Here is a 144,179-nt window from a genome sequence, read left to right on the forward strand (position 1 = left end):
GATAGGCAATTCAGCGGGTCGGACACAAGGCGTAAGTGGCAGGGGCTCTAACAATCTCGGATGACAAATAAAAAGCCAGCCACATCGCATTCACCAACGCCACCCTGCCGGAGAAGCGTAACACCTTTTTTTGATCATGATTCGAAGATAATGACTCTGAGCTGCCGAGGAGAGCCCCCAGTGACAACGTGGGCTACACACGGTCTCCACTGAGGACATATGTAAGTAATTCAAACATGTTAACCCTCGCAAGGCTGCTGGCCAAGATTGTATCCATAGCCATGCCCTCAGAGCATTTGCAGACCAGCTAGCTGTTGTGTTCTCAAACATTTTCAATCTCTCCCAAACTTGGGCCGCTAATACCCACCCGCTTCAAGATGTCCACTATCATCCCTGTTCCCAAAAAGGGAAAGTAACTGAACTGAATGACTACCGACCTGACTTCCGACATCATGAAGTGCTTTGGGAGGCTAGTCAAAGATCATGTCACCACCTCCCTCCCCGACACACTTGACCCTCTCCAATTTGCCTACCGCCCTGATAGATCCTCAGAAAGGAATGCATATGTAAGGATGCAGTTCATCGACTACAGCTCGGCTTTCAGTACTATAGTGCCCTATAAGCTCATTACAAAGCTCACGGCCCTGGGTCTGAACTCCTCCCTATGCAACTGGGTCCTGGACATCCTGACCCCCCCCCCCCCCCCCCCCCCCACCCCCCAAGTTGGGAAACCTCGACAGTGGTTCTAAACACGGGGGCCCCACAAGGGTGCGTCCTCAGTCCCTTCCTGTATTCTCTGTATACGCACGACTGTGTGGCCTCCCACAGTTCCAACTCCAAGTTCGCTGATGACACAACAGTAGTAGGCCTGATTACCAACAATGATGAGACAGCCTACAGGGAGGATGTAGGCGGAATGGTGCCAGGTAAACATCCTGTCCCTTAATATTAGTTAAACAAAGGAGCTGATTGTGGACTTCAGGAGAAACCAGGCTGGACACGCCCCCATCCTCATCAACAGGGCCGCCGTGGAGACTGTCAATAACTTCAAATTCCTCAGCTTTCAACCACACAGACACCGTGGTGAAGGAATGACAGTGACTCTTCAACCTCAGGAAAGTGAAGAAATTCAGCCTGTCCCTGAGGGCCCTCAGTGTTCAGGAGCACCATCGAGAGCATACTGTCAAGCTGCATCACAGCCTGGTACGGCAACTCTGCCGCGGACCGGAATGCGCTTCAGAGGGTGACATGTGCAGCCGAACGCACCACTGGGTGTGCACTGCCTTCCCTACATGGCACCTACAACACCAGGTGTCGCAGGAAGGTAAAGAAGGGACCCCATCAGGGACCCCAGCCACCCAAACCATGCCCTGTTTTCCCTGATTCAATCACTCAGACACGGGCAGTACAGGAGCATCATGGCAAAAACTGGGAGACTGGCCAATTGTTTCTACCCTCGGAACGCTAAATAGTCACCACTAGTCAGCTACCTGCTGCTCCCCCGAGGGACATTTCCCCCACCACCCCCTCAACAAGCTTTTACTCAGCCCAATATTCTCAACATACCAGTGTCAACATTGTATTTTTTTCATTATTGGTCTTAAATGTTTTTAACCCTTTGTGTACGATCACATATTTGTGATCCTTGTTGAGTGGTCAGTGCAGCAAACCATTGCAAATATGTGTTTGGAAGAGTTGTCTGAAAAGCATCTAAACAATGTTTTGTACTGATGGGAAATAAAGGTCTTCACAACTTAAATTCCTCAATTTCCCCTTTTTATTGTAAAAGATAAATGCGAATTTCACCATCCAAGCATCACATGGAACACATCCACAGCCAAATTCATTCCATTAACCAGTCTAAATAACAGGTTGCACTGACAACAAACAAAACATAAGTTAGCGACCTAACATCTCTGGTGCAGATGGGAGAAATGTAATATTGTTTAGAAAGAGATGCGTGTCAGCTAAGCTAACAGCAGCTAAATTCTTTGATGGCAGCCATGGTTGTTTATTTTTGACAAGCAAAAACTCAATCCCAGAATGCTATTCACTATAAGACGCAAATAAACAAAGTTACGGTCAAAGATGGCTGCGCTCGTTGCCTGAAAAATGAGCTTTGGTCACTTTTCAGCATATTGCAAATCTTCTATGTACTTGTTACTGTATATACAACAACCGGAGGACATGACTTGACAAGTCGTTTACAGTTTTAGACAAATCGCAATGCAAATAAAATGTTATCACCTCACAGATCATCCCCCCCAAATTCTAGCCTAACAGTAGAACAAAAACTTAACAGGGATGAAACCGTTTGTGGGGGTGGGTTCATTTAATTTGTGGGGGTTTTCAAGTCCATGGGAGGGAAGGTGTCGTGGGGGGCGATTTACTATGGGCGATTTATCAATAAAAGGGGGGCAAACACAGAAGTTTATGCTAAATAAACCCACTGGAAAGGGGGATCTGCGCTGGCAACCCTGAGGTACAATCTGATGCCGCGTTCAAGACAACTGGGAAATCTCCAATTTCTGACTCCAGCGTGTTCAAGACAACTGGGAACTCGTACAAAAACGAGCATCGACTGGGAAAAATCGTTTAACGGTCATCCAACTCGTAATTCCATCTGGGGACATCAGGCTTCTTGTTAGAGCTCTGACTTTCCGATCTGAAGATCACTGACATCATGATTTGACCTCGTATTTTCAGAGTTTCCAGTTGTCGTGAAAGCACAAGTCAGTCGAGTGAATTATCACTTCATCTCGTTTCGTTATAACATCTTTGGTCTGACAGACGCTTACGTGACAAACATGGCGCCACACATAGCTTAGCATTAGTTTATCATAATCAGTACAACCTTCAAAAACGTATTCTAAACACGTGTCTATTACAATCTATGCAAGATTCGGAATGCATGATTTTTCACCAGTACTTGAAAATGTGAATAAAACAGTAAATACGTTACGCTCCATACATGCATATGGTATGCTACAGTAGAAACGACAAAACAATATACAGAAAATAAGGCACTTACTTTGATAGGAACGCACAGATGTGCATTCGCAGTGTTTGTTTTCCTTAAAAAATTAATAAAAGGCAATGCGGGTGCCAGACAGAAAATGTGCCAGGGGCAGTGGTGAAAGAAGTACCCAATTTTGATACTTGAGTAAAAGTAAAGATACCTTTTTAATAGAAAATGACACAAGTGAAAGTCACCCAGTTAAATTCTACTTGAGCAAAACTCAAATTATTTGGTTTTAAATATAGTTAACTATCAAAGTATACATTTCAATTTCCTTATTTAAAGCAAACCAGAAGGCTTATTTTATTATTATTATTTTTTTAACTTCATTTACAAATGAAGCATTTGTGTTTTAAGTCCGCCAGCTCAGAGGCAGTAGAGCAGGTTTGAGGGCAGCGCAAGTTAACTGTCCTGTTAGGGCTGGGGGCTATGACGATATATATCGTGTGATGATAGAAAAATGTCTATTGTTTCATATTATGCTCTGTCGTTTATTTCGTTGTCGCAAATCACTCTTTATGGCAACATTTTTCATCAATTGGACGATGCTTTGCGTGCCTTGTGGAAGGAAAGGAAGGAAATTTGCAACACAAACAAACATGGACAAGAGTGAATGTGACACATAGCAGACACGGCACTTGTCCCTATGAGGGGCTACTTCGTTTGCATGGACATGGTTTGGGTATGAAAAGTCTGACACGGACCAGAAAACTGTCCTCTGCAAAATATGCTGCATGTCGGTCCCGACAACGGGCTCAAACACCACTAACCTCTTTTACCACCTATGCAATAATCATGTGAAACAGTACAGAGAGAGTCTACAGATGAGACCCAAAAAAGTACAGTCGAGTACTCAAAACAAACCCCCGACTCAGACGTTGCAAGAGGCTTTTGCCCCCGGCACACTATATGGCAAAGAATCATGAAGACGGAAGGAGATAACAGCTGCCGTTACAACTTACATCTGCAAAGACATGGCCCCAATTTACACGGGCGAGAAACGGGGGTTTCGTGAGTTGGTGCTAACACTCGACCCAAGTTAAAAAAAAAAAAATGTATTTAACCTTTTATTTAACCTGGCAAGTCCGTTAAGAACACATTCTTATTAACAATGACGGCCTAGGAACGTTGGATTACCTGCCTTGTTCAGGGGCAGAATGTGCGATCTTTACCTTGTCAGCTCTGGGATACAATACAGCAACCTTTCGGTTACTGGCCCAACACTCTAACCACTAGGCTACCTGCCACCCCAGGTACCACATACAAATTGACATGTGACACGTATTAATGCCAAAAATAAATAAATAGATATTTATTTTGTTTGCAACTATAGTTGAAGTGTTTTCTATTTACCTTTTTTTTAATTCTTTTTTTTAGATTTTATACATTAATATTTTATATTTTGTTACACCCTTAATTGAAAATTTGCACAAAGGTTCTAAATAAAAGGAGAAATAATAACATATGAGTAAGTACCTTTTTTATTTGTTGCGTATAATTCAAAATGTAATAAGAAATGGGCCTTTACATGTGGTCATTTTATATAAACTATTTATTCATTGAATTTACAGAAAATGGGCTATATCGTGAAATGTATCGTTATCAGGATATGAAATTACCTATATCGGGATATGAGATTGTGGCTGTACCGCCCAGCCCTATGTCCTGTTGGGTAACAATCACATTTTGGAACAGTGACATCATTCTGACATCATGCGCATAAAAAAAACTCACGCTGCGGCGACCGTTAGACATTTGGATCTCACACTTGAGAAGGTTAAAACATATATTTTCTATTTGTTTTCAGAAATTACTTCTTGCATTTTCTTGTATGCACAATTTTAAGTGGCCATTGATTTTAAAATTCAATATCATTTGAATGACTTATCCACATCGCAATGTTTTCAAAAGCAGGCTTTTATTTTGATGGTTTCCTCATTCACGTAGGAAAGTGATGTCGTCGTTTGTGCTACTGGCAGCATACTAGTGCTAGATGCTATAGTAAGATGTGCTAACTATTTCATTTGCTAAACATTCTGATAGGCTACCGATTTGTAACTACTTTGTGGTGATGAATGCCCTGGGGAGAACAGAATAATGCTTACGCCATGCCCCTACGCAGCTAAGCATTAACATTATGTAATGTCAAATGTTACGAGTGGGTTTATGCCTATAGCCAGCGTGTCACAGGTCCAGTCTTCAAGGGCCGACATGTCTGCTGGTTCTCGTCCTATCCTGTTAATCTGAGACTGAGTCCTGGGAAATGGAAGCCATTACCCTTTCACATTATTATGCAGACCCAAACCATTTTGTGCCGGCTCAGTTATTTTTATTTCACATTGTTATTTTCAGAATGGTTCCAGTAACCATGCGAGCTCAGTACGCCTTGATTTGGGCTTGGATCGGCTCAGTTGTCAAAAGCCTTCATGTGTGTACATTCTTTGGGAAATCAGTGACTTTAAATCGATCAATTCAGTGCTAGTACAAGGTGCGAGATAAAGCAGCAGGACTGCAGCCCCTGAAGACAAGAACTGTGCCCCATGGCCTTTGCATGCATACATACAGTATAGTCACCTCACATCCTGGGTGTTTCACACTTGGTTTATCAAAGCAAACTGTAACATCTTATATTGAAATTTATATAGGCCTAATGTCCATTTTATTTTTATATATATATTTTTTTACTTTACCACCAACATTAACATCATATTTTTCACTTTAAAATGTATTCCAAACAAAAAACATTGATCTCAAAGTAAAAAAACGAAAGCAATACTCTATGCACAAGGACTACTTTGAGCGGTTTTACAAAGTTTCACAAAACACATTTACAGGAACAACTGTGCAGATGCAAACTTTGGTAACAGAATGACGATAAAATCTCCCTTCGTTTTTTTTTAATGCGACCACATTTTCCAAAACCTGTTATCTGTTCCGAATTAAGATTCAAAGATGTCTGCAGAAAGAATAGGGTGTCAGCTATGACATGACACTTTGAGTAAAAAAATATAATAATTTGGTTATTTTACTACAGTAGGTGAAGTGGATCAACATCTGGTAACTGAATTACATCATAGGTCCCTGATCTGTACTATACAGAATTATGGCTACAAAAAGGTATATGCAATATATATGCAATATCCTTCTATTGCATATTTGGGTATTTTTCTACACACTGGCAATTATTGTAATGAGCTCAGCCCCCAAACAAGACCACTTTTTGTTGAGCCGGACCAGACAAAATCTGAAATAGATGTCTACATTTTTTGTTAAACATAGACGACACAGTAGAGTTCAATACATTACAGTATAGTAAAAATATGTTCAGTAGAGTACATTGTACTGTACTTTTCTTTACTGTACTGTTCTCAACTGTGTTATACTGTACTGTGATGTCCAAACTTATGAAACATGGATGTCTATGATTGCCTCAGATTTGGTCATGCAAGGGCGGACTGAATACAGAGCGTTGCGTTGGATTTGCCCCAAACATAACACATCACTCAGTAACACTTCATATTTTCAAGCATGGTGGTGGCTGCATCATGTTATGGGTATGCTTGTTATCGGCAAGGACTATGTTTTTTTGGGATAAAAATATATGGAATAGCGCTAAGAACAGGCATAATCATAGAGGAAAACCTGGTTGTCTGCTTTCCAACAGACACTGGGAGACAAATTAACCTTTCAACAGGACAATAACCTAAAACACAAGACCAATTATACACTGGAGTTGCTTACCAAGATGCCATTGAATGTTCCTGAGTGGCCTAGTTACAATTTTGACTTAAATCTATGGCTAGACTTAAATGGTGTGCAACGCTCTTGGACTTACCCAGAAAGACTCAGCTATAATCGCTTCCAAAGGGGATTCTAGCATGAAATTACTCAGGGGTGTGAATAGTATACTTACAGTTGAAGTCGGAAGTTTACATACCTTAGCCAAATACATTTAAACTCAGTTTTTCACAATTACTGACATTTAATCCTAGTAAAAATTCCCTGTCTTAGGTCAGTTAGGATCACCACTTTATTTTAAGAATGTGAAATGTCAGAATAATAGTCGAGATTTATTTCAGCTTTTATTTCTTTCATCACATTCCCAGTGGGTCAGAAGTTTACATACACTCAATTAGTATTTGGTAGCATTGCTTTTAAATTATTTCTTTGGTCAAACGTTTTGGGTAGCCTTCCACAAGCTTCCCACAATAAGTTGGGTTAATTTTGGCCCATTCCTCCTGACAGAGCTGGTGTAACAGAGTCTGGTTTGTAGGCCTCCTTGCTCGCACACGCCTTTTCAGTTTTTCACACACTTTTTCTCAAATTTTCTATGGGATTGAGGTCAGGGCTTTGTGATGGCCACTCCAAGACCTTGTCTTTGTTGTCCTTAAGCCATTTTGCCACAACTTTGGAAGTATGCTTGGGGTCATTGTCAATTTGGAAGACCCATTTGCAACCAAGCTTTAACTTCCTGACTGATGTCTTGAGATGTTGCTTCAATATATCCACATAATTTTCCTACCTCATGATGCCATCTATTTTGTGAAGTGCACCAGTTCCTCCTGCAGCAAAGCACCCCCACAACATGATGGGGTGGTCTTTGGCTTGCAGGCCTACCCCTTTTTCCTCCAAACAAAACGATGGTCATTATGGCCAAACAGTTCTATTTTTGTTTCATCAGACCAGAGGACATTTCTCCAAAACGTACAATCTTTGTCCCCATGTGAGCTGCAAACCGTTGTCTGGCTTTTTTTATGGCGGTTTTTGAGCAGTGGCTTCCTCCTTGCTGAGCGGCCTTTCAGGTTATGTCGATTAAGGACTTGTTTTACTGTGGATATAGATACTTTTGTACCTGCTTCCTCCAGCATCTTCACAAGGTCCTTTGCTGTTTTCTGGGATTGATTTGGACTTTTCGCACCAAAGTACGTTCATCTCTAGGAGACAGAAGGCGTCTCCTTCCTGAGCGGTATGACGGCTGCACGGTCCCATGGTGTTTATGCTTGCGTACTATTGTTTGTACAGATGAATGTGGTAACTTCAGGCGTTTGGAAATTGCTCCCAAGGATGAACCAGACTTGCAGAGTTCCACAAAAGAGGCACTGAGTTTGAAGGAAGGCTTTGAAATACATCCACAGGTACACCTCCAATTGACTCAAATGATGTCAATTAGCCTGTCAGAAACTTCTGATGCCATGACATTTTCTGGAATTTTCCAAGCTCTTTAAAGGCAGTCAACTTAGAGTATGTAAACTTCTGACACACTGGAATTGTGATACAGTGAATTATAAGTGAAATAATCTGTCTGTAAACAATTGTTGGAAAAATTACTTCTGTCATGCACAAAGTAGATGTCCCAACCGACTTGCCAAAACTATAGTTTGTTAACAAGAAATTTGTGGAGTTGTTGAATACCAAGTTTTAATGACTCCAACCTAAGTGTATGTAGACTTCCAACTTCAACTGTGTTCATTGTCACAAAACTGCACATTTTAATTGTATTGTTCCCAGCACAAGGTGCACCTGTGTAATGACCATGCTGATTAAACAGCATGGTCATTTTCTTGAAATGCCACACCTGTCAGGTGGAAGGATTATCATGGCAAAGAAGAAATGCTCTCTAACAGGGATGTAAACAAATGTGACACATTTGAGAAATTATCTGTTTGTGCATATGGAAAGTTTCTTGGATCTTTTATTTCAGCTCATGAAACATGGGACCAACCCTTTACATGTTGCATTTTCATTTTTGTTCAGTATAGATGGAACTGCCCATATTCACAAACTTCCAAGTCCTGCCAAGCCTCACTTGGTTGGACGGATGCAGTCACCAACAGGGTCGAGATGATCATTTACATCTGAACTCAGTTCAGGAAACAAATTAAACTCAAAATGAAATGGTTCAAAAACATAACGACGTTTGGGTGATGCCATTCTAAGGTCACGGTTCAGAGATGAGAAGCTGATCCTAGGTCTGTGCCTATCGGCAACCCAGAGTGCTAACGTTTGCATGTTGTCCCTGGTTGTCTCAGGCTGTCTTTGTCGCCATCTGTTTTGCGGGGAAAGTAAGTCATACAGTGTAGGTGTAGTTGGACAAAGTGATGTACAGTAAGTAGGGAGAGTAAGAACAGTGACTGTAAACCTGTGCTAGCTGTGCCACCAGAGACTAGGAACTCACCTAGTGAAGGCCAAAGGACTGAAAATAGAGACATGGTCGTTGATATGTTTTTAACTTATTTACTCAAAGGCAAGGCACACTGGGAAATTATATTGGAGGTGTGGCTTAGTGGGGGAGTTAGTCAACATTTTCAAGCTGATACAACTCACATCTGGACCTCCTACAGGGTCACAGTGACTGTATCAGTTTGAGTAATGACTACAAAATCACTTATTAAACTGCTCAGATGTTAAGTGTAACTGGTTTCCTCAAAAGTTGAGTAATGACAGCACATTGGGGTTGGCTGTACAGTTTGTATGCTTGTTTCATGTGTTTTTTTGACTGTGTGTGTGTACATCTAGAGTAAAGGTAACATTTAAGGTACAGATTCCTGTGCAGTTTGCATATGTTAGCAGCCTTCACTTCCATTGTGTTTTATAAATATATCTGTGTTCTAAAGTGATCCTTCATGAATACAGAAAGTGAGCGTGAATGGAGCGTCTTCAGTGGTGCTCGCTCACACTGCAGGTCATTGTGGGATACGTACATTTAAGTCATTTAGCAGACACTCTTATCCAGAGCGACTTACAGTCGTGAGTGCATACATTTGTCATACTTTTTTTTGCTGGGATACCTCCCAGCATGTGACTCATTCCAGGAACATATTCTCACTGGGAAGCAGCCAGCAAAGTAGCCCTGACAGTAACTCCATGGCATATTGCTGGGAATACTCAGGAACAGTCTGTTCCTGCTCTCATTTGTCAGTAAGAACTGCATTCAGTATTATGAGGTCTCTGTGCATTGACAAAATGTACACGTTTAGATTAACTGCGTTACCCATGGTGCACGGGTCCATGAATGATTAGCCTACATCTACAGTAACATTAGCATAGTTCATTTACAACATATCATACTTATAGCTGTGTTTGTGTGGACTATGAGCACATTTTGCACGTGGTTTTGTGTGTGATTCTCGGGGTGCCATACGTGTATGCGTCATATGCCTGTGTGTGTGCTGGCTGTATGTCTGAGTCCTTACTGAAAGTGTTTTGAGGCACATTTAGATCCTGGTGACACTCTTCGTGCCAGCTTCCCAAGGTGCCTGTTCTGTCAAGCAGGAAAGTGCTGCAGTCACCTCCACAGGAGCACTGAGGGGTCCCAATGCTGACATCAACACACATACAGTAAAGGAATCCCTCTGCTGACATCACTGGAGGTGCATATTGTACTCAAGCCCAGACATTGATTTATGCACATACATACACTCTTTTCCATTACAGTATTTGATAACCAATACAGGTCTGTGCTGTCAGTTCAGAAAACAATACTGTGCACACACTTGCTAACATACTACTGTCAGTGTGTACACAACACCCATGCGCATGACATAATGGGAGTGCAAGTTTGTGTGTGTGTGTGCCGCAAAGGAGTGCTGTATACAGCACCTTGCGTTGTGAAGATTCAGCACTTCTCCTTGGCAAGAGGTGTGTGTGCACTCTTCCATACTGTCATCTATCCTCCCTGCGTGTTTCAGTCTTTGAGAGGCCCAGATCTCCTCTGGACAGACTGATGTCAACAGGAAGCCTGGAAGATAGGCCGCTGTCAATCAATATTCACAGGGCCAACCACCCTCCAGCAGGGACACAGACGTATGAGGAGAGAGGGAGTGATACCTTTCCCACTAAGTGTGCAGTGGTGTTGGTAGAATGCGGGTCAATTGCCAAGAAATGCAATATCCTTATTCCAGGCATCCTATTTTTTTAAAAAGTTTGTTTATTTCAAATCAAATTTTATTAGTCACATGCGACGAATACAACAGTTCACCAACTTCCCGTTTTGAATGAATACTGTAGTTGTGAACTTAACCAACGTTTGTTGCGAGCACTTTTGCTTTTGGAGTAAGGCAGCCATGGCTCCATCCCTGCTCAGGGAGGTCCTCACCCCCATTCTCACCTACATTGGTGTTAGAAGTGGGATGGTACACTGTGTGGCCATTGGAAGTGGGTCTGAGGTGTGCGGGATTTGTAATAGTGAAGCGCAGTGATGTTACAAACTCCCCAAGGGTAATATCTTTACTCACCCCTGTCGTTCGATACAAAATGTTGCAAGTACAATCTCCCTTTCGCCTTCCTTTCTTATTTCCTTGAAATAATGATTGATTTAGCATGACTGGACAGGAGAAAGCAAACCTGGTCAACACCATATCTTTCACCGAAATAGTCAGATCAGTGACGTTCCTTCAAAGAAGGGATGGAGGTTCAAAATCTAGTTTGCAATTTCAAATTGATATCAACAAAAATTGGAACCATGCCATTGGATTTAGGTTCAAATTTGGTTGAGGAAAAAGTCACACATTTTCAAAATTCCTTTTATGTTGACTGCTTTCAAATCCAGTCAGTTTTCCACGTTGATTCAACGCTATCAGAAGGACAAATATATTTTTTAGTTGAAATTACCAGTATTTGTGCCAAGCAAAATAGCTCTCTGGTATTCTTGCCCAACAAAAGGATTCTATGGCTTTACCATAAGCTTGGTGTCCAATGAGCTCAAAAATAAACTTGTATTTATTTATAGGCCTAATAATACACGTTCATGCAGTTAGAACCAGAATTTCAAGGCACTAGATGGCATCTGGGTCCCACTACATAATAGCATCCTTATTTCACCAACCTTTCAAACCTGCAATTGTTGTCCTAAACAGAAATGGCTACCATGGCCTTGTTTTTCTCCTTTGAAAATGAATCCTTGCTTCCTCCTTTTCTTCTCAGATGTCAATAAATCACAGATCTCACATGACGTGATGGATGAAAGCAGTGTAGTGGAAGCTTTCATCCAGTCATGTTAGATCAGTAATTATTTCAAGGAAGGGAAGAAGGATTTTCAGGTCAAGGCCCTGTGTGTAGAGGCAGTGAACAGACTCCTTATCCCGTTAGCTCAGGGACAAAGACAACCCAGACTTCTCCCACTCAGATCAGTGAAAACAATGGAACACAGACATGGAAAGAATTTGAGCACTGTTTTATTTTTTTATTTCACTAGGCAAGTCAGTTCTTATTTACAGTGACGGACTACCCCAATTATGCGCTGCCCTATGGGACTCCCATTCATGGCCGGATGTGATGCAGCCTGGATTCGAACCAGGGACTGCAGTGACGCCTCTTGCACTGAGAGTCAGTGCCTTACACAGCTGCGCCACTGACCTCAACAACGGTTACATAACTACTATGCAAGTGTACAGACTTTTGTCTCTCGACTGTAAAGCCTCTGATTGTTTACTCAAATTGCTCCTCTTCCCACGTAGCTGTGCCCATATCTATTTGTGCGTGTGTGCCCCAGTTATATAGTCTGGTTGATTCCGGGACATCCATGCAGGCATCCCTTTCTTCAGTTTCAGCATCAGTCTGGAAGCACAGGCAATCATCACACACACGCACACACAGTACGTGTCTGTTATAGGAATGTCCAGGTGAACAAAAGGAGAGCAATCAAAAATCACTCTGTGTATTACAAGTTGCAACAGGGAGACACCACCCAGCACAGAAGCAGATAAAGTCTACCTGGCCTTCTCTAAACAAGCCCTTATACCCCAATCAGACAGGAAACTGTTTTGTCAGCATTAGCCCTAGGGGCTTGTAGAAAACCCAGTGTAGCAGTGACCTTTGTCTCCTGCTACAGAGTTATAAACATCAGCTACTACAGAAAACCGTAATCGGAGCGATCACAGTAGTCAGACGATCATCAGTAATCAATTACATCAAAGGGCAGTCATAAAGTAATCAGAACATCAGTGTCCACATAATGTCATCAATACAACAGTGAATAATCAGTGTGTCCTTGGACCTTCAGTAACTTGCTCTGGTGTCAAGCACTACTTACAGATATGAGAACAATCTATAACATTAGGGCATCAAGTCTAGTGACCATCAACCCACACCCTAAGTGTCACAAATAGAACACTGGCAATCATGTGTATTACGGAAACATCACTCTAAACTACACTGACGTTTAAAAGTTCGGGGTCACTTAGAAATGTCCTTGTTTTTGAAAGAAAAGCAACATTTTTGTCCATTTTAAAATAACATCAAATTGATCAGAAATACAGTGTAGACATTTCATGTTGTAAATGACTATTGTAGCTGGAAATCGCATTTAAAAAAAAAAATGGAATATCTACATAGGCATACAGAGGCCCATTTATCAGCAACCATCACTCCTGTGTTCCAATAGCACGTTGTTATCTAATGCAAGTTTATAATTTTAAGAGGCTAATTGATCATTAGAAAACCCTTTTGCAATTATGTTAGCGCAGCTGAACTGTTCTGATTTAAAGAAGCAATAAAACTGGCCTTTTAGACTAGTTGAGTTTCCGGAGCATCATCATTTGTGGGTTCGATTACAGGCTCAATATGGCCAGAAACAAAGCCCTTTCTTCTGAAACTCGTCAGTCTATTCTTTGTTTCTGAGAAATGAAGGCTATTCCATGCGAGAAATTGCCAAGCACCTGAAGATCTGGTACTACTCCCTTCACAGAACAGCACAAACTGTCTCTAACCAGAATAGAAAGCTTGGGAGGCCCCGGTGCACAACTGAGCAAGAGGACAAGTACATTCATGTCTAGTTTGAGAAACAGATGCCTCAAGTCCTCAACTGACAGCTTCATGAAATAGTACACGCAAAACACCAGTCTCAACGTCAACAGTGAAGAGGCGACCCCGGGATGCTGACTTTCTAGGCAGAATTGCAAAGAAAAAGCCATATCTCAGACTGGCCAATTAAAGATTAAGATGGGGGAAAAGAACAGACACTGGACAGAGGAACTCTGCCTAGAAGGCCAGCATCCCAGAGTCGCCTCTTCATCGCTGACTCTGAAGGCTGTAGACCTGGCTCCTAACATTACGTGTTTTCTTTCAGATAGTTTAGGTGCTTGATTTAGCTCGCACCCCTTAAGCTTGTCAAAAATCGCCTCAATTTACAGAAGAGCTACACTACGATGCAATGGTCTCCAAGCAGCCAGAACAGCATAGTCGGCTAAAATAGTGCTGACCAGCCGACGAGACGAGCCCAGCATAGATCAGCCCAAATCAAAAATGACTTGCGCTAGCATTAGCTCAAATTATACCCAAGCTTCAAAAAGCCTTGGTTGTTGCTCAGCACATCTAAAATAAGCTCCTGTTGGATCATTAAGTCGCATGTCCCCCTTTTCCTACTAAACGGCTGTGGTTCAGAATCCGACAGCCAATCACAGTCCTCCCCACCTTATTTCCCCCAGCGGCCTTTGCTGAATTAGGAGCTTCCAGAGAAGCAGTTACAGCTGCCTTTCTCCACTTGCCTTTTCTGAGGCAGTCAATCTGAGACACACACGCACACCCACACAGATTTCCTGATTTCATTTGGAAGGTTGATTTAAGAAGTAGAGAATGACACGGTGTGTAAATTGGAATGGCTACGTCTAGTACTGCATTGGTGACTGGGTGCTTGACGACTCCCACTGAATTCTTCTGCTGCTCTTATCGTTCGCTACACACTTCAGTCGGAGACTGCCGTCATTGAAGTCATGTGGTGGTGTCAAAATGAGGGGTACTGTACAAAACAAAGTCATCAGTGACTGTATTATCTCTAACCAATCAGAGTATCAAAGCCAATGACGAATTTTCAAAACACTGCTTTACCCACGTGTGGAACCAATCAGACGGTCCTGAATAGATTTCCATTCTAGATATTGTTGAGGAGCTACTCGAATCCAGACTCATTGCGTAGAAGAAAGTAATGCCCATGGGCGTTGCGTAGCGTTTGGGTAGCCAGGCAAGGTGACTGGATCTTTGACAGCAGTGTCCACTACGTTTGCTGTGTGTGTAGGGCATCTGTTAGGAATACTGACGTGCTTGTTTCTGTGTCTTTGTCTGTCTGCCTCTGTCCCTCATTTTCCCCTCCATCTTGCCTTGTTCTCTTCTTTCCTAGCCTCGGTCTCTGTCTTGATCTTTGCTTGTTGGACAGTGTCAATTTGGAGAAGCGGAGTGGACAATGCTGGCTGTGTCTTCAACCTGTCTTTGCTCCTGGATGGCATACTGCACTCAAGACATGCTTCTGTTTTTAAATTGGCCAGAGAGAGAATGGCCAGAACTTTAGGTACAACACACCACAGAGCTTCTATGGAAGGATAAGGTCTGCAGCCTCTACATCAACCACTACTGACACCACCATCGGAAAGCTAAAGCTGTAGCAAGCTACTATAGTTAAGTGGCTGAGGTAGACCATATCTTTGATGCCTAACCCAACCACTAAGACCAAGGGTTTCCGGTTATCTGTGCCCCACCAACACCTTGCCATCTTCCGTCACCCTGCCAAACGTTAAAGTTCCTGCTTTGGTCCCTCTGCAGCCACCATGCGTCCCTCACTCGCGGTCCTTCCCAGGACCCGTAACCATCCCCACACAGCCCACCCCCAAAATGCACACGGATTGTCTGCACACGTGGGGCGGGAGCACCTGTCGGCACCACGGAGGCGCAGCCCACACCTGCGACACACGCTCAGCCCAGAGAACCTGCGGAGCCTGGCGGAGCGAGGCGGTGCCGCCAGGGACACGGCTTCTGTGGTGAGCAGCCCCATGGGTCTCCCGAGGGCCAACAGCGACACAGACCTGGTGACATCGCAGAGCCGCTCGTCGCTGACTGCGTCCACACTGGAGTTCACGCTGGGGAGGGGCCAGAACCTGGTCATCTCCTGGGACATCAAGGAGGAGGTGGACGCCACCGACTGGATCGGCCTGTATCACATCGGTGAGACATTCAGTATATTCATTTCCCAATGGTGTAGTTCATAACGATGAAAGTTTAAAGTAGAACACCTGTACTGGTTGCCCCAGCACGAACATAGTCCAGCACGAACACAACCTGATTCAACCAATAATATAGCCATTGATTTGTAGAATCAGGAGTGTTAGTATCTGCCTAAACAAAAATTAACTGGAGTTGAGAAACATGTCCATTTACTGGTGGAGCATGGAGTCAAAGGTTGAAAGAAATGTTCCACATTCATTGATTATATAACAGTAGTGTTTCTTTGATTAACTAGTAGGACTGGCTGATTCTAGCTAGTTTTGTAGAGTTGAGAATAGCAAGTCTGGTGCAGGAGACTCCAGAGTCCAATATTGAAACTGGAGCTGTTGAAATTCCACAGAAGGGAAGCCTGAGTCAACATAAATACTTCTGACTTGGTGTACTATAAAGGCGCCTGCTTACTAGGTTCTGTTTGCTCCTAGCAGAACTCAGCTAGGTGACTTAAATGTCTGTGCTCATGCTCTGTGCCCATGCTCTCTTAAAAGACCTACGCTTGAAAAACTATAAAAAAGCGGCAATATTACTGTTTGTCCCTCTTGAAAGGCCATAGCAACAACACAGCCAGTATACACTTCCTCAAATAGTCAGAATTAGTCTAAGATTTCTTGATTTAAAATTTGTAAAAAATTGCAGAGGAGTTCTTAGTTGCAAATTTGACATCTAACTACTTTCTCAAGTAAGAAAACGTTCATGAACATTAGTCGTCTCTCGTTGAAGGACAACAAACACTTCATTGAACAATCCCGTCCATAGTTCCCACTCCTACTAGCAGTAGTCCTGTTGACCAATCAACGATGAAGGGGCATAGACTACGGCTACCAAACTTCGACTTGACTCAAGAAAATATGTTATGCAGCCGATAAACAGCCGAACACCAAAATGAACCAAAAACGTCGCACGTATTGTCATAATATATACGCAAACTGTTTTGACTGGGAAACATGCGATAGGCTTTACACGCATGCCATCACCTATACCATATACACCAACATGATAGCCCTGCTTAAGCGGCACACTGCATAAGGCTACTAAGCCTAAATGTTCCCCTGTTGCAGTAAAAGCCAACTTATCTAGCATATTCATATTTGTTCATATTATGAACCACACAAACTACAGTATGACCAATTCGGTTCTATGCAAGTATGCATACCCACTAGAGACATTCAGCCAACAAACTCTATAGTATTTATTTAACAGAAAGCAAGAGCAACCACATTATGGTTGACTCTAATACTCATTTACCGGTTTACCAATTGACTTTTGGACGAGTCAGTTGACTTCTAGAAGCTCCGTGAATCCTCTATCCACCCGCCCTTTGACCTCTCTGGACTTCCCTCCTTTAAGGAAGAAGGATCCCAATGGTTCACTGTAAGGTTAAACTATGAGAGACAGGAGAAAGCAGAGAAAGCATGCAGGGAGGGTGCCAGGCCACGTGGCTATCGATCACGAGGCCATCATGCACTTCATTACTAGCGTCCGGGTCTTAATCCCCCCGGGTGGCCCGTGCTCTCCCACTTTCCACTACTAAGCAGACATTCAATGATATTACCTTACCTCCTCGTCCTCTCTCCCCCCCTCATTGTGCTGCTTCGTGCTCGTTCAGTTCAGCCTGAAATGGTGGTTCATTATTAGGGGGGGCGAAAGTGCTACGTACAGCGGAATTCCCTCCGTTTTAACACCGTGGTAGGTTACAATTTCTTGTCCTTTGTGTTAGAGGTTGTAGAGAATGTATTTTAGGCACTACATTTATGGATTAAAGAAGAATTGTCTGAAGTTAAGTATCTGTCATGGTTATATGACATGAGGCAAACAGACGTGGAACAACAGCTGTGATAAGGCTGCAATGTGGAGCGTAGACAAGTGCTGTTCAATAAACATTTGACCATAACATAATGATATTTGGGGTCAACCATTTTCAAGGTTAGACAATAATCCAGAAGTTTGTCTGTCACTGTCATGTCTTCATAGAACACAACACGCACGCACTCACATTTTAGAGCCATATACTCATTTAGAACCCCACACACATACTGACTGGACTGACAGAGCTTTCTTTCTGTTCGCCGGCCCAGATGAAATCAGCCCATCCAATGTGTGGGACTGTAAGAACCGTGGGGTGAATGGGACCCAGAGAGGACAGATCGTCTGGAGGCTGGAGCCTGGACCTTACTTCATGGACGGTGAGAGGAGAGGAGAGAAAGCATCAGTGGGATTTATACAGTGAGAAATATGATCAAGTATAATGTAGAAACTACGTTTCAAAAGGTCTTTGTAATGAGTGTGGTCCAATGGGACAGGATTAAGAGAGGGGGAGATGCAATACTTAATAATTGACATTGGTTTCATTCCAAATGGCACCCTATTCCCTATGTAGTGCGCAATTTTATTTTTGTACCTTTCGTGATATCCAATTGGTAGTTAGTCGCATTGCTGCAACTCCCATACGGACTCGGGAGAGGCGAAGGTCGAGAGCCTTGCGTCCTCCGAAACACGACCTCGCTTACCCAAACTGCTTCTTGACACTGCTCGCTTAACCCGGAAGCCAGCCACACCAATGTGTCGGAGGAAACGCCGTACAGCTGGCGACCGAAGTCGGCGTGCATCCGCCCGGCCGCCACAAGGAGGCACTAGAGCTTGATGGGACAACGACATCCCAGCCGGCCAAACGCTCCGTAACCTGGACGGCGCTGGGCCAATTGTCACTACAGGTCGAACCCGGATCTGTAGCGATTCCTCTAGCACTGGGATGCAGTGCCTTCGACCGCTGCGCCCCTCGGGAGGCCCCATAGTGCACTACTTTTGCGCAGGGCCTATAGGGAACAACCATAGTGGCATTATTCCATGGGTAACTAATGGGAAGGGAATTACACTGCAATTACACAGTATACTACTTTTAATTGAATTGTTAATTCTATAATGCATGCAAACACAAGTAACTGTGAGCAAGATTTGTACGTTTTTGCATTACTCCACGTACATACTTCCCTGTTACATAAGAATATTACAAGTCCCGTCTCATAATTGAGGCGCAGCCAGTCAAAGAGTGGGTGAAGAGAGAAACGAGGGATGGTGTTCATGTCATGCATCTCTCTGTTTTCCCTCTAGCTGAGACCAAGATCTGCTTCAAGTACTACCACGGCGTCAGTGGAGCCCTGAGAGCAACCACCCCCTGCATCACTGTGAAGAACCCCGGAGTCCTGGTGTGTCTGTCTGTGTGTTTTTATGGTTTGTTGTGTGTGTGTGTGTCTGTGTGTGTGTTTTTTACATTCAACTTCTCTGTGTCTCTCAGGGAGAAGGTCAAAGTGAGGGGCAGTCATCCACAGATCATCCTCGCAAACTAGTCAGCTTTACTTTGACAGGTGAGGTGTGGTTTGGTTAAAACCAGGAAGATGTCCTCATTGACTCTGACTTGGAAAAGGTGCCCTCTGTAGTTCTGATTCAAATGATTTAAATAGAAGAGCGTCAGTTTTCCGTTATTGATTAACTCATTATTATAATCTACTACTTCTTTATTTGACCTTTTATTCCTCCTTACATGTATTATTGCCACTTGAAAATAAGTTTGCATTGCTCCTAACATCCGACATGCAAGCAGTTATACAGTCAGCCTCAATCATTGACTAAAGTTTCTTCCAATTGGCCTCAAAGCACTGATTTCTATCACAAAAGTAGAACCGAATGAATGTGTATGTCTGTCATCCTTCCCTTGCAATGAACCTCTGGCAACTAGTGAAAAGGCAAAACGTTTCTGCAACTCTTCGTTTGCAATGTTAGTTCAAATGGTAAGCTGCGCTTTGGTTTCCCTGGCTTGTGACATGAACAATTGGACTTGGCAAAACTGTAGTTGCAGATAAAAGCCTTTATTGATACGGCTTGACGTGTCCATTTTGGAAGGTTAAATAACGAGGTAAATAAGTCGGCTGTTGCCAATGCGTTGCAGTTTCAACATACGTTCATGGTCTCCATGTGTTTGATACTATTCCATTCCAGACATTGCAATGAGCCCGTCCACCTATATCTCCACCCAATAGCCTCCAATTTTAGTTTTGTCAAAGCCTCAGATGACGATGGTCAGTGAAGCAGGACCCGGGGCTGTACTGTATGTAGTGGTTCTCAGAGTAGGACTTCCATGTAGTCTTATTCATTGTGAGCGAAAAAGCTCAACTGATCCTGGGTCAGCGCTCCTACTCGGAGACTCTTGACATGTACAGCCCCTGATTTTAATGACGGTTTTCCTCTGTGTAGATATGCATGCGGTGGGGCTGAAGAAGGGTATGTTCTTCAACCCGGATCCCTACCTGAAGATGTCCATCCACCCTGGGAAGAGGAGCGGCTTCCCCACCTTCAGCCACCACGGACAGGAGAGACGCTCCGCCATCATCGCCAACACCACCAACCCTAAGTGGCGAGGAGAGGTGATCTATATACATGCATGTGCGCACGCACGCACACACACACACACACCCACACGTGCACAGACATACACACAAACGTGCACACTCACTCCACTCATAGATCACTGGTTCACTCACTATATGTGTTCCCTATTATTTACAATATTGTAACGATTAAACGTTTGAAATCAATATGGCTGATGAGTCTAGCTAAATATAGTTCATGGGGAGCCGAGCGAGCCTTTCCCGCTAGGCTTCTCCTTGCTCAGATTGTCGTGGTGTTGCACTTCAGGTTTCCAATTAAGTTGCTGTCCAAATTAAATTGTTGCTCATCCTCTGATCACCGCAAATCACTTTCACATAGAAAGGTCAGATGGTGCTTAGCGAACCAGTCTGTGTCTCCCTCTCTCTGTAGAAATACACTTTTGTAGCACTGATGACAGACATTCTGAACATCGAGGTGAAGGATAAGTTTTCTAAAAGCCGACCAATCATCAAGCGCTTCCTGGGTCAGCTGACCATCCCAGTGCAGAGGCTGATTGAGAAAATACCTGGGTAGGTGACCTGGAAAATGGACACACACACACACACACACACACACACACACACACACACAATGTGCTTTAAAACAAACAAACAATTTATACACACTCAAAGACATACGTGTTCTTAATGATGCTCATTTAGACCCATGCTCATAATTATTGATTGTTCGCTATGCTTTATCATTGCGTGTTAACTATAGTTGAGTAATTGCATTTGGTTGTTTGTTTGTCTGTCCGTCTATCCTCAGTCTCCAGCCTCTGAGCTTCTCTCTGTGTCGACGGTTGCCCACTGAGCATGTGAGTGGCCAGATGCAGTTCAGGGTGGAGCTCACATCCACTGGACCTGACGGTGAGGGCCATTGCCTGTAATTTATTGTGTTTGTAAACAACAATACCTAATTAAAGTACACACTGCTGAATTGTAATGGAATAAAAATCAAGGTGTTACAAAATTATGAATCTTGATCTCGTTCATGCTCAGGGGCCTCTCCAGACTCTATCATCGGTGTGCCCAATAACGGGGCCCCTGGGACTCCGTCAGATGACGAGGATCTTCCCCACCTACTCCCGGGGGTGGTCACTGGAGGCCCCTCCCCTACTGGATCCCTGGGCTCACAGAGGTCCTGGGAAGGCGGGGCCACAGCCTATCCAGTCCCAGACTACAGGGACTTTAGCGGTACAGAGGGCAGAACCACAGAGGGTGAATCCTACTCTGGCCCTCTACGGTTGCAGAGGTCCCTGAGCGAAGGCCTGGACGCCATCGAGGCCCCCAAGGGCCCCGGAGAGAGGCCCTTGGGCGCCGCCTCACCGAAGCTGCGCTCTAGCTTTCCCACTCACACACGTCTCAGTGCCATGCTGCACATTGACTCAGACGAAGATGAGGAGCGCTCGGGGCCCACTGAAATTTACCCGGTACCCGGGTCCCCCCTGCTGCTCAACGGGGGTCCCGAGGGGCCTGAAGAAGAAGACGTTGTCCCAGAGCTACAGCAGGATCCTGACCCTGAGCAGCTGGAACCCAGGGTGGCGGGAGATGAACAGCTGGTGGTAACGGGGGAAGATTGTGCCCCTGGTGGTGAATCCAATGTGGCCCCTGAGTTAGACCTGGGCCTCGACTTCGAGGACTCCTCAGAGCCTGATGTTTTCTCGGAGGTGGAGGAAGTTCCTTTCTTCTCAGAGGCGCTGTCCCAGAGTCTTTTGGCTGTGGGCCTGGAGGGGCCAGAGGAGGGCCAGGGGCCCGCTGACAACGCCTCGTCGCCGATTGACACCTGCTCCATGGCAATTGCCCCACTGACAGTCTTCTCTTCCTCAGAGAGTTGCCCAATCACAATGTCCACGGCTGAGGTGAGTGACTGGTGGTAAAGTGAGTAGATCTTACCTGTGGTTAAAAGTTCTCTATGCAGTACATAAAATAGCCTGTAATATATCTGTAGTAGTAAGTCAAGGAACAATCACGGAAACCCAGAACTAAAATCTTGCGTGATTGTGTCAGATGCTCGATTAAATTCGACACGTTAGAAAATATGCTAGAATGAGGAGTGGAAGAAGGGCGGTAGCTCTCTTTGCAAGTTACAGGCAATTCTATGGGCCAAATGTCCCCCTCCCCATCTGATATTCGAAAGATTGATGAAAAATATTCTCACCGGAACAAAGTTCCTCGTTAGACTGTCTGTTGACTGATGCTAGGATACCAGTTATGTGTGTCTGTCCATGAGACATTTAGTAAAGGAATAATTCAGGATTTAAAGCTATAAAGTTGCTTGCTCACTGAGCGGTCTTCCTGTTTCAGGATTGGTTCTCATTCTGAGGTTGAAAACAGAGTTAATATAACACGACATCAAACAATGTTTCTAGCCAGAACCTTACCTTGTTTCAGCAAACAAAATCCTCACAAAGTAAGGTGTCAAAAATAAAAAGCTGCCGTTTTAAAAGAATGAACCACAACCCGCCAGTGGGTCCTAACCAGAGATCTGGTAGTGGTTAAAAAAAGGTGGGTGAACAAGAACGCCTTTCGAGATGATGCTGGCAGGTAGCGCAAATACTAACAATGTCATTTTAGTGTTATAGGCGCACAAACGTTATTCACCAAAGCAAATAAGGTGTGTTAACATCATTTATTAATGCTCCACTACATCCCTAGTCCTGACCATCATTTGGGAAACACCGTCTTTGCAGGAGGCAGAGGAGAGGGCAGTAGCTGCCATTGACCCAGGGGGAGACTCCTTCACTGACACTCCACCCACCCACCAGCATGTAGACGACGAGGGGGGCGGGCATACATCAGCCAATGAGGTTGAAGGAGACACTCCGTCTGCCAATGAGCTGGAGCCAGGGGAGGAGATTAGTGAGCGGATGTGGAGCTTTCAAGTATCTGGGGATGTTCCCCAGGATGAGGAGGGGGAGGAGCCAAGACCCGCAGGGGCGGCGGTATCTGTTGATTCAGATGCAGTTGCCATGGAGACAGATGGAGAGGACGGTGTGTAACTACCATTTTTAAAATAATTTCTTTATGCTTTATTTTACAGTCCAATATTTACCTTGTAGTATCTTAGAAATTACCTGATGAAATTATAACTACATTATATTACTATTTTGCTTCCGTGGGATTCATCAAAGCATCCACGTACACCCCTACTTGAAATGATCATTAAATATGATTAATTCATTAATCCAGTCATGTAGAAACTAATAGTGAATTACTATAAAAAGGCTCATGTGCTCTAACTTTTCCTGAATGTATCGTCAGGTGCTCAAGTGAATGGTCACCCCGTGCACTGCCTCCCCTCAGTGCGTCATGACATTCACCGATACCAACGAGTGGACGAACCGTTACCTCCTAGTAAGTGTCTGTCTGTACATACTATATCTGTATGTATTTGAGGCGAAGGAAGATGACAAAAAGGAGAGAAAGAAGGCTGCTTGATACAATGTGTATATTTGGCTCCATAGAGGCTGATAGAGGGGACTTCTTTGTATATGTGCCTTAATGGCTTCTTTGACTATTACTTCTATAAGTATGTAGACAAACTGAAAGGGTGCATACCGCCACCTGGAGTGTATTGTCTGAACATGTATAAAACCAAGGTTGGAAATTTACTGCCACATGCAGTTATGGAATGTTTGCTGAGGAGTATAATTCGTTGGCTGATCCTTTCCTTATGACCTGCATATCTACTTCAAAATGGTGACAGTTCTCAATGGCACTGCCCATGCTAAAACACACTTTGTGTCATTAGAGCTGTCTATCTAAATCTATGACTTGTCCTACATTTCTAACGGTTATATACACAATGGTATACTATTTGATATACTGTATGTTTATGCTATTCGAGGTGTCATGGTTCTGTCAGAATGCATCTGCATGTCAACCATGTGTGAATTTAGTTTGACTGTGGCTGTCTCCCAAATGGCACCCTATTCCCTACGGGCTTTGGTCAAAAGTAGTGCACTATACAGGAACTAGGGTGCCATTTGGGATATAGCCTCTGTCTCATGTTAAGTGTGTGTTTGCGAATGTAAAGCCATGCGTTTGTTCTCCTCAGACTGGGAGGCGAGGATCGATAGTCACGGTCGTATTTTCTTTGTCGATCACGTGAACCGGACCACCACGTGGCAGCGCCCCACCGGACCCCCCGCTCCCCAGGGCCTGACCCGCTCCAGCTCCATCCAACAGATGGAGCAGCTCAACCGCAGGTCTGTATCGTGTAGAGGCGCACACACCCACACGTACATACACACCATGCGCTCATATACACGCACACTCGCACACATATATGTACGTATACACTCACACCTTCTCTCTCCCTCACACGCTCATGTGCACACACACTTTTGTAACTTCCATCCTCTACATTTCCTCTCTCTCCTTAACCCTTCACACCCCTTCCTCTCTTTCTCACACTGTCCTTCTTTCCCTCTTACTATTTCTGTCTGTCAGATATCAGAGCATCAGGAGGACGATGACCAGTGAGAGGTCTGAGGAGAACACAGTTGACCTCCCGCCAGAGCCCACAGAGAGTGACTTTCTTCCCCAGACTATCCCTGGTGTGCTTGTGCACTAACATACATACACACACGCACTGATAACACTCACGAGGTATGCACACATACGTGCGCGCATACAAGCGCACGCACAGACACACACACACACACACACACACACACACACACACACACACATCCTTCCCAACATATATTTATCTCTAACAGTTTTTGTTTTGTCTCTTGTAGAGTACAGGAGAGAGAGCGCAGTGGGTCACACCAGCTCTCGGTCGCGTCTCTCTCTGCTACTCCAGTCTCCAAGTGCAAAGTTCCTGTGCAGCCCAGACTTCTTCACCGTGCTGCATTCTAACCCTGTGAGTCTGGCTGCATAGGCGCTCAACTCTCACATTTCACCTTATGGATCACCTTTGGTCCCTCAAGGTCCCCCTTACCATGTCATATCTCTCAGTAGTTGATAATAATCTGCAAAGGTGTGTATGGTAAGGAAAGAGCTTCTTGGAATGAAATGCTCTTTTCTAGTTTACTTCAAATGTTGCCTTCATCAGGTTAATTGATATATAAATACGAGCTATGCTACCTGGGTTTTCATTCATCAATCTCCCTTAATGTGTTTGCTCAAGGTAATAACCCCATTTACAGAAGAGCCCAGCATTTAATGTCCCTCTGATGTCCTCATCAGTCTCTTCCCTCCCTCCCCAGAGTGCCTACAGCATGTTTACGAGCAACACCTGCCTGAAGCACATGATCAGTAAGGTGCGTCGGGATGCCCACCACTATGAGCGTTACCAGCACAACCGGGACCTGGTGGCCTTCCTCAACATGTTCACCAACAACCAGCTGGAGCTACCCAGGGGTTGGGAGATGAAGCATGACCAGACCGGCAAGGTCTGGATCAGTGTGTGGTGGGGGGTGGGGGGTGTATGTGTGAAGTGGTATGTGTGAAGTGGGGTTGGGTGTAAGAGCAGGGGTGTGTGTGGATATACAGTACCAGTCAAAAGTTTGGACACCTACTCATTCCAGGGTTTTTATTTATTTGTATTATTTTCTATATTGTAGAATAGTAGTGAGGACATCGAAACTATGAAATAGCACATATGGAATCATGTAGCAACCCAAATCAATATATTTTAGATTCTTCAAAGTAGACACCTTTTTTCCTTGATGATAGTTTTGCGCACACTTGGCATTCTCTCAACCAGCATGTGTGCCTTGTTAAAAGTTAATTTGGGGAATTTCTTCAGTGCAGTGCAGTGATGCCTAACAAATTACACAACATATACCCAATGCACACAAATCTAAGTAGGAATGAATTAAGGCTATATAATATGGATGAGCAATGTCAGAGCGGAACGGACTAAGATTCAGTAGAATAGTATAGAATACTATATATACATATGAGATGAGTAATTCCAGATATGTAAACATTATTAAAGTGACTAGTGTTCTATTCCTTAAAATGGCCAGTGATTTCTAGTCTATGCCTATAGGCAACAGCCTCTAATGTGCTAGTGATGGCTGTTTAACAGTCTGATGGCCTTGAAATGGAAGCTGTTTTTCAGTCTCACGGTCCCAGCTTTTATGCACCTGTACTGACCTCGCCTTCTGGATGATAGCGGGGTGAACAGGCAGTGGCTCGGGTGTCCTTGATGATCTTTTTGGCCTTCCTGTGACATTGGGTCCTGGAGGGTGGGTATTTTGCCCCCGGTAATGCATTGGGCAGACCATACCACCCTCTGGAGAGCTTTGCGGTTGTGGGTGGTGCAGTTGCCGTACCAGGCGGTGATACAGCCCGACAGGATGCTTTCAATTGTGCATCTGTAAAAGTTTTAGGTGACAAGCCAAATTTATTTAGCTTCCTGAGGTTTAAGAGGCTGTTGCGCCTTCTTCACCACACTGACTGTGTGGGTGGACCATTTCAGTTTGTCAGTGATGTTTACGCCAAGGAACTTGAAGCTTTCCACCTTCTCCATTGCAGTCCCGTCGATGTAGGAAAGGGGGTGCTCCCTCTGCTGCTTCCTGAAGTCCACAATCATCTTGCTTTGTTGACGTTGAGTGAGAGGCTGTTTTCCAGGCACACACTCCCGAGCCCTCACCTCCTCCCTGTAGGCTGTCTCGTCATCATTGTTAATCAAGCCTACTACTGTTGTCGTGTGCAAACTTTATGATTGAGTTGGAGGCGTGCTTGGCCACGCAGTCATGGGTGAACAGGGAGTACAGGAGGGGGCTGAGCATGCACCCTTGTGGGGCCCCTGTGTTGAGGATCAGCGGAGTGGAGGTGATGTTTCCTAACTTCTCCACCGGGGGCGGCCCGTTAGGAAGTCCAGGACCCAGTTGCACAGGGTGGGGTTCAGACCCAGGGTCTCGAGCTTAATGATGAGCTTGGAGGGTGCTATGGTGTTGAACGCTGAGCTATAGTCAATAAACAGCATTCTTACATAGGTATTCCTGTTGTCCAGATGGGATAGGGCAGTGTGCAGAGTGATGGCGATTGCATCGTCTGTGGATCTATTGGGGCGGTAAGCAAATTGAAGTGGGTGTAGGGTGGCAGGTAATGTAGAGGTGATATAATCCTTGACTAGTCTCTCAAAGCACTTCATGATGACAGCGGTGAGTGCTATGGGGCGATAGTCATTAAGTTACCTTTGCCTTCTTGGGTACAGGAACAATGGTGGCCATCTTGAAGCATGTGAGGACAGCAGACTGGGATGGGGAGAGATTGAATATGTCCGTAAACACTCCAGCCAGCTGGTCTGCGCATGCTTTGAGGACGCAGCTAAATGTTTTACTCACATCTGCCACAGAGAAGAAGAGCCCACAGCCCTTTGTAGCGGGCCACGTCGGTGGCACTGTTATCCTCAAAGCATGCGAAGAACATGTTTAGCCTATCCAGAAGCAAGACGTCGGTTTCGGCGACGTGGGTGGTTTTCCTTTTGTAGTCCCTGATTGTCTGTAGTCCCTGCTACATACGTCTCGGGTCTGAGCCGTTAAATTGCGACTCCACTTTATCTCTATACTGACGTTTAGCTTGTTTGGTTGCCTTGCGGAGTGAATAACTACACTGTTTATATTCTGCCATATTACCTGTCGCCTTGCCATGGTTAAATGCGGTGGTTCACGCTTTCAGTTTTGCATGAATGCTACCATCTATCCACGGTTTCTGGTTAGGGTAGGTTTTAATAGTCATAGTGGGTACTACATCTCCTATACACTTCCTTATAAACTCAGTCACCGTATCTGTGTATGCGTCTAGATTATTTTCTCTCAAGCTACCCGGAACATATCCCAGTCCACGTGATCAAAACAATCCTGAAGCATAGATTCCGATTGGTCAGACCAGCGTTGAATAGTACGAAGCATGGGCACTTCCTGTTTGAGTTTCTGTCTATTGGACTGGAGGAGCAAGATAGCTGTGGACAGATTTGCCGAAAAGAGGGCGGGGAAGGGCCTTTTAAGCATTCAGGAAGTTTGAATAGCAATGGTTGAGAGTCTTAGTAGCTCAGGTAGGACAGTCAGCATGTTGATAGAACCTTGGCAGCCTAGTCCTCAGATTTGCTTTGTTAAAATCCGCAGCTACAATAAATGCAGCCTCGGGGTATGTGGTTTCCAGTTTGCATGAAGTTCTTTGAGGGCCGTCGAGGTTTTGGTTTGAGGTGGGATGTAAACGGCCATGGCGGAGGAGAATTCTCTTGGGAGATAATATGGTCAACATTTAATTGTGAGGTATTCTAGGTTGGGTGAACAAAGGGACTTGAGTTCCTGTATGTTCCTAGAATTACACCATGAGTCATTAATCATGAAACACACCCCTCTGCCCTTCTGCTTCCCAAAGATATGTATCCCTGTCTGTGCGATGTACTGAGAATCCTGCAGGCTTTACGGACTCCGACAGTGTCCCGAGAGAGCCATGTTTCCGTGAAACAAAGTATGTTACAGGCCCCAATGTCTCTCTGGAAAGAAATCCTTGCTCTAAGCTCAACTTTTTTTATCCAAAGACTGAACATTAGCGAGTAAAATACTCAGAAGTGGTGGGTGGTGTGCACGCCTCCTAGGTCGAACCAGCAGGCCGCCTCGAGTGCCTCTCCTCCGCCGGCAATGTTTTGGGTCGGCCTCTGGAATAAGTTAAATTGCTCTGGGGAGAGTGAACAAAGGATCTGCTCCAGGGAAGTCGTAATACTGGTAGTTCTGGTGAGTTATCGGTGCTCTAATATCCAATAGTTCTTCCCGGCTGTATGTAATGACAAAACATTTCCTGAGCTAATAATATAAAAATAATACATAACACAAAATAATGCAGTTTCCTAAGAGCTAATCGTGATGCTGCCATCTCCATCAGCGCCATCTTCGTCGAGCAGTCCATCATTACTTTGAGACATGAAGGTCAGTCAATCCGGAAAATTTCAAGACCTTTGACATTTTCTTCAAGTGCAGTCGCAAAAACCATCAAGCTCTATGATGAAACTGGCTCTCATTAGGACCGCCAAAGGAAAGGAAGACCCAGAGTTACCTCTGCTGCAGAGGATAACTTCATTAGAGTTACCAGCCTCAGAATTTGCAGCCCAAATGAACTCTGAAGAATTTATCTCAACATCAACTGTTCAGAGGAGACTGCGTGAATTGGGCCTTCATGGTTGAATTGCTGCAAAGAAACCACTACTAAAGGATACCAGTAAGACCAGACTTGCTTGGTTCAAAAAACACGAGCAATGGACATTACACCCGTGGAAATCTGTCCTTTTGGTCTGAGTCCAGATTTGAAATATTTGGTTCCCACCGCCGTGTCTTTGTGAGATGCCGAGTAGGTGAACGGATGATCTCCACATGTTTGGTTCCCACCGCGAAGCATGGAGGTGTGGGGGTGCTTTGCTGGTGACACTGATTTATTTCAAATTCAAGGCACCCTTAACGAGCATGGCTACCACAGCATTCTGCAGCGATACGCCATCCCATCTGGTTTAGGCTTAGTGGGACTGTCATTTGTTTTTCTACAGGACAATGACCCAACACACCTCCAGGCTGTGTAAGGGCTATTTGACCAAGGAGACTGAAGGAGTGCTGCATCAGATGACCTGGCCTCCACAATCATCTGACCTCAACCCAATTGAGATAGTTTGGGATCAGTTGGATCGCAGAATGAAGGAAGAGCAGCCAACAAGTGCCCTACATATGTGGTAACTCCTTCAAGACTGTTGGAAAAGCATTCCAGGGGAATCTGGTTGAGAGAATCCCAAGAGTGTGCAAAGCTGTCATCAAGGCAAACGGTAAAAATAAATAAAATCCCTTGAATGAGTAGGTGTGTCCAAACTTTTGACTGGAATTGTATGTACAGTACACCTTTATAAACTGTAGTTTGTTTATCTATCTTAATGTAAGTGGCTGGCTGTGTGTCTCCACAGCCCTTCTTTGTGGATCACAACTGTCGCTCCACAACCTTCATCGACCCGCGGCTCCCCCTCCAGAGTGCACACTCAACTAGCCTGCTGGCCCACCGACAGCACCTTAGCCGCCAACGCAGCCACAGCGCAGGCGAGGTGAGACTACTGCTAAGTTCCCTTAGGCGACTCAAAAAAATGGTCAGACCAGACAGCATGCAAACTAGTGGACTACCCTACAGTACACGTGGCTTGGCAGCTTGCCTGGCTAGCTGGTTTGAAAAACATGCTAGCTTACACATCCGAAATAGAAAATACTGCCAAAGTGAATGGTATTTTCAGTCGGCCTCAACGGAATTTGCCACCACAGCTCTAAATGCAGTCTATTATACCCACTGCACTACTGACACACTGGAATACAGGCCAGAGATCAGCACTGACTTTACACGAGCTGCTTTAACAAGACCAATGTCAATCATAATGCTTATTGTAAAACTAATGATGCAGGTTAATGGAATTGACTAAAATGAATGTCCCCTTGTGTTGCAGGTGGTCGATGACACGCGACACTCCAGCCCACCTGTCATGCCCTGCCCCTCCAGCACCTTCAGTGGGTCCACTCGCAATCAGGACCTGGTGCCTGTGGGTGAGTACACTGGCTTATATACACACACACACACACACGCCGGCGCACGCACACACACACCCACCCAGTTACAGACCCAGGAATGTTGATATTGACGCCGGTCTCTCCCCAGCCTACAACGATAAGATTGTGGCGTTTCTACGGCAACCCAACATCATTGAGATCCTGCAGGAGAGGCAGCCAGAGCTCGTCCGTAACCACTCACTCAAGTAGGTCACCCCAGTCACCATGGGAACCTTTTAACCAGATATTTAACCTTTAATCCTAACCTTCTAAGTGTATTATGTTTGTGCCATACAGCAGTATCACGAATGTTAACCTGTGTGTCTGCAGGGAAAGGTTACAGTTCATTCGCAGCGAGGGTGTTTCCGGGCTTGCTCGTCTCTCTAGCGATGCTGATCTAGTCATATTGCTCAGGTGTGTCTTCAGGGGTTAATGTCTGTCTGTGATTAGTGTGCGTTTGTGTGTGCGAGATGGTATTGCATGTGTGTGTGTGTGACTGTATGTTTGCGAGTATTGCGTTTGTTAGTGTGCTTGTGATAAGTGTGTGTATTATTAAGCCACCCCTCTCTCCCTCAGCCTGTTTGAAGAGGAGGTTATGTCCTATGTGCCACCTCATGCCTTACTGCACCCCAGCTACTGCTCCTCCCCTCAGAGCTCCCCCGGTGAGAACACACATGCAAAGCCGCGTGCGCACACACTTTCTCCTCATGCCTTTTCTTCCCATAGCTTTGCTTCTAATCCAAACTATCCATCCTAAGCAGGGCAAGACAGTGAGATAAAGCCTTGAGCCGTAAAAGTTGCTTAGCGCTCTCAATCAGTAAAGTGAAGTGTTTCATATGAACTAATTATATTCTAATGAAAGTTGACAATAATGAGATACACGATTTTCTGATGAATTTATGTCTTTTTTTTGGTCTATTTTTCATCGTCCTCTTCCTCCTCTCTGCTCTTCCTTTTCTGCCCCCCTCTCAGGTACTCAGCGAGCTAATGCACGCGCCCCTGCCCCTTACAAACGTGACTTTGAGGCCAAACTGAGAAACTTCTATCGCAAGCTGGAGACGAAAGGCTATGGCCAGGGACCTGGGAAAGTCAAGTGAGTACTGTTGCTGTGTGACGACGTATTTCAACAGGTTGAGAGAACAGCTAAATATCAGCCCGTATCCTGTATTGCTTAATCTTAACCTGTGTGTATGTGTGGTGTGCACGTTCGTGACTGTCTGTGTGTTTCTCCTTCCAGATTGATCATTCGTAGAGATCACCTATTGGAGGATGCCTTCAATCAGATAATGTGCTACTCCCGCAAAGACCTGCAGAGGAGTAAGCTCTACGTCAGCTTTGTGGGCGAGGAAGGGTGAGTGTTTAGGTTTAGGTATTTCATATATGCTACACATTTCCTTAAGTTTGCTCGTATGCATCGGTTGTTATGTCAAGGTCGGATAGGTGGGTGCTTATATTTGTCCTGTGTTTTACAAGTGTGTTGGTGTCAAATGGAAATGTGTTTTTTGCATTTTCCAACTCCCCCTGAGACACCTTCGGTGAGTGGGGTCACAGCCAGGGATCAGACATGATTGACGGTGACCCTGGAGCAAATAGGGTTAAGTGCCTTGCTCAAGGGCAGATTGACAGATCGCCTTGTCGGCTCTGGGATTCGAACCAGCAACCTTTCCGTTACTGGCCCAACACTCTAAATGCTAGCCCACCGCTGTGTACGTTGTGTATATTTTCCATAATCTTAATATATGGTTTACAAAAGTGTGTTGTGTGTCTAATAGGCTGGACTACAGCGGCCCCTCGAGGGAGTTCTTCTTCCTGGTGTCGAGGGAGCTGTTTAACCCTTACTACGGCCTGTTTGAGTACTCCGCCAACGACACCTACACTGTGCAGATCAGCCCCATGTCTGCCTTCGTGGACAACCATCACGAGTGGTGAGTGACAAGTTTACATTACAATGATATTGATGGTGAGTGGGTGGATGGATATAGGAAGACAGACAGACATGCTGGACAGACCTACTGTAGATAAAATAAAGAACAAAGACACAAAAACCCATAACATCTGACTTGTCATCATAAATATACTGTACACCTAGCAGTGATGTTGCTCTGTGTTCCAGGTTTCGTTTCAGTGGGCGTATCCTGGGCCTGGCTCTGATCCACCAGTATCTGCTGGATGCCTTCTTTACCCGCCCCTTCTACAAGGGCCTGCTGCGCATGTGAGTGTCTCAATCAGGCCCTCAGCCAGCAGCTGGCTAGGGCTCCTATTGTCATGAACACGCATTGTTAATAGGTTTTGGAAACACAACCACCATGTCAAATAGCCAGTTATGCTTTAACGTAAAATATTTTATACAAAACTACTGACCTGGTGGAAGCTGAACAGACAGAAGTTGATTAAATGGATTTGGCATTAATTATTCAGTTACCCTGCTTTTATTAAGTGGTTGATATACACTCTGGATAAGCACATTCTAACTGACTGAAATGTACATGAGACTTATTCGTTGTAGAGTTAGGAGTTAAATCTTTGACCTCTATTTACCCGTGTTCTCCTCTTGTTGACCTTTGACCCCTGCAGCCCGTGTGACCTGAGTGACCTGGAGTTCCTGGATGAGGAGTTTCACCAGAGTTTACAGTGGATGAAGGACAATGACATCGAGGACATGCTGGACCTCACCTTTACCGTCAACGAGGAGGTCTTTGGACAGGTGTGTGAGTGCATGATTTGTTTTAATGAATATATTGTATGCATCTTCAATGGTTTTTAGACTAAATACACTGCCCTGCATTTGATATTTGACTGTTTGTTGCAATGTGCTGTACTTGTGGCTGAATCCTAACTTCTACTTAAGTCACATTGATGTCAATGGGAAGGTAGGATTCACCTAACTTGGGTATCAGTCATTTTAGCTAACATTCCACTCCTTGCCACTGCTGCCATTTGCCAAAGAGACTGGCCTGTCAGCAATCTCAACGTGCAGCTTGATTTCCACCAGAGTTGCTCGCTCGTTGGTTGTTGGAAATAACACTTTCCATGACAATATGTGGAGCCTCGAAATTAGAATTATACATATGTCGGATCTTAATGTCACCCCTTTCGTCGCAGGAGGAAAATAATCCTTCAGCAGCAGGATTTGAATGAATTTTGAATATTTAGAATCGCTTCTGGGGGCAGCTGGAAGCAGTGTTTGTCGGCTACAGTGGGTCTCGTGGGAATTCTTATATTTGTAAGGGGTAGATGTATTTTTCATTAGGGGTAAAACAGTTATTGTTTAATTATATGAATTGTTTATGAATTGCTTTGTTTTATGTTCAAGGAAAGCAATAGGTCGAATAAATTATTGGTTGTCTGTGTGGTCTAGCGGTTATAGCCGCTGACCCCGGCACACATATGCCAGAGTTGGCATGGTTAAGAATCCGGCCCATTGCCCTTTGGATTTTTGGAGGAACTAGTACTTTTCTAGTTACTCTCTGTGGGCTGTACTTGTACTCAAGTAATTTCTGAAGGAAGTAGCCTACTTTTTACTCATTTACATTTTACCAAATCACTTCAGTTACATAGATTTTAGTGGTGCAACTTTAGTGGTGCAACGGATCACACAACTCTGGGATCGGATCGCGGGTTTTGAGTTACGGATCGGATCATTTTTCGGATCGGCAAAAAAAAAAAGGGAGAAAAATAGAACTTTGCTTTCCATTTATTACTTAAAGAACACTTAAAGAGGGGCCTCCCGGGTGGCGCAGTGGTCTAGGGCACTGCATCGCAGTGCTAACTGCGCCACCAGAGTCTCTGGGTTCGCGCCCAGGCTCTGTCGCAGCCGGCCGCGACCGGGAGGTCCGTGGGGCGACGCACAATTGGGCTAGCGTCGTCCGGGTTAGGGTGGGTTTGGCCGGTAGGGATATCCTTGTCTCATCGCGCTCCAGCGACTCCTGTGGCGGGCCGGGCGCAGTGCGCGCTAACCAAGGGGGCCAGGTGCACGGTGTTTCCTCCGACACATTGGTGCGGCTGGCTTCCGGGTTGGAGGCGCGCTGTGTTAAAGAAGCAGTGCGGCTTGGTTGGGTTGTGCTTCGGAGGACGCATGGCTTTCGACCTTCGTCTCTCCCGAGCCCGTACGGGAGTTGTAGCGATGAGACAAGATAGTAATTACTAGCGATTGGATACCACGAAAAATTGGGGAGAAAAGGGGATAAAATTTATTTAAAAAAAAAAAAAAAAAAAAAAGAACACTTAAAGCAAGGAGCTTTTCAATGTTTTAAATATAATTTTAAAATAAAATATTATATTCTCAATTGTTAAATTAAAGTGCAATATGAGGCATCATACCTTCTTCCTTTGAACAATAGTGAATGGAAAAAATAGCCTGTGTCAACATCATCAAAAAAAAGTAAAGAGATAAAGCAAAGCAGACCTGAGCTTATAACTTCAAATTATTTTTCAAAAAGAGGAGGATGTCTACATTGTCTGGGGAGAGGGTAGACCTCTTTGCAGTCACTATTTCCCCTGTCGTGGAGAAACCCTCTCGCTAGGGACTGAAGTGTCAGGCACAGCCAGGTAGCATCTTTCCATCATGGCAATGTGAGTGTATTTACACTCATTGCTTTTCCACCATCCACTGGAATGCCACTTGCTGCCTTGTAGGATGCCACCTCCTCTTTGATGGTGTTGGCAAACGTCTTGCCCGTGTTCTTGCTCGCAAAGGTCTCCCCGAAAAGCTCCTTCATGGCCGAATTATTTTGTGGAGGAGATGCCTCTGAGTCTGCTCCTATCGTTTCTGTGACTTGCAGAAAAAATGACTTGATCTTTTAAACAAATTATTTATTTTCATATTTCATAGAACTATAATTGCGGCAATAACATTTAAAAGCCATTATTATTCAAAATCAAAAGTGGATGATTCTAATAGCAATAGCATAGACTAAGATTAGACTGCAGTATATTTATTATTTTAGTAATTCACACTTTATTATTTTACTTCTTCAGTGGCCACAATCTCAGTGGTGAGATCACTGTATGCCCTCTGGCGTAGGGCAGGGTCTAGGTAAGACAGGGACTTGAACCTTGGATCCAGTGCAGTAGATCTATGAAGGTAGTCCTGTACATTAGGGGGGTATCTGGGGTTCCGGTCCTCTCTAATGGCTGCCTTGACATCTCTTGTGATGTCTTCCTCACTTGTGACCATGGATTGTACAGTGGTTCCTCCTTTTAAAAGTTGCGAGCTTGCACCGCAGGACTTAAAGGTACCCAGTGTCACGGCTTCATTGCTCCAGACCACCACAAGGGGGAGTTAGAGCACTCATTATGCATTTGGGTCCCAAGGTTTTTATATGACCAATCATAACGAGTGGCTCGAATAACGAATTTTGACGCGAGCCACCCTTGCCTTGTGGCGTTCTTCAACAAAGATGGCTGACAAAACATTATGGTGGAACCAGATGTAAGTTGTTATAACGTCATAACGAGTCAGGCAAAAACATTACAATTGTCTCTACATTAACATATTCCTCTCAAAGGTTTGTACTTATTTTTTTGTCATAAAGTTAATTAATGAAAATCGCTATTAAGCGAGTTATCTGACTAGCTAACATTAACCAGCTAGCTAGTGTTAGGATAATTAATTTGTGTTGTTTAATGTTTGAGGGACTCCTGAGAAAACCAGCAAACCAGGCTGTCGTCTTGTGGAACAGTAGATGTGCAGAATCTAGCTAGCTAAAGCATTTACTGGAAATTGAATGTGCAATTGTGTAAGTGTAACAGTTTAAACCGTCCCCTCGCCCCGACCCGGGCGCGAACCAGGGACCCTCTGCACACATCAACAACAGTCACCCACGAAGCGTCGTTACCCATCGCTCCACAAAAGCCACGGCCCTTGCAGAGCAAGGGGAAACACTACTTCTAGGTTTCAGAGCAAGTGACGTAACTGATTGAAACGCTATTAGCGCGTACCCGCTAACTAGCTAACCATTTCACATCCGTTACACTCACCCCCCTTTCGACCTCCTCCTTTTTCCTGCAGCAACCAGTAATCCGGGTCAACAGCATCAATGTAACAGTTTAACTTTAAACCGTCCCCTCACCCCGGGCGCGAACCAGGGACCCTCTGCTCACATCAACAACAGTCACTCACGAAGCATCGTTACCCATCGCTCCACAAAAGCCGCGGCCCTTGCAGAGCAAGGGGAAACACTACTTTTAGGTTTCAGAGCAAGTGACGTAACTGATTGAAACGCTATTAGCGCGTACCCGCTAACTAGCTAGCCATTTCACATCCGTTACATAAGCTTGCCTTGCAATGCAGCTGAAGTAACATAGCTAGCTAACTATTTACTTGCTTATTGTGTAGTGGAGGATAAAAGTAATTGTATGCCTATGGATGTGTAGTTAGCTACAGTATGTAGCCGATCTGTGTACGTTAGGTTCTGAACTAATATTCATAGTTAGAGCACTCATTATGCATTTGGGTCCCAAGGTTTTGATATGACCAATCATATCGAGTGGTTCCAATGACACATTTCACACGGGCCACCCATCCCTGGTGACTTCAGCAAAGATGGCTAACAAAACATTACGGGGAAGCTAATTTAAGTAATTATAACGTCATAACGAGTCAAGCAAAACATTTACAATTGAGAGGGATATGTTAGTTAATGTAGAGACAAACGATTGTGCATATTTTTTTGTCAAAAAGTTAATTTACGAAAATCGCTATTTAGCGAGTTTTTTTCCCCAGCCATATCCAATACCAGGTGTATCAAACTCATTCATTATAGCGAGCAGGTTTCGAACCCTCAACATTCTAGCCCGAAGTCCAGCACGCTATCGTCTGTGCCCAAATGTATTAATTGGGGTTGGGGACGATTGTGGCTAAAAACACTATCAATTGGAATCTTTAACATGGAAAGGGGAAAAAGTATTATGATTTGTTTTTCACAAACATAGCAGGATGGGCTATTAGCTGAACAATAGACTATTCAACCTTGACTAAAGAATTGTCTAATAGGTGTGAACCCCCCCTCCTCCTTAACATGCAACAAATCATTTTCAGGACTATCTAGAAAAAGCAGAGGAGATTCGCAATAGGTTTCTAAGAAGAGGATATTCTCCACAATGTGTGGATGAAGCTCTTAATTTGGCATTGGGGGAAACCACGACAATGAACTGCTACAAAAAAGACCCGCTAAAGAACACTGTAATGTTCACAACCACATATACTTTGAACTCGCGAAAAGTGGGAGATGTGGTCAAGAAACATTGGCATGTTTTATTTACGTGATAATTTGGTCCATGCCAACTGCAAGCCTCAAAAGAAAATCAGCCAGAATGTTTTCGGATTTTCGCCCTCCAGACATTATTTCCTAAAGGTCTTAATGATAATGATGAAATGCCTATGTATGTTATGTTGTAAATTTGAACATGACTTATGCCCCCGTTTCAGATTACTCTGATTTTCTTACACTGTACCCACTGATTTATGAAGTAGGACGATGTCATCGTGGTTTTACAGACGTCTTTAATACTTTATTTAAATGAATATTTATGAAATGCATATTGTTATATTTGGTAGCACTTATTTGTTTTTCCTTCGCCTCCAACCCCTTTCGATGGGTGGAACGGATGTGGGTGTGGCTAGGTGACACTAGGGTGCTAATTAAAAAAATTCACAAAAGCTCTGACGAAGGCCACGAGGCCGAGACGTAAAGCTTATTAAAGATGAGTGACACGTTCAAGAGCAGTCTTCTTTTTCCTCATCTTATCCGGCTGTTGCCATGCACCTGCAAAAAAGATGGGTCAGATGTGCGAGTGAATTTTGAATGTGACTTCACAAACAACAAGAGGGCTTAATTGGAGTCTATTTCTTCGGAGCTATCTAAAATAACTTAACTGGCTGAGGTAGGCTATGAGGCTTAACAGCCTAATAGAAGTAGGATTTTTTTATTAGGCCTACTTACAAATTGCAATCCTACATAGAACAATAATTTAAAGAAAAAAAGTCTGCACGTTCGAACTAAAAAGAAAGCGCACATTTGTAATTCCCAAACTCTAAAAGTAATTGGAAAGGTAGATACAAATGACGTGACATTGTGGTTATGGTAAAGAATGTAGCCCATCATACAAATGATTCCTATTAGCAGGACAATACACATTTTTATAGCCCAGCTACTGTTGTGAAAATCCCTCAACTTGCAATGCATTCGATGCTTAAGTGCTCTAAAGTGTTACCAACAGGTCCCAGATGTGCTCAATGGGATTGAGGTACGGGTTCTTCGCTGGGCATGGCAGAACTGACATTCCTGTCTTGCAGGAAATCACGCATAGAACGAGCAGTATGGCTGGTGGCATTGTCATGCTGGAGGGTCATGTCAGGATGAGCCTACAGGAAGGGTACCACATGAGGGAGGAGGATGTCTTCCCTGTAACGCACAGCGTTGAGATTGCCTGCAAAGATAACAAGCTCAGTCCGATGATGCTGTGACGCACCGCCCCAAACCATGACGGACCCTCCACCCCCAAATCGATCCCGCTCCAGAGTACAGGCCTCGGTGTAACGGTCATTCCTTCGACGATAAACGCGAATCTGACCATCACCCCTGGTGAGACAAAACTGCGACTCATCAGTGAAGAGCACTTTTTGCCAGTCCTGTCTGGTCCAGCGACGGTGGGTTTGTGCCCATAGGCGACGTTGTTGCCGGTGATGTCTGGTGAAGACCTGCCTTACAACAGGCCTACAAGCCCTCAGTCCAGCCTCTCTCAGCCTATTGCGGACAGTCTGAGCACTGATGGAGGGATTGTGTGTTCCTGGTGTAACTCGGGCAGTTGTTGTTGTTGCCATCCTGTACCTGTCCCGCAGGTGTGATGTTCGGATGTACCGATCCTGTGCAGGTGTTACAAGTGGTCTGCCACTGCGAGGACGATCAGCTGTCTGTCCTGTCTCCCTGTAGCGCTGTCTTAGGCATCTCACAGTACGGACATTGCAATTTATTGCCCTGGCCACATCTGCAGTCCTCATGCCTCCTTGCAGCATGCCTAAGGCACGTTCACGCAGATGAGCAGGGACCCTGGGCATCTTTCTTTTGGTGTTTTTCAGTCAGTAGAAAGGCCTCTTTATTGTCCTAAGTTTTCATAACTGTGACCTTAATTGCCTACCTTCTGTAAGCTGTTAGTGCCTTAACAACCGTTCCACAGGTGCATGTTCATTAATTGTTTATGGTTCATTGAACAAGCATGGGAAACAGTGCTTAAACCCTTCAAAGATCTGTGAAGTTATTTGGATTTTTACGAATTATCTTTGAAAGACAGGGTCCTGAAAAGGGGACTTTTTTTTTTGCTGAGTTTTATATACACATTTCTTACCTAGCCGCGATGCCCGCAGATTACAGATTGCCTTTGGCGATCGCTCATCTTCATTCATCAGTGAGTCAATGGCTTGAATAGTCATTGACTCACTCACGTGTTGAAAAGGAACGAGATGGAGTCACAATCCATGCCAGGTACACCTGTGAGCTCTGGAACTCCACCTCTGTGGCGGGTTCGTCAGGTGTTCGGTTCACCCTAGAATTTCCATTCCTCTTCTGACAACAGAACTTGACCAACTGCTCACCAGGCACAGCAAGGGCCGCCCGGACCGTTATGCTGTTCTGCTATTCCAAGGATGTGTAACCGAAGAGATACCACGAGTGGGCACAGAATACATAGCCTTCCCGCTGTGGCTGTCTGTTTCAGCACCGTTTCGCACTGCTCTGAGACAAGCATGGAAAAACAAATGTTCAAATATTCCATGATATTCTTAAGATATGTGTTGACTGAATATAAGCAAGTGATGTCTGCTAAATAATCAAGTTAGGGTTCTCCAGAAATAAATAATTCAAAATAACTGACTTTATTTACAAATTAAGAATGTCTCACCCCATGTTCAAGAATTGCCTTTTTCTCGCTCACTCTAGGTTAAATGAAAACAAAATCTCAAATAGTGTTACTTTTTAAACAAAGCTATTATTAAAACTTTAGAATTATATAAAAGTCCCTTAGGATCTGTGAGAATATCTAACAGAAAATGCCCCTTAGATATTAATATAGAGTCCTCCAATCCTCTAAATGTAATTATTGGCAGAGTCACATCATTGAAAAAAATATTTTTAAATATACTGTTAAATGGTGTAAGTCTTATTTATTTAAAGAGCCCATCATGCAAATGTTTCCTATGAGCAGGACAATATACTTTTTATAACGGCTACTGTTGTGAAAATCCCTCAACTTCCAATGTATTTAATGCTTAATAAGTACTCTAAAGTGTTACATTTCTAACTCGAAACAGCAGCACAGTATTTCTTCATCAATCAATATCTTTATGCTTTTGTTAATACAATTTTAAAAAAGGACATTCAAATGCAGATGTTTATATTTCCCTTAATCGCCATTTGGGTATTGGTTAGACAAGAATTCGAAAATTAGGGTGCAGAAATGTTATTCTCGTAGTGTAACCTTTATTTAACTAGGCAAGTCAGTTATGGACTAAAGGACAGCGTACTCCTTCCTCATAAATAGCCCAGTACTGTACTGCTGACCGTCATTTTTCGTTCCAGCAAGTACCAGTCAAAAGTTTGGACACACCTACTCATTCCAGGATTTTTCTATATTTAAAAAAAACTATTTTCTACATTGTAGAATAATAGTGAAGACATCACAACTATGAAATAACACATATGGAATCAGTTAAGAACAAATTCCTATTTACAAGGACAGCCTACTCCTTCCACCCCGTCACCCGGTCTCCCGTCCACAGGACACAGGGATTCTTTAGCTAAATAGCCCAGTAGTGTACTGCCTATCGTCACGTTGTACAGCGCCATATTTTCTGTTCCATTCTATCAGAAACCCAGAGGGTTTTTCTTTTTCATGGAATAGAAACACCATAATATTAATCAAATTAATTAAGCAAGTACCAGTCAAAAGTTTGGACACACCTACTCATTCCAGGATTTTTCTTTATTTTTACTATTTTCTACATTATTTTAGTTGTCAGTTTGTTGAGGTAATCTGAAGATATTTCACCCCATGTATCCTGAAGCACCTCCCACAAGTTGGATTGGCTTGATTGGCACTTTTTACGTACCATACGGTCAAGCTGTTCCCACAACAGCTCAATAGATCCGGTGATTGTGCTGGCCACTCCATTATAGACAGAATACCAGCTGACTGCTTCTTCCCAAAATAGTTCATACATAGTTTGGAGCTGTGCTTTGTGTCATTGTCCTGTTGTAGGAGGAAATTGGCTCCAATTAACCTTTAACGAGTCACCAACCCGGATCCGGGATCACCCCCCACTCCCCCCCCACTGAGTAGCATAGCTAGCATAGCGTCACAAGTAAATTGTAGCATCTAAATATCATTAAATCACAAGTCCAAGACACCAGATGAAAGATACAGATCTTGTGAATAAAGCCACCATTTCAGATTTTTAAAATGTTTTACAGGGAAGACACAATATGTAAATCTATTAGCTAACCACGTTAGCATAAGACACAATTTTTTTACTCCAACAGTTTTTTCCTGCGTCAGTAGCTATCACTAATTCGACTAAATAAAAATATATATAGCCACTAACCAAGAAACAACTTCATAAGATGACAGTCTGATAACATATTTATGGTATAGCATAGTTTTTTTTTGAAAAATGTGCATTTTTCAGGTATAAATCACAGTTCTACATTGCAGCTGCAATCTGAAATAGTGCTGACGCAGCCAGAACAATTACAGAGACCAACGTCATATAACTAATTACTTATCTTAAAACATTTCAGAAAAATACACAGCGTACAGATATTGAAAGCCCAACATCTGGTGAATCCAAACAATATTTCAGATTTATTAAATGTTTTATAGCGAAAACAAAATGTAGCGCTAAATTAGCATAGCCACGCCAGCCAGAACCAGCTGGGCGCCCCCGACCAGTTCACATGCACGACAGATATATGAAATAACATCGTAAATTGGGTCTTACTATTGCTGATCTTTCATCAGAATGTTGATCAATGTGTCCTTAGTCCTGATGAGTCGTTCAATCCATTCATAATGGCAACTTTCCCTCTTCATTTAGCATATGTACTGGTCGACTGGCCAAAGTAAAAAAAGTCACAGAACGGAACACGGCAAAACTCCCGAAAAAATTCAAATAATCTGATTAAACTATATTGAAAAAACATACATTAAGATGATATGGTCACATGTATCAAACAAACTTCGAGACGGAGATAGTTTTCATCCGTAACGGCAGCAAAACAGTAGACAATCGCACCTCCAAATAGCGCGAATCAGAGAACCGGAAGTTGTCGGTCACGCCAAAGAAATAGGTCTTATTTCACGTCAGTACAAGGTAAACAAAAAATTTCTCCTCTGACGTCCTCTTGACACCCAGAGGAAGACGAATGAAGTGTGTTTCGGGTCATAGGTGGCGTGACCATATATAGGCAGAGCGTTGAAGCGAGCATACACATCTTGCATTCTTCTTCTTGGTCAGGGAAAGTGCTGTCAAATGACTTCTGTTTAACTCAGAGACAAAATTGAAACGGTTTTAGAAACTATAGATTGTTTTCTATCCAATGGTATTAATTATATGCATATAGTAAGAGCAATAATTGAATAAGAGGCAGTTTAATCTGTAGAGGAAATTATGCTAATGCGAAAACAGCACCCCCTATAGTGGCAAGAAGTTTTAAGTGCCGTCCACCGGGTATGGCATGGCGTTGCAAAATGGAGTGATAGCCTTCCTTCAAGATCCCTTTTTACCCTGTACAAATCTCCCACTTTACCACCACCAAAGCAACCCCAGACCATAACATTGCCTCCACCATGCTTGACAGATGGCGTCAAGCACTCCTCCAGCATCTTTTCATTTTTTCTGCGTCTCACGAATGTTCTTTGTGATCCGAACACCTCAAACACTTTTTTCCAATCTTCCCCTGTCCAGTGTCTGTTCTTTTGCCCATCTTAATCTTTTATTTTTATTGGCCAGTCTGAGATATGGCTTTTTCTTTGCAACTTTGCCTAGAAGGCCAGCATCCCGGAGTTGCCTTTTCACTGTTGACTTTGAGACTGGTGTTTTGCGGGTACTATTTAATGAAGCTGCCAGTTGAGGACTTGTGAGGTTTCTGTTTCTCAAACTAGACATTTATGTACTTGTCTTCTTGCTCAGTTATGCACCTCCCACTCTTTCTATTCTGGCAAGAGCCAGTTTGCGCAGTTCTGTGAAGGGAGTAGTACACCGGGTTGTGCGAGATCTTCAGTTTTTTGGCAATTTCTCGCATGGAATAGCCTTCATTTCTCAGAACAAGAATAGACTGGGCTATGTTTCTGGCAATTTTGAGCCTGTAATCGAACCCACAAATGCTGATGCTCCGGATACTCAACTAGTCTAAAGAAGGCCAGTTTGATTGCTTCTTTAATCAGCACAACAGTTTTCAGCTGTGCTAACAATTGCAAAAGGGTTTTCTAATGATCAATTAGCTAAGTTTATCATTTTAAGAAGGCTAACACAACGTGCCATTGGAATGCAGGAGTTATGGTTGCTGATAATGGGCCTCTGTATGCCTATGTAGATATTCCATAAAAAATCTGCTGTTTCCAGCTACAATAGTCATTTACAACATTAACAATGTCTACACTGTATTTCTGATCAATTTGATATTATTTTAATGGACAAAAATGTGCTTTTAACTATTTCTAAGTGACCTCAAACTTTTGAACGGTAGTGTATATTTGAGATTCTTCAAAGTTGCCACCCTTTCTCTCAACCAGCTTCATGAGGTAGTCACCTGCAATGTATTTCAGTTAACAGGTGTGCCTTGTTAAAAGTTAATTTGTGGAATTTGTTTCCTTAATGTGTGTGAGCCAATCAGTTGTGTTGTGACAAGGTAGAGGTGGTATACAGAAGATAGCCCTATTTGGTAAAAGATCAAGTCCATATTAGGGCAAGCACAGCTCAAATAAGCAAAGAGAAACGACAGTGCATCATTACCTTGAGACACAAAGGTCAGTCAATCCGTAACATTTCAAGAACAAGAAAGTTTCTTCAAGTGCAGTCACAAAAACCAAGCGCTATGATGAAACTGGCTCTCATGAGGACCGCCACAGGAATGGAAGACCCAGAGTTACCTCTGCTGCAGAGGATACGTTCAGTAGAGTTACCAGACTCAAATTGCAGCCCAAATAACTGCCTCACCAAGTTTAAGTAACAGACACATCTCAACATCAACTGTTCAGAGGAGACTGTGTGAATCAGGCCTTCATGGTTGAATTGCTGCAAAGAGATGGTTTGGAATGAGTTGGACCACAGAGTGACCGAAAAGCAGCCAACAAGTGCTCAGCATATTTTGTTTTATTTTTAATATTTACCTTTTATTTAACAAGGCAAGTCAGTTAAGTAATAATTCTTATTTTCAATGACGGCCTAGGAACAGTGGGTTAACCTCCTTGTTCAGGGGCAGAATGACATTTTTAGCTTGTCAGCTCAGGGATTCGATCTTGCAACCTTTCGGTTAGAAGACCAACACTCTAACCACTAGGCTACCTGCTTCAAGTGGGAACTGCTTCAAGACTGTTGGAAAAGCATTACAGGTGAAGATGGTTGAGAGCATGCTAAGTGTGAAAAGCTATCATCAAGGCGAAGGATGGCTACTTTGAAGAATCTAAAATATATTTTGATTTGTTTAACCCTTTTTTGGTTCCTACATGATTCCATATGTTATTTCATTTTTTTGATCACTTTACTATAATGTAGAAAATAGTACAAATAAAGACAACCCCTTGAATCAGTGTGTGTGTGTACAGTGCCTTCGGAAGAATTCAGACCCCTTGACCTTTAACACATTTTGTTACGAGATGTTTTTACAACTTGATTAGAGCCCACCTGTGGTAAATTGATTGGACATGATTTTGAAAGGCACACACCTGTCTATTCAATGTCCCACAGTTGTCAGAGCAAAAACCAAGCCATGAGGTTAAAGGAATTGTCCGTAGAGCTCCGAGACGGAATGGGATAGGCTTTGACTAGAATAAATGAATTGGGTAAAACAGTATGTAAACATTATTTAAAGTGACCAGTGTTCCATTAAAGTGACCAGTTCCATGACTGTCTACTAAACAATAATATAAACGCAACATGTAAAATGTTGGTCCCATGTTTCATGAGCTGAAATAAAAGATTCCAGGAATGTTCCATACCCACAGAAAGCTTATTTCACTAAAATGTTGTGTACACATTTGTTTACTTCCCTGTCAGTGGGCATTTCTCAGTTTGCCAAGGTAATCCATCCACCTGACAGGTGTGGCATACCAAGAAAATCTGATTTAAACAGCATGATCATTACACAGGTGCACCTTGTGCTGGGGACAATAAAAGGCTTCCCTACAATGTGCAGTTTTATCACACAACACAATGCCACATATGTCAAGTTTTGAGGGAGTGTGCAATTGGCATGCTGACTGAAGGAATGTCCACCAGAGCTGTTGCTAGATAATTTTATGTTACTTTCTCTACCATAAGCCGCCTCATGTCATTTTAGAGAATGTGGCAGTGCGTCCAACTAGCCTCACAACCGCAGACCACGGACCTCCACATCCGGCTTCTTCACCTGTGGTATCGTCTGAGACCCTGGACAACTGATGAAACTGAAGAGTATTCCTGTTTGTAATAAAGCTCTTTTGTGGAGAAAAACAAACACTGATTGGCTGGGCCTGGCTTCCAAGTGGGTGGGCCTATGCCCTCCCAGGCCCACCCATGGCTGCGCTCCTGCCCAGTCATGTGAAATCCATCGATTAGGTTTTAATTAATTTCAATTTAAGGATTTCCTTATATGAACTGTAAATCAGTAGAATTGTTGAAATTCTCACCTGCAGCATTTATATTTCTGTTCAGTAAACATAGGACAGCAGCATGGTAGAGTAACCGGGTGGTAGCCAACTAGTGACTACAGTTCAGGGCAGGGTACTAGGCGGGGGCCCTCTGGAGAGCCCTGCGGTTGCGGCTGGTGCAGTTGCCATACAAGGCAGTGATAGAGCCCGACAGATGCTCTCAATGGTGCATCAATAAAAGTTTGTGAGGGTCTTATGGGCCAAGCCAAATTTCTTCTGCCTCCTGAGTTTGAAGAGGCACTGTTGCGACTTCTGTGTAGGTGGACCATTTCAGATTGTCAGTGATGTGTACGCCGAGGTACTTGAAGCTTTTCACCTTCTCCTCTGCGGCCCCATCGATGTGGATGGGGGCGTGCTCACTGCTGTCTCCTGAAGTCCACGATCAGCTACTTCGCTTGGTTGATGTTGAGGGAGAGGTTATTTACCTGGCACAACAGTGGCCTAGTGGCTGCAAATTTGGTGATTGAGTTGGGGACCTGCGTGGCCATGCAGTCATGGGTGAACAGGGAGTACAGGAAGGGGCTGAGTACTCACCCTTGTGGGGCCCCAGTGTTGAGGATCAGCGTAGTGGAGGTGTTGTTGGCTACCATCACCACCTGGGATAGGCTCGTCAGGAAGTCCAGGACCCAATTGCACAGGGCGGGGTTCAGACCCAGGGCCCCAAGCTTAATGATGAGCTTGGAGGGTACTATGGTGTTGAAGGCTGAACTGTAGTCAATTAACATAATTCTTATGTAGGTCTTCCTCTTGTCCAGATGGGATAGGGCAGTGTGCAGTACAATGGCGATTGCATCATCCGTGGAGCTATTGGGGCAGTATGTAAATTGCATTGGGTCTAGGGTGTCAGGTAAGGTGGAGGTGATATGATCCTTAACTAGCCTCTCAAAGCACTTCATGATGACAGAAGTGAGTGCTATTTTTGTACATTAATCAATATTATTTTATTTAAATCTGTATGAACAGAATTAATTCTGTTCATTTAATTCTGTATGAACGTTTCACGACCCCTTGACCAACAATGAAATGTTTTCAAAATAGCTTGTCATCAAAACTCTTAAGTCCATTGGCTCTCATAGTTGTCCTTCAAACCCTGTACCTCCACCACGGCTCTTAAAGTGAAGCGCACGTCTTCACTCCTGGAGGACATTTTTTGTTTCGTAGGGTCGTAGTCAGATGTGCTCAGAGGCAAGTTGCACTTTAATTACCTTCTGCGTTTTTTATATTAAATATTTCTGGAGTACGATAATTATTTCGCAGATATAATTCGACTGTTGAAATTGTGTGTTGAAGGCGAATGCAAATCAAATGTCAAATCTGTTAATTATAGATAGAATTCAAGCTATATGAAATCAAATCCAGACATTAACTATTATTTTAGCAGGCAACACTAAATCACGCATTCAATAAGTTTGACAGATGTCGCAATAAAGAAGTTTTCAATGTGCCTCCAATGATGCGTAAAAATGTCATCTCTACAAATAATTTACAGGACACCTGGAGATTATTATTCCCAACTACAAAACAATATTTATTGAAAGGCTATTATAGAAAGACTATTCAAGAATTGACTACATTTTGCTTCTTGCAAAAATGCACACAATTTACTGGTTATAAAATCCATGACATATCAAATCATTCACCTGTATCTCATGCTTAATTACAGAAAATACAATTAGCGACAGAATATGGAGAATGAACAGAGTACATCTTCAAGACCCAAAATGTATTAAATATTTAAATGAAAAAATAAAAACCATTACAAATGTAGACATGTGGAAGGCGTAGGAAGTGCAAACAGATCCATATCTTACTGGGATTTCAATAAGCGATGAGTTGAAAATCCATCAGCCTCAGAATTCTCACTTCCAGTTTGGATTTTTTCTCAGGTTTTTGCCTGCTATATGTGTAACGATCGTCTTCGGGTGAAAGAGAGGAGGACCAAAATGCAGCGTGACGATAATCCATATTTTAATAGGCTACTTAAACAACGAACAAAAACAACAAACTGACAGAAAGAACCAAAGACGCTACAGTCCCGAACTAGTGAACACAGAACAGATGAACACACGAACAGGAACAATCACCCACAAAACACACTACAAAAACAGGCCACCTAAATATGGTTCCCAATCAGAGACAATGACTAACACCTGCCTCTGATTGAGAACCATATCAGGCCAAACAAGAAACCCCACATAGAAACAGACAACATAGATAATACCCACCCAGCTCACGTCCTGACCAACTAAATAAAGACTAAACAAAGGAAATAAGGTCAGAAACGTGACAATATGAGTTCTGTTATACTCACAGACATCATTCAAACAGTTTTAGAAACTTCAGAGTGTTTTCTATTCAATAGTGGTAATAATATGCATATATTAGCATCTGGGACAGAGTAGGAGGCAGTTCACTCTGGGCATGCTATTCATCCAAAAGTGAAAATGCTGCCCCCTATCCCAAAAAGGTTAATGATAGAATGTTCATATTGGAAGATTGAAGAAAGGCCAGTCTCTTTGGCAAATTATAGAAGCGTCAAGAAGTGGAATGCTAGCTAAAAACACTGGCACCCAGACTAGGTTTCACCCCATATTGTGTATCAATCTCTACGGCCTTTTAGATCACAGAGAGAGAGCTGAAGCCAGGCGGGGCAGGTATTCCAGTGTCAGAGAAGAATAAGAAGGAGTACATCGAGCGCATGGTTAAGTGGCGCATCGAAAGGGGTGTGGCTCAGCAGACGGAGAGCCTGGTGCGAGGCTTCTATGAGGTAGGGCCCTGTGTTTTGTGCAATCTTGTGACATAAAGTGAGCTCCAAAAAGTATTGGGACAGTGACACATTTTTTGTTTTAGGGGGGGTATGATATTCATGCATCTAACTTTCTCACTCATTATTACTCAGAATTAATTCAGGGTTATCCGTAATCATGGTAGCATCCACATTAATGTAGAAGTGTTTAGAAACATATCCTATTCTTATTTACAATAAAAGTGACTCTAAAATGACATAATACATTATTTACCGTTGGGCACAAGATAATCTGAAACACAACCAAAAGAAACAGCAAATCCAACAAATTTGTAAGGTCACAAGCTTGATTGCGGGCTATGAATATGGGACCAAATACATAACTTTTGACTACTTTAATACATATATAAGTGAATTTGTCACAATGCCTTTGGTCCCCTAAAATGGGGGGGGACTATGTACAAAAAGTGCTGTAATTTTTAAATGGTTCACGCAAAATGGATGAGAATACAGTCAAATTGAAGCTGACAGTCTGCACTTCATAGTCATTGTATCATTTCAAATCCAAAGTGCTGGAGTACTGACCCAAAACAACAACAAAATTGTTACTGTCCCAATACTTTTGGAGCTCACTGTAGCATGATTTCTATCCTGTATTTTAAGCCTTATCCTGGAATTTGTTGCACCAAAAATGAAAGCAATTGTCTGAGGATGGTGCTGGACCATTTGAAATAAAAAGAGAAGGGGACAGTTTGATGAAAAAGCTTTAAATAAAGGTTCAAATCTAGGTCATGTGACATGATTGTACAAAACACAGGGCCCTATGACATCACACACACCAATAATGGTCCATCATTCTGATATGTATTGGTCAAGTGATATTGTATCTGCAATAGATAATGATAATGATACAGTATGTATTGGTCAGGTGGTAATGTACAGTATGTGTATTGTGTAATAGATAATGATGCAGCAGGTGGTAATGTATCTTAACTAGATATAATGAAATGGATAATCATGCAGGCCATTAACATTCAATGTGGTTACTCTAAATGTATTAGGGGTGTATCAGTGTTGCAATATGTATTGGCCAGGTGGGAATGTCTCTGTAATAGATAATACGTTAGTATTGTGGCATGTATTGGTTAGGTGGTGGACGTGCGGCTGGTTTCTGTGTTTGATGCCCGGGAGCTGGAGCTGGTGATCGCTGGCACTGCAGAGATCGACCTGGCAGACTGGAGGAACAACACAGAGTACAGAGGAGGTAGAGACGGGAGCAGTGGTGGGCAGTCAGACGGTGTGGGGGCATGCTTTTGCTCCAGCCAAGTAGTAACACCCATAATTCTACTAATCATCTAATCTTAGTCTTCAAAGGTTAGATCATAACTTTGATTAGTGGAATCAGGCGTTACTGCCTGGCCCCGCACAACCCACCCAGTTTACAAACAAGTGCAGGGGCAACACTTTTGACTGGACATGAAAGCTACAGATACTTTTAAGAACAGGAGGCTTATTTTGATCTACGGTTGACTGAGATGCTTTCCATCTGTCTCCCCAGGGTACCATGACAACCACATAGTAATCCGCTGGTTCTGGGCGGCAGTGGAGAGGTTCAACAATGAGCAGAAATTGAGACTGCTGCAGGTACTACTTTTCAGGGGAAACTCCAACAGAGTTTTAGGAAAGGCTGAGCTCCCCAGTCTTACAATAGCTCTTTATTTTACAGCTCTGTTACCACTGGTATTTATCTGGTATTGAATGTGAAATTACTTGCTTAAAATTGGTGCTTCCTGGTACAATTAATATCCTTGTGATGAGAAGTAATTTCTGTGCAAAATGTATATAATTGCCTTTTTTACAAGTATTTTGTATGTAAATACCTGCTTATTATTTATTCTTTATTTAATTAGGCAAGTCAGTTAAGAGCAATTTCTTATTTACAATCACCGCCTACCCCGGCCAAACCCTAACCCGGACGACTCTGGGCCAAGTGTGTACCGGCCCTATGGGACTCACAATCACGGTCGGTTGTGATACAGCCTGGAATCGAACCAGGGTCGGTAGTGACACCTCTAGCACTGAGATGCAGTGCCTTAGACCCCTGCGCCACTCGGGAGCCCATATTCGGTGCTGTAAAAAATAAAGTGTTACCTAAATTGGATAGTTGACATTGTGTATTTCTCCCTAGTTTGTGACAGGCACCTCCAGTATTCCCTATGAGGGCTTTGCCTCCCTCAGAGGTAGCAATGGACCACGCAGGTTCTGTGTGGAGAAGTGGGGCAAAATCACCTCCTTGCCCAGGTACAGTACACCTGTCTGTCTGTCTGTCTGTATATTTGCCTACCTGTTTGTGTGAGCTAATCTAAATGTTCTGCTTCTGTCACTATCTTGTGTGTACTATAGGTTTGTGTGTATGTGATGTGTGTGTGCACATCAGTGGAAGCTCCTTAGAGGAGGAAAAGGAGGACCATCCTTCTCAGTGAATTTAATACAAATTAAAACAGTGAAACATTTTTAAAAAACTATAATTTTTAGATAATACTATACTAAATATATTCACATGTCACCAAATAATTGATTAAAACACACTGTTTTGCAATTAAGGTCTACAGTAGCCTCAACAGCACTTTGTAGGGAAGCACCATGGTGTATCCGGAGGACAGCTAATGCAAAACCTTGGAGGTTCATGGTACTCACCCCTTTCCATAGACTTGCACAGTAATTATGACAACTTCCGGAGGACATCTTCCAACCTGTCAGAGCTCTTGCAGCATGAACTGACATTTTGTCCGCACAATCAAAGGATCAGAGAATGAATCTAATACTGAAAGCATAAGCTACAGCTAGCTAGCACTAGAGTGCATAAAATGTGGTGAGTAGTTGACTCAAAGAGAGAGAAAGACAAGAGTTTAACAGTTTTTAACAAATTAAAGCAAGAGGGAGAGCTAGCTATGTTTCCTATTTTTTTCACTTACTTAGCTAGCTAGCCAGTTTAGCTTGCACAAACAGAGGAATGCTACAGTATGTTAGCTAGCTGGATATTGCTATCAAACACTGGAACGCTTCCAAGTCAAGGTAAGCTTTTGGTTTTATTAATTTATTGCCACCGGGCGCACAGGTGTAACTGCTAAAGTGCTTGCTGACTGTACACTGTACTGCATGATTGTAGCGGGTTTACTAATGCGTTTAGTTCTACTAGCAATGTTGACAATGATGTAGGTTGTGTGTAGCGGTTATGATATGAATGTTGGGCTTGGAAAGTTTTTATTTGCCCGGTCACTGACAGCTAATGTGTTGTGCACTGAAGTCCACAAGTGAAGGGAAAAGGTGAGAGAGGAGAGCGCATAGATCCAAGAACAAATTACAACAAGCAAAGAGATCATACTGTTTATGTGGCTGCTATGAAAGTGCACTGTGTTTGCGTGGGATTAGGGGTACAACAAGATAATGGAGCAGGAGAGGATGGTTGATGTTTTACAGGCTCCTAACCAACTGTGCTATGTATTTACTTATTTATTTAGCATTTTTTGTAACTAATTTTGTACATAATGTTGCTGCTACCATTGTTGCTACCGTCTCTCACGACCAAAAAGAGCTGCTAGACATCAGAACAGAGATTACTCACCTCAAACTGGATGAAGATGTACAGTTGATGTCGGAAGTTTACATACACTTAGGTTGGAGTCATTAAACCTTGTTTTTCAACCACTCCACAAACTTCTTCTTAACAAACTATAGTTTTGGCAAGTCGGTTAGGACATCTACTTTGTGTATGACACAAATAATATTTCCAACAATTGTTTACAGACAGATTATTTCACTTATAATTCACTGTATCACAATTCCAGTGGGCCAGTAGTTTACATACACTAAGTTGACTGTGCCTTTAAACAGCTTGGGAAATTCCATAAAATTATGTCATGGCGTTAGAAGCTTCTGATAGGCTAATTGACATCATTTGAGTCAATTGGAGGTGTACCTGTGGATGTATTTCAAGGCCTACCTTCAAAGTCAGTGCCTCTGCTTGACATCATGAAAAATCTAAAGAAATCAGCCTAGACAGAAAGAAAATTGTAGACTCCACAAGTCTGTTTCATCGTTGGGAGCAATTTCTAAATGCATGAAGGTACAACGTTCATCTGTACAAACAATAGCATGCAAGTATAAACACCATGGGACCATGGTCATACCGCTCAGGAAGGAGACGCGTTCTGTCTCCTAGAGATGAACGTACTTTGGTGCAAATCAATCCCAGAACAACAGCAAAGGACCTTGTGAAGATGCTGGAGGAAACAGGTACTTAAGTACCTATATCCACAGTAAAACGAGTCCTATATCGACATAACCTGAAAGGCCGCTCAGCAAGGAAGAAGCCACTGCTCCACAACCACTATAAAAAAACAGACTACGGTTTGCAACTGCACATGAGGACAAAGATCATACTTTTTGGAGAAATGTCCTCTGGTCTGATGAAACAGAAACAGAACAGTTTGGCCATTTTGACCATCGTTATGTTTGGATGAATAAAGCCGAAGAACACCATCCCAACCGTGTAGCACGGGGGTGGCAGCATCATGTTGTGGGGGTGCTTTGCTGCAGGAGGGACTCGTGCACTTCGCAAAATAGATGGCATCATGAGGAGGAAAATGATGTAGATGTATTGAAGCAACATCTCAAGATATCAGTCAGGAAGTTGAAGCTTGATCGCAAATGGGTCTTCCAAATGGACAATGACACCAAGCATACTTACAAAGTTGTGGCAAAATGGCTTAAGGACAACAAAGTCAAGGTATTGGAGTGACCATCACAAAGCCCTGACCTCAATCCTACAGAGAATTTGTGGGCAGAACTGAAAAAGCGTGTGCGAGAAAGGAGGCATATAAACCTGACTCAGTTACACTAGCTCTGTCAGGAGGAATGGGCCAAAATTCACCCAAATTATTGTGGAAAGCGTGTGGTCGACTATCCAAAACATTTGACCCAAGTTAAACAATTTAAAGACCATGCTACCAAATACTAATTCAGTGCATGGTAACTTCTGACCCACTTGGAATGTGATGAAAGAAATAAAAGCTGAAATAAATCATTCTCTCTACTATTATTCTAACATTTCACATTCTTAACATAAAGTGGTGATCCTAACTGACCTAAGAAAGGGATTTTTTTACTAGGAATTGTGAAAAACTGAGTTTATGTCACGTTCCTGACCTGTTTTCTGTTGTTTGGTATGTGTTTATTGGTCAGGGCGTGAGTTTTGGGTGGGCAGTCTATGTTTTCTGTTTCTATGTTGGTTTTGGGTTGCCTGGTATGGCTCTCAATTAGAGGCAGGTGTTTGACGTTTCCTCTGATTGAGAGTCATATTAAGGTAGGTTGTTCTCACTGTTTGTTTGTGGGTGATTTTCTTCCGTGTCTGTGTCTGCGCACCACACGGGACTGTGGCGTTTGTTCGTTCGTTTGTTATAGTCTGTACCTGTTCCTACGTGCTTCGTGTTATATGTAAGTTCGTAAGTTTAGGTCTGTTTAGTTCGTTTTGTTATTTTGTATTTCTAAAGTGTTGTTTCGTCGTTTTGTCTATTAAATCATTATGTATTCACAACCCGCTGCACTTTGGTCGAATCACTACTCCTCCTCTTCGTATGAAGAGGAGGAGGAATGCCGTTACAGTTTAAATGTATTTGGCTAAGGTGTATGTAAACTTCCGACTTCATCTGTATTTCTTTAATGAGTCCGACGCAAAGGATATACTGCTTTGTCAAGAGGGTGTGTGTCTATTTGTCAAAAACTGCTGGTGCACAATGCCTAATATTGAAGAAGTCTCAAGGTATTGCTCGCCTGAGGTAAAATACCTCATGATAAGCTGTCTACCAAGAGAGTTCACATCTATATTATTCGTAGCCTTCTATTTACCACCAGAAACCGATGCTGGCACTAAGACCGCACTCAACGAGCTGTATAAAGCCATAAGCAAACAAGAAAAATGCTCATCCAGAAGCAGAGCTCCTAGTGGACGGGGACTTTAATGCAGGCAAACTTAAATCCATTTGACCTAATTTCTACCAGCATGTCACGTGTAACCAGAGGAAAAAACACTCTAGACCACCTTTCCATCACACACAGAGATGCATACATAGCTCTCCCTCGCCCTCCATTTGACAAATAATAATAATTATATCCTCCTGATTCCTGCTTACAAGGAAAAACTAAAGCAGGAAGTACAAGTGACTTGCTCAATACAGAAGTGGTCAGATGACCCGGATGCTACGCTACATGACTGTTTTGTTAGCACAGACTGGAATATGTTCTGGGATGCAGTGCATGGACTTGTCGTACCCACAGTGATGGTACGTACATTTCCCAACCAACCAGAAGCCATGGATTACAGGCAACATCCGCACCGAGGTAAAGGCTAGAGTTTCCGCTTTCAAGGAGCGGGACACTAATCCGGGCGCTTATTGGAAATCTTGCTATGCCCTCAGACGAACCATCAAACAGGCAAAGCGTCAATTCAGGACTAAGATTGAATCCAACTACACCGGCTCTGACGCTCATCGGATGTGGCAGGGTTTGCAAACTGTTAAGGGCTACAAAGGGAAACCCAGCCGCGAGCTGCCCAGTGAGCCTACCAGATGAGGTAAATGCCTTTTATGCTCGCTTTGAGACAAACAACACTGAAACATGCACGAGAGCACCAGCTGTTCCGGACGACTGTGTGAACACTCTCCGTAGCCGATGTGAGCAAGACCTTTAAACAGGTCAACATTCACAAAGCCGCTGGGCCAGACGGATTACCAGGATGTGTACTCAAAGCATGCACGGACCAACTGGCAAGTGTCTTCACTGACATTTTCAACCTCTTCAACCTGTCTCTGTTTCAAACAGACCACCATAGTCCCTGTGCCCAAGATAGCGAAAGTAACCTGTGCCCAAGATAGCGAAAGTAAATGATTATCGCCCCATAGTACTCACGTCGGTTGACATGAAGTGCTTTGAAAAGCTGGTCATGGCTCACATCAACACCATCATGCCAGAAACCCTAGACCCACTCCAATTCGCATACTGCCCCAACAGATCCACAGATGATGCAATCTCAATCGCACTCCACACTGCCCTTTCCTACCTGGACAAAAGGAACACCTGCGTGAGAATGCTGTAAATTGACTACAGCTCAGCGTTCAACTCCACAGTGCCCACACAAAGCTCATCACTAAGCTAAGAACCCTGGGACTAAACACCTCCCTCTGCAACTGGATCCTGGACTTCCTGACATGCCGCCCCCAGATGGTAAGGGCAGGCAACAACACATCTGCCACACTGATCCTCAATACTGGGGCCCCTCAGAGGTGCGTGCCTAGTCCCCTCCTGTACTCCCTGTTCACCTATGACTGTGTGGCCAAGCACGACTCCAACACAATCATTACGTTTGCTGACGACACAACAGTGGTTGGCCTGATCACCGACATTGATGAGACAGACTATAGGGTGGTCAGAAACCTGGCAGTGAGGTGCCAGGACAACAACCTCAATGTGAGCAAGACAAAGGAGCTGATAGTGGACTATAGGAAAAGGAGGACCGTACAGGCCCCCATTAACATCGACGGGACTGAAGTGGAGCGGGATGAGAGTTTCAAGTTCCTTGGGGTCCGCATCACCAACAAACTATCACGGTCCAAACACACCGAGACAGTTGTGAACAGGGCACGACAACACCGTTCCCCATCAGGAGACTGAAAAGATTTGGTGTGCGTCCCCAGATCCTCAAAGTTCTACAACTGCACCATCGAGAGCATCCTGACTGGTTGCATTACCCCCTTTGTTTTTACACTGCTGTTACTCACTGTTTATTATCTATGCATAGTCTCTTTACAAATTACCTCTATTAACCTGTACCCTCGTACATTGACTCGGTACCGGTACCCCCTGTATACAGCCTCGTTATTGTTATGTACATTTCTTGTGTTACCTATTGATTGATTACATTTTTTTTTAACTATATTTAGTAAATGTTTTATTAACTCTTTCTTGAACTGCATTGTTGGTTAAGGTTTGTATTCGGCACGTGACAAATAAAATGTTCATTTGATTTGTATTCATTCCGCCGATTCTGTTGAACAATGATTCTTAAATGGAAGGAACAGGAATAAACATACCTAAATTTGTCCAATAGAAACTTTCATTTGCAACCTTTGGACTAATGATTACACCCTAGATCAGCTAGATGCAGGCAAGAGTGTGCATGACGGTATTGAATGTGTTACTGTCTGTCACCTTGATTACTAAAAATTCTCTCAACTGTGCACCTAAGTTGTAAACTTTCATTTATAATCTAGGTTGTAGCAACCTCATGATGGGTATTGGGAAATTCGAGTATCATGTAGTAGCCTAAATCTAGAGATGTTACATTGAGCTGGGTGAATGGAATATAAATGACAGTCATCCAATATGCTTTAATAGAAATAAGGCCATGCTCATAAAACAATTAAATAGTGTCCTCATCTTAAATGGCACCGACCGCCACTGTTGCACATATGAAGTAGAATGTATACTATCCACATTGTACATGCGTGGGTGCGTGCATATTCTGTCAGTTTACTCCTCACTATCGATCTGTCTCTCTACAGGGCCCACACATGCTTTAACCGTCTGGACCTCCCGCCGTACCCGTCGTTCTCCATGCTCTACGAGAAAATGCTGACGGCCGTGGAGGAAACCAGCACCTTTGGCCTGGAGTAACCTCTCCAAAATGTCCGCCACAGCCAGGGGTTGAATTGGGAAAGAACAAATGGTGGAGAGGAAATCCCACCACCTTAGCTTGAAGCGAGACAGGACTCGCAGTACACAATGGAAACTGAATAGACATCTACAAGAAATTATCATTGTGGAGAAAAAACGAACTTTTGGGACAATTCCACCAATAAGACAACCCCAATTTGACCCCCTGGCTTTGCTATACCTCCCTGCTCCATGATCCCATACTTCCTGGAATAACGTTACTGTTGTTTTACCTACACTGATGCCCTCCATTCGATTCCTGCGTACAACAACCACACTTGTGCTTTATCTCTTATCAGTTTAATGGCCTTGGTTACTGTATCTCCAGTCCTCCTTCTTCCTCCAGGGGTTCAGCCTGCACTTCAAGCCCAGAGCAACCTTATCCTAATCCCCTATGCTTCCTCCTGGAGTGACCTCGTGTTCTGGACCTCAGAACTGTTTCATTTTCTACTCTGGGGCTGCAGACTATGCACACTATATGGCGCACACACTTTCAAGATGACCCTCATGAGTAAGACCGTTACAATTTAATCCCTTCAGAAATGATATGTCAGAGCTCCTAAGGGGCACCAAAGGCATTGTCACACTCCAAAACACACTGCACTTACCTTATGTTAGACTACATGAGCAAGGCTTTAAAACTGACACACACTTACTTACGGATACAAATTAAATTGTAGGGTCACTCTTTTTCCAAATAGATGAGATGCACTTTCTCATAGATGCATGTAGCTCCACATGCATGTACACACACACACAGAAATACATACACACTGAGACATTGCCAAACAAAAGGCTGTATTTCTCACTGATGTAATTTTCTCCCATTCAGTGTACTTACTGATGAATGTATCACAAAAGAGTGAACCTGTGTATGAACCTGTATGAACCTCCAGCTTGCCGTAGTAGGAAGACTGAGGAGCCTTCAAAGAAGAAGAAACACCCGAGCCGCACGAAGTGTAGCTCATTCAATTGCTGACTGTGGTTGATTGAGGAATATGGAAGCCGAGACTGTGGCATCGGACACGTGCCTTGTTATGAGAGATACGAGAGACACTTTTACTCATTGTTTCACGAAGGGTTGCGTCCATTTCCTATTGGGTCACGACTGAAAACTCAGTTGTAACGAGAGACTTTGTATTGTTGATTTGGTTGTTCAAAATGACATTCAAAAGGTTTATCTGTGTCACACACAAAACAAACAGAGCCACAACTTTTAAAGCTAGAATCCTTAGTTGCTTCCTACATTCATTTTTGGATGTAGAAATGAATGATATATACCCATTGATTCAAGAAGAATATAACTTATAAATGCATCATGAACTTAGTTCAACAGTTGTACCCCATCAGAACCCAAAATATAAACTTGGTTTACTCCAATGATTGTAAACCATGTAAATGTAAACATACTGTATAGCCTCAAAACATAGTTAAAACTGTAATTTTTATTTCATGGATGGTCAGTCCTTGCATCCATAGTTCTGTCTATGAATTTGAGAGGGGTTACATTTCTCCAGGCCCACCCCTCAGCTTTCTACCAAAACAGAGGCGGGGTGCTGCTTTGTTATTCTTTCAATTAAGGATTCTAGCTTTAAGTGTATTCCAAAACAGTTCCAGGATGCAAACACAAGAGGGCAGCACATTATATCTGGATACTTCAGTACTGTCGACACAGCTATAGAAGCATCTTTAAGCACGGGGCATACACTACACACCAACACAGATGCTTACGATTTCTTGAGCATGTTTTCATCCTGGGTTTGGACTTCTCAGTGCATAACCCCTACCCAAAGGATTTATTTACACACACACACACACATTTTCTATGGGGTGCACACACTACTGTACAGAGGTCTATGTGAGCTAAACAGACAACTCTGGCTGGAGTAGATAGTAATAGAAGCTCCACTGTGATGCACTGTGGAGGCAGCCTTCATATCTCAGCCTGGCTCGATACTGCATGCAGGGTCCATCTCAGCAACTCTGTGAGCTGCACTGAGTCTGGAAACCCCTAGATGGCGTTGTGTTATAGCTCGATATTTGCATGCCGAAATAGTGCAACACCAGTTTGTTCTTATTAGATTTTGCATGAGGATATCGCTATCGATGTGGAGAAAAGGGCGGGAGGAGCCACATAGTACTTTAGGGTATGTTGCTATAATGTGTTCGTAGCACTGTTATAAATGCGTCCAAAGACATGACAAGGGATACATCAAATATATCTCTATGTTTTGTGTCCCCATTGTGTATGGGTTCACGAACTATGAAATGTTATAACAAGCATTGTTGTTTATATGACAGGTTATGACGAGTGTTACTGAAGAACTGTGCCAGCACGCTTGAAGGGAATTTGTTTTGTTACATTCAAGTGTTCACTTGTCGTGATGATATATCAGAGGATGGAGGTTAAGGGTCATGGTTCATGGCTACACGGAGAACCAATAGGGCTGTAATGACTGACGAAGAGGAAGTGAGAGCACCTGTCTGTGTACCATGCGTGCTCTTTTCTTTGTGTATACTTGTACATGTACTGTATGTCTGTCCCTGTTGTGTATACATGTACAGTACCGTTCAAAAGATTGGACACACCTAGTCATTCCAGGGTTTTTCTTTATTTTTACTATTTTCTACATTGTAGAATAATAGTGAAGACATCAAAACTATGAAATAACACATATGGAATCATGTAGTAAAGTGTTCAACAAATCAAAATATATTTTACATTTGAGGTTCTTCAAAGTAGCCACCCTTTGCCTTGATGACAGTTTTGCACACTCTTGGCATTCTCTTTGTTTAACACTTTTTTGGTTACTACATGATTCCATATGTGTTATTTAAATGTGGATGTTTTCACTATTATTCTACAATGTAGAAAATAGTAATAATAAAGAAAAACCCTTTAATGAGTAGGTGTGTCCATACTTTTGACTGGTACTGTTTATTTTGCACCGAATGTACTAATGGTTTGGGGCTTGCATAGTCAACCATGTCTCCCTATTTCTGTTTAACGGAATGACCCCAGTCTCGAACGTCCACACATCCCCCACATCACCTCGAGCTTGGAGGGGCGGCTTTGTGGCATGGGCAGTAACCTTTCACAACGGGGTTCAAATAATTTCTGCCAATCAAGACATTTTCCATGCCAAGGCTTTTTCTTCTGCGAATGTCCAATAAGAATAAAGTCAGTCTGCTTCTCGCCCAATAAGGACAAAACTCACCGCCACCACCACTATCCCTTGCCTGATCAATTACCAATAGGATTGGACATCCCACTGTCAGAACTCCACTCTATGCAAAAGCTCCTGTATTTTTCCTTTTCAGCCCAATGATTGTATTAAAAGACAATGGCACAGGGCAAGTTTTAATTAGCGATACATGGATGTGTGTTTTCTTTGTGTATTGTTTTTTAGGTGAAGCAGGGGCTCAGCCAGTAGGGCACAACCATTAGAGAGCAGCATATAGAGATCTACAGCATACAATGGAAATGGTTTTCTATTCTATGAGATGAAGAATATCTCTCCTTCTATCCTATATATTTATTTTTGCAGAAAGAAAGAAACACACATTTTATTTTAACTCTGCATTCCATAACAAAGTATTTTGGAAAATATCAAAATACCGAGGCCCAGCTAAACAATTGAATTGCCCCATTTATTTTTCATTTTTTTCCTGATCTATGATTGTATTTATAGTTTACAGCTTTTTGTACAATACATGTGTGAATGACCCTGTCGTTGTGAGATACTAGGTTCACATCGATGATGCCGTCCATTTGAAGAAGCCCCTCATCGTAAGTATGGTGTTTGAGAAGCCACTCGCTGCAAGTATGGCTAACCGCATGCAGTATGTGGAGTGTGTCTGAAAGTGGGCATGTCAACAGAAGTGGGAGGAACGACAGCGATAGGCGTTACACCAGTGCTCTGTAATTGGTTAGACGGTTTTGATTGAGTGTGTTGTTTTTTGTTTCTTAACACATTTTTATTGGTCGGTTCCCGACCGTGTCAAACAAGACTGGGAGAGCTACAAGGCACTATTCTTGATAGAGAATCATACTGTGCCATTTGAATGTTAACAAAACACACAACAAACACCTCACGTATAGCGAAAATATGAAAATAAAAGTAATTTTGATGTCAGTTATTAGTCTACCAGTTTTTATTTATTACCAATAAAAATAACTACTCTTGAATAATTGGGTGGCAAACAACCTACTGGTTTTTACCAATAAATATAGGCTTGACTATTATAACTCATGGCATCTATTTGACTATCATCAGATGATGACAAATGTGTGTTTGGTTCAAAATAATTACTCTTGTAGAATTGGGCAGCTTAAAATGAAGAGTATTCAAGGACACTTGCCCTTTACCCTGAACACAGACATGAGAAATGTGGGAATGGGTGGGGTGCTGGCCCAGCTGGGGCCAGAGAGAGAGAGAGTGGTGGCGTACTTTAGCAAAACATTCAACAAACATGAACACCCCTACTGTGTCACCCGGCGGGAGCTCCTGGCTGTTGTGGCTTCCATCAAACACTTCAAGTACTACCTGGGTGGCCTGCCCTTTACTGTAAGGACTGACCACTCTGCTCTCCACTGGCGCTTTTTGTCATTGCAGGCAATCTCAACGCTTACAGGGAAGACATCCTCCTACCTCATGTGGTACCCTTCCTGCAGGCTCATCCTGACATGACCCTCCAGCATGACAATGCCACCACGCACAGAAGAGCAGTATGGCTGATTTCCTGCAAGACAGGAATGTCAGAGTTCTGCCATGGCCAGCAAAGAACCCGGATCTCAATCCCATGGAGCATGTCTGGGCCCTGTTGGATCGGAGGGTGAGGGCTAGGGCCATTCCTCCCAGAAATGTCCGGGAACTTGCAGGTGCCTTGGTGGAAGAGTGGGGTAACATCTCACAGCAAGAACGGGCAAATCTGGTGCGGCCCATGAGGAGGAGATGCACTGCAGTACTTAATGCAGCTGGTGGCCACACCAGATACTGACTGTTGCTTTTGATTTTGACCCCCCCCTTTGTTCAGGGACACATTATTCAATTTCTGTTAGTCACAAGTCTGTGGAACTTGTTCAGTTAGTCTGTTGTTGAATCTTATATTCATACAACATGTTAAGTTTACTGGAAATAAACGCAGTTGACAGTGAGAGGACGTTTCTTTTTTTGCTGAGTTTAGAAATCCTTTGACTTCACTGCCTCTTGAATGGTAAGGTCCCTTGCAGCATATAGGCACTCGACCTCCGTCACTGCTGTGGTACCCACGAGACCATCCGGTGAGGCACCCAGGATCCCAGATCCCGTGACGCAAAGCCTTGACTCCTACACATCCATCACTGTAGCCATTTTGAATAACTTGATGCCCTCTTCATTATCTGTGCCCCACTTTATAGACAATACCCCATCCATTGACTGATCTGAGGACCCTTTTATTAGCAGCGTGCTTGGCCCTAACCACGGCTCCGTAATTGCTGGACGTCAACCTCCCTCTCCTCATGGTGTGCCAGTTGGAGTTGGTGCGCTGTCCACTGTTGCCTGTCGTATAGCCTCCACCTGCTCCACCAACAGCGCCATGCTAGCCAGGATGCCTGCATGCCCAAGGTGTCCTTGTTTTTTAACAATGTCAAGTACAGACAGGAGACATGCCATTCCACTGAAACCTGCCCAGGAGACGGTTCCTTAGCCAAAATAGGCTGCATGGCTACACTGATGAGCTCCATGGAGGCATTCGCATGTGGTAGAGAATCCCCTGGTCACCTATTGAGACCTGCCAAGTAGAAGGATGTTAAGTGCCACATGCCTTTCAATGCATGACTTTGAACTTGAAATGAATTTGTTGTAAGAAATGTGCTATATAAATAGTTAGACTTTTAATTGATAACTTGGGTTTTGATTCATTCTCATCAATGACAACATTCTAGAACTGAGTTATCACTCAACTAAGTCTCGTTTTAATTTTTATTTTGAGAGTAAATATACGGTGGTGGAAAAAGTTAAATTGTCATACTTGAGTAAAAGAAAATGACTCAAGTAAAAGTGAAAGTTACCCAGTAAAATACTACTTGAGTAAAAGTCTGAAAGTATCTGGTTTTAAATGTACTTAAGTACAGTGGTAGAAAAAGTACTAAATTGTCATACTTGAGTAAAAGTACAAAGTAAAAGTAAATGCTATACATCAATGTTCTTATATTAAGCAAACTAGAAGGCACTATTTTCATATTTTTAATTACGGACAGAAAGGGGCACATTCCAACACTCAGACATAATTTACAAACAAAGTAGTTGTGTTTTGTGAGTCCGCCAGATCAGAGACAGTAGGGATGACAAAGTGTTATAGTGATAGGTGCCATAATTCTGTCCTGCTTGAGCATTCTAAGTGCTTTTGTGTGTCAGGGAAAATGTAAGGAGTAAAAAGTACATTATATTCTTTAGGAATGTTGTGGAGTAAAAGTTGTCAAATATAAATAGTAAAGTACAGATACCCCAAAAAAACTATTTACAAGTATTTTTTACTTAAGTACTTTACACCACTGCAAATATATTGATAAAACTCACCTTGTCCGAGAGAGAATTACATGGTTATCAAAACATCACGCCAAGGTAAGCCTACACTAAACACATGCTTCATTTGAAGTGTTTGTAAAATCATTGATGTAAAAAATGAATTGTGAAAAAAAAAAATTGGAACCATTTCCATGTTTGACCTCTAGGTTTTATGGGTATTATGACGTATCCACTGTGGCGGACTATAAGTGAGACGGTTTTCATTGAGCTGTGTTTTTTTCTCCCCTTTCTTAACATGCAACTATCATACATTGAGCTACCTTACCGCGGGAGTTTGGACTTCTGTTTATAGAGCAAAGGATGAGTCAGTTGTATTTCACTGTTAGTTTTACACAAATAATTGTACATTTTCAGTTGAAAAATTGTTTTAAAAGTATTGATGTGCATACTGTTGCTTCATGCGTTGTATGCGTGTGCTTACTGTGACTGTCACCCTGATGTTGGCTACTAGGGAGCTTCCCACACCATTGCTGGACAGTAGTGCAGGTCTGGAAGGCCAAGAGTTTCAAACCCTCTCACCCGGAACACGTCTTAACACTTGCCTTTTTTCAAGTGTCTAATGTCATTTTTGTATACGTGATTTTTTTTCAGCTGTCCAGTGTGTGTTTACAGGTGATTTGAACACTTTCCCCCCCCAACTTTTTCCCCCTGTGTGATGTTTATTTTTTATTTTTTTAAATGTATTTTTATTTACAGTAACATGCAAAACATAAACATAACAGCCAGAGGGATTCCACAAAGAAATTAGAAAAAAATTAACTAATCCACATATCAATTCAAATACAGACATATAGCGAATAAAAAAAATTGACATTTTGTTTTGTATACATTTTAAAGACTCCAAATCAGATAAAAAAATTAAGAAAATGGGCTTTTTCTTCAAATTTTGATTTGTGTATGAATTTTTTTCCTAATAAAATAAAGAGATTTATGACATAGTCACATTCAATTGTGGAATCAGTGTAGTAAAATAATATGTAAAACTTAGAAATTTCAATGGTTGTATGCAATTTGAGGCCAATATATAGTTTTACATCAGTCCAGAACACTTCACTATATAAACAATGACAGAATAAGTGTTCAATAGATTCAGTTTCTAGTTCACAAAAACTGCATTCACTGGTAACATCAGGTATATATTTAGAAATCAAGCTATTACACGGATAGAATCTATGGATAATCTTAAAGGAGATCTCCTTTACTTTATTGGTCACCATACATTTGTGTGGAGTTAGCCAAGCACGGCGCCAGTTTACATCAAAAGATGAAGCCCAACAAAATATCGCAGAGGGAATAGACTTCCTTTAGAAAATATCCCTTAATAAACGATTGTTGAATTTCATATCTAGTAGACCAATGCCATTCACCTGGATATCGCTTACAATCGGAGATATTCCAAAATATGCATTATTCTGAAGTAAAGATTTTATCCCACTAGATATAGCGTTAAAAACAGTGTCACATTCCTTGCTTGAAACTTCAAAGATGTATCTTTCCATAAATTCGCTCTGTGTAAATAGATTCCCACTAATATTAACTAATTGGCTGACAAGGACAATGTTTTTCGAGAACCATTTATGGTTAAATAACATCTTGTTTCTATGTAATATCGACCCATTGTTCCATATAAAACATTTATGAGGTTAAAAGTTGTGTTTATACAACAAAGCCCAGCACATTAAAGCCTGCTTGTGAAAAGCCGCCAGTTTCACAGGAAGTTTACTCACAATATATGGACATTGTAGTAAAAAAATTAAGCCCTCCGAATTTCTGAAAAACAAAATGAGGTATAATATTCCAGAAACTGAGGATTTTTGATGTACCTTTCAATCCAGTTGACCTTTGATATCTGATTGAAGAGAGTGAAGTCTAAGACATTTAGTCCGCCATCACAAACCTTGTTTGTGATAACATCTTTTTATCTTATGTGGCTTGTTTTTCCATATGAAGTTGTACAAAAGTCCAATTTAAGGTACAGCAAGTGGATTTGGGAATGTCAATAGATGAAAAAGATAGCCCCTCAGAGCTTTGGATAAAAGCACCCATCCTTGAATACTTAAATCCCTCCCTAACCATGAGGATAATTTTTTGTTGACAGGTTCAGTTACAGGGTTCAAATTAAGATCATTCACAACCTTAAGATTTTTGGTGATCTTTACACCGAGGTAGGTTACAGTATCTTTTTCAGAGATGTTACAATCTGCTGGATTGACAGCTCCTTTCAAAACAAACATCTCACATTTGGAGAGATTTAATGCCAAACCTGAGATTTTGGAGAACTGCTTCATGATATCCAAAGCTAATCTAGCTTGTTACACATAAAAAAAAAAAAAAAAGTGAGGTGTCATTCGCCAGTTGGGATATCTTGATCTCTGGCCTGGAATGTAATGCCTTCAAATTGACTTTCATGAACTAATGAGCATAACATTTGACATGCAAACAAAAATAAAAAAAGGTGAAATTGGACAACCTTGTCATATTCCTTTGTAAATGTTAAACCTTGAGAATGTTCCATGACAGATTTTGATACAGCTATTGCCACCATTATACAGAGTTCTAATAGCATCAACAAAAACGACCAAATTTCAAATGCTTAAGACAATCAAAGATAGAATTGTGACTTACTGTATCAAATGCTTTCTGAAAATCCAAAAATAGGATAACAGGGAAGTCATCCAATAGATCACAGTAGTCAACCAAGTCTAACACAAGCCTCAGATTATTAGATATATGGGGCCCTTTCATAAACCCTTTTGACATTCATTAATCAGATCATTCAAGCAAGACTTCAACCTTTTTGAAAAGATTAAGGCTATAATTTTGTAGTCGTTATTTAGGAGTGTGATTGGACGCCAATTATCAATATTTAAAGAGATCCTTGTGTGGTTTAGGTATAAGAGTAATAACCACTTGCTTCAGAGGGGCAGGTAGTTCTCCCTTCTTTATAGCCTCCGTAAAGGTTTCAAGTAAAAATGGTGCTATTTCTTCAGAGAAGGTTTTGTCAAATTCAGAGGTTAATCCATCACAACCTGGAGATGTATTATTTTTTAACTGAGCAACCAAGTACTGGATGTCTATAATGGATAAATCTTGACAACAAGACCGATTGAATTTTTCACTAACCGAATTAACATTCTCTGCTGCTATTGGACCAGGTCTCTCTTGGAAAAGAGATATTATCTCAACGAGAAAAAACATGTATAAATAAAGGTAAAATATATATATATATTTTTACATTCTCTATAGAATCGAGCATATCCTTAGTCACTCAAATTGTTATCTAAGGAGTAAAGATTCTCATAAAACTTGGTGGTAAAGTCTGATAACTCCTTTCTATCCTCAGTGGTAACCCCATTAATCTTACATTTCTGAAGTGTGTCGAGTTACCCTCTTTTCCAAATAAAAAATCTGTTCTTTTCGCCTTTTCAGGATTTTAAATTTCTGCAGTTCCCAATATTTCCCATATTCTGCATTAGATGTAGCTAAACTCCAGTAAACAGAAATTAGATTCTTAATCACATTTTTTAAATCATGCAATAACAATGAGTTATTTAATTTCCAATAACCACCAGAGTATTTCTTACCATCATTACTGCACATTATTGTCGCTCGTCGTATTGGGAAGAAACAAGATGCCATCGTCAGCCGCTCGATCATCATCCAGTTTGCTTTTCGCACAGCGAGAGATGCAGTTTGGAAGAAAGCAAAAGAAAGCGCCTTTCTGAAAGAGAGAAAATGTAGATTCGGTGAGGACTTAAAACTAAACAAAGGCAAAATTGTGGTCTCTTGTACAACAGGCCCGAAATCAAGGAAAGGGTGGATACTACAGGGGAATCAGAGCCTTTTTCGCTAACGGAAAATAAATACGACCGGGGTGATTTGTTCTGTCGGTATCGCTCTGCTTCCGATAAGCGCTCTTGCATGTCTGCGATGGTCTTCTCCCGTGCAGTGCATTTCTCAGAAGTTGCAGTGTTTGCAAGTTTAAGCTCTTCGATACTCTTGTATGCATGATTCAGAGGGGTCTCGAGGTCAACAATTGTTTGTGTTTTCGCGTATCATTTTCTCCAGACCATCGGCTCTTTCGTTTATCTTTGCAGAAACAGCATCGATTATGTTGACCTGTAGTTCGCGAAGACAATTATTTCTGTGTCTTTTTGGGTGCAGGACTATTGACTGGATTTTCAGAATCAACCATTTCTTCTCAGCTAGCAACTGCCTTCTCCTCCCTTTGCTCTTTCGCACATTTTTTTCTTCCATTTCTCAAAGTTTCAGGTCAACTAAGCGTTGTTCTCTATTGTGTTTACTATAAGCCAAGTTCCGTTACATTTAAGTAAGTTTGAGAGGGCTAAAAGTCAAGGTTACTCGGAGCAAGCTGAAATCTCGTCTGCACTCGCCTCCATCTTCAGCACCTCCGATTTGAACGCTTGTTGGGCGCATTTTTACACGCGTTCATTACACCTGTTCAGTGTGCAAATACAGGTGATTAGAACGCTTGTTATGGGTATTTTACATGCGTTCATTACACCTGTTCAGCCTATTGGCTAAGGAATGGCGTTTTTCTAGTTGTTTTTGGATAATTGCAGAAAACTTATTTAGTAGCTAACGTCACATGTGTGTTTAAAAAAAAAAAGCATTTATGTATTGAAAAAAAGCACAAAGGCTTCATAATTCAGAAAGGTCTTTTTTCATTTTAATTAGCTATACATCATTTTTCCTTGTCTGAAGTATCAACTGTGTGTGTGTATATGTATATATAAATTATGACTCTTTCCATCCACCAGATGGGATTGTTTTGCGAAAAGTACCTACATTTCCAAAACCCCATCTGTTTGATGAATAAATTAAAGCAATAATAGTCACTATACTTTCCAAACCACGAAGGCTGAATTAACATGTTTTCTAAAAAGAAATTCATAAACTGTTATGGAGGCAGCAGAGGAAGGACCAGGGTACACAACATTTGAGATAAATAAACATCTTGTGCATGTGGAAAATGTCTGGAATATTTTATTTCAGCTCATGAAACATGAGACCAACACTTTACATGTTGCATTTATATTTTTGTTCAGTGTATACTACGTCCATGTGAAAATGTGGTGCAAACTGAGACATCACCGCTCAAGTTGGTAATCCAATGTTTTGAAAATAGCTGGTTAGCCATCTGTCCAGTACATATCTAATGTTATCTTAAGGCTACCTCTGCAGTTTATTTTGTCATTGATGGGATGTACATTTATCCTACTTATTTCCTGACATTGTCCAATCCTGATTCTCATTAATTATCCCTTCCTCCTCCAATGAATTCCATGTTACCCACTTCCTCACCAGACAGTAGCAACAAACTATTAGAAACGGTGCTAATTTCATTCAACATTTTAAAAAGGGTAGTATACATTTACAGTAGACATTTCCCTGATCATAGTCTAGCTCAAAACTAATGACTGTTTCAGCATGTAAAAAGTAACAGTACAAAACATACATTTTAGCAAACATAAAAGTGAGTTGACTGAATAGATATTTAATAAACGTTTCGAACCAATACATACTATAGACCTGCTAAATTACTCACATCCAGCATAAAAAACATTAGAAACAGAATAAACTAAAATAATTCTGTATTTATTTAAGATGTAACAATTGTTCATGAAGCAAACATTGTATGACTTGGTGAAGGTGTGGGAGAAAGAAGCAGTCTGTTTTCCTCCCCATCCATCTGTGGTGCTTGTTCAATATAGCATGTGGAGATTCCTGTGAACATCAAGAGTCATAAACATGTAATTCTGAACAGCAACATCTTCCAAACAAGAATTTAGACCAGTTGACAATTCAACAGAATTCAGTCTTGTTCATGATCGGTACAACATGAGACAAATAGCAAGCCATGGTATATCAGACTGTATACCACAGGTATGAGTCAATCTTACTTGTTTACTGTTAAATTATGTTGGTAACCAGTTTTTAATAGCAATAAGGCACCTTGGGGGTTTGTGGTATATGGCCAATATACCACGGCTAAGGGCTGTATCCAGGCACTCCGCATTGCATCATAAGTAAGAACAGCCCTAAGCCGTGGTATTTTGTCCATATACCACAAACCTCTGAGGCGCCTAATTGCTTAAATATAACAGATACTTGCACATGTGATGTTTCAAATAATAATGTTACTACTACTAGCTTGCTCTCTCCCTGCTTTTTCTGAACATGTTTATCTTATATAGCTAGTTGTTATTGTTCTTCCTTGCTCATCCAAAGCAGGCTTTTTTCCTCCTCGTTAGTCTTCAGATGCTTGACTACATGATCATCATGTTGTGGCTGTAATATGGACATTGCATTAGAACTAGATACACTCTTAGAAAAAAGGGTTCTTCAGCTGTCCCCATAGTATAACCCTTTTTAGTTCCAGGTAGAACCCTCTGTGAAAATGGTTCTACATGGAACCAACAAGGGTTCTTCAAAAGGTTATCCTATAGGGACAGCTGAATAACTTTTAAAGTTCTAGATAGCACCTTTTTCTAAGAGTGTAGCTTATCAGATAGACATTTTCAGGAAAAGCAGCTCATTTAGCAAGCCAATAAAATGTCTCTGATATAACTAGCTAGTAATTATTGTTCTATAGACGTTCCTCCTCCTCGCTGGTCTGCAGATGCTTGCGTACTTGACATTTCCTAGAACTAACAACTTTATCAGAAATAAATTTTCAGGAAAATCAGCTCATTTAGCAAGCCAATAAAATACCTATTGCATTGGTTCAACCTTGAAATATGGCTGCTCAAGATAGAGATCTTACCATTTTATCTCTGTAGCAGTTTTGTCTCACCTCTTCTGGGCACTGCAACAGGCAGATCTTATTCCCCATTCTCTATTGTCTAGATTCTGCAAGGAGCTAGCCTGTTATCCTAAACCATTAGCTAATAGCTAAGTTAGCCAACTTGATCAAATACATCTCACCTTGCTAACTAGCAAAGCCAACCAATTACACAACACATATATACAAAGTAAACAATTATTTTCTAAAATAAAGTTAGTCACAACCAATTGACAAACAAATAACTATTGCTCTGTTCCACACGTCACAACCAGTAGGCTAGACAGAATACTGTAATGAAACAGCAGGGAGCAGGTCTCGAACCCTCGACCTCCTAGCCCGAGGTCCGGCGCGCTATCGACTGTGCCGCAAAAGCATGCTCGTGCGGCAGAATCGATTTCCGCGCTTATAAACCCAGTGTCGTTACAATACTATTGCGAGCTATCTAACTAACCTTGCTATTTCAATTCAAATAGGTGAGCTACCCAGCGTCAGCTTTGTAGTTTTAATGCTATGTGGAAAAAGTGGTTTTAATTTCTTCCTCCATTTTTCTCACCAACGCCTTGACTAATTTTAACAATTTGATCCATATCTAGAAACATATTCTCCCTCTCTGAGTAAGCGATTAATCGCAAAAGGCCGGAAGTCAAACAAATTCAAACTCACAAAAATTGTGGTGTGAGGCCTACAATGTGGTACTTTCAGACACATGGAACGTACCCGTTACTACACAGGCGTTCAGAACGTGTGCAGTGGCACAATTTCATGCGTCTGAAAGCACAATATTCAAAAGTTCTAATCACCTTGTAAATGCAGGTGTAATGAACGCGTGTAAAAATGCCTGGCACAATTTCATGCGTCTGAAAGTGCAATATTCAAAAATTCGAATCACCTGTAAATGCAAGTGTAATGAACGCCTGTAAAAATGCCCACAACAAGCGTTCAAATCAAGACGATTTGAAACTCTTGGCCTTCCATTTAAAATTCCCATAACAAGCGTTCAAATCACCTGTAAACAAACTGGACAGGTGAACAAAAATCGCGTGTATAAAAAAAAAGACATTTCACACTTGAAAAAAGCAAGTGAAAAATGAATAAGTGTTAAGACGTGTTCCGGGTAAGACGACTTGAAACTCTTGGCCTTCCATACCTCACAGCAGGTGGCGGCATGCACAAAGAAATTGTGCGAACGCCACGATAGCGAAGAAGAAGCTGTAGACACCTCGCGCGTGCGCATAACGAGGCGGCAAATATCAAACCTGTGGACAGGTGATTGGTAGTAAAATTAGAAGACGTTTTGCGCACATCGACGAGTGGAAGGATTTTAGCCAGTTGTTAGGAAACTAGGCACTAAAGTCGCTAATAACTCAACAATGTCCCAAGGGACAGTTTCGGCACGTTTGTCAATCAACCCCACAAGTGCCAATTCGTGAGTGACGTAATTCGCTGTCTAGCTTACGTATTAGTGTTGTTTGTTTAGTTAGCTGCAGTACAGTAGATGAGCTGACGTTAACCGTTGTTCTTGTTGACCTGTCTGTCAAACAAGTAACTAACGTTAGCTAGCTTTTCTCCAACTAGTTAACAAGTTCTCTACAGCTAAAACATTTCAAACTAGCGAACTTAGTTATTTAGCTATGTAACGTTATCCAGCTAATATAATGATGTTAGTAAACGCTAGTTAGCTATAAAACTGCCAACTAACCTTAACTGGTTTAGCACTAAACACATTTCGCTAGCTAGTCTACGGCCTTAACAGGCGCTAATTTATTCCCACAGTCAGGCTAACAACAACGATGTCTCGGAGGCGGCTTGACAACCGCAATGGACCTAATGGGTTACTTGGAGAAATTCAAACCCTTATCAATACGGAACCGATGGACAGTATGTACGAAATCACCGGCGAGTTGGGCAGGTGAGCCAATGCTAACGTTACGATGTCCCCCTTTCAAACTTTCTAATTCCTTCATTCTCTTCTCACATCTTGACCTTCTGACTCCATCTTGACCGTCTGATGCATCACTGGCCTCTTGGATTATAGAGCGATACATCACAATATACTGCTGACTAACTAACGCGTCAAATATGATTAGAACTAACGTTATCCTTAAAATTAGCTATAACATGGCACCTCTGATAACCTCAGTGTAACGTTAGTTAGCTATAGGAGTCGACTAACAGTTAAGACTTTTTAACTACATTGATGCTTGAACTTTGTTTACCAACTGTAAATGCCTACCTACAATAAAGCTAGCAAGGCTACATCTAAGATTGTGTATCAGATAGATTTGGTGTACCGTGAGTTTTTATGGTTGGATAGGCTAAATGTTAGAAATTGCACCAAATAGGCAAGTCTACAAATAGATTTGTGGAAAGGCATTTCTCACAAGATCATTTCGTTTTATGAAATTTCATGAAAATGCGACCTTGGTGGACATTTTTTGTTCCGTTTTCACACGATTACCTCATTGTCCTTTTTGTAAGCGATGTGGCTATAAGTGCTCTACATGAGCCAAACCTAACCTTTGTTGCCTATTATAAAGGACCCATTAGGGTATGTCGCATCGCTGGTGTTCCCAACCTTGCTAGTGCAATTCAGGAGGAAGGAAGCAAGGGCATGTGAAAACCAGACTTGAACTGTTTTCTTGGTGTTGTTGGCAAAGTTTTTAGGGGAAACATTGGCTACATTAAGAATTTGTGCCCAAACAAAGATCTGTTATCATGGTTTTATTACCGTCCGCAGGACCCCCCTTGACTTTGTTAGTCAGCCTCGCTCAGATATATTAAAAACGGCAAACGTTTCTCTCTACCCTATGGCAAAAGGTGTAGAATTGCAGGAAATTCGTTATAAAATTGTTAAATGTTCTCTCCGCCCAATGGAAAATGTGTAAAATACAGAAAACTTGCTTTAAAACTGTAACATTTCCTCTCCGCTGTCAACAGGAGGGCCACTAAAACTTTGGTCAAGAGCGTCTGCTAAATGACCTAAATGTACATTTTACATTTACATACAGTACCAGTCAAAAGTTTGGACACACTTACTCATTACAGGGTTTTTGTTTATTTTTTACTTTTTGTACATTTTAGAATAATAGTGAATACATCAAAACTATGAAATAACACATATGTAATAACCAAAAAAGTGTTAAACAAATCAAAATATATTATATATGAAATTCTTCAAAGTAGCCACCCTTTTCCTTGATGATAGCTTTGCACACTCTTGGCATTCTCTCAACCAGCTTTGTGCGTTAGTCACCTGGAGTGCGTTTCAATTAACAGGTGTGCCTTGGTAAAAGTTAATTTGTGGAAATTCTTTCCTTAATGCATTTTAGCCAATCAGTTATGTTGTGACAAGGTAGGGGTGGTACACAGCGGATAGCCCTATTTGGTAAAAGACCAAGTCCATATTATGGCAAGAATACCTCAAATAAGCAAAGAGAAACGACAGTCCATCATTACTTTAAGACATGAAGGTCAGTCAATCCATAATATTTCAATAACTTTTAAAGCTCAGTATATGTGGGAAGTCCTTCAAAACTGTTGGATTAGCATTCCAGGGGAAGCTGGCTGGGAGAATGCCACGTGTGCAAAGCTGTCATCAAGGCAAAGGGTGGCTATTTTGAAGAATCTAAAATATATTTTGATTTGTTTAACACTTTTTGGTTACTACATGATTCCACTTGTTATTTCATAGTTTTGATGTATTCTTTTATTCAACAATGTAGAAAATAGTAAAAATAAAGAACCCAAATGAGTAGGTGTGTTCAAACTTTTGACTGGTACTGTATGAACTGATGTACAAATGGTAACAATGTTGTCTCCTTCAGAGAAGACTAAAATGACCCAGATAGTGTGTGATTAAAAAATAACTCAGCCCTCCCTCGCTCTGTCCTTGGTGCCAGGGGGAAATTTGCAGTGGTGAAGCGGTGCACGGAGAAGGCCACGGGAAAGGTGTTCGCCGCCAAGTTCCTGCGGAAGCGGCGGCAGGGGCGAGACTGCCGGGCCGAGGTGGTGCACGAGATGGCCGTGCTGGAGGCGGCCCGCAACAACCCTCGTGTGGTCAACCTGCAAGCTGCCTACGAGACAGACCACGACATCATCCTGCTGCTGGAATAGTGAGTTGTTATTGGCAACTTTTTTATTTTTTATTGCACTCAGTTCAATCAGTAACATTTGAAATGTTTATTGTTCCCACAACATCCACTTCACACCGCCATCAGCTTCCTCCACTACATCTGTCAACTCCTTAAAAACCTTTTCTCAATAGGGGGGGCGCTATTTCCACTTTGTAAAAAATCGTTCCCAAATTAAACTGCCTCGTACTCAATTCTTGCTCGTACAATAAGCATATTATTATTACTATTGGATAGAAAACACTAGTTTCTAAAACCGTTTGAATTATATCTGTGAGTAAAACAGAACTCATTTTGCAGCAAACTTCCTGTCAGGAAGTGAGAAATCTGAAATCGAGGGCTCTGTTCCAGGGTCAGTTTATTAATTTGCATGGAATCTATGGGTCTACATGCACTGCATACGCCTTCCACTAGATGTCAGTAGGCAGTGAGAGTTTGAATGGGGTGTCTAGCTAGATCTGAGGCCGAACAAGACCTCTTGGAACCGTGGGTCTGGTCTTTTCACCGTTTGGCTTGACGCAAGAGGGACCTCTGCATTGCGTTCAGAAAAGCTTTCGTTTTAGAAGTTAGATATATCCGGCTCTGATTTTATTTGATATGTGTTAAAAACATCATAAACTAGTTATATTAAACCGACTTATATCAGTTTATATCAGTTGATTGCGATTTTCGGTATTTTGTTTGTTATGCGTTCTGGTGAGTTGGGCACTTCCGTGCTGCATGGCCATCTTTGTTAGCTAAATCGATAGATGAAGACGACATTCTACAACCGAACAACGATTATTCTGAAAAAAGGACACCTTGTACAAGATTCTGATGGAAGCTCATCAAATAGTAGGAACCATTTATGATATTATTTCGTATTTCTGTCAAATGTTTAGACTATATTCCGCCCAGATTTCGGGCGCTGTCTCGCTATAACGTAAGCTGTATGTCGTACTAAGGTTATTTTTAAAAATCTAACACAGCGGTTGCATTAAGAACTAGTGTATCTTTCATTTGCTGTCCAACCTGTATTTTTTAGTAAAGTATATGATTAGTTATTTGATTAGATGATGTGAGTGTCAGAAATATATCTGGATTATTTTGTGCAGTTTGGCTAGTATTCACATTGTTCAACCACGAATTGTACCGCTAAATATGCACATTTTCAAACAAACCATATGTGTATTGTGTAATATGATGTTATAGGACTGTCATCTGATGAAGTTTGAGAAGGTTAGTGAAAAAATTAATATCTTTTGCTGGTTTATTCGCTATCGCTAACGTGCCTTGAATGAATGCGGTTGTGTGGTAGGCTATTGTAGTAAGCTAATATAATGCTATATTGTGTTTTCGCTGTAAAACACTTAAAAAATCAGAAATATTGGCTGGATTCACAAGATGTTTTTTTATTTTTTATTTTTATTTTTTCTTTCATTTGCTGTACACCGTGTATTTTTCATAAATGTTTTATGATGAGTATTTAGGTATTTCACGTTGGTTTCTGTAGTTATTCTAGCTGCTTTGGTGAGACTTGTGATGGTGGCTGCAATGTAAAACTATGAATTATACCTGAAATATGCACATTTTTCGAACAAAACATATGCTATACAATAAATATGTTATCAGACTGTCATCTGATGAAGTTGTTTCTTGGTTAGTGACTATTTATATCTTTATTTGGTCGAATTTGTGATAGCTACCTATGCAGTAAAAAAATTGTGAAAATATGTGGTTGGGTCTTTTGCTATCGTGATTAGCTAATAGAAATACATATTGTGTTTTCTCTGTAAAACATTTTAAAAATCGGAAATGATGGCTGGATTCACAAGATGTGTATCTTTCATCTGGTGTCTTGGACTTGTGATTTCATGATATTTAGATGCTAGTATTTACTTGTGGCGCTATGCTAGGCTATGCTAGTCAGCTTTTTTACTGATGAGGGTGCTCCCGGATCCGGGATGAGTACCAAGTAGAAGTTTTAACTCATGTATGTTTATTTATTTTTTAAATATATAAACCTATCCATTGTACAGGACAGATGATAAACTGTTAAGATTTTTAAATAGCCTATCATATAACTGAGACCGTATAATGTGTGATTGCTATGGATGCAAATTTAGGCAAATTTTGCTTCTGACTAACCCCCATTCATTAACCGGGTCAGCAAACGGTTATATTTTTTTACAAGACTAAAGTGACGTGACCAACAGAAAATGCTATGCATGCATACCAGGAACGGACATTTTTCATTAAGAGCTTAATGGAAACATTCAACAATAGCAAGCCTATCGTTTTACAGTCAAAAGGCTATATCCTATGATTGAGCATGCAATCCCTGTAATGAAGCAGTTAATAAAACACAATTTTCAAATATTTGCCAAAATGCAATTCGTGGAAAAACACAGTTCTTAACAGCGCACCTAATGCGAGCAGTTCCATATATGACAGCTAAAAACCTCTGTTAGAACCTAAAAGATGGGGAATCTAATACCAACAACTAGGATGGGTTGCTATGACTAGGATTGTGCCTTAGGCTTCTGGACAGCAAAAGAAAGTTCATATAAAACAGTAGAGAAATTATGGTCAATACATTATTATTTTTTCAGCCTTTATTTAACTAGGCAAGTCGGTTAAGAACAAATTCTTATTTATGACGGCCTACCAGAGAACAGTGGGTTAACTGCCTTGTTCAGGGGAAGAACGACAGATTTTTACCTTGTCAGCTCGGCGATTCAAACCAGCAACCTTTCGGTTACTGCTCTAACCACTAGGCTACCTGCCACTAATGGCATGAGGAAGTCTTTATAAAATTTCCTCCAGGTTTCTATGGTAGGATTTTGGCTAGGCTACTTTGAAGCAATGTATGACATTGCTCCTTATTTGAAGTCAAGTAAAATGTTCAGGTTTCAAACAATTATACTGCCTCAAGCTCACGTTGCAAAGTGGTGGGTGACGCACTGATAGCCTGCCTACCGTTGACTATAGCCTATGCACTCGAATGGGAATGTGAGGTGCTCTTGAATTACGAGTTGAGATTGAGATAAAAGTAGTATCTCCTTTTAATCGTGGTCAACAAGAGTTTAATAGCGATTGCATTTAGAATAGTTATTTATTGCGCAATGACTGGGTTTATAAAAGCACGTTTCACTCCAGTACTAGCTTTTTCAGGAGGTGCCCTCGCGCAGTCTGAGAGGTGATAGGCTATTCCGCTCCTCTAACTAGGCTCTGTACGCTGTGCGAGTGTAATAAATAAGATGCATGACTGGGGCTGTGGCGGTCATGACATTTTGTCAGCCTGTTATTGTCATGCAAAAGAATGCCTGCCTCGCAGTAATTGACCGTTTATTAACGTAAACATGTTCAGCATCTCCAGGCCTCTGCACATACAAGCTGCTGATGCACTACTTTTGAACATCTACATAAAAAAAACAATTATAATAAATCAATTTAATGTACACCATCACAATCAACCCATTATTTATTTTAGTCAGTTCTAAAGAAACATGATAGGAAGCTCACGTATTTCAGAAGAACAGAATATGAGTTGGCCTACTGTAGTCTTATGTTATCTTGCTATGCTCCATTCCATAGGCTGTAGGCTTGTTCATTTAGCGGACAAGATATGCTTAAGTCCCGTGCCATTACTTTATCTGATTTTATAGAAAGAGGAATATAACTGAACTTAGCTGAAGAAAATATAAATATATTTTTTCCCATTAGAGTGAGTGCGCATATGAAGTCGCTGTGTTGAGCGTAAAAGTTATCATTTGAAACAGGTCCTATATGCTAGACTGAGAGTTATTTGTAACTTTAGGTGTGAATTATATAAACCTTAGAATGTCTTCTAAATCAAAACAGCATGGTACAACTATAGGCTGTTGATGATTTGAGACAGTAGCAACAAAAAAGCTTGCACTCTGTTCCTTGCCTCAGGCTGCACAGCTGTTCTCTCATGAAGTTATCATATTTTCACTGATCAGACTATTCTCAATTTAATCTTGTCTTTACTAATATGTAAACATAGTTTCGATTTAGAATAGCCCGTTATCAAATGGGCAGGTGAAAAAATACATGTCAGGGAGTGAAAGTAATTCCTGTCCCATCTTGTCATGTTAATTATTTTCCTGTACTGTCCTGATCCTGCAACAGTTCTATAACCTCAGAACTTTCCTGTCCCTTCCCGATAAAAAATCACCCCCGACCCGTGGTCATTTTTGCGCCAGAAATATGTAGTTTATTATTTGTTTTCGAAGTATTGAAAATAATTTCAGTAATTCCATATGCGACAGTGATATGTAGTTGTCTTACCTGCACTGACTGTAGGCCTAAGTCGATCTGGTTAAGACCGTATTCTAAATGTAGATGATTAAGCTTGGAGGATGAGGACAGACCCCAGCAAGATGGTCTGCTCAGCACCTTCATAAAACTGTAGCCTACAGCTGAGCACTGTACACCATATGAACATTTACAACACATTAACATTTACAACTTGAACATAAAACATCAAATTAACCTGAGCGTCAGTACTGCATAAGTCAATCTATTTATATATCACTCTTCACCTCAGATGGCACGGGTTTAGTTAAATACGCAAACAATTGGGTTTGAAGGTAAACTTGTTAGGAGTAGAGCTCCAGGCCGCTTGTCCAGCTCTCCGATTGGTAGCCTATTTGATTAAACCACAGCATTATTTATGTTTTTACATGCCATGTACACTACATACAAAATATTTGGACACCCCTTCAAATTAGTGGATTCAGCTATTTCAGCCACATCTGTTGCAGACAGGTGTATAAAATTGAGCACACAGCCATGCAATCTCCATAGAAAACATTGGCAGTAGAATGGCCTTACTGAAGAGCTCAGTGACTTTCAACGTGGCACCGTTATAGGACGCCACCTTTCCAACAAGTCAGTCCGTCAAATTTCTGCCCTACTTAAGCTGCCCCGGTCAACTGTAAGTGCTGTCAAGTGGAAACGTCTAGGAGCAACAACGGCTCAGCCGCGAAGAGGTAGGCCACACAAGCTCACAGAAAGGGACCGCTCAGTGCTGAAGTGCGCAGCGCATACAAATCGCCTGTTCTTGGTTGCAACACTCATTACCAAGTTCCAAACTGCCTCTGGAAGCAACGTCGGCACAATAAGTGTTCATAGGGAGCTTCATGAAATGGGTTTCCATGGCCGAGCAGCCACACACAAGCCTAAGATCACCATGCCAAGTGTCTGCTGGAGTGGTGTAAAGCTTGCCGCCATTGGACTCTGGGGGGGTGGAGGAGGAGTGCAAGGTCTCTAACATCCACCAGCTCCGTGATGTCGTCATGGAGGAGTGGAAGAGGACTCCAGTGGCAACCTGTGAAGCTCTGGTGAACTCCATGCCCAAGAGGGTTAAGGCAGTGCTGGAAAATGATGGTGGACACACAAAATATTGACACTTTGGGCCCAATTTGGACATTTTCACTTAGGGGTGTACTCACTTTTGTTGCCAGCGGTTTAAACATTAATGGCTGTGTGTTGAGTTATTTTGAGGGGACAGCAAATTTACACTGTTATACAAGCTGTACACTCACTACTTTACATTGTAGCAAAGTGTCATTTCTTCAGTGTTGTCACATGAAAAGATATACTCAAATATTTACAAAAATGTGAGGGGTGTACTCACTTTTGTGATATACTGTATATATATGGTTAGGTACACACACACACACACATATATATAAATAACTTAACTATTCCTGTACTGCCGGTTCCTGTAGACTGTTGATCCTGTCCTGAATTTGACTCTAGAACTAAACTCCCATTCCTACCAGAATCCCGGGGGACCCGTGTCAATACAGATAGCCCGGTTAGCCAATGTTGGACGGTTTGGTTGGGCCAATTGAGGTAGTATGTACATGAATGTATAGTTAAAGTGACTATGCATATATGATAAACAGAGAGTAGCAGCAGCGTAAAAGAGGGGTTGGGGGGGCACACAATGCAAATAGTCCGGGTAGCCATTTCATTACCTGTTCAGGAGTCTTGATGTGATTTTTGATTGCATTTGCATTGATGACAGTGGTTAGATGGACAATAGACCCCATTAGGACCTGATGGCCAGTTGGGTACTACCAAAGCATGTCCAGAGTAGAGGTCGGCCGATTAATTAGGGCCAATTTCAAGTTTTCATAATAATCGGTAATCGGCATTTTTTTGGACACCGATTATGGCCGATTACATTGCACTCCACGAGGAGACTGCGTGGCAGGCTGACTGCCTTGTAAACGAGTGCAGCAAGAGCCAAGGTAAGTTGCTAGCTAGCATTAAACTTATCTTATAAAAAACAATCAATCTTAACATAATCACTAGTTAACTACACATGGTTGATGATATTACTAGTTTATCTAGCTTGTCCTGCTTGCATATAATCGATGTGGTAGCTGTTAATTTATCATCGAATCACAGCCTACTTCGCCAAACGGGTGATGATTTAACAAGCACATTCGCGAAATGTTTATGGTTAGGCACCAATGTGTACCTAACCATAAACATCAATGCCTTTCTTAAAATCAATACAAATGTATATATTTTTAAACCTGCATATTTAGTTAATATTGCCTGCTAACATGTATTTATTTTAACTAGGGAAATTGTGTCACTTCTCTTGCGTTCTGTGCAAGCAGAGTCAGGGTATATGCAGCAGTTTGGGCTGCCTAGCTCGTAGCGAACTGTGTGAAGACCATTTCTTCCTAACAAAGACCGTAATTAATTTGCTAGAATTGTACATAATTATGACATAATGTTGAAGGTTGTGCAATGTAACAGCAATATTTAGTCTCTGGGATGCCACCCGTTAGATAAAATACGAAACGGTTCCATATTTCACTGAAACAATAAACTATTTTTTTTCTTCGAAATGATAGTTTCTGCATTTTACCATATTAATGACCTAAGGCTCGTATTTCTGTGTTATAATTAAGTCTATGATTTGATATTTGACAGAGCAGTCTGACTGAGCGGTGGTAGGCAGCAGCATGCTCGTAAGCATTCATTCAAACAGCACTTTCCTGCATTTGCCAGCAGCTCTTTGCTGTGCTTCAAGCATTGCGCTGTTTATGACTTCAAGCCTATCAACGCACGATATTAGGCTGGCAATACTATAGTGCCTATAAGAACATCCAATAGTCAAAGGTATATGAAATACAAAAATGGTATAGAGAGAAATAGTCCTATAATTCCTATTAAAAACTACAACATAAAACTTCTTGCCTTGGAATACTGAAGACTCATGTTAAAAGGAACCACCAGCTTTCATATGTTCTGAGCAAGGAACTTAAACGTTAGCTTTTTTACATGGCAAATATTGCACTTTTACTTTCTTCTCCAACGCTTTGTTTTTGCATTATTTCAGACTAAATAGATTTTATTCATGTATTAAGTTAAAATAAGTGTTCATTCAGTATTGTTGTAATTGTCATCATTACATACAGTATATATAAAAATTGGCCGATTTTTAATCGCTATCGGCTTTTTTTGGTCCTCCAATAATCGGTATCAGCGTTGAATAATGATAATCGGTCGACCTCTAGTCCAGAGTGCATAAAAGGAGATTACTGTGGCTCAACGGTCATGTGGAATTTTACTGCAGTCATGACTCATGACTGCCGGTGTGGCGCTAATACAGCCACCTAGGGCTGAGCGATATGGCCATATCTCTTCATCATATACACTATTATTCAAATGTTTGGATACACCTACTCATTCCAGGTTTGAAGGTCGAAAGCCATGCGTCCTCCGAAACCCAACCAAGCCGCACTGCTTCTTAACACAGCGCGCCTCCAACCCGGAAGCCAGCCGCACCAATGTGTCGGAGGAAACACCGTGCACCTGGCTACCTTGGTTAGCGTGCACTGCGCCCGGCCCGCCACAGGAGTCGCTGGTGCGTGATGAGACAAGGATATCCCTACCGGCCAAACCCTCCCTAACCCGGACGACGCTGGGCCAATTGTGCGTCGCCCCATGGACCTCCCGGTCGCGGCCGGCTGCGACAGAGCCTGGGCGCGAACCCAGAGTCTCTGGTGGCACAGCTAGCGCTGCGATGCAGTGCCCTAGACCACTGCGCCACCCGGGAGGCCCAGAGTACCTTCTTTAATATGTTTTGGGAGACTCCCACATGCCTTTAGGCAAACACCAAACGTGTTTGCTTATTTTTTTTCTTTAATTATCTAAGGGCTTTTTTCTGGCCACTCTTCTGTGAAGCCCAGCTCTGTGGAGTGTATGGCTTAAAGTGGTCCTATGGACAGATACTCCAATCTCCACTGTGGAGCTTTGCTGCTCCATCAGGGATACCTTTGGTCTCTTTGTTGCTGCTCTGATTAATGCCCTTCTTGCCTGGTCTGTAAGTTTTGGTCAGGGGCCCTCTCTTGGCAGGTTTGTTGTGGTGCTATATTCTTTCAAAAAGTTTTAAAATGGATTTAATGGGGCTCCATGGGATGTTCAAAGTTTCGGATATTTTTTATATCCCAACCCTGATCTGTGCTTCTCCACAACTTTGTCCCTGACCTGTTTGGAGAGCTTGGTCTCCATGGTGCTGCTTGCTTGGTGGTGCCCCTTGCTTAGTGGTGTTGCAGACTCTTGGGCCTTTCAGAACAGGTTTGTGTGTGTATATATCTATATACAGTGGGGAGAACAAGTATTTGACACATTTCCGATTTTGCAGGTTTTCCTACTTACAAAGCATGTAGAGGTCTGTAATTTTTATCATAGGTACACTTCAACTGTGAGAGACGGAATCTAAAACAAAAATCCAGAAAATCACATTGTATGATTTTTAAGTAATTAATTTGCATTTTATTGCATGACATAAGTATTTGATCACCTACCAACCAGTAAGAATTCCGGCTCTCACAGACCTGTTAGTTTTTCTTTAGAAGCCCTCCTGTTCTCCACTTATTAACTGTATTAACTGCACCTGTTTGAACTCGTTACCTGTATAAAAGACACCTGTCCACACACTCAATCAAACAGACTCCAACCTCTCCACAATGGCCAAGACCAGAGAGCTGTGTAAGGACATCAGGGGTAAAATTGTAGACCTCCACAAGGCTGGGATGGGCTACAGGACAATAGGCAAGCAGCTTGGTGGGAAGGCAACAACTGTTGGCGCAATTATTAGAAAATGGAAGAAGTTCAAGATGACGGTCAATCACCCTCGGTCTGGGGCTCCATGCAAGATCTCACCTCGTGGGGCATCAATGATCATGAGGAAGGTGAGGGATCAGCCCAGAACTACACGGCAGGACCTGGTCAATGACCTGAAGAGAGCTGGGACCACAGTCTCAAAGAAAACCATTAGTAACACACTACGCTGTCATGGATTAAAATCCTGCAGCGCACGCAGGGTCCCCCTGCTCAAGCCAGCGCATGTCCAGGCCCGTCTGAAGTTTGCCAATGACCATCTGGATGATCCAGAGGAGGAATGGGAGAAGGTCATGTGGTCTGATGAGACAAAAATAGAGCTTTTTGGTCTAAACTCCACTCGCTGTGTTTGGAGGAAGAAGAAGGATGAGTACAACCCCAAGAACACCATCCCAACCGTGAAGCATGGAGGTGGAAACATCATTCTTTGGGGATGCTTTTCTGCAAAGGGGACAGGACGACTGCACCGTATTGAGGGGAGGATGGATGGGGCCATGTATCGTGAGATCTTGGCCAACAGCCTCCTTCCCTCAGTAAGAGCATTGAAGATGGGTCATGGCTGGGTCTTCCAGCATGACAACGACCCGAAACACACAGCCAGGGCAACTAAGGAGTGGCTCCGTAAGAAGCATCTCAAGGTCCTGGAGTGGCCTAGCCAGTCTCCAGACCTGAACCCAATAGAAAATCTTTGGAGGGAGCTGAAAGTCCGTATTGCCCAGCGACAGCCCCGAAACCTGAAGGATCTGGAGAAGGTCTGTATGGAGGAGTGGGCCAAAATCCCTGCTGCAGTGTGTGCAAACCTGGTCAAGAACTACAGGAAACATATGATCTCTGTAATTGCAAACAAAGGTTTCTGTACCAAATATTAAGTTCTGCTTTTCTGATGTATCAAATACTTATGTCATGCAATAAAATGCAAATTAATTACTTAAAAATCATACAATGTGATTTTCTGGATTTTTGTTTTAGATTCCGTCTCTGAGTTGAAGTGTACCTATGATAAAAATGACAGACCTCTACATGCTTTGTAAGTAGGAAAACCTGCAAAATCGGCAGTGTATCAAATACTTTTTCTCCCCACTGTATATTACTGAGATCATGTGACACTTTGATTGCACGCAGGTGGACTTCATTTAACTAATTATGTGACTTCTAAAGGAAATTGGTTGCACCAGATCTTATTTAGGGACTTCATAGCAAAGGGGTGAATACATATGCACGCACCACTTTTCTGTTTATTTTTTAGAATAAAAAATAAAAAAAATCTTTTTCATTTCACTTTACCAGTGTGGACTATTTTGTGTATGTCCATTACATGAAATTCAAATAAAAATCTATTTAAATTACAGGTTGTAATGCAACAAAATAGGAAAAACGCAGAGGGGGATGAATACTTTTGCAAGGCACTGTATGAAACAACACACATGGAATCATGTAGTAACCAAAAAGTTGTTAAACAAATGAAAAATTGAGATTCTTCAGATTCTTCAAAGTAGCCACCCTTTGCCTTGATGACAGCTTTGCACACTGTTGGCATTCTCTCATCCAACTTTGTAAGGTAGTCACCTGGAATGCATTTCAATTACCAGGTCTTCCTTGTTAAAAGTTTGAGCCAATCAGTTGTGTTGTGACCAAGGTAGGGTGGTATACAGAAGATAGCCCTTTTTGGTAAAAGACCAAGTCTATATTATGGCATGAACTGCTCAAATATGCAATGAGAAACCACAGTCCATCATAACTTTAAGGCATGAAGTTCAGTCAATCCGGAAAATTTCTTCAAGTGCAGTCACAAAAACCATCAAGCGCTATGATGAAACTCATGAGGACTGCCACAGGAAAGGAAGACCCAGAGTTGCCTCTGCTGCAGAGGATAAGTTCATTCGAGTTACCAGCCTCAGAATTGCAGCCCAAATATATTATTCAGAGTTAAAGTAACAGACACATCTCAACATCAACTTTTCAGAGGAGACTGCATGAATCAGGCCTTCATGGCCGAATTGCTGCGAAGAAACCACTTCTAACGGGCACCAATAAGAAGAACACACTTGCTTGGGCCAAGAAACAAGAACAATGGACATTAGACTAGTGGAAATTGGTCCTTTTGGTCTGAGTCCGAATTTGATATTTTTGGTTCCAACTGCCGTGTCTTTGAGACGCGTAGTAGGTGAACAGATGATCTCTGCATATGTCGTTCCAACCGTGAAGCATGGAGGAGGACGTGTGATGGTGTGGGAGTGCTTTGCTGGTGACACTGTCTGTCATTTTTTTAGAATTCAAGGCATGCTTAACCAGCATGACTACCACAGCATTCTGCAGCGGTACGCCATCCCATCTGGTTTGCGGTTAGGGGGACGATCATTTGTATTTTAACAGGACAATGACCCAACACACCTCCAGGCTGAGTGATGCATCAAATGACCTGGCCTCCACAATCACCCGACCTAAACCCAATTGAGCTGGTTTTAGATGAGTTGTACCGCAGAGTGAAGAAAAAGCAGCCAACAAGTGCTCAGCATATGTGGGAACTCTTTCAAGACTGTTGGAAAAGCATTCCAGGTAAAGCTGGTTGAGAGCATGCTAAGAGTGTGCAAAGCTGGCAAAGGGTGGCTATATATAAAATATATTTTGATTTTGTTTAACACTTTTTTTGGTTACTACATGATTCCATATGTTATTTCATAGTTTTGATGTCTTCGCTATTATTCTAAAATGTAGAAAATAGTAAAAAAAATAAAAAAATAAGAAAAACCCTGGAATGAGGTGTCCAAACTTTAAAAAATATATTTTCTCTAAATAAACATTGTACAATTTAAAGGTCAACCACACTGCATTTGAATCAGTCAGCAATAATCTAATGAATGCAGGGCTTGTGAAATTGTACCTAAATATAAGCCATCCACAACCATTAGTCCCAATAATTTAATTATTGTATCAAAATAGTTTAACCTGCTTTTTTTTCTTTTGTAATAATCACTTTCTGGCTTTCAAGTCTGTCTATGAAAATGCCCTTTTTTTGTCACAAATGTAACTAGAACCATGCATAATGCACATTCAGACTTGACAGCTAGTATAACGTTATTTGGTACCCCAATGCAGTGCGACAAACTGAGCATTAATTTTCCAGCATCAATATTCATTGATACTCTCATTTTAGTCACTACTCTCCACGCAATTTGAGTAGTTGAGACAACTTTCATAACGATACCCTTTTTAACTTCTCCTTTTATTACAGTAAAATGTCTCAATGTGTTTGTGTCCATGTGACCGATTCTGTTGGACAAAACCTCAAATGCAAATAGCGAGTTGAAACAGCTTTTTAGAGATGTGATCTCTCTCAACTGTGTTGGTGAGAGAGGTAGGGGGAGGGGTTCAGGGTGTGTGTGTAAACCATAGAGGAAGAGGCAAACCGAGAGGTTTCACTCTTGCTGAAATCTGTCCAAAATAAGGCGTTTCTACAGTATGGGCTTATTTTGGACCTTAGCTTGTCGCCTGCCTTTGGGACAATGATTCCCATTGTTAGGGCGGAGACGTGTATAATGACGTGATGGATACACAGATCTCTTGTGTAAATGGGAAGGTGCACACAGCTAAGGAGCGAAGGGGACTAAAAATAGAACAAGCGGAAATAAACATGAAAAATAACAAAACCTTGATTTGTGCAATACAGGCATTTGGAATATCGTGCAAAGACATTCATTTGATAGATTGCCCAGCCCTGCAGTCACCGCAACAGCCCTATACATGACGACTGACAAACACGTGCCAATTTAATTTTACAAATGAACCTATAGACTGTTAACCATGACCGGATGTATTTTCAGAGGCTAACCAGTTAACCATTAACAATCCCTAGTGATTGCGCTTTGAACTTCATTGGAACGAGTACACCTTTTACTCTGAATCCAGCAAAACAGAAACTAGAATGCAGATTGGAGATAAAGAATTCAATCCACATTCTGTTCTTAGGTTGGAAAGTTCTGTTGTTCCTAAACTCCACCCGTGGCACTCTTGTGTATTCTGAGAGCCAACTCGAATAGAAACGTTTCAACCCTCCCTATTTGTTTTGATTGAGTTTTGAAGAAAGCCTTACTAATCCTTCCACGAAAGCAGAGTGCCTTGTAAACTCTGAAAGGGATAGTCTATTCCATTAGAAATAGACGATTGTCTGTTGCCAAACCTGAAATGATATGAAACAGACTTATGCGCTCATCAGAGCCAAAACCACCTAGGTTTTATGGATGTAAGAATGTAACAATTGATGATATTTAGCGTTAGACACTGTGACAGTACTGACTACCGTGTTTCACAGTGCGGCGGGGGGTGAGATCTTTGACTACTGTGACTGTGATGAGCTGCTCCCAGAGGGCCAGGTCACACGGCTGATCAGACAGATGCTGGAGGGCGTTCACCTTCTCCACCAGACCAGCGTGGTGCACCTGGACCTCAAGGTCTGTCCCTCCACACCTATTAATGCACACACACAGACTAGTTTACAAACAGAAGTGCACTGCGCACACACACATACAACAAAAACACATGCATATACCTAAAATACACTTCTCAACTTTATTTGCTCCCTTTAATAATCTTTACATCACCACCTGCATATTTACATTTTACCAGAACGACGTACAGGAGCAGTTAGGGTTAAGTGCCTTGCTCAAGGACGCAACGACAGATTTTTCACCTAGTCAGCTTGGGCCAGTAACCAAAAAGTCACTGGTTTGAATCCCCAACGCCCTTAACTGCTAGGCTACCTGCCGTCCCACTTCTCCCCTGTAAACATGATCACATGCGGAAAGGATTGTGCTGTATACAGCTGTAATTATGACCCTGCACAAACTTATGTCACCCTATTGGACTACTCTTCCCTCTTTCTTACAGCCCCAGAACATTCTCTTGACCAGCCTGGCTCCGCTGGGGGACATAAAGATTGTGGACTTTGGCCTGGCGCGCAAACTGGGCACAGTCGGAGAGCTCCGAGAGATCTTGGGCACGCCCGAGTATGTGGGTAAGGCAACGTCCATTTAACTTATGTCCAACATTCCCTAAACCAGTTGCAATTAAGTCTGACATTCTACACTAACAATGTTGCAATGTAATGATCTGGCCTCTTTCTCCCTTGTTATACCTTAGCCCCAGAAATTCTAAACTACGAGCCTATCACCACGGCAACTGACTTGTGGTGAGTCATCACAATCAACACTATAAACTTGAATGACTGTGGATAGATATGTATGTGCGTGCCTGCCTGCCTGAGGCACTTGTGTGAAGTGTGTGTTTGCAGGTCAATGCGCGTGTGTACTCTGACACATTTGTACTAACTGTGTTCTGGGTGTGTTATTCCTCAGGAGTGTGGGGGTGATAGCCTACATGCTGGTGACAGGCGAGTCTCCGTTTGCAGGAGACGACAAACAGGAGACGTACCTGAACGTGTCCCAAGTCAATGTGGACTACAGCCAAGAGGCCTTCTCCAGGGTGTCGGAGCTCGCCGTCGACTTCATCCGCAAGCTGCTGGTCAAAACACCAGAGTAAGTGGGAATGTTGCAGGCCAGTAAAAGTTCAGGGAATTCAAATCATGGGAAGTACTGCTACTGACAGGAAGTGTTGTCACAAATTGTGTTTACCAATACAGATCATTTAAAAAAAATTGTTTTTGTACTTACTATACCTTTTTTTGTCATTTTCATTTTAAATATTTGCATTTTGTGAGATATAAATTCAGCTAGAACTTTCACCACTTTGTGTTCACCTTGGTCCGTCTTCACCCTCTCCACACAGGGACAGGTCCAGTGCAGCCGACTGCATGACCCACCCCTGGCTGTGGCATCAGTACCCAAGTACCGAGCCCGTCACGCCACGTACACGCCGCCAGAGGAGCAGTGGTAACAAGTGGGCCGCCCCACCCGAGGACCCACAGGACAAGGAGAACTTCACCTTGGACTCGTCCCACGCCAAGCGGTTTCGGTTTGAGGTGGAGACGCCCGGGGACTTTTGAGGGGGAAAGAGCGACGCAAGCGCCCCCCTCCTGCGACCTCCCCTTGTGGTTTTATGCAGCAAGGAACCTGCAGGCCTTTTCTGTTCTACCGCTCGCTTGTATCCAGTGTGTCCGGCCAAACCAAAGTTAACCAGCTTACTTTGTGATCTAATGAGTAATAGTATTTTAGAGTGAGCTGTTTTGTCTTTTGTTTTGTCTAGGACATTTATGTCCCTGAATTTACAGAGAATGGGTGGCCAGATATATCTCAAGGGAAATCGATGCTATACTGTTTTTCCACAAACTTTTAAGAGACATTTTAAACAGTCAACAAATTATTACTTGACCATTTTTGCCAGAAGGCTAATAAGTGGTCGTAAAAGTGTTCTTAGACGCCCCAAAGTGTTTAGTATTTTGTGCTAAAAGCATTTGAAAGAACACTGAGCTGTGCAGATACAAGCTAAATCAGTCTACTTGAGGACGTGAAAGTAAAGTATCCTCGTACTATATGCTTGTTTGCTTGACCCAAGATGTGCATTACCTCCCTACTCTCAAACAAGCATTAGCTTTGGGCCATGGCTTTCGCCGAGTGGCATATTACATTCCATTCCATCTGACATTCCCTTGTCTAGTTCTCAGGAACTCTACAACACATCTGAAAATGCATGTCATTGAAGACAGGTTTTCTATGCACACATTACCCAGCCATGGCCTGCATGATAAGTAAGCCAATGAGTCATGCTATTTTCTGTCTATTACAGTGTTTATTGTTTACCTGAACTCTCCTGGTTTACAATTCCACAGTAATAGAGGCGGTTTAAGAGGGCTCTAAAAAAGGTGACTCATAGACAGTTCACACCACACCCATGCTTACTCAAATGTTTCTGCAAAGTTGTCAGTTCCTCTTTAATCATTAGCCTAAGGCAAATGTGACTGAAGCACTTTCTATTTATCATCTGGGTATTTCATGAATTACTTAACTGGAAAATGACCATGTCCTCTGAAGTGTTTTTATTCCAAGTATAACTTGAACACAACTTATTTCCTGATGTTCACCAAAGTAATCTAATCTGCATCCCTTTAATCAGCATTAAAAAGCTATTACATTTTTCTAGGGCTCGGAAGCCTTTTAAAGCTCAATGAGTCAGATACAGTGCATTTGGAAAGTATTCAGACCTTGTGACTTTTTCTACATTTTGTAAAGTTACAGCCTTGTTCTAAAATGAATTAAATAGTTTTTTCCCCCTTCATCAATCTACACACAATGCCCCATAATGATAAAGCAAAAACAGGTCTTTTAGAAGCACATTTGGCAGCGATTACATCCTCGAGTCGTCTTGGGTATGACGCTACAAGCTTGGCACAACTGTATTTGGGGAGTTTCTCCCATTTTTCTCTGCAGATCCTCTCAAGCTCTGTTCGTTTGGATGGGGAGCGTTTCAGTTCTCTCCAGGGATGTTCAATCGGGTTCAAGTCCAGGCTCTGCTGGGCCACTCAAGGACATTAAAAGACTTGTCCCGAAGCCACTTCTGCGTTGTCTTGGCTGTGTGCTTAGGGTTGTTGTCCTGTTGGAAGGTGAACCTTCGCCCCAGTCTGAGAACCTGCTTGAGAACACTCAGGACTTCATCAAGGATGTCTCTGTACTTTGCTTCATTCATCTTTCCTTCGATCCTGACTAGTCTCCAAGTCCCTGCTGCTGAAAAACATTCGCACAGCATGATGCTGCCACCACCATGCTTCACCATAGGGATGGCACCAGGTTTCCTTGGCACTTGGCATTCGGGCCAAATAGTTCAATATTGGTTTCATCAGACCAGAGAATCTTTTTTCTCATGGTCTGAGTCTTTAGGTGCCTTTTGGCAAACTCCAAGAGGGCTGTCGTGCCTTTTAACTGAGTGCGATCCGTCTGGCCACTACCATAAAGGCCTGATTTGGTGGAGTGCTGCAGAGATGGTTGTTCTTCTGGAAGGTTCTCCCATCTTCACAGAGGAGCTCTGTCAAAGTGACCATCGAATTCTTGGTCACCTCCCTGACCAAGGCTCTTCTCCCCCGATTGCTCAGTTTGGCAAGGCGGCCAGCTTTAGGAAAAGTCTTGGTGGTTCCAAACTTCTTCCATTTAAGAATGATGGAGGCCACTCTATTCTTGGACCTTCAATGCTGCAGAAATGTTTTGGTATCCTTCCCCAGATCTGTGCCTCAGCAAAATCCTGTCTCGGAGCTCTACGGACAATTCCTACAACCTCATGGCTTGGTTTTTGCTCTGACATGCACTGTCAACTGTGGGACCTTATATAGACAGGTGTGTGCCTTTCCAAATCATGCCCAATCAATTGAATTTACCACAGGTGGAGTCCAATCAAGTTGTAGAAACATCTCAAGGATGATCAATGGAAACAGGATTCAGTTGAGCTCAATTTCGAGTCTCATAGCAAAGGATCTGAAAAGTGATGTAAATAAGGTATTTCTAATTTTTATAAATTAAAAAAGCAATTAATTTGTTTGCTTTGTCATTATGAGGTATTGTGTGTAGATGTGGATTTTTTTTATTGATTTAATACATTTTAGAATAAGACTAACGTAACAATGTGGAAGAAGGGAAGGGGTCTGGATACTTTCCGAATTCTCTGTATATTGGGAGTCATAACAGATTGTCTCTGTATGGAGGCGAATACATTCCGTCCTATCCCCTCTTCATTCCATTTCCTTCTCGTCTCAGGGCAAATGACCTTTCACTTTGGTCATTACTATTGTGTGCCTCTTTTTATATTTGCCCTTTTTATGTACATTTTGTCTAACCTGATTATCAATATATTTATATAATGGGATGGTGTTTTGTTTGTTTAGATGTACATTGTGCTTTTATTTAACTGGATTCAGATGGGTTTATTAAGAATATATGGGATATAGCATCTCTTAACAAAAATATGTTTTGGTAATGGGTGACATAAAATTTAAATATGCTTTGCTTGTAAAGTGGTGAATGTTTGATATGCGTGACAGTTTTGGCAAAGTGATTAGAGATGGATTTATAATAGAAAAGATGGGTTTCGGTTATGAGGAAAGGGTATGCCGTTGAGATGCTTGCGGAGAGGACGATAAAATATTTTTGGTTACGGAAGTGATGTGGGTAAAGGTTATGGAATTGACTATGAATTATGGACAGGAAAACGTTTTAGTAATGCAGTCGATTAACAGGAGAAACATTTTTGAGATATTTGTACAGTGTTACCAGGAGGAGAATTATTTTTGGGATATATGGACGGTCCTTGAACGGAACATTTTTGACAGTGAAGAACATGAAATGGATGTGCTCTGTTGAGCATTCATTCACATGGAAGCCCATCCACCTGTGAACTTATGAAATAATATACAAATGCTTCCAGGGGTTCTCAGTATTGAATCTGGATTGTTATGAAGCCTAACTGCCAGTAGACCTCAACTGAACATGTCAGTTGTCCAAAAAGGTGCAAAGACTTTCTTGTTTGTGGTCCTCAAGGTTTCCCAGAGAGAGGTCACCGGCCTGGCACACACAATAGCCTTTGTCTTGGAGAGGGGCTTCTCCAGTCACGGCCAAGCGCTCAATGTATGCTGTCATCCATACGGAGAACTAGAACACCACTACATCATTACATTGGTTTAGTAATCATTACCCTCAGTTCAAAGACATTAAAATAGAAGTTTGAGGTGCTGCTGTCACCAATTGGCACAAAGTGGACTTGTACAACTTGATTATTTGTAGGAGCGCAACTGGTGTATGACTGAGTACCACAGGAGGTTGGTGGCACCTTTTAATTAGGGAGGATGGATGGTAATGGCTGGAGCAGAATAGGTGGAATGTTTGATGCCATTCCATTTGTGCCGTTCCAGACATTATTATGAGCTGTTCTCCCCTCAGCAGCCTCCACTACTGAGGCCAAGTGACACAAAATGGACTTGATTACAGTTGTAGGAGATTCACTGCTGTAACGCTATTGTTTTGTATCGCTGTTCGCTGAGACCAATTGGCACAGAAGTGGACTTGTACAACTTGGTTATATTTGTGAGTGTGCCACTGCTTTTTCATTTTGTACGGCTGTCAGAATGGACTTTGACTTACAGACGTCAGTCAAGTGACTGACTGGTCTCTGGGGACTTAAGTGGCATTTTCTCCCACTTTACCAGGGTAATACTTAAGGAAAGGTGGGTAAAACTCGTGCTAGTTAGAAGCACAAGCAATAACCCTTCGAAAGATATGTTTATTTTGCAACTGATAGATTTTACACTCAGTTTAGAATGGACCATTTCAAATGCAATCAAAAACAATTTACACTGAACAAAAATATAAATGCAAAATGTAAAGTTTTGGTCCATGAGCTGAAATAAAAGATCCCAGAAATGTTAGATATGCACAAAAAGCTTATTTCTCAAATTTTGTCTACAGATTTGACATGCCTATTAGTGAGCATTTCTCCTTTGCCAAACTAATCCATCCACCTGACAAGAGTGGCATAGCAAGAAGCGGATTAATCAGCATTATCATTACACAGGTGCACCTTGTGGTGGGGATAATAAAAGGCCACTAAAATGTGCAGTTTTGTCACACAACACAATGCCACAGATGTCTCAAACTTTGAGGGAGTGTGTAATTGGCATGCTGCCTGCAGGAATATCCACCAGAGAATTGAATGTTAATTTCTCTACTATAAGCTGCCTCCAATGAAATTTGTCAGTATGTCCAACCAGCTCAAAACCGCCGGCCACGTGTAACCACGCCAACCCAGGACCTCCACATGTGGCTTCTTCACCTGTGAGATCGTCTGAGACCAGCCACCTGGACAGCTGATGAAACAGTATTTTTCTCTGTAATAAAGCCCTTTTGTGGGGAGAAACTCATTTTTATTGGCTGGGTCTGGGCCTATGCCCACCCATGGCTGCGCCCCTGCCTAGTTGTGAAATCCATAGATTATGGTGTAATGAATTTATTTCAATTGACTGATTTCCTTATATGAACTGTTACTCAGTAAAATCATTGACATTTTTGCATGTTGTGTTTACATTTTTGTTCAGTATAATAACCAGTTATTTCCAGGGACAATTGTTCAGCACTTGGAACTACAGTATAACAAATCAAAATATAGGGGTAGGAGAGGAAGTATGGGGCCCACGTGGGTAACTGGGGGACCCTGCTTTGATTGGGTAAGTGATTAATAAAGAATAAAACAAATAACTGCATAATAAAAAAATGTGACTTGTCATAGGTGGGAGGAGCCCGCTCTCAATGTTCAAAATACACCAGAGAGCATAATTTAGCCAGGTGACTACCTCATGAAGCTGATTGAGAGAATGCCAAGAGTGCAAAGCTGTCATCAAGGCAAAGGTTGGCTACTTTGAAGAATCTCAAATATATTTTGATTTGTTTAACACTTTCTTGGTTATTACATGATTTCATATGTGTTATTTCATAGTTTTGATATCTTCACTATTATTCTACAATGTAGAAAATAGTAAAAAAAATACTCATCTAATTATGTTACTATCAATTGATTAAGCTATTCACTTTCTGTACAATAGAAGATGTTTAAACCCAGACAGCTTTAAGGTAAACACTTGTGACCTTCTCTCGTAGGGTTAAGCCACGGAAGAAGAGTAGCAAACAGTTAAAGATGAAATTTTTCTGCATTGGTAGGCCTACTCTGTCTGGGGTGGAAAGGTAGGCCTACTCTGTCTGGGGTGGAAAGGTAGGCCTACTCTGTCTGGGGTGGAAAGGTAGGCCTACTCTGTCTGGGGTGGAAAGGTAGGCCTACTCTGTCTGGGGTGGAAAGGTAGGCCTAACTTTTGAAAGTATCATGCTCAGATTTAATTATTTGCAAACAAAGACTGTTTCATTGCAAACAAGACACACTGATTTGGCATTAGGCTAGATGAACACATAGGCCTATCTCTGTCCATTCTTAGCCTGTAATTTCGGTTATTTGTGTGGTACTAAACATTCTTCTAATATGTAAAATGACGTAGAGTTGCATGAAATATTTATAAAATTTTAAAAAATTCTCTGACCTGCAAATACGATGTTAGATTCCAGCAATGCTTTTACTATAAAGGAGATCTCTTGTCCACTGTGGTCTGCAAATTTACAACAGTCTGGCCCGCAGGCCTGTGCACTAAAAAATGCCTGCATTGCCATGGTATGCTTAATGGATGAACAGTTTCTTAAACTGCATATCTAAGGCTCTGGTCTATCCAAGAAGTGAGGGTAAATGGTAGACATGTTCTCTGCTATACACTTTGTTTAAATTATTCATTTGGGTATAGGGTAGGGTCACTTGTCTTTTCAGTTAGGGTTTAGGTAAAATATATTTTATTGAAGGGAGGGACATCTATTTTTATTTCAGAGAGGTTACATTTTCTCCATGTAACCCTTATTATAAATAAAGTTCAAATCCTAAATGACTAAAATGTCAAATTTAAAGATCATGAGGGCTGATACATTCGCATGTCAGGGTTTATTTTTGGAGAACATGTTCTCTCAGACTGCGTTTATGCACCCAACTCTTTGAAACAAAAAAAATATCTAGATTATTATCTAATATTTCCTCATTTACCACTCCCTACATACTGCTTGCCTGACCAGTCGTCTGCTATGAAAAGTGCCAGTCTTAAGAGCTATGTATTGAGTTGTCTGACGCCTGGAGAATAATACATCCCGGGGGGAGAGATTTTACTTTCTTTTCTCAGCCGCACCAGATTTTATTTCTAGAATAAATCAAATCAAATGTTTTTTTGTCACGTGCTTTGTAAACAACAGGTGTGGACTAACAGTGAAATGCTTACTTACTGGATCATTTTCCAACAATGCACAGTTAAAGATAAAAAAATAGAGAGAGAGAAATAGTGACACGAGGAATAAATACACAGTGAATACCAGAAGGCCAAATATGCACCGGTACATATTTGTGTACAAGGCAGTGCTTGGCCTACTCCCTACATATCGTTGCTCCTCACTAACAACAACATCCTACAGCCTCTGCAATCTCAGTCAATGCTCTCATTCTCAGTTCCTAGGGCAAGGACTGAAATTGGGAAACAATCCTTCTCCTACAGTACAACACTCCTTGGTCTTGGAACAAACTACAAAATACTTAAAAACTAGAGGAGAGGGTCTCACTGCCTGAGTTTAAAGCTCTGACAGAATAACATGTCATTGTTTTGTGTGGTGTCATTATGCATGTGTGCGTATGTTATGTGTGTGTGGGAGTATGTGTGTATTTGTGTATGTGTGGTATACGTGTATGTGTACTATTGGTATACGTACTCTATCTGACCATTGTCTTTTACCATTACTATCAGTCCTCCTTATAATGATCACTCCTGCTGTTATTGGCGACTTAATCCCTCAATATTGAGCAGCCTGGCATTTACTGATTATATCACAACTCAATTAAACTTTTTTATGTCTGTTATAATCACCAGATGTCAGCCCATCAATGCTGTAGGAAACAGCCAAAGCTTACATGAGAGGGGCTATTATATATCAGCTAAAAAAAAAGGAAGCTATTCATTTTTTATATATTTTTTAAATTTCACCTTTATTTAACCAGGTAGTTGAGAACAAGTTCTCATTAAAAAACAACTGTTTCTATAGAATATGATTCAGATTGAGAAAGAATTGAAAACCACATTCTCTAAAACTGTGTCAAGGGAATTCAGCTTCAGACCAACTTCTAACAAGAAAAGCTGAATCTGCTAGCTTCTTTGCCGGGCAAAGGCTCTATTAACCAAGCAATAAACCAGGCAGACTTCTTGATCGCCTTGCAAGGGGTAAAGTGGAAACTGTTCCATATTATTGCTTAAAGACAGTAATGGGCTCAGGCACCATGACAATAAGAATATAAATAGGATTATGAGGGATTTTTGATCAAAATCTTTACTCTGAGTGTGTCTCATCTGAGGTGAAGAGGAAAGAGTTTATCGATAGGGTTGCTTTTCTATCCGTAGCAGAGGAATAGAGAGAGGAACTTTGTAGACCAATCACAGGGGAGAAGGTCTCTGAGGCCATTCACTCATTTAAAGGGGACGGATATTGCCCTGAATTTTATAAAAGTATGAGTAAGCTTGTTCTCTCACTGACATGTATTTACATTCTTATCAAAAGGGAAGTATCCCAACTATTAACTTGGCAAATATTACTCTAATTTTGAAAAGGAGTAAGCCTCCTGCTGAGTGCGGGTCTCAACGGCCTATAAGCCATAGAAAATAAGTTGCTAAGCTACTTGCTAAACGGCTTGAGAGCCTACTGCCTGGACATATAAATCTAGACCAAACTGGCTTTGTATTAAATCGATTTTCATTTTAAACATCAGAAGGCTCTTGAACATGATACAATTTGCTAGTCAGACTAACCATAGGACACTTGCTGTGTGCCTACATGCTGGAAAGGCATTTGATAGGGTGAAGTGGGGTTATTTGTTTGAGGAGATTTCCTTGAATGTATACAGGTTTCATGTCACTCACCAGCAGCTTGTGGTATTACTAATGGCCAATGCTCTGCCCCTTTTCCCCTGGCCAGGGGTACAAGACAAGGCTGTCCCCTTCTCCCTTGCTCTTTGTGCTAGCGCTTGAGCCACTAGCTGAAACTATCAGAATCCGGCAAGATATCCAGGGTATGACAGTTGGTAACATGACACATAAGATCGCATAATGATAAAACATTTAAATCAAGGTAACGCATAAAAAGGTACCCATAGTCTTATAGAGAGAAGACTATTCACTAGTTGTATTGGAAAACTAGAGCGAGTGTGTAACGGTACCACGGAAAGCTGCTAACAGCTTTCTGTAGGCATTTAGAAGAAAAGTCTATGTGGTCTGCAGCCACTACAAAATAACACAAGGTATTTTTTAATACGGGGTGTTATTTATATGTATAGCAAGTAGCGGCAAGAGAACAATTGAAGATGCATATGGGTAATAAGGGAGATTACAGAGTGTGTTTGGGAATAGTACTAAGTGAATGTGGATGGGAAAATTGTGAGATATGACATATTAAGCTGAAAGATTGATATTTGGATAACAATAGCTGATTGAAATGTGGATAATACATAGATTGAAATTATTACTATTAAGATTGGATTGAAATTTGAATAACAAGAGATAGATTGAAATGTAGCTATTAAGCATTGAGCGAATGAGAGCTGTCAGGGGACCAGCTCCAGTTTGAATATGGAGTGAATGTGAGCAGAGTTTGCCCGTTCTGTGTGAGTTGAGTTTTCTAGTTCTGTGTGAGCTGATCTATAACGTTATCTACAGTAGAGGATAACGTGTTAGAAATCTCATAAGTGATAACATGTCTCGGATGATGTCTTGATTAGTAACGAGGATAACATGTTTAGATTACATGTCTCGATTAGTAACGAGGATAACATCTCTGAGGGTAACATGACTCATTCTGATAATATGACGATAACATGTCTCATCAGTGGAGTTTGGTGTATAACGTCATTATGTATGGAGATATGAAAGAAGAGAACTATTTCCGAATATGCTGTAAATAGAACAACTATTGTAAATATCGAAACCCCTGTATGAATAGAACACTAGTCTATTCATCATTGCTTTGCACAAAAAGGGCTTCACAGGCAAGGATATTGCTGCCAGTAAGATTGCACCTGAATCAACCATTTATCGGATCATCAAGAACTTCAAGGAGAGCGGTTCAATTGTTGTGAAGAAGGCTTCAGGGCGCCCAAGAAAGTCCAGCAAGCGCCAGGACCGTCTCTTAAAGTTGATTCAGCTGCGGGATCGGGGCACCGCCAGTACAGAGCTTGCTCAGGAATGGTAGCAGGCAGGTGTGAGTGCATCTGCATGCACAGTGAGGCGAAGACTTTTGGAGGATGGCCTGGTGTCAAGAAGGGCAGCAAAGAAGCCACTTCTCTACAGGAAAAACATCAGGGACAGACTGATATTCTGCAAAAGGTACAGGGATTGGACTGCTGAGGACTGGGGTAAAGTCATTTTCTCTGATGAATCCCCTTTCTGATTGTTTGGGGCATTCGGAAAAAAGCTTGTCCGGAGAAGACAAGGTGAGCGCTACCATCAGTCCTGTGTCATGCCAACAGTAAAGCATCCTGAGACCATTCATGTGTGGGGTTGCTTCTAAGGCTAGGGAGTGGGCTCACTCACAATTTTGCTTAAGAACGCAGCCATGAATAAAGAATGGTACAAACACATCCTCCGAGAGCAACTCCCAACCATCCAGGAACAGTTTGATGACGAAAAATGCCTTTTCCAGCATGATGGAGCACCTTGCCATAAGGCAAAAGTGATACCTAAGTGGCTCGGGGAACAAAACATTGATATTTTGGGTCCATGGCCAGGAAACTCCCCAGACCTTAATCCCATTGAGAACTTGTGGTCAATCCTCAAGAGGCGGGTGGACAAACAAAACCCCACAAATTCTGACCAACTCCAAGCATTGATTATGCAGGAATGGGCTGCCATCAGTCAGGATGTGGCCCAGAAGTTAATTGACAGCATGCCAGGGCGGATTGCAGAGGTCTTGAAAAAGAAGGGTCAACACTGCAAATATTGACTCTTTGCATCAACTTCATGTAATTGTCAATAAAAGCCTTTGACACTTATGAAATGCTTGTAATTATACTTCAGTACTCCATAGTAACATCTGACAAAAATATCCAAAGACACTGAAGCAGCAAACTTTGTGGAAATTAATATTTGTGTCATTCTCAAAAGTTTTGGCCACGACTGTACAGTCACATTAGCCTCTGTGGTAGTTAGTTAGCTCGCTAGCTAACGGTTAGCTAATGTAACTTAACAAAGCTAATGTTAGCTTGCAAAGTTACAAATCACATCGCCAGATAGCAGGTGGCTAATTACATGGATATGCTTTGGAATGTCTAGCTAGCCTATTATGACAGCTAGCTAGATTTTGGTTTAGATAAACAAATGTAGTTTGCTTGCCAGCTAGTTAGCTATGTAACGTTAGCTACCTTACCTGATCTTGTTCTCTTTTTTGCTTAGCTGATTTTGGCATATCGGATGCCTTCTACTTTAAAGCGAAGGGGGAAATCAATGCAATAATATCACTATTTGACAACATGGCAACCCCATCAGTTGAGACTTCAGTTCTGTTTCGAAATCCTCTGTCTGACAGTGACAAATACAAACCCATACATTTTGATATTTCCTCCAAGGGGCAGTCCTCCACGTTCCGAAATCGCTACGAGTTCTGGATATTGTGTGGTTTGCTTACAACCAAGAAATGTACCGGTGAGATGCGGAAATGCTTGTATTTGCGTGCAGTGAGGCTATTAAATATTTTATGACACATATGATATGTTAATAACATATTAATGGACGTACAGTGCTTTCGGAAAGTATTCAGGCCCATTGACTTTTTACACATTTTGTTACGGTACAGCCTTATTCTAAAATGTATTAAATACATGTTTTTCCTCATCAATCTAAGCACAATACCCCTTAATGACAAGGTGAAAAGAGATTTTTTAAATTTTAGCAAATGTAGAAAAAAAAGAAAAAATAGAAAAACCTTATTTACATAAGTTTTCAGACCTTTTGCTATGAGACTCGAAAATTGAGCTCAGGTGCATCCTTTCCGTTGATCATTCTTGATGTTTCTACAACTTGGAGTCCACCTGTGGTAAATTCAATTGATTGGACAGGATTTTGAAAGGCACACACCTGTCTATATAAGGTCCCACAGTTGACAATGCATGTCAGAGCAAAAACCAAGCCATGAGGTCGAAGGAATAGTCCGTAGAGCTGCGAGACAGGATTGTGTCGAGGCACAGATCTGGGCAAGGGTACCAAAAAAGTACTGCAGCATTGAAGGTCCCCAAGAACAGAGTTGCCTCCATCAATCTTAAATGGAAGAAGTTTGGAACCACCAAAACTCTTCCTAGAGCTGGCTGCCTGGCTAAACTGAGCAATCGGGGGAGAAGGGTCTTGGTCAGGGTAGTGACCAAAAACCCGATGGTCACTCTGACAGAGATAACTCCCCAAATACAGGTGTGCCAAGCTTGTCATACCTAAGAAGACTCGAGGCTGTAATCATTGTCAAAGGTGCTTCAACAAAGTACTGAGTAAAGGGTCTGAATACTCATGTAAATGTGATATTTCAACAACATTTTTTTTTTTTTTTGCACAATCCAGGTGTGCAAAGCTCTTAGAGACTTACCCAGAAAGACTCACAGCTATAATCGCTGCCAAAGGGGATTCTAACTTATTGACTGAGGGGTATACATACCTATGTAAATGAGATATCTGTATTTCATTTTAAATAAATGTACAAACATTTCTAAAAACATGTTTTCACTTTGTCATTATGTGGTATTTTTTGTAGATATATTTAATACATTTTGAATTCAGGCTGTAACCCAACAAAATGTGGAATAAGTCAAGGGGTATGAATACTTTCTGAAGGTACTGTATGTTCCTTGTCTGTTTCAGGGGGGTGGCTCACAGTGCCATGGGCCATGTCTAGTCGCTTATCTCCTCAACATCTCTGAAGTCCGCAGGAAAGACCTGTTAGAAACAGGGGCAGGGGCAGCCATAATTTACAGTACCAGTCAAAAGTTTGGAGACACCTACTTATTCAAGGGTTTTTCTTTATTTTTACTATTTAATACATTGTAGAACAATAGTGAAGACATCACCACTATGAAATAACACATATGGAATCATATAGTAACCAAAAAAGTGTTAAACAAATAAAAATATATTTTACATTTTAGATTCTTCAAAGTAGCCACTTGATGACAGCTTCGCACACGTGTGCAATTCTCTCAACCAGCTTCATGAGGTAGTCACCTGGAAAAAAAGGCCCTAAAAATTGTCAAAGACTCCAGCCACCCTAGTCATAGACTGTTCTCTCTGCTACCGCACGGCAAACGGTACCGGAGCGTCAAGTCTAGGTCCAAGAGACTTCTAAACAGCTTCTACCCCCAAGCCATAAGACTCCTGAACATCTAATCAAATGGCTACCGAGACTATTTGCATTGCCCCCCTCTTTTATGCCATTGCTACTCTGTTATTATCTATGCATAGTCACTTTAATGTACCTACATGTACATATTACCTCAATTACCTCGACTAACCGGTGCCCCCGCACATTGACTCTGTACCGGTACCCCCCTGTACATAGTCTCGCTATTGTTATTTTACTACTGCTCTTTAATTACTTGTTACTTTTATTTCTTATTCTTATAATTTCAATTAACTGGTGTGCCTTGTTAAAAGTTAATTTGTGGAATTCCTTTCCTTTTTAATGCGTTAAATCTTTTTTGGTTATTACATGATTCCATATGTGTTATTTCATAGTTTCGATGTCTTCACTATTATTCTACAATGTACAAAATAGTAACTGGTGATCATTTATGTATCACCAATATTTACATTTCCCAACAGACATGATCGTGGAGATGGATGGATATGAATTTGTAGGCACAATAAAATGATAGCACATACCTTATCCCAATTGTAGAAGGAGTTGTCAATGTGTTTCTGTTGCAGGGGAGGCAGTGTTGTCTGCCTGTGAGCAGGCCTGTGGGCTGATTGACATGAGTGCCCATGCAGTGGGCCATCCAAAAATGGCCATTGTGCCCCTCTATCCTCTGGGAGAGGAGGTGGGACGGGAGGACTATGCAAAGGAAGCTAGAGCCATATGTGTGTGCGTATGTGCATACTCTTTAAGGCTTTCTCTCCTCTCAGTAAACTTGCATCATACTGTATACAGGTATACAGCACATTTGAAAAGTACATTTACATAATTTAGCAGATGCTTTTTTGTCTAGAGCAACTTACATTAGTGAGTGCATACATTATCCATACTAGTCCCCTGTGGGAATTGAACCCACGACCCTGGCATTGTAAGCACCATGCTCTACCAACTGAGCTACAAAGTATTCAGACCCCTTACATTTTTTCACAATTTGTTACGTTGCAGCCTTATTCTAAAATGGATTAAAAAAATACAAATCCTCATCAATCTACAAACAATACCACATAATGACAAAGTGGAAAAAGGTTTTTAGAAATTTGCAAACATTTCTAAAACCATGTTTTTGCTTTATCATTATGGGGTATTGTGTGTAGATTGATGAGGGGGAAAAAACTCAATTGAATCCATAAAAAAAAATAAGGCTGTAACGTAACAAAATTTGGAAAAAGTAAAAGGGTCCGAATACCTTCTGTGTGTACTGTACATTGTGAGGAGTCTCTTGCAGTGGTGTATGTATGTAAGGTATGTATGCTAACCCATCTTCTCATCTTGTCCAGCGGTGGCTGCTTGACTGACTGAGTGGGTAAGTGGCACCAGTGCTTTCTTTTTTGGCTGGGCAGTCTCGCCTCAGCATTGAGGCCTGGTGCAGAGACGCAAGGAGATGGGCTGGTTCAGGAAGAATCCAGACACGTGAACCATCCAACCCGACATTGGGCTCCTGCCACAGAGACAGTACAACCTCAGAGATTAGCACCGGTTTAGGGCTAATATTGACATGTCACTGGATGAAATGTGAGGTGATTTTGGAAACTGAGGATCAGGTTCCATTTGCAAGTTTCATTCTAAAAAGACAGTCCCTCAGTTCCCCCACATTACACTCTTATGAAGCACAGAACAGGGAGAGTGTACCCAGAGTGTAACCACTAATTGGGCACATTTGAAAATAGCCCCATCTCTGTACTATTTAGTTTGCACCCTTTTGTGACCTTTTGTTTGATTTGTGACCTTTCACCTCACCATTGACATGCAGGCGTCGGAGTTAGTCCCTAGATCATCAACTGGAACATCACAATTGATACCCAGGACCTGGCTCTTGGGCGCAGCAACGCCATGGCGATCAGGGGGCCTACCAGGGGTGCAAGTGCTGGCCCTTTCACACAATGGTTCTATGGAGAGCATAAAGGGGAACTCCACTAGCCAGGTTGGCGGGTGAGACGTGGCCAACCTACAATATTGGTGGGCAGCCGTGCTTCCACACCCCGGCATCTCTTATCACAGCCAGGGTGGCAGAGCTGGCAGGACAGCAGGGATGGCCACTAAGAGCACGACGCTGGAAGGGTTCACCCCCATGAGTGCAGGGGCCTGGCAGAGTGAGCTTTGTCATTGGACATTGCTGAGTTCTAGAAAGGAGCAGGGTACACATGTAACTGTACAAAATGTTCCCACAAACCCTCAACGTTTTGTATCATTCAGGTTGATAGAACTTAGAATGTAATAGTACTTGCAAGCTGTTATCTGAAAGGTTTACAGTGTATGAATTGCACAAATGCATGACTATTACGCAACAGTTTTGAATCAGTGGGCTCTGGATTTGATGTAGCATATCTGAACAAAGAGATTGTACAGAGAATCTTATTTGGTGTTGTGATCATGGCCCTATTATCGATTTAAAGTTGAGGCAAGAGTTGTGTAAATTATTGAATGACGTCAATGGGAGACTTGCACAACATTTTTGTTAATCGTGCATATCTCTAGTCCCAGCTTTGATGCACCTGTACTGCTCTCAATGGTGCATCTCTGTAGAAGTTCGTGAGGATACGTTGTACGGCATGGTCCTACAGTCAGCCAGGTCGGTTCTGGCCACCTTCAGACAAACCTGAACACTGTTTGACATGGTATAGTCCTTCACCGAGACGTGCCTAAACACATATACATTTGTCCTGTCTTTTTACATGTTATTGCCTTCCCGATTGGATTTAATATTGCCAGGTGATGTTGGCTTACCCCTAAAGCTATTTATAATGACGGCCTACCCCGGTCAAACCCTAACCCAGACGAAACTGGGACAATTGTGCGCCGCCTTATGAGACTTGCAATCACAGCCAGGTTGTGATACAGCCTGGAATCAAACCAGGGTCTGTACTGACACCTCTTGCACTGAGATGCAGTGCCTTAGACCGCTGTGCCACTCGGGAGCGCAGTGGCGCAAGTTCGTACATTGCGTCTTCTAATGTTCACCACTTTGGAATTTGGGCGATGCTCAGGCTATTTCCTGTTTGGAATAAATAAGGCACTGTGTTTACAGATGGGTCCTGGATAATTTACTGTAATCAGGTGTACATCGCTTTCTGTCAGAGACTATTTTTATCATCCAAGATGCAAGTTCATAATATCCTAGAGCATGTACAGTGCCTTCAGAAAGTATCCACACCCCTTGACTTCTTCCAAATGTTGTTGTGTTACATTGCGTTGTGTTAAAATTGAATACATTGAGATACCCCACAATGTCGAAGTGGAATAAAAAATTTAAAAAACATTTTTACAAATTAATAAAAAATGAAAAGCTGAAGTGTATTGAGTCAATAAGTGTTATGGCAAGCCTAAATAAGTAGTAAGAGTAAAACTTGTTTAACAAGTTACATAATAAGTTGCATGGACTCACTCTGTGTGCAATAATCGTGTTTAACATGATTTTTGAATGACTACCTGTACCCAACACATAGAATTATCTGTAAGGTCACTCAGCCGAGCAGTGAATTTCAAACACAGATTCAACTACAAAGACCAGGGAGGTTTGCCAATGCCTCGCAAAGAAGGGCACGTATTGGTAGATGGGTAAAAAAAATCGGACATTGAATATCACTTTGTGCATGGTGAAATTATTCAAATCAAATCAAAATGTATTGGTCACATACACGTGTTTAGCAGATGTTATTGCGGTTGTAGCGAAATGCTTGTGTTTCTAGCTACGACAGTGCAATAATATCTAACAAGTAAAATCTAACAATTTCACAACATATACCCAATACACACAAATCTAAGTAAAGGAATGATGAATTAAGAATATATAAATAAATGAGCAATGTTAGAGCTGTGTACATTAAGATACAGTAGAATAGAATACAGTATCTACAGTACATATGAGATGAGTAATGCAAGATATGTAAACATTATTAAAGCGATTAGTATTCCGTTTATTAAAGTGGCCTGTGATTTCAAGTCTATGTATATATGCAGCATCCTCTAGTGTGCTAGTGATGGCTTTTAACAATCTGATAGCCTTGAGATAGAAGCTGTTTTTCAGTCTCTTGGTCCCAGCTTTGATGCACCAATACTGCCCTCTCCTTCTGGATGATAACAGGGTGAACAGGCAGTGGCTCGGGTGGTTGTTATCCTTGATGTTCCTTTTGGCCTTCCTGTGACATTGGGTGATGTAGGTGTCCTGGAGGGCAGGAAGTTTGCCCCCGGTGATGCGTTGGGCAGACCGCACCACCCTCTGGAGAGCCCTGAGGTTGCGGGCGGTGCAGTTGCCGTACCAGGCGGTGATACAGCCCGACAGGACGCTCTCAATTGTACATCTGTAAAAGTTTGTGAGAGTTTTAGGTGACAAGACAAATTTCTTCAGCCTCCAGAGCTTTAAGAGGCGCTGTTGTGCCTTCTTCACCACACTGTCTGTGTGGGTGGACCATTTCAGTTTGTCAGTGATGTGTACGCCGAGGAACTTGAAGATTTCCACCTTCTCCACTGTGGTCCCGTCGATATGGATAGGGGGGTGCTCCCTCTGCTGTTTCCTGAAGTCCACGATCATCTCCTTTGTTTTGTTGACGTTGAGTGAGAGGCTATTTTTCCTGGCACTCCCAGAGCCCTCACCTCCTCCGGGTAGGCTGTCTCATCATTGTTGGTAATCAAGCCTACTACAGTTGTGTCGTCTGCAAATTTGATGATTAAGTTGGAGGCGTGTTTGGCCACTCAGTCATGGGTGAAAAGGGAGTACAGGAGGAGGCTGAGCACGCACCCTTGTGGGGCCCCAGTGTTGAGGTTCAGAGGAGTGGAGGTGTTGTTTCCTACCTTCACCACCTGGGGGCGGTCCGTCAGGAAGTCCAGGACCCAGTTGCACGGGGCGGGGTTCAGACCCAGGGACTTGAGCTTAATGATGAGATTGGAGGGAGCTATGGTGTTGAATGCTGAGCTATAGTCAATGAACAGCATTCTTACACATTCCTCATGTCCAGATGGGCTAGGGAAGTGTGCAGTGGGGCGGTAAGCAAATTAAAGTGGACGCGGTGGACCTGCCTTCCCTCGTCACACACATCAGCGATTTATTGGACTCACCTGGACTCAATCAGCTGTTTTTTACCTCCCCTATATTTGTCAGTTCCCCAGCTCTGTTCCCCGCTGCTGCATTGATTGTCATCTGTCTTTGTGTTTCCAAGTTCTGATATTGTTCCTGTCCTGTTGCATGTGCGTTCCTCTTCTGCAGCGTCGTTCCTTACAGTGAGGTATTCTAGGTCGGGTGAACAAAAGGACTTGAGTTCCTCTATGTTATCACGATTACACCATGAGTCATTAATCAGGTAACAAACACCCCCGCCCTTCTTCCCGGAGAGATATTTATTCCTGTCTGTGCGATGAACTGAGAACCCAGCTGACTGGACCGACTCAGACAGTATATCCCGAGAGAGCCATGTTTCCGTGAAACAAAGTATGTTACAATCCTTGATGTTGCTCTGGAAAGAAACCCTTGCCTTGAGCTCGTCAACTTTATTATCCAGAGACTGAACATTAGCAAAAAATATACTCAGAAGCGGTGGGTGGTGTGTGCGCTTCCTAAGTCGGAATAGAAGACCACTCTCCTTCGCCGGCTGTTGTTTTGGGTCGGCTTCTGGAATCAGCTCAATTGCCCTGGTGGGTGCGAACAAAGGAACCGCTTCAGGCTAGTCATATTCCTGGTTGAAATCTTGGTAGTGTTGGTGTGTTACCGCCGCTCTGATATCCAATAGTTCTGGATAACACAAAACATTTTCTGGGCTAATAATGTAAGAAATAATAATGTACATACAAAAACTAAATACTGCAAAGTTTCCTAAGAGCTAGAAGCAAGGCAGCACTCTCTGTCGGCGCTATTTCATTACACTTTGGATGGTGTATCAATACACCCAGTCACTACAAAGTTACAGGTGTCATTCCTAACTCAGTTGCCGGAGAGGAAGGAAACCGCTCAGGGATTTCACCATGAGGCCAATGGTGACTTTAACAGTTACAGAGTTTAACTTCTCTGCGCTACGGATCTCGGTAGTGGGTTTAAATTCGACAACATACGGTGATCGCCACATAAATAGTCATATTAAAGGCCCAGTAAAGGTGCCACCAAACAAAGCCATGTGTGAAAATAGTCTGCAATTAAAGGTAGTAACTCTTTAAACATAACAATATATTCAGATATTTTGTTTCTTTGCTTCGTAAGCAGTCTATGGACTGCTTTTAAATCTCAATGCAGAAAATGATCAGGTATTTTTTGTCTAAGAGCTGTTTGAAAAGACCGCCTGAATTTTCAGCCTGTTTTGGTGGGATGGAGTTTTGGCCTTCCGCGGTGAAATTACCATGCGGTAAATTAGTTAATAGACCAATAAAAAGATAGTTCCAAACCTCTCTGCCAATAACAGCAAATATTCTGTTTTCCCCTCCCCGCTCAGACTACTCCCAGACAGTCCTAGCAAAATCCTTGCTTGAGAAATTGTCCTTTGCTAAGAAGCTATTTTAGTTTATTTTTCAACATTTTAATTGAAAACAATCACACTAAGGTACTTAATTTTTACCCAGAAATTATTTTAGGGAGGAGACTTCGCAAAATAGAACTCTCAATTTCTAACACGTATGGACCCAGAACTTAATCATGCAGCAGTCTAAATTCTTCCAGATTTTAGTTCTTGGTTAACCGAGATTAGACTGCTCTAATACCCTGGCAACACCGCTCGCGTCGCATGCGTGAGCGTTGCAAAATAAATTTAGGAATATATGTTATTCAATTATTGCGCCAATGAGCGTCTGCGTCACCAAGGGCTAGTCCTGATCGCGCTTCAAGTCCTGCCTCTCCCATCTCCTCATCGGTTTATAGAAGCAGGTACTCACGTGCCATCTCCTCATTGGTTATACCCACGTGGGTGATTGAAAGACAAACTGTTTTGCCTGTTGTCATGGTAATACTATGAAAGTGTAGATGCCAATCACCATATAAGTTCAAAGATGAAAAAGCCTGGAAGGAGGAGAGATGACTAGAAACGATTCGGTTGACCGTTTTATGTGTGGATTAATTGTCGGAGTAGAGGACCTTGTGCATTTCAGGTAAAATAACAACTCAATGTTTATACCCCAGTACAAATTAGCTAGCAGCAGCAAGCTAGCTAAATAGGACAAATGAGCTAGCAAGTGCAAGCTAACTAGCTAAATTGCCATACATGTTTAATGCTTTTCGACCTGTCCCCAAATTAATGTCATTGGTTCAGAGTTTGTTTTGATATTTTAACCTGCGTGTCGTGATCGCGTTTGGTGTAGGGGGACAAAATAAATGTATGCATGATAGCGCACGATGGCGCACGCGCGCAGCTGGTTTGGGTTCCGTGTAAGGAGTGACTGCAATCCATACTTTGGTTTTGGTTGAAAAGTCACTGCCAAAAAAACACTTATGTTAGCATTTTCAGACTAAAAACGTTATTTTACTCAGCATAGAGTGTCTGAAGTTAGACATCTCACTATATGGAATAAAATATGCAATATTCTTAAACATCCTCTGTATTGTACGCTTACTGTTTAAAAGACTGCTCTGGGAGCATTTAAGTGTTATACATGTAACATTTCTACCTGCAAATCATACATATCAGTAGTAATGAAGGAATACAAATCCACTAGAGAAAAACTGTTGTTTGTAGGCTGTTTTATGATTAGTTTGCATTTGCGAGGTATACAACATTAGAAAAACATTCACATTACAACTCTTTCTCAAGTCCTTGTAACAGTTGTTTCACAACAGTTTTTGTGACTAAAATGTTCAATATATTTCCTTTAACATCCTGTGTCGTGCGCTTATTCATTTCCCATTGATATGTTCTAGGCTATTCTGAGACCATAAGGAGCATCAGGTACTGTTGGAATGTCTACCAATGGCATGTTCATCTTTTTATGAGAAATGACACTGAATGAGAAATGACACTGAAATGACACTGACAATGACACATATGAATAGCCCACACTTTAGATGAGGCCACGCAAAAAGACTAAACTAATGATTAGTAAATGGTTTATAAATACCTATATTAAATATCTTATAAATGGAGCAGTGATAAATTAATTCAACTATTTACTAACCCATTATAAACGCGTTATTACGTGGAGTGATTATAAAGTTAAATATTGTAAGGAGGTGTATATTTGTATTTGGTATTTGATATGGAATTGACCACAATTCTGTGCGAAAGTAATTTATATTTGCATGGACAGTATAACAGAAAGATTTAGTGGTTTATAGTAGTGCTCCTTTGCTACAGGACTTGGCTAAAAGTGGTAAATGGCCCAATGAAACCCATGAAGTTGTCCCAAAGGGGAAAACCCTGCCCATCCAGCAGATCAGACAAGCTAAATCAAGGGCACCTAAATTAATTGAAAGAAAACATAATGTTATTTTGACCCATGTCTATGTTTCATATACGTTTGAAAGCGCACAAGGAGATCTGAGAGTATGAGTTACAGATTATTACTGTATCTAGGCATTCCAGAGAGAAAATTGGGTGTGTTGTACCCTTAATGTACCTTTATGTATGTGTAGCGTGGTTCCTTCTGCGTTGTGTACTTTTAATTAGGACACTGCCACAACTGGAGGTCTGCTGGTTGGATTATTTTTATTTGCCCTGCACACGAAGAGACAACACACACTATTTTAGCCCTTGGCGCAGTCACAGCTCTCAGGCACCTCGCTAGCTGAAGGTCAGGCAAAAGAGAACAATAAGGGGGTATGGAAATACAGATAACCCGCGATGGGCCAAACCAAAATATACAAAACCTTTACAATCACGCGTATGTACAATATTGATATGAAAAGGTGTTTGTACACCAACAAATAGCATTAGCTATGCAGCTGTAATTAAATTTAAAAAAACACACTGAATTATTATTATTATTATTAAATTATTAACATCCCCTCTTGACCTGGCCTATTTGAATTGGTCCTTGTGTGCATCTTGGTGCATAATCTAGGGGAACAACATCACACTGCTACATTCACCCCCACTGTTTTACACTAGATTATAGGCACAAAACAAAACACATTACCTCGAAGGTAACAAAGCAAAGAAAGAAAAACATTTCACACCCACAAGGCGACAGAGTAACCCAGTGTAGTCCCTTAATTCTAGACCCACAAATGGTCGATCAGCTGAAAAGCTATCCCGCAAAGGATTAGGAAAAATAAGGAGTAGCTAATCCCTTATTCAACCGTATACGAAAAATGCCATATACATTTTATGCCGATGGACTACACACAAAGTTACATGAATTGTCAAATATATTAGACAAACCCACAAATCATTCTAAGACACACTTAGATTACTACATACAGTATATATAAAAAAAGAGAAGGTAGGCAATATCCTACCGTCACCGAGAAACCAAGAACTGTTTCATTTCCTGTGTAGACATAGTTTGGATTAGCCTATCCACTGGCTTAATAAATCTACCTAGTCTAGTCCGAACACCCTCACCCAAAAACCTAGCAGGAATGTCACGGACAGCACTAACCGTGCTCAGAGGTCTAACCTTAAGATGGGGAGTATTACAGATCAGCATATCCGGAGCCAGCACACTTTCAGTTACAGACTCAACACTAGTAGTGTCAGACGACTGATCAGAATCCTGGTAGATTGTCACAGACCACACTGACGAAGCATCTTCAACCAAGGTAACATTATCTGTCACAGCATCATCCACACGGAGTGGAGTTTCGCAATCAAAACTCTTGTAGGCTTCGGGGATATCTCTCTGGTCCACTTCTGCTGAGCACACCTCACTTAAGGGGACTTCATACGGTTGTTCCACCTCACTTCCATCAGCTGGGACTTCCCCATCCTCTTGGAGTATCCTCCCAGAAGACTCAGGAAGGCCTGCTACCCAGTGAACAGTCCTGGCGTCACTCCCATCCATGGCTGGACTCTGCATACATCTCAGAGATCACGTCACCACTCGATAGAGATCCGTGACCCTCAGGTTCCTCCCACAAAGGCAAAGGCAGAAAGTTGACTGGCATAATCAGGTTCCTATGCACAGTTTTGATGCGTCCAGTGGTAGGGTGTTGGATCCGATATGTGTTCAGTGAGCTGTTCTTTGCAACCACTATGTACACCACACTCTCCCAGCGATCAGCCAGTTTCTTCTTGCCCCTCTCCCCCTTGTTAGCAAGTAGAACTCTGTCTCCATTCTGCACCGAGTGACCCTTAGACCGTCTGTTGTAGACCTTGGCTTGTCTCTTTTGTTGCTTACTGGCATGCTGCTGGGCCAATGTCATGGCCTCTCTCAGATCCTCACCCAGAGACTGAACATACTTATCCACATCTACTGTGTCCCCATCCAACAGCACACTTTCAAACATAACAACTACCGGCAAACTAGGGGTGCGTCCGAACATCAAGAAGAAGGGTGGAAACCCAGTAGTCTCATGAACAGTGCAGTTATAGGAGAATGTCAATGTGTTCAACATCTGAGGCCATTTAGCCTTGGACCTAGCTGGCAGAGCTCTAATCATCCCACCCAGTGTGCGATTCAGACGTTCTGCTTGACCACTATCCATGGGATGGTAAGGTGTGGTGTGGGACTTTTCAACACCAGATAACTGAAGTAATTCTGCAATAAGGGAACTCTCAAAGTTAGCACCCCTGTCAGAATGGATACAATCAGCGAACCCATAAATGCATAAGAAATTATTCCAGAGAACACGAGCAACAGTCTTAGCAGACTGGTTTGGACATGGATACGCACAGGCCAGCTTAGTAAAGTGATCAGTCACTACTAACACATCAATAGACTTGTTGTTTGAATCTTCTGCAGTCCAGAAATCAATACACACGAGTTCTAAAGGTGCCCTTGTCACAATGGAGACAAGTGGAGCTCTTGCTTCAGGCTCAGGTGCTTTACTCAATACACATCTCTTACAGTGGGCCACGTACTCCTTGACATCCTTTTCCATAGATTCCCAGTAAAACCGCTGTCTCGTGAGCCACAATGTGCGCTGCTGACCCTGATGACCAGCATCATCATGAACTCCCTTCAACACAAGGCCTCTCAAAGACACAGGTACGACATACTGGATTATTTTCTTCTTACTCACTGGGTGTTTTGAGACACGATACAGAATCCCTAATCGCGTGGTGAGTTTTCCCCACTGTCTTAGAGTATAAACTGTTTCTTTAACTTCAAGTACTCGCTCTCTCCTAGATGGGCGCCGGCCTCTATCTACAAAGAACATGACTCTGCTGATGATAGGATCCAGTGACTGGTTATCATACAGCTCCTTGTGTGTAAGGACAGTTAAAGGGCTCTGACCCATGGACATCAACTTCTCAAGGTGCTGCACATGTGAAACTGCCCTCACTGTGGCACCATCCTCCCATCGGCGGTGAGCATGGAGGACAGCAGACACCTCTTCACAGGAAACCAACCCACTGACATCGTCTCCAGCTCTACTCAACTCACTCCCAGGAGCCATAGACGTTCTACAGCCAGCCTCGGGCTGCTCACAGGAGAGGTGGAACATGTCTTGTACATCATCCACTCAAAGACCTCTGGCTGTCCAGCAGGACATCATATGGAATTCTTGTTAGTCGGTGCAGAACTTTGGAGCGGACAAATGGCTCTCTGCTCAAAGCATCAGCAACGATATTCTTGGGCCCTGGTATGTACTGGATATCAAAATCAAAGGGTGCCAGCTTTGCAACCCATCTCTGCTCGCATGCATCAAGTCTTGGCTTTGTAAGAATATATTTGAGTGGATTGTTGTCGGTCCACACAACTTATGCCCTTGCAGCCAATGGCTGAATTGATCATGAATGTCCCATTTTATGGCTAGAAATTCCAGCCGGTGAGCAGGATACTTGGATTGTGCATGATTATGAGATTTACTAGCAAAAGCTATTGGCCTGGCTATGCCCTTCCCATCTTGCACTTGGGATAGTACAGCTCCCAAACCACTAGTAGATGCATCAACAGAAAGTAAAAATGGCTGAGAAAAATCTGGATGAGCCAGCAGTGCCTGGTCAACTAGTGCTGCTTTCAAAGCTTCAAAAGCGAGTTGACATTCGGCAGCCCAGTCCGCAGCAGTGAGCCTGCGAGAGGGACCTGGCATCTTTCTGCCCTTGCCTCTCCTAGGCTTCTTCTGACCTGTAGTCAGCTGAAACAATGACCTAGCAACCATGGAACAATTCTCAATGTAGTGTTGATAGTATACTACCATACCAAGGAAAGAACGGATTTTGCTAGGAGACGGAGTGACACCCTCAGCTTCCATCATCTCACTCTCAGTCACATTTAAAATGGTTTGAGCCTTAGCAGGGTCAGTGGCTACACCCTCCTGAGAAATGATGTGGCCCAAAAACTTAACAGACCTCCTCAAAAACTTGCACTTAGACGGAGACAGTTTAAGATTGTGCTCCTGCAACCGCTGAAAAAGCATCTCAAGTCTCTGCAGACTCTCTTCCTCCGTCTTAGCAAAAAACCATCAGATCATCCAAATAGCAAAGGAGACTTAGAAAGTTTTGGTCAACAAAGATGGTCAGCATCATTCTCATAAAAGTAGCTGGGCTGTTGCAAAGGCCATGAGGTAAACGATTGTACTCGTGCAGACCTAAAGGAGAGGAAAAGGCAGTGTATTTCTTATTCTCTTCATGCAGTGGCACATTGTAGTACCCTGATGTCAAGTCCGTTGTGCTGAAGAAGGCATTACCTCCCAGCGAAGCAAGTACATCAGCCCGATGAGGCAGGGGATGAACATCCTTTACTGTGGGGGCATTTAACCACCTAAAGTCAGTACATAGACGCAAGTCCCCATTATTTTTCCATACCAGCACCAATGGTGAGGCATACTCGCTGCTGGATTTTCTGATGATTTCCCTGAGTTTTTGGTAATGAGCTGGAGAAAGCCTACGATAAGGTAATCGAAATGGGCGGTCATCAGTCAGCCGCATGCGATGGCAGAACTCTTTTGCCTCGCCACAATCCAGGCTATGTCTAGAGAACACTGTGACATACTTCTCAATTAAACCGACAAGTTTGTTTTTCCAGAACTGTGAAACTGGACTCTCCTCAACAGACAAGCCTTGAAGTTCAAGATTGCTCAGTGTACTGTTGCCATTAACTACACTGCCACCAACTGAACTCTTAGCTGTAAGACTGCCATGTGAGCTGTCACATTGTACTTTTGCCACGTTCTGGTAAGCTGCTTGCTGTTTGACATCATCAAAATCCTCCAATGCAATGCAAGGGTACACATCCGCCACTTTAGCATTTTGTCTCAGGGTAACTGGTGAAGTTGTTGGATTCACAATCTTCACAGGGAGCTATCCATCCCCCCACAGAGGCGTAACTACTCTCCCTACTGATATGTGTCGATTCACACAACGAGACGTGCTGGGCTCGACAACAACAGTACTGCCCACAGAGAGTTTTGTCTTTGGCGGTAGGCGGCCCCACACCAGATGCTCACTCATGGGTTGGAGTGTTCCTGCTCTCTTCAACTTAATGGTGCCCACTTTATCTGGGATGGAGTCTCCTCTCCATCTCTCCAGATTTGATAGGAGACGCAGGAACTGGCTGTCATCACACTGGCCAGAAGGACCTGGCGTACCCACCACCCGCCACTAGCTGTCATTTGATTTGAACTGTCTAATCAGAGACTTCAACACGTTAGTGCCCACAATGAGTTCATCAACCTGCCCATCTACAATAAGCACTGGGACTACTTAACTGAAGCCATAAAACTGTATGTTTAAGTCACACATGCCCACTGAGCTAGTTTGCGTCCCACCACAACCCACCAGGATGATGTCTGAAGGAGCTAGAAAGTTCCCCTCTACCACTCCTGCCTCCCTCAACCGAGGTACAATATCTGCGCGCAGAGTAGTAGCCATGGACCCACTATCTAACATCCCCTTCAGCTCAACTTTATCCTGTACTAGCACGGTGGTGTAAAACAAACTGTCATTCTGAGTAATTCTCATTGGTTTCTGAAAAATTACTGTGTTGTTCTTGGGTACTGACTCACAAAAATAAGAATAAACAGATTGGATGTCATCATCAGTGGAGGAAAAATTAGACTGCCCCAAATTGCCCTCCTCAGAATGGAGGCTTTCTAGTTTTCCTGAGACCTGCCAGTCTGTCCACATCCAGGGCTCTGTCGCTGCCCAGTCTCACTACAGTCAAAGCTCATGTGGCCCGGAGAGAGGCACTTGAAACACAGCTGGTGCATCTGACAGTGAGCTTTGGTCCAGTGATTAGTGCTTCCACAGACAGCGCTCTCACGCTGACGTTTGGGGAACTGTTTATGGGGCCCTCTGTTCACAATCTGAGTATTGCTGACAAGAGCCTTCTTTAACACACTCAAAACTTTCTCTAATGTCCCCCCCCCCCAGATACAGATGGGGCCTGTTCTGGTTCACGGCCACATCGAGAAAAAGATGACACATTAGGTCTGCTCACAGGATCCACTTCCTCCTGGGGGGATCAAGGACAGCAGCCACCTGCTGTGAAAGTTGTGTTCTACATGCTTTACGCTCCCTTAACAGTTCATCCAAACGATCCTGTACCTCACTGGCTGTCCAGTCACAAAGGGGTTTGCATTTGAACACTTGGGCCAACTCTTTATCAGGACAGTTGCGTACAAACATGACTGCCAACTCTGAGCACTGATTGGGCAAGGTTCTACCCTCACTTACAATGTACTGTTCAGCTGCCTCTGCAGCTTTGTTAAGCCTAATCCAGAAATCTAGTGGACCCTCATTAGCATATGGTTTCATTGAATAGAAATCAGCTAATGGCATACCTGAGCAGACAGTATCCCCAAAGTGTTGCTTGAGAACATTGAACACTGCCTTAACATCTGTGACAACAGGGTTGCTACACATCCAGACTTAGGTCACATCCCATGCCCTCCCCATGAGCCTAGACATCACCTCCCCAACATTCTCAGACCCAGTGTAACCCCTCTTCTCTAGGTAGACTCCCATTAGCTCCTCCCACTCCAGGACAGAGTACTTATCTGAGCCATCACCCCTAAAGAAAGGTGGAGCACTAACATCTGACTTCACAACCAGATTCAGCTTGGACGCATCAATAAAAGTTGACCCACATTGCTCAGGCAGGGGAAACTGCTGGGGTTGATGAGGGGAATGGGCAGGAGAAAGACTTGAAGCCCCAGGCTGCAGTAAACTCGCTCTGATAGATTCTCCTATCTCTGACCCAATCTGCTTAATAAGGTCACTAAGCTGACTCGGAGGTGTCCCATTATTTCTGAGGACTGGGGATGATTGTACATCAAGAGACAGAGGTGGGATACCCTGGTCAGTTGGAGTTAACAGCCTACCCCTCCCAGTGCTTGTAAACTCAGGTTTAGCAAATACTCTACTCCCAGGAGCTGACTGTACAAATGGTGTAAATGCAAGGACACCCCTCCCTCTACCCACAATCCCCAGCACAACTTATCTTATGGACTTGAGAGTCTTCCATGGTTCAATAGAGCACTAAACACAATGTAATTTACTGCATACAAATACCAACAAAAATTCAATAAACAAATTCCTTCAAAACAGGCAAATAAACATCAATACCCTTATCTAGTGAATATGCTACATTCACCTTCACTATTTACAGTATACATTCACTTATAGCAAACCATCAACAAGTGCGCATGCGCAGATCGCGCATCTCCTCCACATGCACAGCTCCGGTGGTCGGCTTGAGCTGACCAGTCGGCAGCGTGGTTCGTATTTGCCCTGCACACAAAGAGACAACACACAATATTTTAGCCCCTGGCGCAGTCACAGCTCTCAGGCACCTCGCTAGCCGAAGGTCAGGCAAAAGAGAACAATAAGGGGGTACGGAAATACAGATAACCCGCGATGGGCCAAACCAAAATATACAAAACTTTTACAATCACGTGTATGTACAATATTGATATGAAAAAATGTTTGTACACCAAAAAATAACATTAGCTATGCAGCTGTAATTAAATTTTAAAAAACACTGAATTATTATTATTATTATCAAATTATTAACATCCCCTCTTGACCTGGCCTATTTGAATTGGTCCTTGTGTGCAACTTGGTGCATAATCTAGGGGAACAACATCACACTGTTACATATGCACTATCATCTTAATGATTGTGTGTACCATTATGGTTTGTCTGTACAGTTAACTTTAGGTATGAATTTTCCTTCAGTCGTCTATACTCATTTGCATTAGTGTTTATATGCATCTGTACGACCCCTCTTAACGTGTGCACATTCATCCCATTGTATCTTGTCCAGCTGAGCCTCTCAGTCATACAGTTAATGCAGCCATGCAGCTTCATCTCATCAGTACAGTACATACTGCACGCACGCACGCAAACACACACACACACACACACACACACACACACACACACACACACACACACACACACACACACACACACACACACACACACACACACACACACACACACACACACACACACACACACACACACACACACACACACACACACACACTCCCTGCCAGCCTTGGGAGTATCAGGCCACAATGTAGGTCACGACATAAGCCCAGGGGTGTCCTGGTCCTCCCAACACTGTCACACACACACTCATGTTGTACATGGACATGCACATGAATCCCTATTCTCATTTTTGCTCATTTATATTCCAACCCTACAGTATCCACCGCACACTCATAAATTACAGTTCTTTACAATCGCTAGGACCCATTTCTCAATACTTCAAAACTCTTCACACAGTTCTCCTAACTAACTTTCAGCTTGGCACAGTAGTTTATTTCACGTGCAAAATGCCCTAAAACTACCAAAACACTTCATACACGTCTCAAATCAACTCGTTCTTCCATAACACTAGCAAAGGTTGTCACCCAACAAGCACAAGTTGTCGCTCATAAAGCAATGACCTAAACAACACTAACAACAGCTAACATTACACAATGTTTTCTTTACAAAACAAGAATGACACCTCTCTACTGTTTAGAATACACTGCAGTATATGTTACAGGAATGCATCAGACATGATGCAATATGCTTCAATATGTCTTATGTCATTTTATGGCATTGAGTGATTCCAAAATACAATAATTTGTATATTCACCATCTACCGATACAGATACAGTAGCAATACTAGTCAACCCTGTCTTATGCATTTGGCCACAGGTTCTCATCCACGTCACATCTTATGTCATCTTGGACAATACACCTAGGAAAGAATCTTTTGGCATGCCTGGTCCATCCCTGGCAATCTTCTTCAGATATGTCCAGGCATCCAGCATTCATTGCGTCCAGGAGGGACATTTGATCATGTGGATGGTGGTCACAAACGTTCCACCTCCATGAGGAAAAGAATTCCTCTATGGGGTTGAGGAATAGAGAGTAAGGAAGGAGGAAAAGTGACATCATCCTGGGATGGGCTGCAAACCGCTCTGTGACGGCACGGGAGTGGTGAAATGACACATTGTCCCATACAATTACAAACGCTGGCCGATTTCGCCTCACTGCAACCCATTCCTCACCTGGCACAACCCTTCCATAGAGGTCACCCAGGAATGAAATGAGACGCTCGGTGTTGTGTGGCCCAATTAGCGGTTTGTGTAACAGCAATCCATCAGAGGATATTGCTGCACACATTGTGATGTTGGCACCCTTCTGGCCCGGGACATCCAATGTGGCTCTTTTTCCAGTCACATTCCTTCCCTCCCGCTGTGTTTTGGCCAAGTTGAAACCAGCCTCATCCACAAAGATGAATATGTGGGGTGTTTGCCTGGCTTCAATCTCCATGACTCTCTAAAATAAATCCACAATGCAACATAAGAGTTAGGCTGTTACGGTAGTTTACATTATAACTAAAAACATGCCGTTGTGTGCCTCTGCCCTGTTTGGTTCTGTTCAAAACCAGTTCTGTATTTTATAGTCATCTTACCTGGACTTATTGGTTCCTGAGTTGCTTGACTCGTTCAGAGTTCCTCTCAAAGGGGACAGTGTACAACTGCTTCATCCTGACTTGATGTTGTTTCAGGACTCTAGAAATATTTGTTATGCTTACATTGTCTGCCAACACTCGTTGCGAATCTCTGTGAGTTTTATGCCATTGTTTCTGATGACCATATCAACGATTACAGTTTCCTGCACAGCAGTGAAAATCCTACCTCTCCCGCCTGGGGGAGGTAACCGTTCGGTCCTAAGCAGAAATACAAAAACAATTACAATTACACACAAGTAGGTTTGGAGGCTTTGCTCAATATACTTCTGTAATGTGCAGTTCAGTCAGATGCCCTTGCAGAATGCACATCTTACCTGTTGTTTTGCCGGAAATTTCTCAGAATAGATGCCACTGTTGAGCGTTGCAGATTTGGCTGCACTCTCAGACCAGCCTCTCTCATTGATAGACCATGATTTATTACATGATGAATTATAGTAGCCCGAATCTCATCTGAGACTACAGCTCTGGATCTTCCTCTCAGTCTTCTTCCACCACACATACGTACTCCTCTCCCTCTTCCAGCCACTCTTCTTCCTCTGTCAGCCACTTCTCTATCTCTGGCTGGGTCCATGTTTACATTACAGTACAGCATTATTCCTAAGATGTCCACTTTTGTAAAGATGGTCATGTAATTGAAAGACTAACACCTGGGTAGGTGTTCAGCTACAATGGGAATCAGCTGTCTAATTGTTTTGATAGTATTTCATTTTTTAGATTTGGAATATATTTCGATACGGTATTACTGTAGAAATGTAGCAAATTTATGTCTTATTCAATTTTGTGTTATTTTAGGTTTTGAACTTAAGTGTAACAGTTTTGAAAATAGTATGTGCAACATGTGCAAATTGGCCTGTAGGTACATAGAGTTTTGGTGGTGGTTGTGTCTGAGTGAGAAAAGACTTCATGAAAATTGAAAGATGTAGTCATTGAATGCATTTTGTGCCAAAGCAATGAAAAATGATCCACAGTTTAGCCACATAGACTGCTGTTGTGTTCACTGTGTGAAGAGTTTTGAAAAAGTGACCTAAGTATTGAGAAATGGGTTCTAGCGATTGTAAAAAAAACCCTGTAACACTCACTCCACACTTCATTCAATCTAAGCAACTGTCACTCATGTCCCCATACATTAGCTTACTGTCTGTCATAGGATGCAATTGGTGATGTGTGGCATCTGGTGGCTTAGAACCAGTCAGTTGGGTGCTCTTACTAGAAGAACAACCACAAGTCTGAAGACTCATGTATTCCCCTCAGGTGAAGAAAAGACAACTAATTGACCATTAGATAGTCTCTCTCTCTCTCTCTCTCTCTCTCTCTCTCTCTCTCAATTCAATTCAATTCAATTCAAGGGGCTTTATTGGCATGGGAAACATGTGTTAACATTGCCAAAGCAAGTGAGGTAGATATTATACAAAAGTGAAATAAACAATACAAATTAACAGTAAACATTACACATACAGAAGTTTCAAAACAATAAAGACATTACAAATGTTATATTATATATATACAGTGTTGTAACAATGTACAAATGGTTAAAGCACACAAGTTAAAATAAATAAGCATAAATATGGGTTGTATTTACAATGGTGTTTGTTCTTCACTGGTTGCCCTTTTCTTGTGGCAACAGGTCACAAATCTTGCTGCTGTGATGGCACACTGTGGAATTTCTCCCAGTAGATATGGGAGTTTATCAAAATTGGATTTGTTTTCAAATTCTTTGTGGATCTGTGTAATCTGTGGGAAATATGTCTCTCTAATATGGTCATACATTGGGCAGGAGGTTAGGAAGTGCAGCTCAGTTTCCACCTCATTTTGTGGGCAGTGAGCACTCTCTCTCTCTCTCTCTCTCTCTCTCTCTCTCTCTCTCTCTCTCTCTCTCTCTCTCTCTCTCTCTCTCTCTCTCTCTCTCTCTCTCTCTCTCTCTCTCTCTCTCTCTCTCTCTCTCTCTCTCTCTCTCTCTCTCTCTCTCTCTCTCTCTCTCTCTCTCTCTCTCTCTCTCTCTCTCTCTCTCTCTCTCTCTCTCTCTCTCTAAATTGCTAACAAAATGTCTAAACGTCCTATGTGAGTTGACCCTTGTATTACATTTTTTTGCACTGTCTCTATGCACACTCACAGGATTCAACACATTCACACACACTGGCACTCCAACACACACACACACACACACACACACAATCATCATATACACTGCTGCTACTCTGTTCATCATATATTCCCGATGCCTAGTCACCTTACCCCTGTACATATCTACCTCTATCACTCCAGTATCCATATGTTATTTTTAGTACTACATTGATATTGATGACTGCATTGTTGGATTTAGAGCTGGCAAGAAAGGCATTTCACTGTACTTGTGCACATGACATTAAAACTCTCTCTCTCACTCCCCTTTTCTCTCTCTACATACCTCCCTCTTTATTAATCTCATTAAGCCTGGTGAGTCACTTCTGATATCCCTAATGACTATAAATGCCATCATGCTAGATTCTAGGTTGACACTGCCTTCTAAGCACTTTCTAGGAGGGTGCTTTGGATCCTCAATAGATCGTGTGGATTAGGGAGTCACTGAGCAAACAGACATTATGATAACATGGAATTGGTTGTCTGTTACTGTATTTTCAAACCATAAATATACTGTAGATCAGGGATGTGCAACTCCAGTCTTCGGGGACCTGATTGGTGTCACATTTTTGCCCCAGCCCCATCCCCAGACCCAGCTAACACCTGACTCCAATAATCAACTAATCATGATCTTCAGTTTAGAATGCAATTAGTTTAATCAGCTGTGTTCACTAGGGATGGGGAAAAAGTGTGACACCACTCCAGCCCCTGAGGACTTCAGTTGCCCCTCCCTGCTCCAGATACTATATTATATCATATCAGGCGTTAATGCTATTGCCCTTATTTTATAGCCCTTACATTTCTCTCTAATAATCTAATGTTCACTATAGAAATGTCACTGTAATTATCAAATGTTTTAAGAGTTTAATGCATTTTAGTTCTTCAATAGACGCGGTATAGGATTCTTTTGAAATGAGTTGCCTGGCAGCGTATCATCTGAGGGTCATGTGACATGATGTGCATCTTCTATTGAATCATACTACTCCACTGAAGACATTGGACTAATCTTTTCAAAAGAGAGGCACAACCGAGACCAATTCAGTCGTGACCGTGTAGCATATCTTCCTCTGCAGTACCCACAAGTCACACATTCCCTTTGAACTTAATAGATTTTGTCAATTCAAATACATTTATACCATTGGTCAAATATCGCATTGGTACATTCTCATGTAAAGTATTACGATTTTGAAGTACCTATGGAGGCAACTTTGACCTCATGGTCTCATCATGGTCTCTCTTTTTAAAATAGTACAAAATGCGATGGCTATCCTCACCAGCCTTGCAGAAGCAGAACATGCCACCTATGAAGTCAGCAGTCCCCAACCCCCACCCCGAACACATGTTATACATACCCCGGGCACAGGCTGAGCATAACACTGAAACACAGCTGAGAGAGAGAGAGAGAGAGAGAGGGGGGGGGGGGGGGGGGGGGGGGAGAAAGAGAGAGAGGAAGTATGAGTGAGCATCAGAGAAAAGGACAGAAATAGAGTGATTAAGGAGTTATTGCAGAGAGAGGCTAAGAGAGAGAGAGAGAGAGAGAGAGAGAGAGAGATAAAGAGAGAGAGAGAAATGTAGGTGCACATGGGGTTATGGTATTTTTGCGAGAGCCTTTTCCTTTCATCTCCGTGGATATGAACCTCAAGTGGATTTTGTTGTCTCAGATTCCTACTGGATTTCCCTGTAATTCCTCCCTGGATCTAAACAGCTGTTGAAGTCGTGAAGACCAAACCGTGCCTTCTCTTCATTGAAGCTTCAACATGGGCCCTTGACTGGGTTCCCTGGCTGGATTTTATTTTATCTCTATTTCACCAGGTGGTCCCATTGAGATCAAAATACTTATTTTTCAAGGGAGACCTGGCCATTAAGGATGGTGCTATGTTGCGCCCCCACTGATCACCACCACTGCGTGCTCTACAGTGAAGATTCCTCCATGTGCTGACATCCCTACTCATGGATAGCCGCTGGCAGGGTAAGACGCTGCCATGACGGCTGCTTTAAATGAATGACCGTCATGCTGAAATGTAAGCCTGCTTCGTGCGGCGCTGGATTGCCACATTGTTGGTGTGTTATGCATGGCCTGAGAATTGTCATGGCGACTGACTGACAGACAGACAGACAGATGACAATTGTGAGGTATGGTTTGTGTAGCAGTAGCAAGGTCCATGATGTGTTAATGGACCGCACTTATGTAATAAGGAGTATAAACTGGATAAACCCAAAGGAGTATAAACCCCAAGGGGTATATTCAAAATGGCACTGTGCCGGGTAACTGTGAATTACGGTTGAAACTTGAATGCGGAATCCAATGGGTTTCCGTGCCAGCTGTGCACTTTAGGTGAAGCAACTTTCTTAGATTAGTGTACATGCAGAGTATTGCTTCTGTTGGCGCCTATCTAAACAAGTGTGCACACAGATCCAAAACGGGAGTACAAAATTTTGAAAAGTGCGTAGCACGCATTATGTGATGTACACCTCCGTGTTTTTTCCCGACGAGAAGGCTGTCTCATCCAATAGAAATGGGAGATAATGGGCAACAACAACAGCAGCAGCAGCCCTGAATAGGAGAGGACTCTTACTCAACAGTGGATGTGATGTGGCTCAGGGCAAGGGGATGGTCATTGTCCACAGATACATTTGCATGATTAGTCCATCAAGGCACACAATCGACTGACTGGACAAGAGAGACTGCGAAATACATTTAGGTTGAGGTAGTTAAGCTACATGTTTAGGGTACAACCAGGCAAGTGCAACGAAAATATGATACACACAGTGAACGATATAAATACTCTCCGTCATAAATAGACTGTGGTAGTATGCATTCATTTTAGTTTAATGAAATCAAATAGTTTATGTAATCAAGGTGTTGTTTACATAATCAAGTTTGTGCTGCAGATAGCAATAGCCTGGGAGCAAAGATAGCTAGCCCCGCTTCTACAGGCTTATATATGGGTACTCTAACCTATCTAAAATAAATAAGACAGTTCATTTTCAGCTGACGTCAGAGGCTTTATCAACAACATGTTTGTATACTTTTTGTCTTGAACACCCTGCAGGCCCTTACTGCACATCCTTGCTTCACCCCTTTGGGTAGAAGTGAATTGTTACGCAACTAGGGCCGCGCAATACGGCCTAAAAATCACATCTAAATTTTTTCAAACTTATGGGCGATTCATGTTTCAGTATCAGTCAAAAGTTTGAAAAACCAACTCATTCAAGGGTTTTTCTTAATTTTTTACTATTTTCTACATTGTTGAATAATAGTAAATACATCAAAACTATGAAATAACACATATGGAATCATGCAGTAACCAAAAAAGTGTTAAACAAATTAAAATATATTTTATATTATTCAAAGTAGCCACCCTTTGCCTTGATGAGAGCTTTGCACACTCTTGGCATTCTCTCAACGAGCTTCACCTGGAATGCTTTTCCAACAGTCTTGAAGGAGTTCCCACATATGCTGAGCACTTGTTAGCTGCTTTTCCTTCATTCTGCGGTCCATCTCATCCCAAACCATCTCAATTGGGTTGTCAGGTGATTGTAGAGGCCAGGTCATCTGATGCAGAACTCCATCACTCTCCTTCTTGGTCAAATAGCCCTTACACAGCCTGGAGGTGTGTTGAGTCATTGTCCTGGTAGCCATGCTGGTTAAGTGTGCCTTGAATTGTAAATGATTATAATTCACAGACAGTGTCACCAGCAAAGCACCCCCACACCATCACACCTCCTCCTCCATGCTTCACGGTGGGAACTACACATGCAGAGATGATCTGTTCACCTACTCTGTGTCTCACAAAGACACGGCAGTTGGAACCCAAAATCTCAAACCTGGACTCATCACACCAAAGGACAGATTTCCACTGGTATAATGTCCATTGCTCGTGTTTCTTTGCCCAAGCAAGTCTCTTCTTCTTATCGGTGTAATTTAGTAGTGGTTTCTTTGCAACAATTCGACCATGAAGGCCTGGTTCACGCAGTCTCCTCTGAACAGTTGATGTTGAGATGTGTCTGTTACTTGAACTATGTGAAGCATTTATTTGGGCTGCAATCTGAGGTGCAGTTAACTCTAATGAACTTATCTTCTGCAGCAGAGGTAACTCTGGGTCTTCCTTTCCTTCCTCATTTCATCATAGCTTTTGATGGTTTTTGCGATTGCACTTGAAGAAACTTTGACAGACCTTCATGTCTTAAAGTAATGATGGACTGTCGTTTCTCATTGCTTATTTGAGCTGTTCTTGCCATACACAACTGATTGGCTGAAACGCATTAAGAAGGAAAGACATATCCCAATATTCCTCCTCACCCTCAGACTCGCCCCTCGGCTTAGCCGACCAATCCGTGTGCCCCCCCAACATTCTTTGGGGGGGCTGCCTCTCGGGCTTCCGTCGTGGTCGTGAACTTCGGAGTCGACGTTGATCCTCCTTTCTCACCCGGGCCCAGGATCTCTGCTCCTCCTGGCCACGTTGCTTGGTCCTTTGGTGGTGGGATCTTCTGTCACGATCGTTATAAGGAGTGGACCAAGATGCAGCGTGGTATGTTTCCATCCTTTTATTTGGAAGAGAAACTAAAAGAACAAAAACAATTACCGCGAACAAACGAAACGTGACGCTCAGAGTAGTGCTCACAGGCAACTATACCTAGACAAGATCCCACAAAGCACAATGGGGAAATGGCTATCTAAATATGATCCCCAATCAGAGACAACGATAAACTGCTGCCTCTGATTGGGAACCACACCAGTCCAACATAGACATACAATTCCCCTAGATAACCCACCCTTAATCACACCCCGACCTAACCAACATAGAGAATAAACATCTCTCTATGGTCTGGGTGTGACACATGCATATCATTGCATGTTCATAGTGACATAGAGCAGGGGCACTTACCATAGTTGCACATATGGAGAAAATATTTAAAGGCCTAGGGTACGAGAACATTTTTACCTTTTAAAGATACATTTCATGCAATTCGACATCATTTTACGTGACTGGAGACTTTGGCATAATATTTTTCAATGCCGTGTTCAAAACTCTCTGACTGGGAAATCTCCGACTTCTGACTCCAGTGCGTTCAAGATAACTGAGGACTCATTCAACTCGGAATTCCAAGTCGGGAGCTCAGGCCTCTTTCTAGAGCTCCGAGTTTCGACCCGAAGATCACTGACGTCGTGTTTGGACCTTGTTTTTTTCAGAGTTCCCAGTTGTCATGAAAGCACCATAATACCACACAAATGTTCGAAATGACAGGCTACTTTGACACTGACAAACTGATAATCTGAGATCAATAAAAACGACCTCGTCTTGAAATCATCAATAGCCTAGGTGTTTGCAGATACATATTGTAGCCTACAATATCAGGAGGAAATTATAGTCCTAAAAATGCTTTCCAGCTTTACTGACTCACTCAATGATGAGCAGCTCACTCACTGGTGATGGCCGATGTGCTCGTGCTAAAAGCCTCTCTCTCTCTCTCTCTCTCTCTCGTTTTACTTTATAAAACAATAGGCCTATTTGAAAGTTGATCAAATATTTTGGTAGCCTACAGCAGACAGATTAGAGACTTCTCTTTTCAGCAGGAGCCATTTGCTTTCTAACCTGTGTTTTCCAGCTATAGTATTTCAAGTATTGCCAAAGGCCTGTTTTGTCTGCATGCTGTTTGTTCAGTGACAGATTTGCCACGTGTTTCCGACTGTAGGCTATGCCTTGTTAGTGGGCTAAACTCCACAGCTAGGAATTATTCATATATTTTTTAGCTGATCCTCTGTGGCTAAATGATATGCTTTCTCATGGTATAGTAGGCTATTCTGAATTATTTTCTTTCTTTCTAAAAAGACAGGAGTAACAATAACTTTGGCAAATGTATTTCAATTTATCAGGGTTCCTGCAGCTCCTCCAGTGTAACTTAGCAATGGGTTTACATTTATCAGAGGTGCTGCATGGGTGCTGTGGCTCCTTGTCACGGATTCCCCTGGTACTGCTGCTCATTCCATTCACCAGCTCCGGAGGTCTACGTCACTGGCCTTCTAGGCGTCACTGAACTGGATCATTACCACCAACCCCGGACTGTCTTGTCTCATTACGCACACCTGGTTCCCATTCCCATTCCCATTGTGTATATACAGTTGAAGTCGGAAGTTTACATACACCTTAGCCAAATACATTTATACTCAGTTTTTCACAATTCCTGACATTTAATCCTAGTAAAAATTCCCTGTCTTAGGTCAGTTAGGATCACCACTTAATTTTAAGAAAGTGAAATGTCAGAATAATAGTAGAGAGAATGATTTATTACAGCTTTATTTCTTTCATCACATTCCCTGTGGGTCAGAAGTTTACATACCCTCAATTAGAATTTGGTAGCATTGCCTTTAAATTGTTTAACTTGGGTCAAACATTTCAGGTAGCCTTCCACAAGCTTCCCACAATAAGTTGGGTGAATTTTGGCCCATTCTTCCTGACAGAGCTGGTGTAATTGAGTCAGGTTTGTAGGCCTCCTTGCTTGCACATGATTTTTCAGTTCTGCCCACACATTTTTTATAGGATTGAGGTCATGACCTTGTGATGGCCACTCCAATACCTTGACTTTGTTGTCGTTAAGCCATTTTGCCACAACTTTGGAATTATGCTTGGGGTCATTCTCCAGTTGGAAGACCCATTTGCGACCAAGCTTTAAATTCCTAACTGATGTCTTGAGATGTTGCTTCAATATATCCACATAATTTCCGTTCCTTATGATGCCATCTATTTTGTGAAGTGGAGAGGACCAAAGCGCAGCGTGGTTAGTGTTCATCTTATTTAATGAAACTGAAACTGAACACTTCAAATTACAAAACAACAAAGTGAAAACCGAAACAGTTCTATCTGGTGCAGACACACAAAGACTGAAAACAACCACCCACAAAACCCAACAGAAAACAGGCTACCTAAATATTGTTCCCAATCAGGGACAACGATTGACAGCTGCCTCTGATTGAGAACCATATCAGGCCAAACACAGAAAACCAACACAGAAATAGAAAACATAGATTACCCACCCAACTCACGCCCTGACCACACTAAAACAAAGAAAATACAAAAGAACTATGGTCAGAACGTGACAGTAGCCCGCCCCCTTCCAAGGTGCGGACTCCGGCCGCAAAACCTGAACCTATAGGGGAGGGTCTGGGTGGGCATCTGTCCGCGGTGGACGCTCTGGCACTGGACGTGGACCCCACTCCACCATTGTCATTACCCGCTTCCGTGGCCTCCTAGGAACGGCGACCCTCGCCGCCGACCTAGGATTGGCAACCCTACTAAATGGCCCCTCTGGACTGAGGGGCAGCTCCGGACCTAGGGGCAGCTCCGGACTGAGGGGCAGCTCCGGACTGAGGGGCAGCTCAGGACTGAGGGGCAGCTCCGGACTGAAAGGCAGCTCCGGACTGAAGGGCAGCTCCGGACTGAAGGGCAGCTCAGGACTGAGGGGCAGCTCCGGACTGAAGGGCAGCTCAGGACTGAGGGGCAGCTCCGGACTGAGGGGCAGCTCAGGACTGAGGGGCAGCTCCGGACTGAGGGGCAGCTCTGGCAGCTCCTGACTGGCGGACGGCTCTGGCAGCTCCTGACTGGCGGACGGCTCTGACGGCTCCTGACTGGCGGGAGGCGATGGCGGCTCCTGACTGGCGGACGGCTCTGGCGGCTCCTGACTGGCGGGCGGCTCTGGCGGCTCCTGACTGGCGGGCGGCTCTGGCGGCTCCTGACTGGCGGGCGGCTCTGGCGGCTCCTGACTGGCGGGCAGCTCAGGCGGCGCTGGACAGACGGGCAGCTCAGGCGGCGCTGGACAGACGAGCAGCTCAGGCGGCGCTGGACAGACGGGCAGCTCAGGCGGCGCTGGACAGACGGGAGACTCTGGCCTGCTGAGGCGCACAGTAGGCCTGGTGCGTGGTGCCGGAATTGGTGGTTCCGGGCTGGGGACACGCACCACTGGGCGAGTGCGGGGAGCAGGAACAGGGCATACTGGAACCTGGAGACGCACAGTAGGCTTGGTGCGTGGTGCCGGAACTGGTGGTACCGAACTGGGGACACGCACCACTGGGCGAGTGCGGGGAGGAGGAACAGGGCGTACTGGACTCTGGAGATGCACAGGAAGCCTGGTGCGTGGAGAAGGCACCGGATAGATCGGACCATGGAGGCGCACTACAGGTCTCGCGCACCGAGCCTGCCCAACCCTACCTGGCTGAATGCTCCCCGTAGCCAGGCCAGTGCGGCGAGGTGGAATAGCCCGCACTGGGCTGTGCTGGCGAACCGGGGACACCATGCGTAGGGCTGGTGCCATGTACACCGGCCCGAGGAGACACACTGGAGACCAGATGCGTAGAGCCGGCTTCATGGCACCTGGCTCGATGCCCACTCTAGCCCGGCGGATACGAGGTACTGCTATGTACCGCACCTGGCTATGCCTGCTTACCAGGGACACCGTGTGCCTCTCTGCATAACATGGTGCCCGCCCTGTCGCTCTCTCTCCACGGTAAGCACGGGGAGTTGGCTCAGGTCTCCTACCTGGCTTAGCCACACTCCCCATGTGCCCCCCCAATACATTTTTGGGGCTGCCTCTCTGGCTTCCAGCCGCGCTTTCGTGCAGCCTCCTCATACCACCGCCTTTCCGCTTTCGCTGCCTCCAGCTCAGCTTTGGGGCGGCGATACTCACCAGCCTGTACCCAGGGTCCTTTGCCGTCCAGAATCTCCTCCCAAGTCCATTTCTCCAGATATCGCTGGTTCTCCTGTTGCTGCCCGTTACCACGCTGCTTGGTCCTTTTTTGGTGGGTGGTTCTGTAACGGTTGTCGTCGGTGGAAGGAGAGGACCAAAGCGCAGCGTGGTTAGTGTTCATCTTATTTAATGAAACTGAAACTGAACACTTCAAATTACAAAACAACAAAGTGAAAACCGAAACAGTTCTATCTGGTGCAGACACACAAAGACTGAAAACAACCACCCACAAAACCCAACAGAAAACAGGCTACCTAAATATGGTTCCCAATCAGGGACAACGATTGACAGCTGCCTCTGATTGAGAACCATATCAGGCCAAACACAGAAAACCAACACAGAAATAGAAAACATAGATTACCCACCCAACTCACGCCCTGACCACACTAAAACAAAGAAAATACAAAAGAACTATGGTCAGAACGTGACACTTACGTTGTTGCCATTTTTTGTAATGCAAATACTGTTTTCTGTTCTTATTTTTGCTTAATACTTTGGGATACTGGAAAGGCCCTCTTTTTGTGAAGGCAACAGTAGGCCTACACAATTTTCTTCATAACGCATTTCGTATTTCATGGAGTCTACATTACACAATTTTCTTCATAACGCATTTAGTACAAGCCACCACTTTTTCATGTACATTACACCATTTCTTTCATAATACATTTTATCAAAGGCTATGTTGCCAGATTGGAGAAAAAATACCGATTTTTCTGTTGTGTTTTGTGGTATCGATGAAGGTATTTGATTATGGATTGGGGATACATTTTTATGATGGGAGATTATAATACACACCATAATACACACACACGCACACAAACACTTACACACATAATACACACACTCACTTTGTTTGCATTCAAGTTCTAGCCAACTCTTTACTTTTGTAGGAATTATAATGTATTAAATATTTTTATCTAGTTGTCATGTATTCATTATCTTTAACTGGTTAAATGTTTGTAGTTTGCATGTTTCAGTAATAAGGAAGATGGTTAAATAGTCGTACATTTCTGCTTGATTTAGATTTAGGTCAATTTGGCATTTTTATACATATTCTGCATTTCCACTGAAGAAAGAAAGAATTATGTTCAATGTCAGCAGCACTTTCCATTGAGAAATGCTCAGTCTGAAGCCTTTCAGACACGGGTTTCACAGCCAATCATAATTATACAAGTTATATCAGCTTAAAAGGGGTTTAAGAGAGTCTGAGGGAATAGGGGTATAAGAGAGTCTGACGTATAACCACTTACTTGAGTTCAGTCTTCGCCGATGAGAAGCAAGAGAGGCCCAGCTTTGTCCTTCATGACTGGGAAAGGCCTCAATTCTAGGCCGTGGGAAATCCTACATCCATCTCATTAGATCAGAACAGGATGGATCAACAGTGATTCATATTACTGGTTTGCATCCTAAAAAAAGGATAGTTGTGTTTTGCTGCATAACACACTTACATTATTTGTCTACCCGTATGATGTGGATCATTGCCAGGTTATTAGATGAGAAGCTTCAGAAACAAAGTAACACCATGGTTGTAAACACTTTCAACAGGAAGTTTGCAAATGTGTATCGTGACTTTGTTTTGGGGCCACACTGGTACGTTAACTCATGTAAATGTCTAGTCACAGAGGATTTTCTTCTGAATAAACGGTCAGGGCAAAGCACTTTCCATTCAGCTTCAGGCAACTTTGATGTAAGGCTTGATCACACCTGTAGTGACCACATCTATCCGTCACGCCCATTGTTGCTTATCTATTATTCACTAGATATATCAATGTAATTACACCCAACACAATGTTGAAAAACAGAATGCTTCCCACCACTAGATCACTTAACTAGACGTGAGCTGGACGTGATCCCAACTCTGCCAACAATGTAGCGGAAGAAAGTAAATGATAGACACGAGCATAATAATCATTATGAAATGGCCTTGGAAGTGCCATTAGTGTAAGCTAACATAATTCATGATTTTACATTAACCTGTTACACTGCATTGGTGTGGCTTAATTGATCATAGCCCAGACTCGTTATAATTGCAAATACCATGCAGTTGCTCCAGGGGAATTTAAACCAAACATATATTTTTTTGCAGGTCTTCTGTTTCCCCACATTTATTGATTAATTAATTTTCCATCATGAAAATGTATTCCCATTCCCCAATCAAATACCTTCCTCAACACCACAAAAAAACCTGACAATATAGATTTTTTTCCAATCTGGCAACCCTCTGATATAGTACCAGTATCCCAAAGTATTAAGTGAAAACAAGCATAGAAAACAGCATTGACATTAATAATACATAAAACGTAAGGCTACTATGATATTGTAGCAACCGTCAAAGACAGCTGTGTGTTATGAGTTATGCTGTTCGTTTGTTGTGTTGCACTTACCAGTACCCAGTGTTCGCGGGGTCCAACATTTATTTTGTATTTTTTTATTTCACCTTTATTTAACCAGGTAGGCCAGTTGAGAACAGGTTCTCATTTACAACTGCGACCTGGCCAAGATAAAGCAAAGTAGTGCGACAAAAACAACAACACAGAGTTACACATAAACAAACGTACAGTCAATAACACAAAATAAAAGAAAAATAGAGAGATATATGTACAGTGTGTGCAAATGTAGAAGAGTAGGGAGGTAGGCAATAAATAGTCCATAGAGGTGAAAATAATTACAATTTAGCATTAATACTGGAGTGATAGATGTGCAGATGATGATGTGCAAGTAGAAATACTGGGGTGCAAAATAGCAAGTAATAATATGGGGATGAGGTAGTTGGGTGTACTATTTACAGATTGGCTCTCTCCTTACGTCTGGTCTTAACAAGAGATGAGTCACCGTTGTTTGATACTGTTTTCCTTGGTTTATTTGGCATGGGCTACGGCCAAACAGTAGCCTGTGTTGAGTTCGGTTAACAAATCGTAAACGCAATCCTCCGTCTGGACATTTGTTCATTTATGATCTAGCCAGGTCAATACAATATTATAATTATATCGTTGACAACCTGGATGATTATTAATAATGGATTAGTAACACGTTTCTTTTTTCATATAAATACATGTGGGACACAAAAAAAGGCAGTGTAGAACACCATTGCCCAAAATGCATTGCACCAATAACTTTCAAAAGATTGTTCCGAAATTTGCCCCCCCAAAAATGTATTTTACTGTGAATGAAGTCGCACAAATATTGGTGTCTATTCCTGCGAATTAAGTCGAACAAAAATGTGTGTATTTTCATACACAAAAAAAGCACAATCTGCTGAAACACTTTTGTACATATTTGCACGAATTGAGTGTGAGATTGTTTTGTTCTATAAGGAAATAAATGATGAAGGGCAACGCTGGAGAGATAAGAGTTGCAGGCTCATTCATGTCTATCAGAGTAGAGAGAGGGAGATCATAGAAAGTGAATCTCGTTCCAGTTCTGCGAGACACAGGCACACTTCTCACACAGCCACGGCCAGCCGTTGGTCTCTAACATACAGTAGGTTACAATGTTGTGCAAACCATAAGCCGAGGCTGGCCCAACCCGAATCAACTCGTACAATATCATGCCCGGCCCTGATAAGCACTGTCATGAGTATGACAGTCTTTGGCGAAAAGGATACTAACAGTACGTGATACCCCAATGCACCGCGACAAACTGAGTATTAATTTTCCATAATCAATGTTCATTTGCAGGCTACTCTTGTTTTAGTAGAGTATGCTCTAAGTGCAATTATTATTAGTATTCTTTTTTTAATTGAACCTTTATTTAATTATAGTTTTTGAGACATAAATGGGTATTGTTGTAAAAACGTCTCTATCGCAGTAAAATAATGTCTCAATGTGTTTTGGTGTCCATATGGCCGATTATGTTGGACCAAACCTCAAATGCAAATAGCAAGTTGAAACCGCTTGTCAGAGAGGAAGATGTGATCTCTCTCAACGTTGTTGGCGAGAGAGGCAGGGGGAGGGGCTTGGTGTGTGTGTAAACCATAGAGGAAGAGGCAAAGCGAGAGGTTTCACTCTTGCTAAAATCTGTCCCAAATAAGCCCATAAAAACACATTGACCTAAGCTTGTCAACTACCTTCCCGCCTTTGGGACAACGATTCCCATTGCTAGGGAGGAGACTAGAATCTCATCATTATATACAGATCTCTGGTGTAAGTGGGAAGGTGGACACAGCACAGAGGAGCAATGGAGACGAGACCAAAAATACAACATGAGAACAAGCGGCAAATAAACGCTCATAAAACCGAAAAATAACAAAAAAATCCTGAATACTTAGATTCTAATCCTGAATGCTGATTGGTTTAAACCACATTCCAGCCGGTGTCTATTTAAGTGGTAATGCCAGAGAAGCCTGTGTTTGGAGGATGTATTGGCACGGGTGTTGTGGGGCCCCTGTGTTGAGGATCAGCAAAGTGGAGGTGTTGTTTCCTAACTTCACCACCTGGGGCGGCCCATCAGGAAGTCCAGAACCCAGTTGCACAGGGCGAGGTTCAGACCCAGGGTTCCGAGCTTAATGATGAGCTTGGAGGGTGCTATGGAGTTGAATGCTGAGCTATAGTCAATGAACAGCATTCTTACATAGGTATTCCTCTTGTCCAGATGGGATAGGGCAGTGTGCAGAGTGATGGCGATTGAAACGTCTGTGGATCAATTGGGGCGGTAAGCAAATTAAAGTGGGTCTAGGCTCTAGGTATCAGGTAAGGTAGAAGTGATATGATCCTTAACTAGCCTCTCAAAGCACTTTATGATGACAGAAGAGAGTGCTACAGGGTGATGGTCATTTAGTTCAGTTACCTTTGCTTTCTTGGGTACAGGAACAATGGTGGACATCTTGAAGCAAGTGTAGACAGCAGACTGGGATAGGGAGAGATTGAATATGTCCGTAAACTCTCCAGCCAGCTGGTCTGCGCATGCTCTGAGGACACGGCTAGGGATACCGCCTGGGCCGGCAGCCTTGCGAGAGTTAACACGCTTAAATGTCTTACTCACATCGGCCATGGAGAAGGAGAGCCCACAGTCCTTGGTAGCGGGCTGTGTCGGTGGCACTGTCTTATCCTCAAAGCGTGCAAATAAGGTGTTAAGCTTGTCCGGAAGCAAAATGTCAGTTTACGCGATGTGGCTGGTTTTCCCTTTGTAGTCTGTGATTGTCTGTAGACCCTGCCACATAAGTCTTGTGTCTGAGCCGTTGAATTGTGACTCCACTTTGTCTCTGACATTTTGCCTGTTTGATTGCCTTATGGTGGGAATAACTACACTGTTTGTATTCAGCCACATTCCCAGTCACCTTGCCATCTATCCACGGTTTCTGTTTTGGGTAGGTTTTAATACAACTTCTCCTATACACTTCCTGATGAAATCAGTCACTGTGTCCGTGTATTCGTCAATGTTATTCACAGAAGCTACGGGAAACATATCCCAGTCCGCGTGATCAAAACAATCTTGAAGCATGGATTCCGATTGGTCAGACCAGCGTTGAATAGAACTTAGCACGGGTACTTCCTGTTTGAGTTTCTGCCTATAGGAAGAGAGGAGAAAAAGTTGTGATCAGATTTGCTGAAGGGTGGGCGGGTGTCACGATAGTCTTCTTGTGAGAGATTGGACCAAGGCGCAGCGTGTGCAAAATACATCTCTTTATTGTGGAAGAGAGAAAAACACGAAAACGAACACTATACACAAACTAACAAAAACAACAAACGACCGTGAAGCTAAATAACGTAAGTGCACAGACAAGCAACAAACGTTCAATATAGACAATTACCCACAAACACATGATGCCCATGGCTGCCTTAAATATGGCTCCCAATTAGAGACAATAAACCACAGCTGTCTCTAATTGAGAACCAATCTAGGCAGCCATCGACATACAAACACCTAGACAAGACATTGCCCCATTAAACCTAAAAACCCCTAGACAAACCAAAACACATACTTCCCCATGTCACACCCTGACCTAACTAAAATAATAATGAAAACAAAGATAACTAAGGCCAGGGTGTGACAGCGGGAGAGGTTCTTGTAGGCATTTCGGTGGTCCAATGTTTTTCCAGCGTGAGTACTAAAGTCAATGAGTTGTTAGAACTTCGGTAGCGTTTTCCTCAAATTTGCTTTGTTAAAATCCCCAGCTACAATAAATGTGGCCTCAGGATATGTGGTTTCCAGTTTGCATAAAGTCTAGTGTAGTTCTTTGAGGGCCGTCGTGATATCGGCTTAAGGGGGAATATACACGGCTGTGACTGTAACCGAAGAGAATACTCGTAGGAGGTAATACGGTCGGCATTTGATTGTGAGGTATTCTAGGTCGGGTGAACAAAAGGACTTGAGTGTCTGTATGTCATGACAATCACACCATGACTAGTTAATCATCGAACATACACCCCCGCCTTTCTTCTTCCCGGAGAGTTATTTATTCCTGTCTGCGTGATGTACTGAGGACATTATCACTTTTATACAACAGGTTACCAACATATTAAAATAATGATTGATATATTTTCATTAAAAACTGTATTTTGATTAATTTATTCATATTATTTCATCCTTCCACAAGATATAGTCCCGACACAAATTTAGGGTTGCTACCCAAGCCGGCTGGTTATTTGTTCTATCTGTTCTGTGTCTATGGACTGGCGACCCAGTCGTTCGTTCTAAACGTTCCATTGCCGTACTGGCTAGCAACGTTCCTATCTCTTGCTTGCTAGCTGGCCAACTACAGTTCATTTACAGTCACAGTCATGTAGCCAGAATAACATCAAAGTAGCTGCATTTGCATTTGTTTAAGCTGTTTTCTAGTGACATTTACCTGGATACATCCATAACAATGAGCTAATGAGGTGCGATTTCACCTGACATAGAAAATTTGCTCACTCGTCAGGACACTGTTGTTCAGTGGAGCTAGCCAATAACACAGCTAACACAATCACTTCAATCTGAAGCTGGAAAGGCTGCAAACTAGCTGCACGTCATTTAGTTGGACCTTTTTTCAATTTACATTTCTTTGTATATAACCATAAAAAGGATGCCAGCTGATTCATGTTTTTGACTGGCTGAGAAACACTGCTTGTCTGTCTCATCCAGACTCCCATCACGTTCGTTACTATGTGACAGCTGGAGATCCAATTTGAATATTGAAACAATGTTTCAATGTTGGAGAGACAGACAGAAAGGTTTATACAAATCTCCGCAGTTGAAAACTAAATCTTAGTCTAAAAGAAATGTGAGATCATGTGCTATTTATAGTGGAGGTCTAGATGCTTTTTTTTTTTACCCCCTTTTTCTCCCCAATTGTTCGTAGTTACTGTCTTGTCTCATCGCTACAACTCCCGTACGGGCTCGGGAGAGACAAAGGTCGAGGGCCATGCATCCTCCGAAACACAACCCAACCAAGCCGCACAGCTTCTTTTAACACAGCGCGCACCCAACCCGGAAGCCAGCAGCACCAATGTGTCGGAGGAAACACCGTACACTTAGTGACCTGGTCAGCGTGCACTGCACCCGGCCCGCCACAGGAGTCACTAGTGCACGATGAGACAAGGATATCCCTACCGGCCAAACCCTCCCTAACCCGGACGACGCTAGGCCAATTGTGCGTCGCCCCATGGACCTCCCGGTTGCGGCCGGCTGCGATCTGCCTGGGCACAGCTGTGCCTTAGACCACTGCGCCACCCGGGAGGCCTAGATGCATTTTATAGTGGAGATCAAGTATGTACATTTCCTGGCATGGCTGATGAGAAAGTGGATTGCGCAGTCAGATGGAACAGACTAAATAGGCATTTTAACGTCATAGATTTAGCCGGTGGTAACTTGTGGAATAGAAACCGTCTGGAATGCAGTTTTAACCAATCAGCATTCAGGATTAGAACCACCCGTTGTAAAATTCAATATATCGCCCTGCCCTATACACAATTTTACTAAAGAATCCACATAGTCTTTTAACATAATGTATGTTAAATGTCTGTCGGTACTACTGCTGAATCTGAGATGTGGAGGGGAAATGGTTGGTTCTGGGTTCCCGGAATTAAACAGAACAGTACACTGTACAAGTTATGTCAAATGATCAAGTTTTCTGGGTTGCAGCAGGATGTGAGTTACTGAAGAAATATTTGAATGTAAAGGTCCCAAGGCCTTACCCTAATTCATTCAAAACATCAATGCGAGAGGAAGAGGAGAGCTTCCTCAATTATACTAATTTACCCTCCACCCAGAGGAAAACATTTAATGACAGTGTTTACTTTTCTGTTCTAAATTTTTCCAAATAAGCACACATACAGTGTACTGCTGCCTGCTGCTGACAAGACAGCAATGGAATGACTGTGGGCCCACCCTCAATTGTTCCCACACCATGGGCTCAATTCAGGATTGTGGTATAAATGTTTGCACATGTTGATTTGCGCACATTTAAGTATTGCACACATATGAACTGAAGATTCGACAGCATCTTACTCGTATATGTTCACTTGTCAGAGGAACAATTTGTGAGGATTGTGAGGAACTATTAATCCACTATGGCAACAATTGTATGTTTTACCCTGGTCACCATAGATGTTGTGTTTATCTGAGCATATGAGGGCCTATCATGTTTGTCCTCACAGTAAACCCCAACAATGGGTGAATCCCTTGGCTTGGTAATGTAATTAAATACAAAACAAACCCTAGCACAGCAGCTCTCGCACAGCCCTCTAACATGCTAGTCTGACACTCCTGATCTAGGTCACTTGTCCTGAGTTCCGGCAGATCCTACTAATTCAGTGAACTCTCGTAGATCACAGATCTGCCTTTTACTTTGCCTGTGTATGCTACTGTAGCCTCGGCGCTTTCACCGTCACTTTAGATAGATATTGCAGATATAGCTTTGTTTTTGAAATGCAGAGTCTATGCATTTCTTTATTCATTGTTATTAATGAGCAGATTTTTGAGCTAGGGAAACTGCTCTTTTAGAAAGACTTTGACGTTTTACGATTATGAACCATCTCCATGGATTCAAAATCCACAAGCTTTAGAATGATGGCATTGTTACCATTATATTATGATGGAATATTACACTGAATTGAATGGAAATATTTTGACATTAATTCAATGTGTGCAGATCATGCTATTTATCAACCAATGCATACAAAAGTAAATTCCAGATTATTCTTAACTGCATGTGAAAGAATCATGCTCTTGGGCTGAGAGCTCCATCTGCAGGACATAATCGATAATAACATCGATAATATTATATGAGGCAGACTGTTACATAATGCCCATACATGAGATCTGTTTCATAACCAGGAGTATGGAGTATTTTCCACAGCGTATATTTAATGCCCATACACAGAATATCCATAAGAGTGACATAAATGTAGTGACTAAATGCTACTAGAACAATAAATACATGCTGCGATTAAATCAAATGTCACGTGACATGGAGCTTGATTTCACGACTCCATGCCTTAATTCCCCTCTAGTAACTGATTGTGTTCACCACTAGATGGGAGTAATGACCCATGTTATAGTCAATACTGCCAGGCACCCAGTCTCCGCAACCCAGAAGCAGACAAATATGACAAAAACTGACATTCAAATTGATGTCTCGCACATTTGTAGTTAGAATGTAAATGTTTGGGATGATACTGCTGGAGAGATTAATATGGTTATTTAGAAGGAGAAATATGCTGAGAATATAAGACTAATGATGATGAATATGTATCTACAAGTAAAAACATGTTTCTGTCCAACAAATAATTGCACCATTCTAAATTGCATACAAGTTTTAGGAAAAAGACCATATATTTGACTATAGAAAAGATTGTTGAATGAGTCAAGGAACCAACATTTTACTGAACTAAGCTCATACATAATATCACAGACTTGACATTGTCTGGGACACTCAAGGCTGAGTTACATGTGACTAGTTTGTTTTGAAGGCATAGCTTTACAATAACAATTCTTGTCAGATTAAGGAAAATATTCCCTATCTCTGACTATTGAAAATATTATTGAATGAGTCAATAAACCAACATTTTAATGCAAATATTTTTTTGGTGTGATGGCCCTGCAGTGGATACCAGACATTTTAGGGGCTGACCAATTTTGCTATTTTGTGTGTTTTTTTCCCTGCTGATCTCTACATAATGTCTTCTGGACATCAGAACAGCGATCACTAACCTCAATTTTGATGACAATTTCAACGAGTCGGCAGCTCTGGACGTTCTGCTTACTCCCGATCAGGCCCTAGTCCCTAGGGCCCAAAAGACGAAGTAACGGCGCAAGAGAGGCAAACAAAGCGGCATCCTGACGCGACTACGCTGGCTAGCAAATAAACCGCCTCTACCCTCCATCCTATTGGCGAATGTAAAATCACTAGAGAACAAACTGGACGAGCTCCGCTCGAGACTCTACTATCGACGGGACCTGAAGAACTGTAATATTCTCTGTTTCTCGGAGACGTAGCTGAACAAGGACATGGATAATATACATCTCGCTGGCTTTTCCATACATAATCTAGACCGGACGGCAGGCTCAGGTAAGGTGAGGGGGAGGGGTATGTCTCTTTGTTCACAGCTGGTGCACGATCTCTAATGTTAATCTAGGGTACGTGAGACGGTAGCGTCCCACCTCTTCAACAGCCAGTGAAACTGCAGGGCGCCAAATTCAAAACAACAGAAATCCAATAATTAAAATTCCTCAAACATACATGTATTTTACACCATTTTAAAGATACACTTGTTGTAAATCCAGCCACAGTGTCCGATTTCAAAAGGGCTTTATGACGAAAGCAAACCAAACGATTATGTTAGGTGAGTGCCTATTCACAGAATAACACAGCCATTTTTCCAGCCAAAGAGAGGATTCACAAAAAGCAGAAATATAGATCAAATTAATCACTAACCTTTGATGATCTTCATCAGATGACACTCATAGGACTTCATGTTACACAATACATGTATGTTTTGTTCGGTAAAGTTCATATTTATATCCAAAAATCGGAGTTTACATTGGCGCCTTACGTTTAGAAGTCACAAAACATCCTTTGATTTTGCAGAGAGCCACATCAATTTACAGGAATACTCATAATAAACATTGCTAAAAGATACAACTGTTATGCATGGAATTTTATATGCACTTCTCCTTAATGCAACCACTGTGTCAGATTTCCAAAAAGCTTTACGAAAAAATTAAACCATGCAATAATCTGAGTCGGCGCTCAGAGCCAATCAAGACACAAATATAGCCGCCATTTTATGCAGTCAACAGAAGTCAGAGGTAACATTATAAACATTCACTTACCTTTGATGATCTTCATCAGAATGCACTCCCAGGAATCCCA

General features: G+C 42.4%; 3 protein-coding genes across 3 annotated transcripts; all 3 read left to right on the forward strand.

The window, feature by feature from the left end:
* Window positions 1-15,555: 15,555 nt before the first annotated feature.
* Window positions 15,556-58,341, forward strand: LOC120057738 (E3 ubiquitin-protein ligase HECW2-like). Its single transcript, XM_039006217.1, has 29 exons — window positions 15,556-15,949; window positions 18,082-18,189; window positions 19,115-19,221; window positions 19,299-19,368; window positions 20,255-20,424; window positions 20,819-20,958; window positions 21,197-21,297; window positions 21,430-22,289; window positions 23,121-23,421; window positions 23,692-23,784; window positions 24,488-24,638; window positions 24,883-24,989; window positions 25,176-25,300; window positions 25,647-25,832; window positions 30,341-30,475; window positions 30,866-30,962; window positions 31,075-31,171; window positions 31,296-31,379; window positions 31,542-31,651; window positions 31,938-32,058; window positions 32,203-32,316; window positions 32,738-32,890; window positions 33,079-33,177; window positions 33,540-33,669; window positions 49,486-49,632; window positions 50,761-50,875; window positions 51,170-51,255; window positions 51,800-51,912; window positions 58,230-58,341. The coding sequence occupies exons 1-29, from the start codon at window positions 15,556-15,558 to the stop codon at window positions 58,339-58,341; spliced, it is 4,626 nt and encodes a 1,541-aa protein (XP_038862145.1).
* A 14,676-nt stretch (window positions 58,342-73,017) lies between these two features.
* LOC120057834 (serine/threonine-protein kinase 17B-like) lies at window positions 73,018-92,063 on the forward strand. Its single transcript, XM_039006297.1, has 8 exons — window positions 73,018-73,186; window positions 73,534-73,669; window positions 75,660-75,872; window positions 89,359-89,497; window positions 89,934-90,060; window positions 90,186-90,234; window positions 90,401-90,580; window positions 90,831-92,063. The coding sequence occupies exons 2-8, from the start codon at window positions 73,551-73,553 to the stop codon at window positions 91,045-91,047; spliced, it is 1,044 nt and encodes a 347-aa protein (XP_038862225.1). The 5' UTR covers window positions 73,018-73,186; window positions 73,534-73,550; the 3' UTR covers window positions 91,048-92,063.
* A 10,238-nt stretch (window positions 92,064-102,301) lies between these two features.
* Window positions 102,302-106,162, forward strand: ftcdnl1 (formiminotransferase cyclodeaminase N-terminal like 1). Its single transcript, XM_039006219.1, is given in 8 exon segments — window positions 102,302-102,320; window positions 104,551-104,703; window positions 105,316-105,501; window positions 105,786-105,876; window positions 105,878-105,959; window positions 105,961-106,051; window positions 106,054-106,104; window positions 106,107-106,162. Coding segments are annotated over 8 exon segments (729 nt in total).
* The last annotated feature ends 38,017 nt before the right edge of the window (window positions 106,163-144,179 follow it).

This window comes from Salvelinus namaycush, chromosome 13 (assembly GCF_016432855.1).
Source record: "Salvelinus namaycush isolate Seneca chromosome 13, SaNama_1.0, whole genome shotgun sequence".
NCBI lineage: Eukaryota > Metazoa > Chordata > Actinopteri > Salmoniformes > Salmonidae > Salvelinus > Salvelinus namaycush.

Excerpts from the sequence above, each read along its gene's own strand:
- LOC120057738 (XM_039006217.1), top strand. The coding sequence starts at position 15,556 with ATGCGTCCCTCACTCGCGGTCCTTCCCAGGACCCGTAACCATCCCCAC. Across the intron at positions 23,422-23,691 it reads GGAGACAGATGGAGAGGACG|GTGCTCAAGTGAATGGTCAC; the intron begins GTGTGTAACTAC and ends ATGTATCGTCAG. Across the intron at positions 24,990-25,175 it reads TCTTCCCCAGACTATCCCTG|AGTACAGGAGAGAGAGCGCA; the intron begins GTGTGCTTGTGC and ends TGTCTCTTGTAG.
- LOC120057834 (XM_039006297.1), top strand. The coding sequence starts at position 73,551 with ATGTCTCGGAGGCGGCTTGACAACCGCAATGGACCTAATGGGTTACTT. Across the intron at positions 75,873-89,358 it reads ATCATCCTGCTGCTGGAATA|TGCGGCGGGGGGTGAGATCT; the intron begins GTGAGTTGTTAT and ends CGTGTTTCACAG. Across the intron at positions 90,581-90,830 it reads CTGCTGGTCAAAACACCAGA|GGACAGGTCCAGTGCAGCCG; the intron begins GTAAGTGGGAAT and ends CTCTCCACACAG.